We start from the raw sequence: 140,156 nt of genomic DNA on the forward strand, positions 1-140,156 counted from the left end.
AGTGAGAATTGTGGTTTCGTGCACCAAACCCCCCTTGCCTACTCTTAACCACTGTGGGTTTGTGAACGACTTGTTTCAGTTTCCGCTCATAGCTTCTCAGTATAATCTAGACATAGCCTAAAAAGGAACTGATTGCTATATAAATGAAAATAAAAAGGAGTTAGAAAGAGAACAGCCATACTAAAGAGAACAGACAATAGTAATAATACGGCATTATAAATAGGGAGAGTCCGGTACACGATTCGCACCCACATCAAACAAAAATGAAAATCCGCATGCTGACATAGGGAGACGGCAAAACGTCAAGTTATACTTTTCCCCTTTACTAAAAGAGTGAGATTAATCACTTCTGAAGCGTTTTGAATGATCCATGATTGGTTTTTGTTTGGGAAAAAGTGTACGTCATCATTCTTTCACATAAATACAACGAGGAAAAAACAAAATAAGCAAATTGGCACACCAAAGTTAACAAATTTGTCAGACATCAATGGATGCCGTCATCTTGCTTCCTGACCGGTAAGGTTTCTTTCGTTCTTTTGCTAATAGAGTAGGATTGCCGCAATCCTAGTGCCTTAGGAACATTGAGCGTTCCAGTGTACAGGGACGCGAAAAAGTGACTTCCTCAGAAGCAAAAGATTTCAGATGAAACAAACTTCAACAGTACTACTTCGTAGTCTATAGTTTGTAGGAATCCCGGGGCGGAATTCCCTTATTTGGTCTAAGCGGGGTTGTGCGGCTTATGCGGTTATAGTTTTGGGGGGTCTTTTAGTTTTGCTACAGTGACGTCTTAAACAGGGGTTCAACGTATGCGTCCTTTCTATTCTCCGTCAAGCATCATTTATTTTTCTTTAATGTTACATGAGAAGATGATATGTAAGTTAGTGTTCTGCGAGTAAGTTCTCGGTGGAAAGGGGGGCGGGTGTGAAGGTGGGAAAGAGAAAACCGTTTACTCCCCACCCCCTCTCCATGAGGGCTACAATTTATGAAAGCAGGGAAAGGTACGGTTCCATTTAGCAGGGTTACAAAATAAGCCATTTCGTCTTAACCAGGCTTGTAAGCGTTTTGTCTTTAACAGTAGACTCAAGGTTTGAAGGCTTCGTTGTCACCACCCTACTAAAGCTTCGGTTAAGTGCCCCCCTCCCTCAGGAACCGGATGGTTAGGCACGCCGGAAATTCGTATTTGCTGATCTAAGCAAATCGACCTAAAAATAATAACAGTGTGGGAAAAAATGTCTTGCGATGGTATATAGGTGTGTAGATTAAAGCAACCGCATGTTGAATGTTTTGTATAGTATGGAACACCGCAAAAATGCGAAACCACTTTGAAACAACTTGTATAATGATGACAGCAAAACCACTAACAACTTACGCTTACTGTGCGCATTCTTGTATTGATTATTGCGGATATTAAGCTCCATCCGTTACGCTTTTTACATAACACGTTAAAAATTAAAGATAAACTTTAGGAAAGTCGACCTTGACCTATTAGAGAGCTGGTAGCTCCTCCTCGGATAGTTACAAAATTGTAGCAATGAAAAAAATGTAACAATGAAATAATTTCTCTAATTTATGCATTTTCTTTCTACTACTCAACATCATCAATAAACTCCAAATCAAACAACTTCGATTCAAGGCTCATCTACACTGTTCACCTCTCTACAACGGCCAACTCGGGGACAGGAGAAAGTGACCGTTGTAAAGAGGGGGTCGTTGTAGAAAGGTTTTAAACATGAGTCAATGTATAGATTTCTTTAATGCCGGGACGAAAACAAGTGGCCGTTGTTGAGAGGTGGCAGTTAGCAGGGGTTCGACTAGTAGTTATTTGCAACTCACTTTTGAATTTGAATCCCATCCAATTTCCATGTTTATTTGGAAATTGGCCAAAGGTAGGTAATATATGACAGGTCCCCTTTTTTGTGCCTAATTCCACCAAATTTATTCAGTCACATTGTACACTATTGAACGAAGGAGTGCCACACGTTTTTTAGCTCTTCTCCATTCCTCCCTCGGCCACAAAACCCGTGCGATGAGGCACTCGCGGGTTTAATTCCGCTATTATCATAATCGATATACGTGACCACATCAAGCATCAAGTTCTTTCTATTATTATTATAATTTTATTTATTTATTTATTGTTTTACTTCTTGTTACCGTTACTTATTTTTCGTTTTATTTCATTGTAGTCAAGCCGATTTTTAAGCGTCTGATCATTTTTGTAAAACGTCATTTATCAACCGGTAGACTCTCTTTAAGTCCATTCGGGTAAAGTAAAGTCTTTGCTGTTATATGATCAAATAATAGGAAAGCAAGACGACTCGCTTTCAAGACAAATATGTAAATATGTAAATTATGTAATTGTCGTTCGTGGTTTTACTCTATTATATAAGCTATTATAAAATCGTAGGTTTGTGGATCAAGCAAGCTACTTATTTCCATATTAAGATATACCGACAACTCTAAAAACCCCTCGGATCATTATTTGTTCGTGGATTCAGCAAGGATTTAGCTAATCGTCCTTTAGTTCCGGTCTCGCAAATAAAAGGTTAACGAGTTCCCCTAACATTTTGAAAAAGTTGGGTTTTTCCCTAAAGGCAGGACGCTCATCAGGTGTTAAGGATAAGAAATGACCTTAAGTCCAGCCATAACACGTACAAACCTTTACGCAACAAACTTTAATTTCACGTTTTTGATGCTAAACCAACCACTTTATACAGGTTCAATTCTCGAACGAGAGACATGAGTGATTTTCCTGACAATCCGTGGTAATTGGACGGAAAATAAAACGCTGGCTAGCTAACATCAACGGTACCGCTGATCTCCCAGCGCGATATAATTTCGTTTCGAAACTACCTTTCCTTTCAGTGCTTACGGCTGTATTTTCCTTGAGAATCTGACGTGTTATATCTTTCTGTGGCTTCTCGTATCCTTGCTTTCTTCATGTTTCTTTGATTCTGTCGTCTTTGCAACTCACTCGACTGACAACCATTTCTCGGCCGTATATAGAAACTAGGAGTAGTCATAGATTAATAAGCCACGTGCTAAGAGGCACTCTTTTACCCAAAGTGTGACGTTTATTCACCTTGTGATTATGTGCATGGATTTATGGTAGAAACCCTTGACGTTCTGGTTCGTGCCTCGCGGGGAGTGTACTTGATGCCATAAACTTAGAAAAGGCTGGTTTCATTTTTTCAACTTACCTGGAGATTTTGCATTCCAGTAGTTACAACAGTTTTCATCATCCAAACGTTGACTAATTTCAGGGCCTTAGTGCAAAAAGTAGTAACGTAGATTACATCAAACGACGTGATCAAGCGGGGAATCCCCGGCTTAGTCAGTCATGCGTCACCTGCTTAAATATATTACAACTGCAAGACGGCTAAGGACTCATGCGCCGTTCATATATTACAGAAGAGTACGCTTCAACGGTCATTAGAACTTCAAAGTTTGTTTCAGAAAAGGTAGGTTTGATAGTTTACACTCCTGAATTTTTATCTTTCTCTTGTCTGCCACTGTACTTTGCTTAGAACAGAGTTGCTTCTTCCGCCTTTTCTTCACTTATTTGAAACTGATATGAACTCAAACACGTGGTGGAAGGCGATCATTATATTTTGGGTGAGAAATGAATCTAGTCATATAGGTAATGCATATTTGTTGCATTTATTATGTTCTAAAATAGCTATGCTAGACAATCTATCTATCCGATGCCCCTGGCTGCGAGCAGGGATGATACTAGAGGCTGCATAACACAATAGGAGTCCCGCCCGCGCTTTTTATAACCAACATTTCCGCATATAGTGATGAGAGGTTGATATTTTGTAAAGCAAGGTAGTTTCTTTAGACTATGCTTCACTGTAGTTGCTTTCCATCATGTCCGTTTCTATGTCTGGACACCTGAACAGTCGAACAGAGTTAAAGTTTTCCAGTGCTTCTTTTTTCTTCTGTGAAACGATTTGTTCGACCCCGGAAGCTAGCGTGGGTGCCGAGTCCATAGACTGTAAATTCAGAGCAAAGAGACAGAAGCCCTCAGTATGAGCTACATTCCATAATATGCCTTTAAACAAGCAAAGAAACAGCGCTTTTACTAAGTAGGAGAGTTAACTTGAAACATGGCACTCTGGGAACTCATGGTCGAGGCTGCGGACCGCTTTATCGTTCTCATTACTAGTTCAGACGGACTACGTAGTTGGTAAAAGTGGGAACCATTCACATCACGCCATATCACGTGACGAGGAAGAGGCAAGAGAGTCCACTAGGATGCCACAAATGATTGACCTTTGGATAAGCGCTGCCCAAGAATAAGCACTGCTTCCTCCCTGCAACGACGCTGAACTTGTTGACAATGTTATTTGCGAATGGCAAATAAGGCTGATATTTTGTATTGGTTTGGGTGGAGGCGAATTGTGCATTTTGAAACCTATGTCAAAAATGGCATCTCTATCCTGGCCCGAGCTGATTTCTGAACTGATTCCAGACAAGCAACTAGGAATTTCTAAAAACTAGGTAACTATAAAAATAAAACATATGGTACGCTCTAAAATTGAAGGTACGGTTGTGCCAAACGGCATACCTAGGACTATAAAAAACTGCACTGATAAGTTATGTCGACGATGATACTGCTATAGTTCTGATTTTGATCTGAAAAGGAACATCGAACTTTAAAAATAACTTTGATTATGCAAGTTTTATGTTATATCTTTTCTGAACAATACAAAAAATATCAAAAGGGCAGATCATCTATTACGTTATGTATGTTAAGATGTCTTAATTTAGCTTCACACTAACTTGAAAAATTTGATAAGCGTCGTGGCACCGTTTCAAGCTCATGCAGTATGCTAGCAGCGTTTTTTCATGGTCGTTCTTTCTGATTTTAGAGTTACAATATTAATGTAAACGAAATAGCCTTATTCATTAGTAGGTTGTTGAAATAGCCTTATTCTTCACGTCTCTAGAGTTTCTTCCGGCGATCCACATTCCGACATGCATTTCAGCTGCATGGGTTCAACATTCTACTACATCGTACAATTAATTTACAGTGCATTCCACCCATTTTATTTTAAAAACATAACGTACGTCACAAGGTCAAAGCTCTCAAGCATAACAGGAGAGCAATTTGAGAGATATCCTCACTAGTACTATTGGCTTCGACTTTAACGAAACGATATCACTGGGGTCGTCGGTGACCTTGATTTTTTTTAGACGGGTTCTGAAACTGATGATGTGCTTAGACGACATTGTAACAGATCCGACTTGGCTCTGATTCGCTTTTGTTTAGTCAAGTTCAGCATACTTGGAAGTAATCAACTATGATGAAATGAAAAAACAACACTCGATGGAAGAAAGACGAGTAGATGAAACATGTGCCCACTTTGTTCTGGGCGTCTGATAAATATCTTGTGCACAAAGCTTTGTAAGCAAGCGGAACGTGCGTGAATATTCCTGGAAGCGCCGTTTTCCTGGACACCTACAATCTTTAACATAATAGAAAAATTTCTCTCCTCCGCCTCCTTCCCCAAATCAGAACAATTGTTATTCTATTTTGCCCAAGACTGTTTGTATGCGTAGGTAGGTATAACAACCTATGAAGGATTTCGCTTACTGACACTCCAGTCCTCTGCACTGTACGTTTCTTGCTAAAGAATGTGATTACGTCTGCAAAAAGTGCGTTTAAAAAAGTTAGATGCGATCTCTAAATGCCTCAAATGCAAGTTTCAAATGCTTAACAGCTGGCTAAGGTTAAGTTATTTTAAGGGTCAGCTCGTGTAGGCTGACGAAAAGCTCTCTGATTAGTTGCTTAGCCTGGAGTTCACAACCGCCGGAAGGATTCTGCTTCTGTCCTCTTATGTGGTACAGACAACAATAATTTACCTTAAAAGTCGCTAAAAGTTCTAAAGTGGAAAACATTTCCTTCTTTTCTTCGCGGATCACTTAGTATGCATCGCTGCTATCTCATCTCCACTCATAAGTGGAATACTAGTTGTTGTCAAAAGGTTCATGATATGCATCGTTGTCCAGCCTGTCATATTTTACGTATTAAACGCTCTCTTTTGAGCATTCTTGTTTCTTATCTTGTCTCTGTCGCTGCCCCCTTAAAACCGTTGGGTATTTTTTTGTGAAAGATGCTGACATTTTCAGAGATGCCAACGCCACCCATACACATCTAGAAGAATCCACTGATCTATAAAAGTACTGTGACTAACTAAATTGAGAATGTTCGCCGTCTTTTCTAATTTCAGGTACAGTCACTGAAAATACTACTACAACCAAGGAGAATACATACAGTAAATTCACGTCTGCACCCGGTGGGTATACGTGTACTTCTACACAGCATCATTTTAGTTCTGCAGTCGTGATCTTCTTGTTGCATGAGGTAACTAGCCGTGAAAATCACGGATAGAGCTTGTCTTCGGTTACTGATCTCAAATGTCTAGGCTACATTTCTTGAAACTGATTAAGGTCAAGACATTAACTTGTCATGAAGAATACCGCTCGTTCTAATCATTTTCAATCTGGCCCGGCAATTCAGTGAAATATATGAAATGTATTTGCGGCCGTGATCAGTTTCAAGTAAGCATCTAATGCAGCTTTAGAAAATAATGTATCTACTTAAAATAACCTATTTATTACCAGGGGTTTATAAACAGTTCTAGAATCTAAGTAAGACTTCCCTTACATAGTTAATAACTATAGAACATGACTAAGTTTTGCTTGTAACTAGTAATCTTGACAATCTTGTTGGTCCCTTTCAACGCGAATAAGTGTACTTTGTCATATTTTTCGTCAATTAGAATAATACTTGCCACATTGTCCTGTATAGAACGGCACGCATTAACAGGGCAAAACGTAATTTGGTAAGAAAGAACTAAATGGGGCAAATAGTGACAATACTGAGATAGCCAATGGTGAAAATTTGTGAGAACAGAATCATGTTGTCACGTAAATATAAAATCGAATAAATCGTAGTCTGAAATATCATCCATCACTAAGTAAATCGGCATTAATTGTGATCTCGTAGACACCAAGCTGAAGGAGATAAAACAAATAGGGAAACTGACAGTCGTGGCCTAGAACAGTCTTATTTTAAAACGGATACTTCTGGCAAACTCCAAAAACGTCTACCCGACTTTCTTCAGTTTATCTCAGTGTGTGTCAATACGGATACTGACGTGGAGATATTAGTTCAGGATACATTTTAAGTATCAGTTGCTACAAGCCCTATTACTGAAACACTCGGAAGGGGGATTTGTTTGCATCCAGTTAAAGAGATTATCTTCTCTTTTTAAGAATAACTCAACCACAGTCATTATAGACTTGCTCTCTACGTTTTGCGGGTAATCCGCACGTCAGTGAATCCTGATGACGTCATTATGAAGGGTATATTAATTAGAATGATTAACTTGGATGACGTCATTGATCTGTGGGTCGAATTCTTTGTACCAACGATAACGCCAATGGCCTTTCATGTGCGTATAGACGCCTTTTCTAAACACTCACATGCTAATATACTTGAATAAATACGGTGGCTTTAAGACTATTTTTAATACTCGGCTTTTTGCGACATTTCTTTCGAACCGTGGAAAACGTTTGAGAAGAATACAAACGTTTCGGTCCTGCAAAAGCAGCACACACTTTTTTTTCCCACAAAGAAGAACTTGCCACACTGGCCCCGCTAACACTAAAAATGTGTCGCCATGTTATGTTGATGCCGTTAGAAGGTCAAAAAATAAAGAGATACGGCCATATATCTCAGATTATGATGACGAGGGGACTCCCTTGATGAGATCTAGTAAAAGGTGATTGTAGTTAGTTTAGGACAGACCTATGTAGCCCTGAAGAACCGTGATTTTTCAAAGGAAGCGCCAAAATGTAGTAGCTGAAGTATTTCCTCCGTTTTCTCGAGTTCTGTCTTTGATCATGCTTTAGAAGAGCAGACTCAACTTTCGAGCGGCCGTTAGTAAACGAACCCAGCGACAAAAAAAATTGAATATCGATATAACAAAACGCTTTGGTAGTTATGTTTAAAATAAAGAATTACATAGTTTCGAATAGAAATTGAAACGAGACTTGGTCCTTGAAGCGGCGAAAAACAAATTAGATAAAATCTTCAGTGCAGTCAAGTACATCAATTATATGTGAAAGTCAGGAAAAATATACAGGTGTGTAAATTCCTGCTTTCATGTAGTCAGTCACTGGCAGTTAAGATATTTTCTAGAAACCACTGGTGATATAACAGCTTTCAGTTATTGGCTTGATAGCTCAGACATTAATTAGAAACTGGCTGGTATTACCTGCTTCGTAGGATCATGGATTTAATTAATCACCACTGCTAAAGTTGTGTGTGTACTACTTAGCTGGAAGGGTCTTTTTCCACATGAAATATGAAAATAAAACAAATGTGTCTATGAAGAAACTGATGTTTCAAAAAACGCTTGAATAATCAGCTAATCGACTTAGATAATTTATTGCTGACGTTGGTTCTAGGCAACCGGCACAAACACGGCACACCCAAAATATTCTTAATCTTATCAAAGTTGTCTTTCCGTTTAGTTCGTCTCCCGCGTCGCGGGCGTGGAATTCCCGTAAATTCCTAAGAAAATAATTTTAGACTGTCGAGAAAAAATTGCACTCTAGTACAAGAACTATTCAGTTATTTCAACGATAACGGCAGATGTGTACGATTTGCTAATGGATATCGCTATGAATCGAAGCTGTTATATTAGTCCCAATATATAGGTCCAGCGCTGTTGTTTTGAAAACAAAAGATATGCAGCAGCTGATGAACATGGGGGATTTCCCTTGTCTTTTTAACACCTCTTACTGATGCTGTCGGCGTCATACACTGTTGCATTCTTCTTTCGTCTATTTCTCTGTTTTTGCTCTCATCAGCGAAAAGATTGTTTTTATGTGTTTCTAGTTTTCACTGAAACTATTTTGGCTAGACTTGAAATTTGTATTGATATTACAGAATTATTGAAGTTGACTGTTCTTCTTTTTGAGCAAACTCAGTGCTAAAGCGCCTGGGCCAAACAGTGAGTATAATTTTATTTTTTAGTTTTAATATTCATTGCTATGGCTGCAAATAAGGTTTTTTGCTACCATTCTATATCGATATCGTTTTTCAGTACTTCCCTTTTGTGAAAAAAAATTGCCCCTTTTCTCAGTTTCCATAGTTAACTGCAATCTTGCTTTCGTCAGTTTGGCTCCCTTCGTTTTCATTAACCAGCAAAACCGTGAAATTATTTAAAAATTCAAGGCCTGCTGTAGCTGAGTGATTACTTCATTTATTTCTGGTTATCAGCTTGGTGTTCATTCTGGCGATTCAGACGGTTTTTTAAGACTAACTTGCAAAAAAGATATAGGCCATTTTGAAAATTACCATAATGTTCTATAATATGTAGGTTAATTATTCCTTTCTTCTTTGTTAAAATGGCCCAATGAAATTTAGACATGTAGGCAGCGGCTTCCACTAAAAGTTAGCACTTCCTTTACCAAGGATTCCTCAGTTTCCAAACAACTGGGAAATGGGCATTTAACTCAACAAAACAGGAGCTAAACATTTTAGCTACTCAACACCAGTGATGCAGATGCACTAACAAAACACCTACATTCACGCAACCAGCTTTATCCATAAGAATTATATTGATCAACAGTGATCAGTTTACGGAAGCAAAAACAAGTAAAAATAAGTGTAAAAAGTCTATTTAAGGGACATCGCATAATTTAATACTCAATTAGGTATATCCTTAGGAATGGCGTTATCATGACGCCGAAACGTCGGCTTTATACACCGGCTTGAGGATTATACTGAACTCAGTTTTAATCTGCTCATCATTCTTTAATTTAAAGAAATTGTCAACTTAATTGTGACGTTTACCTTTTGCTCTAAACGTGACCACTTCAATCTTCCTTATATCTACCCCCCTCACGAAACCTGTCTGTGTTTGAGCTCCAGTCATACGGACCAACGTTTTGTACAGGGAGTTCTTATGCCTGGTACAGTACCCGTCATTTTGAGTCTGTATGCTCTTCTTTTGGAACTTATCCTTAACAGAGGTGCAAACAGAAACGTCGGTCAAATGGCACCCGAGCCTTGACCCAAGATACTCCAAGTCCTCTCTTCTTTTATCTCGTTGAATGAATTAATGACAGCGGAATGCAACCTAAAGCAATCAATGTGGGAGAGCTGGGAAGAGAGTTAAGCTGATGAATTTCCCTTCCTGTTCAGCTGTTGCGCGCTTGCTTCCAGTTCATGTTTGCTCAAGACCAAATAATTAGAACGTTCGGCGTAGAAAAAGCTTGGAGGCTAACGGGCAACTCTCATAGGATTGTCATATATTCAAGATTTAACTTATTAAATTTTCTAGCATTAATCAAATTCTGATTAGTCTTCTTCGTATTTATGTATCGGTCAAATCGAAGCTTCAACATGCCCCCCCCGGGCATACCCCGGGCATTTGACACCTTGCCGTCCCGGGGAGGAGGGAATTTGATGATCAGAGTCTTCCAGGGGGTGGGGAATTAGATCCCCATTCTTTAGGGGTGGGGAATTTGAACTGCACCCTCGATTTCGTGTAAAATCTTTGGCGTGGTGAGCTGTCATGGGGGACGCGGTGTTAGAGGATTTTCGTGGAAAAGATTGTGCCTTTGTGGCCAATTGGTTACGAGGAAAGGGATTAAGCAAGCTTTGTGTCGTATTTGAAGTATTTAAATTTTAAAATTTTTAATTGGATTCAGGCTTTGAATGTATGAATGTATTTTATTGTTGTGTTTACATTCAAATACAGTACCTATACCGGCGATTCAATACAACAACATAAAATAAAATAAAATAAAATAAAATAAAAAGCTCAGGTCAACTACTTTGACCTTCTGCAAGTATGTTAATTAATAAGGTGAGCGATGATGCATGTCAGTGAAATGGTCATGATAAAGTAATCTCAATCTTTTTTATAGAACGCTTTATATGTTGCATGACGAAGAAAAGCTGAGCATTCAGTGACCTTGTAGCAGCGATTTCCGCCGCTTTGCACGAGACTTTTGTTCGTAGTAAATACGCTAACAGTGTTTCTCAGTTTTTGTTATATTTATAAAGATTTTGTTCGACAACTGAAGGCGTTTCCGCCGTTCTTCTGTCATTTTTGTGCCTGTGAAATGTCCCCGGGTTGGGGGCATTTGATCACCTGAATGGACCCTAGTGTGGGGCATTTGAACTGCATTTTGGCCCGGGTAGGGGGGAATTTGAACAATAATTTTCAAAAAAGTCAAATGCCCGGGGGGTTGCCCGGGGGGGCATGTTGAAGCTTCGATTTGACCGATACATTACGACACACAACGGGGTCAGTGTGCCAGGCGTTCCTAGCGGAGGCCGTGGGAGCTGGGAATAAGAATCGTTGTGTGACCGAAGCCAAGCATGTTTTGCGAAGAAAGCTTAAGAAAGATTAAATTTAGAGCTTTTCCCATGAGCTCCTATTGGGGTGTCAGTAAAACGAGGGGTGGGGCCGGGGCCAGGTCTATCTTTTTTTAAAGAATGTTGTTTCAGGGTTGGGGTTATGTTAAGTTTAGGGTTAGTGTCAATCCTAACCCTAACTGTAACCCTAATCCTAATCCTAACCTTAATCCTAAAACAGCATTCTTTATATATAAAAAACAAGTGGTGGTGGTGACGACAACAAAGACGACAATGGTGATGATGCTGATTGTGACGATAAAGTTTATTACTATCGATATTGCACCAAAATCGACTTTTTTTAGGGGAGGGGGCAGCTGTACACAAACTGAAAACTGGTGGGTGAGACGAAGGATTTCATATGGAATATTACCGAAGAAAAGGAAAAGTATATGATAGACTATATGATGATGTAGGTAAAATTCCCGAAACCGACGAAATGTTCTAATTTTCATGTTAAGTTTCCGTTTCTGAATTTGTGTTTCAGAATGACTTAAAAAATTTCCCGATCTCTAAAAGTAGACTGTTTATTACATAACTGTTTTGTTTATTCAATACAGTTCATTTTTATTGTTAAGTGTAATTTCGATACTGAAACGGGTACAGAAAATAGAAATGTTTTCAGCTCTTCGTTTTAGCTCAGTAAGACTTCCTAGCCTGTCCCATAATGTTTGGTCAATTCACGCCTCGTCGTAGCCTTCGTTACAGACGAACCTAAACTCTGGTTAAGTCTGTCCGCTAAACAGCCCCGAAATCCTTGTTCTGGGCACCCACCTGTGTGTGCCAGGATTTGAGTATGTGCCATGATTGGCCTGTTAAAAATGCCATTGTCAATTTGCCAATCAGCGTGAAAGAAAATTCGAAACGTACTTCCGGCAATTCGTTGGGTCCGAATTTACACTTTAAGGAAATGTATGGAGAAACGTCTGATGAATTTGCATGTTGATGTTGGGCTTCAAGGGTGAACAAAGAACCTGGTTACGGCGATGAAAAAACGTTAATCATGCAGTCCACTATTATCATTGGTAAATTCGTAACGTTAGAACGATGTGGGTTGGTAATGGTACTTAGCGAAGAATCGAACTTTGACTGGTGTATTTTAGCAGATTTTGCTTATTACTAATAGAAAATTAGTCCTCTGAAAGGGGCCTGATTCCTTGAAAGGATCCTTATTGTTTCCTCCAGGAAGGACCACATATTTCGGTTCTATGTCGCCATGGTAGCATAAGGATATTTAAAAGGTTAAAAATCGGTATAAATTCTTCGCACCTCTGAGTATCAGCATGAGGAAATTTTGTCAGTTATTTAACAGTTAAAATCCCGATCAGTCGTTAAATTGTCATGAAAGGTAAGCTCATAAGAGGAGTAAATATTGCACAGGCCGAACATTTCTGCCCTCTACCTTGATATCACAGAATGGACATTTATATTTTGTTTACCATGGTGATCCACTTATGAGAAGCGAAAATTGGGTTTTAATCAAGTGGGTAGGTTTGAATCGTTGTGAAAATTACGCAGTGAAACTGAAGAAAAAGAATACCTGTATGTTTATATTTAACAATTTATGTCATTAACTGATTTCGATTGGATATATTTCCGTTGTCTTTCGTAGAAATACTGGCTACTTCTATTTTGAAGGATTAAGTTTCCTTCACTTTTTCCTGAAGCCCATAAATCTTATGCTTATGGTACAAGAGTAAGAGTCACACCGGCGAAGATTTATACAGGTTGGTTGATAGTAAAAAGTAAATGCTTCGTCAATCAGTTTAATAGAGGTGTACTAAATTTCCGCCTCAGCTCAATTTTTAAACACCAGCTCCACTTAAAAGTGGAGCTGGCGTTAACTGCACCAAAAGCTGCATTTTGCAAGGAATTGGAGCTTATACGTGCTAGGATTAAAAGGCAAAACACCCGACTAGCGGGTCCGTCTTATTCCAAGGAATTTTAAGGCCTAATACTGCAGAGGTATTGCAATGAGAACGTCCATTTCGGCGGACGGAGGTAACTCGCCGTTCTAGGGAGTGACCGTTGTAGAAAGCCTAGAAAAAGTGAATGTATTTGCTGACCAAAAAGAAATGTAGCTGTTGAGCAGAAGTTCTTTTGCAGAGGCAGTTGTTAGAAGAGGTTCGACTTAAATTTGCTTCCGCTTATCTGCAGGGTCATGTCTACTTTACCGTAATATCAAAGGCGGAATTACCGTGACAGAATAGTTGAATCGCATAGTGTGACCAACAGTGACATATTTGATGGATTCAACCAAATTGTTTATCGAATTTTAATTGCATGAATTGCCTGGTTTGCGTGTTGGTAGATAAAGCGGTGCGCCATTTGTATTTTGTCTTCAGAAGTGTTACAGTCACTTCCAGGACTTCTTGTGTTATTCACGACATTTTTTTTCCTCTGTCTTTTATGTGATCTCACCAATTTTCTTCGAACAGAATTGCCAAGCGACTATGATGTAATTGAAATTATGTCACGCAAAACTCTATTTTTCTTTCCTGTCGATTGAGTCAATTTGTTATTTAATTAAACGCTGTGGCTATATGGCCGGTAACCGGTCAAGGTTTTCAAAACACTAAATGGCCGGCAGTTCTTTATTCTCAGTAAATTTCACAAAATGAAAAGGTTCCAGCTAATCTAAACTATCATATGTCGATTTAGAAAAGTCAAGCGATCCTGAAATGCTTTACAGAAGTCAAGTCTAGTGTTTGGTTTACACTGAACCATGTTTTGTGACACTTTTCAGCTCGACTGCCGGTCAAGGTTGTCAAAACACTAAATGGCCGGCAGTTCTATATTCTCAGTAAATTTCACAAAATTGAAATAGTTTAGATTAGCTGGAACCTTGAACAGTTACCGGCCATATAGCCACAGCGTTAATTAAAAAGATCTAAATCCAAATGTAGTTTTGAAGGCAACATCCACAAGGGACATCACGCCAACTCTAAAACACTAAAAATATACAAGATGATAATAAAATCTAAAACTACAAATAAAAACTAATATAAACTGCTAATAAAAGATGACCTAAAGGAGTTTACTTTTTAAGATAGGGAGAGATTGTCTGGTAACAGTTTCTTTCGGGAGTTTGTTCCATTCAGTTATCATCCTGGGGCCGGTTGCTCGAAGCCTGGTTAGCGCTAACCGTTGGTTAAGAGGTATCAAAATGTATAGGTTTCTTTGGTATTTAACGCTGGTTAGCACCAACCATGCTTCGAGCTACCCGGGTCTGGGGACTAAAAGAAAATCTAAAAATATCCTTGCGTCCTTTCGGTAAAATAAATTTAAAATCATGTCTTCCTCGTGCTCTCCTTTCTCTATTTGGTATCAAGTAGTCCTCCCATTTCCCATCTGGATTGGAGATTCTGCTGCAATACACCAGCAGGTTCATCTAGGTAAAAGAAAATATACAGACTTTCAGAAAAATGACCCCTGGGTCATCTGAAAGTACTTGTTGCAAATCAACCAATCAGAGACTTGCATGTTGTGTGGGGAATCCCCTCATTAAAATTCACGATCCTTCGGAGACTGATCCACCATTTTGTTTTTCTGCGACTTGCACTCGTCGAGAAACGAGGTCTTTCGAGTGTTTTTCTGCTCTTAATCAAGACTTTTTTGTGTAAGAACATTCAAATGCATAGCATTTGTTTAAATAGAACTTTAGGGGGACTATTTAAATTTGAAACGCTGTGTTATCACTCTAGCCGACGAACGGGCTGCGACGCGGTCGACGAAATTCAAAATGGCGATTAAAGAATGCGATTAGGCTGTTTCCCGTAAAAAGAAGCGAAGGTATAGTAGTCGTAGGTAGGTCGATATGTTGAGTTAAAAGAAGTCTGTACGTGTAGGAATGGTATTGAATTTATTCTTAGTTATTGCATAAAGCATCAACTTCCCTTTACGCGCTGTTTACGCGCATCCGCGTCTTTGTGGCGTCAAGAGCGGGGTTTCCCCGTCTATGTGTGTTCCTGTATTTACATTTAAGGTTCTGAAGAATCCAGCTCAGTTTTCTTTTCTTCATAGTGCCCTTTACTATTCCTCCTAAGAGAAAATTACGGTTATTCAAACACCGTTCATGATTGTATTGGGCGAACTATTTTTCCTGCTTGGTCGAAAGTCCTTCGCAAGGCACTTTCACTTTTTGTCGGGGAGGGGGTTTTCCGGGAATGCTTTGTTTGTCGATAATCAAATCCGCGCTGTATAGTGTTCCTATATTTAAGATAAGTTTCAAAAACTAATTCAAGCTTTAATATGTAGTAGGTCTTTTTTAGAAAAGGATGAAAACAGACTCTTCAAGGCTAAAATCTTGTGTCCCTTGAGATTAAATATAATTCTAATAATAATAATGCACACTAACCGACGTAAACATAGCCATATCATATCATGTTATTTTTGTGCTGGTTTTCTCTCTACAGTTCCCGTGGGAATCTTGCACTATAAATAACGTCAAAAATATATATATTACATCACTTTGTGCAGTAACATGTAGTTTGAAAAAGGAATATCCTTTTAGGGATTAGGAGAATGCAGTGAATGATCATCCACTTCTGCTTATCCATTGTATGTAACTGATAATTATGCCGTACATGTTCTAGCATGCCATCCACAAATAAAGATCTTTTCTTGGTGGCCACATTTTTTTCATAGTGTCTCGCTTGATCAGGTGCTCTCCATCTCTGTCCATTCCAGTTTAGAAGGGCTCAGACTGGGCAGTAATTTCAAGCTTGAGTATCACTTCCCATGGTAAGGGAAGTACTTAGGTGCCGTGGTAATACACCTACACAAGGATTTTTACCTTGGTGTTATCGTTCAAAACAGGAAAATGACACACGTTGTGTGTAACAGCAAAATCATGCAAGACTTACCAAAAACAACAAAACCACATAGGAAGACAACGATATAACTCTGAGCCATTCATTGGAAAAGTCTGCAGAAAGTTAATCAATTTGTGATATCATGTGATAACCCAACAAGTGCAGCCTGTCTCTGGTCTGTTCAGCAGTAAATAATAACATCGCTACGTTGAATTAACTTTTTGTAGCATGATAAGTAATATTTTTGTAAAAGTACATCATCTTAGTGACATCCCTCAGTCACAAGCTACATTTTTATCTTTAGCAACATTCAGATGGTTCGAAACTTTAGGTAGATGGGCGAGGATTAATTTCTCAGGGGAAGCAGTTCATATTGCTATCTTACTCATTTTGTCTTTGCTATTACTTTTTTTATGTATGTTAGTATCAAGTTAGTGTAAGAGTTACATGTACTATAGCAATTGACTGGAACATTGTTTTGGCATAATAAATAAATGTTTCTGGTGTTTAAAAAGTAGAGTAAAGTACATGTACCTCAGTAATTCTGACATCAACAAAATCTGGATTGGACTAAATTGAGTCAACTGCTGTGTCATGTAACTTGTTTTAAACGAGGAAAGGCTGGAGACATTTTTAAAGGGGCTGATACAATCCAGTTCAATCCAGGTTTTGTCAATTGTCCAAGCTTAGTCTACAGCTGTAAGTCATCTTTAAAAGGAAAAATCCATTTTTAAAAAATAGCCAGTTTGTGGTTGACACGCACAACCAAGTGTAAATGTCACTTCTTGTTAATTAGCATATGACAAAACTAGAAACCACAGCTGAACTTGGTAACAGTTTCAGAATCAAATAATTTTTTTGTTTGTTCTTCAGGATTTCAGACAGTGTTTTGTAGCCCCCAGAAAAAATACACATGTAAAAACAGTTCTACCAGTGCTTTGCTCTGAGTATAATGAAGGACTCATCTGAAACTCTAAGTACATCAGATGAAGAAGTTTTAAAGCTACAGAAAAAAATTGAACACTTACAACAGGAAAACAAAGTTCTACATGTCAGAGCCCAAGGAGTGACAGTTTTAGGTACAGTGATGTTTTGTTGATGTAGATGTTGTAGATCAAATTGAAGTAGACTGGCCTTTGTCACATGGTGGCTGTTTTGTCCCAGGAGATTAAAAAGGCTGGTATTTGCACAGCTAGCCTTATTCTTACTGCGAGGCTAGCTGTGCAAATACAAAGCTGTAAAACAGTGACCAAGTAGAGATGCAGTTTATAGTATGGTCTTGCATGCTATCACTGTCGTGAATAGCTGAAAAGCAATCTTTTTGCAGAATGCTGAATCCATGCATATTCTAAATAGTATTTATTTGTGAAATTACACCATAATTTAACAGGCAAAGTCCTCCAAGATTCACAAGAAAATAATGCAAGACTGAAACAAGAAATTGAGCAATTAAAATCAAGCTTGTTGCAAAAAGGTATCGATGCAGCACAAGCTGAGCTTTCACTTTGTACAGTTAATGATGATGATAACCAAAGCACAGGAGAAAAGCAGAGTGGCAGCTGTCATTCATCCATGACAAGGTCGAGTGTTGGAATTCATGATTATAACATCAATGTAACAACTGTCTCTGGTCCCCAGTCATTATCTGCAGGATATCCATCATTATTACCAGGAGAATTTCATATCAAGGTACAATAATAGTGTAACATTGATTGATCTTCCAAGACATTTGCTCTGCAGCATTAATATTTTAATGTGTTATTGGTGGCCTCAATATATTATCATTAGGTTGGCGGTTTGTATCCAGCTCAAAGGACCATAAAATTCATAAGAATTAATATTCATATTTGATAACTAACAAGAAAAAAGTAAACAAAACTTACCCCCGACAAACTTGAGCAAAAACCACTGTGATGGCTTTGGATACCTATTGGAACAAGTCTGGGAAAGAACGGATCAATTGCAACTCCAGTCTCTTTCACAGTGATGGTCATCTGCATCGAGCCTGGGCCCAAACATAAATGTAGAAATAAGAATGTGTCTTTTTCAACTACAGGATTTCTTTCAATTTATGGATAGAGATTAATTACCAGAATTTATCATCCTTTTGACCTCATGCATTCATGAAATTAATTTTCTTCATTTTCTCAGTCATTTTTCTAATGACTTGGCTATCTGTTTCTCATCTTTTTGTTTGCAAAATTTTTTTTTGCATGAGAGGTCATATAATTATTTTATTTGTATCACCTAATATTCCACTGAGAAACTGACAAAACCATGAACTTCAGAAATATTTCTGGAATGTTATAGTGTTGTAATGGGAGTGCTAATAGGGCGTGGGAAAACTAACCTACAATCAGCAAAAGTAATAATTAGTTGGTGGTTTTGTGGCTAACTTGGGTGCCCTGGTGTTCCCTGTGATTGGTCATAACTCAAAGAACTTCCTAAAATATTTCAGATTTTCATGGTTGTATTAGTCTGACAGTAAAGGTCTATTAATATCATTAAAAAGTTATTGGTAGCTATTAATACTCGAATATTTTGATGACTTAATTGACCTAAAATTAATTTATAGTATGTTTACATGTATGTAAATATAAATATCTCTTAATGCATGGCACTTGTCATGTGATGACCAAGAATATCTTGCAAAGACACAAGGAAGTCATGTGGTGTTGTTGCTGGAAGATTAATTTATGACTGAGGATCACTTTTCAAGTGCCGAGTTGATTTGTACATGTTTGTGTGTACATAACATCATCATTCCATTTGTAATGATGACGAATGCGATGCCGCCAATGGAAAATTAATTCTACAAACTGGTTGTGCCAATCTCTTGGTATATAACATTATTTTGTTTCAACCATTAACATCCTGCAGAAGATACAAGTTGCTTATCCACTTTACTGTATAATTTTCCCCACCCACTGTATAGTAGTGGGAAGGTGGGTCTTTCAGCAACTTTCTTGCTGGGCGTGAATGTGTACTCTAGTGGGTTCCATCCAATTGCTTCCTTTTGAAACCACATGAAATTGTTTTTACCAAAGGAGATCTATACAGAGTTCCAGCATATAAATCATGAAATTGGTCAGCTTCTTAAAGAGGCATATACCTTGCAAGAGAATGTGGAAAGACTTCCTGGTAACGACAGAGACACAGAGATAAAGGGAAAGCTTGTAAGTCTTTACTCCAAGCTTAATGAGTATTCCAAACAGGCAAGAACAAGGGAGACACTATCAAGTGCTTTGATCTCAGAGGAGGAACAGTTAAGAACTAAGCTTGCAGCTATGGAAGAGGAACAGGTTTGTTTTAATATTTCATGTATCTGTGTTTCCAGACAACTTAATTAAGGATGGGAGGTAGGTGTCAATCAAGACTACTTGTACAGTTTGTCTCGCTTCTCCCAGGGTCATGTTTGGGGCTGTCCACACTTGGTGTTGGGAACCAGTGCCTGGGTACCAACACAAAATGGTGTTGTGTTCACACCTTGAGTATCCGATAAGTAACTGTGTACACAGTTACTCCATTTCGCCTATCCATACCCTATTTTCTGGACCTGTCACAGCTTAACTGACAGACTATCAATAACATCGCAACAAAATTGACCAATCAGATCAATAACCAGAGTATAATACCATGAACTGATGTGATACAACTCACTTTGACCCTGAAGATGACTACCGCACAGGTTGTTGAAACATCAGTCACTGTCAACAACAACAGTCCTATTCAGGACTACCTTCACCCGGACGATCAAACTCAACCTACTTTTACTATTATTATTATTATTATTATTTATTTATTCACTCTTGATCAGTCTTTGATATGTTTATTTGTGTTTGTTTACCAATAATTAAACTGCTAGGCTTCTCATGAAAATGTCGTGCAAGAGCTCAAGGAGAAACTCGATCAAAGCAAAGAAGAAATTGGACAAATTCAAAGTGAACTAAAGTTATTCCAAAAGACTACTGCAGTTAAAAGACAGCGTGAAACAACCACAGCAGCAGACAGCAAACCTTCATTTGTCATTCCAGAACGAAGTCCAGCTGTCTCACTTACAAATGAGGTACAAATACAATAGTTTATTTACCCACGTACATGGGTATCATCTAATGAGCTAATATGCTTGTTCAAAATACGTAGGTACTATAACTTCTGTTGGCTTTTCTCGCTATTGTATTTCATATTTTTTAATTCAAACACTAGTATGACACAATTCAATTCAATGCAATAGTTATTCACTTGCCCCCCTTTAATTAAATTAAATTACGTGTAGGAAAAGAGAAAATCGAAGGTCAGGATCAAGACCTCAAGAAACCGTCAAACTTGCACAAAATAGTTCTTGCTGCTATGCCATAATTATATTATAACCAACAGCTGAATTAGATTTGGAAAACAAGTCTCATTTTTGTACCACATTCAACTAAAGTATTAACCTTAAACTGCAGGCTTCTTGTGCTGTGGAATGCACATAACTTGTTAAGTCATAATCACTTTACCAAATGGTCAAATGATAATGCAGTTGTATTTAGAAGCAGCTGAGGACGGCTTTAATTTTTTTGTACATATAATTATTGTAATTTAGGATAAAATTATATTGATTGATTGTTTTCTTTTTTTCTTTTCTCTTTTTTCCTGTAAAAGTCTTTCATCTTGAAGTCACCACTATCGCAACATGGACCTGAACCTTGTGAGAGCTGTACACAACTGCAGCGCCAGCTTACTGAACTTCAGCGACAGCTATTGCTAACAAAAGCTGAGAAGGATGAAGCATTGAAGCTTAAGGAAGAGGTAAAAGAGTCTTCGACAGACTGAGTCACTTTGTGGAATGTAGAATCCAAGAAATTCCACCTTACAATGATTATTTTGACTGGATTGATAATAAGTGATTGAAGCGTTGAATGACGACAGACTGATCTGAGCTGACTAACAGCTAACTCTAAATATGTCCATTATTGAGGAGTCTTGTCATGGAGGAGAATTACTTAACCCTTTAAGCCCCAATATCCACATACAAATTGTCCAAACTGATCTCTATACATTTACTTACAGAATGAGTAAAGAGAATCTGATAAAAGATCAAAGCGTTTCCCTTTGGCGATTATTTTATTTATTCTCATAACCTAATCTCTTTACAATTTAGGGATATCATTAGGAGAAAATTGATTTTGGTCACTATTGGGACTTGAAGGGTTAATTGTTGTTACTAGATTTTCTTGACTAACTGGCCAGCAGACTGAAACAAAATAGGTCTTTTTTTTTTTTCAGAATAACAACTATGATGAACACGTCTGAAAACTTGTTGGTTTGCTTACTAGAATTTTAACTTAAACTTCTAGAGTCAAACTGTGTTCTGTTATTGTTCAAAAGATTCTTGATGTAAATCATAAGTGGGATGAACAGTACAAGTTGCTGGTAGCAGCCAATAACAAAGAAATCGTTGATCTGAGGCGGCAAATTCAAGTTCTAACCTCTGCTGGTAGAAGACCTGGTCAGTTTCCAGAACCTGCCATGATGGAAAATCGGGTAAGTGTTACATTGTAAAGGAAGGGTGCAGCTCTAAGGTTTGACAGCTTTTGACTAGAATTTCACCCAATAAAAGCTCATGACATTTGCAAGTTCAGGCTGGTTTCCGAATAATGATAATGTGATCACTGCCATCACTGAAAAAAGAGTTTAGGGGTTAGAGTGGTATGTATACAAATAATAATTCTTTAGTGATCAGTTATGATGTGTTTTTGTGTGGTAAATGTAAACCTTGTTGTTTTATGCCTTGTTACTATTCTAGATGCTGGATCAGCGCTGCAAGCAATTGGAAAGTGAGCTTCAGCAGAAACAGCTTGAGATAAACAGCCTGCAGTTACAGATGAGGAACCATTCTTTGGTAATAGTCTCAGTAGATACATTTATGATATAAGTATTATCAAGCCCATACTATACCAAAATGTTATTTTATTCCTTTCTTCATTCAGAAAAACTGCTTATAATAAAATAAGACAGTAAGGATTCTACTCTATTTGGAGTCAAAAAGCTCTAAACCTATGAAATCCATTGCCGACATACAAATTTTCTTGACTGACCTCCATACCTTTCCTTAAAGAATTAGTTGATATAGTTTGACATAAAGATCAAAGCATTTTCTGGCTTAGGTGATCGTTTCATAATTCTCGTATTCTTTCCTGTTGATTATGTTTTATTGTCATTACGATATGATCGAATTGAGTCAACTGAATACAACACATAGCTTTGGTACATTACTTAAGGTCAGTGTAAGTAAGTAAGCACAGGGTTGTCAAAAGTACCCGGCTGCCGGCAAAAATCACCGCCTACTTGGTTAGTGTCGGCCAGTCACTCTGCTTGCCATTTCTTTATGGATGGCGTTTTTTTAAATAAAATATCCCTGGACTGGCTGCTTACTTTGACAACCAGGCCGTCTACTTCAAAACTTTCTGACAACCCTGTGGCATTAGCGGAGAAGATACTTTCTTCCATAAATTGTTGTTAACTTTTATTAAAAGACAGTAGTGGCACCATGTTTCACTTACAGCTGTAAGGGTGGACACCTGTAGGCTGTGGTTAACTAGAAATGGGAATGATGACATTTTGTTCTTTCTTCTGATTTAACCATTGTAGTACCAGCAGCCTCCAGCACGCCAGAACTCCTCTATGGAACCTCCATCTTCACATCCCTCTCTGATGGGTGCAGCTGCCTTGCCAACTGGAGCTTCTGCCACAGCACCTACCACTGGCCCACCCTCCTGGCCAGGGACCACGCCCTACAACCAGAATATCCCCCCAGAGGTGATCGATCAGATTGAAGTACTGAAACAGCAGCTGAGAGTTTACGCTGATGATTTTGCCACTGAAAGAGAAGATCGCGAACGTAACCAGGCAGAGAAGGAAAAATTGCGAGATGAACTTGCAGCTGTTAAAGAGCAAGTTCAGGCTCTTGAACAGCAAGTAAGTTTTGTCTATAAATTTAGACCTTGCTTAAAGGCTTTGATGGTCATTGTGATGAATAGGCAAACATTTGAAATAACAGAAACAAATTCTTACCACACATTGGAAGTGTATTGTACACAACAACATTACAAACATGTCACAAAACTGTTCCTGGGTGCAGGAGTTAGGAGCTTGATTCAACATCTCAGCTGCACTACTCACTTGGATAGACTACAGTTCAGCTTTTCACACAATTTTTTCTGGGTGCAGGAATTAGTAGCTTGATACAGCATCTCAACATGTCATGGATTTTCTGTATAAAATAATTATTGTTTATGACTTTAAGAAATGTTATTTCTGAAATGTTGGCTTTTTCATCACAGTGACCTCTTAAACCTGGCAAGGTCTATAGCAGAGGCACAAGAAAGTTCAACTATACTATAGATATCATTTTACAGGACGAAAAAAAAAGACAGTGAAAAGAGAATTATGCTTTGGTGCAACTTCAGTGCACTGTTCTCAGGTGTGGTACTTTCGCCACTATCCCAGCTGAAATTTACAGTAATCTCCTTAGATTTTCCTTATTGTGTTGAAAAAAATAATACATTATTTACCCAGATTCAACATGCTGTCGTCATTATTTTTAGTTCTATTATTCTCAAAACAAAACGAGTAAAGTTAATTGTTTAAAAATGACCCTTCTTACATAAAATCTTGCAGAATAACCAAATGCTGCCATAGTGTATTGAGGTTGCACCAAAGTTCAGAGTAAGAATTAAGTTCTGATGACATTATTGTGAAGTGTCTCTGCTCTGACATACATATACATGAATGACAATTGTTTCTTCAGTCACTGTCAGTCATTGTCGAAGCCATCTGAGCAACTCTTCCAGTAGGCTCTGACACTTCATTAAACTGAGTAGCCCTGGCCACTGAGTTAGTACTGACATTGTACAACAGCGTGTCCTTATGGACCAGCGTACCAGGCTGCTGTCGACCAACATCTCTTTGGTAGGTTCGGTATCACAACAATGTGGAGTACATGTACATAGCAAGCACAGGTGGCCAGAGTGTTTGATGGTGGCAGTTTGTGACATGGTTTTCCCTAATCTCTTTGAAAAGTGGGAGAACCAAGACACATTTTTCGTGCTTTAGTGACGGATGTTACATCATGACATCTCAGTTATGTGCCCAGCCATCTTGTAACCTTGCCTCAACCTTAGTCTGCACCAATAATCTCCTCTCCCATCTTCTCCTCATGGAGCCGTGGTGACCAAGAGGTGAACAGGTTGGACTTGGATCCATAGGTCTGGGTTTGAGCCTTGGCATCGCTTGGTTTCCTTAGACAAGAAACTTTGCTCCACTATGTCTCTCTTCACCCAGGTGTGTAAATGGGTACCAGCAGCGTACTGCTGGGAGTCACCCCCTGCAATGGACTGGCATCCTGTCCAGAGGGGAGTCACACTACTTGCTGGTGCTTCATGGCACAGAAACTGGAACAATCTCCAGTGATGTGAGCTCCATGGCTTAAAGTGCACCTTCACCTTTTCATATCAGTGTTTCTCTTCAGTTGGATTTTGTTATGAACCCTGTGGGCACATAAGTGTGGTCGTTTGATGTAGCATGCCATACTTTACATGTTACTTTCAGCATTTGTACAATGTGAATTCAATTGGGCATGTCTTTACATCATTTTTCTATGTCTTAATTACAGACTTGGCTTCCTTAGTTTAGACGCCTTAATTATATTGTTTGTGTGTGTGAAGTTTCTCTAATATTCATTTTATCATCCTTCTTCCTTAAATGACTATACATGTATAAAAATCTTATAATTATTAAATTAATTTTTGACTCTGTCCCAAGAGCCAGAGATTAAACCAGTAATTGGTCGATTACCATACTAGATAAAAGTAATATTTTCTTATTTCACTGGTGTGTTTTTTTTATTCTTTTGTGATTAATAAACAGCTATAAGCTCTGTGGTAAAACTCTGTTTACTGTGTACATATAATAATTATGCAAATTACTGTTTGTGTGTGTAAGCTTTTAATTATTTAATCATAACATTGCACTCGAAGTCAAGTTCACATAGAAAAAAAACAGTTACACTATATGTTAAAAATGTTTCTTCTTGTTTTTCGTTTGTTGTTTAATCACAGGTTCAAGTATATGAAGAAGATTTCAAAAGAGAAAAGAGAGAAAAGGAAAGCCTACAGCAGCAGTTAAGGGCAGCCAGCTACAGTACTGGGGTAAGCTAATAAAATTGTGACTGTCACCAGTTTAAGCCAGATGAAATTATTGGAAAGATAATGCAATAATTTCACACCATTTTCATTTATTACGTCCCGGTGAGAAGGAAACCCCAAATGTTATGTTACATTTTAATTTTAATCTAAGAAGTCAACAGCAACTTTTCATTGTCGAAAATTTTATAGATTATAGAATTGATGTTATAAAGCAAGGGTTCAAAACTCAAGTAGAACTTAGTTTCATTTTGAAGCTGGAATCGTGTGGTCAAATCATTCATCTTTTACAATAACACTCAATGGTCCATGGTGAGAGTGCAGAACACGCAGACAAAATATTAAGCCATCTGTTGGCAATACTCTTTCAGCAAGTCTGCAGGATTTTCCAGCATTATTGTAGACACTTTGTAATTTTTGTCTTCAAGAGGAGCTTTCTCCCTCGTAGTAATCCATAAGTGTAATAAAAATTGTATTAATTGATCAGGGTGGCGGCTATCAATACCAAGACCCGTTGACTGAAAGAGCCAGAGCTATAGCTGAACAGAGAGCTAGGGTGCAAGCTATTAAAGAGGTACATGACAGGGAGAGAGACAGATTACTGAGAGGACAACAAGAGCTGCAGCAACATGTGTATGGACAGCAGTTAGGGGTAAGTATTGCTTACTGTAAGACATCTACACCTACACCTATACGTTACAAGATAATAGTCAGGACCGCTGCTACTACTCTAACTGCTTATGCTATTGGACGTCACATCTTTGACCACACAGCAGAAACAATCTCTATCAAGTGCCTAGCTTTAAACTTCTGTTAGCGACGTGTCAAAAACACCCCATGTGTCCCTTTTCTATTTCCTTCTCAGTCTTCCTCTTTCTCTTTTCTCATCTATCCTCTTTATCTATTATCTTTTCCAAGTCCTCACTTCTTCTTAAGTGGCCAAAATACTTCAGCTTTCGTTTCTTTATAAAGTTCTCTAACCATGTAGTTCGAAAGCCGGTGCCTTGTGTAGAAGAAGGATCTACATGTAGAGGCTATTAGAGACCTTTAGATTTGAGAATGAGTATGACATAAATTATCAGTACAAGATTCGACTAATAGCTTTTTTCGCATTCTTAAAAAAAAAAAACACCCAGGAAAGCTTCATTTTACTTTTTTTTCAACAGAAAGGTTAACACGGTTATTTTTATTAAAGGAGGTTAAGCCCTTTCCTGATTGCAAAGTGATAAAACCTCTAATATTTTAACCTGTTTTCATCACTATGACATTCTTGCAAAAACCGTAATAGAATGATGACGGCTATCACGTTTTCCCATTCTTAAATACTGTGACAATCTCATTGTCATAGTCCTCATCGTCAGAGAATCATAAGGTCTCTTGACTTTTCTGAGAGTTTAATTGATTGTATTATTAATTTTTTATCAATCCCAGCCATACTCTGGTAACCAGTACAGTCCTTATGGGCGTGACTACACAACTCAAGATTGGTCACGGCAAAATCGTCCTCTAGTGCCAAGGGTAAAGAGAATTCCATTTATTTTTCCAGTTAGCCATATTAGATGTTACTGTAAGTCCCATGTTATCGATCGCCTGTTACAGGCTCCAAGATAGTAATATGCAGGGATCTTGAAAACTGATGCGAAAAACGCGCGGAGGCTAGCAGGGTTCGTACAGGCCATGGAAAACCTTGAAAGTCTTGGAATTTAAGACTCTAGTTTTCAAGGCCTGGAAAGTCATGGAATTTAATTTTCGGTCCTTGAAAGTCATGGAAAACTAGAAAAAGTCATGGAAAAAGTCATGGAAAGTCATGGAATTTGAAGAACTTGAAAGAGTACGAACCCTAGCTAGGGAGAGAGGCAGCCTAGGACAGGCTGTGTTATCGAGTACAAATTGTTGTATGCCAAAGCTGTTTTTAAACAATATAATATTAGGGAGAATATTGATGTTGATCATGGGAATTGAAATCGGTTGATACATAAATTAATCACAATATAGGGCAAGGTAGATGAAGGAAACCTAAACGTAGAAACAGTGTACAGTCAAAGCTGTCATAATCGACTCTATCCTGTTTAGGATAACTCTGTTGATGGTCGCTTTGTGAACATCTTATATGAACTACACTCTATTATATTATATATGCCATAACACCTTCCCTTAAGCAGCCGCTGACACATTTAAAGGGAACGATGTAGGTTTTTTTTAGGTCTTTAAGCTCCTTTTAGTAGACACAGCAAAGTAAAAATCTCATTGTTTGTCCTCTTTTCAAGAACAAACATTTCAGTGTTTTTTGGCGCATGCATAGTACAATGATGACTTTAATGCGCAAGCTCCCGTAAGCTTCCACGCATCCCGTATGCCGGCCTCCACGCATCCCGTATGCTTCCAGTGGCCACTCATAAGGGACATCTGAAAAATTTTCACTAAAAAATCGCTTACCTGTTGTCCTTTCATCGCATTCTTGCCCTAAAAATGTACAGATGGTGAACTCGTTTTCCGCTGCTAAGGTTTTTTGTTTCCATTCTGTATTGTCATTCAGGGATCATATCCTACCCGTGGGCCAGTCTCACAGCCATCAAACCAAAGAGCCAGTGCGGCACAGTCTATGTACCATGGCGGTGAGGTGCTTCCCGATACAGTGGAAGATGTTGTTGATTCACCAGCCGCTGCCGCCGCCGCTGGTAATGCCGACAGTGATGATGCAAAAATCAGTTTTGACCATGATAAAGATGTGTCAATTCAGCTGGATGAATGCCCGCGTTGTTTGAGAAAGTTTAATGGCGAAAACAGCGATACCATTCTCAAACACATTGAAAGGTGTATTTCATAAGCAGTGTCTACTCCTGCTTATTCAGTTTTTGCCGTGCATATTTCCCTGATTCTCCAACCTTGATTGAAGAGTTTGAGTTCTTCACGGATGCGCACAATAGCTAGCCATCCTGTATTTGCAAGGTTATAATACTGCAGGGGTATTTTTAACAAGCATACGCAACGTAGTTGTAGATTGAAACTACGCGTTTGTGTTCATTCACCTGCAGAAATACATGCACTGAGTAATTTGATTTTTCGATAGTTATCTTATATATCCCTGCATGCTAGATTGATAATTTATCAATAGAAAAAAATATGTGTGTGGTTGTAGATTTTAGTTTTAGATAGATTGTTGTATGTTAAGAGAAGAAACCTGGCAGAGAGACTTGAGAAACATTCCGATATATTGCCTTTCTGCCAGCTCTTAGGCAACACGGAATTTTCTGCTGGTTTTCCTCCCGCGGTGTTTTGTTTCCATGGGTAAATTCGTTTTTAAGCTCTTCTAACTACCAAAGATGAGTTACAAAGCTTCAAAAATTAAATCCTGTCATTTTGGGTCCTTCACAGAAGCAAACAGTCCGCATTAGCATGCTGGCGTTTGAATGAATACTATTGGGACATTAGTCCGCAATGGCTATAGGCCGTTAACGGTCTGATTGCTCTTTACTCCCGTAACATAGAGCAAGAAACGCGCCAGGTCAGAGATCTCTCTGCAAGACTCTCAATCAACTGCGCGGACTTCAAGCTGGGTTAGCAAAACCGCGGATTTGTGTGCATCCAGCACCCAGTTAATACCGTGCTTCCTTACATGACCGGCTCCACGAGCGGGCAAGATGAAACGAAATTTTGTATTCTGAGTGGCTACCCGAGTGGGTAAGATGGGTCTATCTTGCTTGTTCGTGACTTCCCGTTACTGTGGCCATAAAATAAATCCTTTATTTACGGAATTTGCTCAGTCGCATGCAATACTATATTACTTTACTGAAAAAAAAAGTACAAAGTTTGAACTACAAAACATTGAATAACTAATTCCTTACGTACACTGGAGCAGTTTACAGAGTGGCCAAAAACATTCGTGCAAATACTGAAAACGGCTTGTCCGTTAATAATGATATGTGTTAGATATTGATAATCGTGAAAAATAACAGCATATTGACAACAACGTGCATTGAGAAGTGTAGCCTGCGTAGGAGGCGCTCGAAAGGGAAAGGGTTGAAACCGCAGGCTAATCAACAAAAACAAATGAAAAACCGAGAAAGACGTTGAATTTTAAACAAAGAAACAAACTAATTTTTTGTTTTTTGAAGAAATAAAACCCCAGTTGCCAGAGGCAGCCGAACATTATCCTGTTATTGGCTTTTTTAACAGTTAATACGAGTGGATATTGAACCTTACGTCTAATTCTGAAATATCCCCACGTATTACCTGTTCAGTCACCGTATTTTTTTGCGTATAACTATTACATATTATCCAAAAAGCATAGAAAAAAAGTTTAAAAAAATAAATAAAGGACTTTAAAAAAAGACGAAAAAATAAGCGAAAAACAAAAAGACAACGAAGAAAAAAAACAGATTGTATCCTAAGCAAGAATAGACAACGATAATGTAGATTGTAAAGTTAGCAAAGTTCAATCGAGTAACCGTATTTAATCTACACCTACATTTTCGGTAAAGTTAATGCACTTGTTTTAGCTATGGATAGCATTTACTTCACAAAGTTTGTTCAGTGTGAAAATTGTCTGTGAGTTAGTGAATTTTAAGTTGTAATTACTTCATCTTTAGATGTGTCGTGGTAGAATATGTTATGTTATACGATTATTACCTTTCCAAAACGAATACTGTGGAAGCCTTATAAAGGCAATTCAATTAGCTATGAATGCAGCTATGCGTTAAAAATTGTGTTATTCCGTCATGAACGTTTTTAATTAAAAGATCGACCATGGTTTTTTTGGCTTGTCGTGGACGTAGGCAAAGCCAATCGAGATTTCTGATACAGTGAGGTATTGGTACCAGAGCTGATCGTTCGTTGCTTTTTGGGCCAATTACTATTTCAAAACTAAGTTTTAGCTGTTTGAGGATGCTGTGTAACCTTGCAAGTTATACACTAGCTTTTTGTGATAAAATTTAAACCCGTTTTTTTCCAGTTTACTAATATAAGGATCGCAAGTTTGATAAAGCGTGTTATGCAATATGGGCTCATAGACAGACGACTGCAAGTCCATGACGTAAGTATCGTCTGGGAATAGAAAGTCTATTATCAAGTCGTTTCAGTAGCTTGTTACTGTCTTGTCCCACTTTATTGCAATGATTTAACCATACCCTAGGGGCGTTTATATTATATGTTTATATCGTAACAGTGGTGCAATATTGTAAAGTCATAAGGATAGTCCGTTTTACCGTATTTTTTCTGCGTGTATATCAATGGCTTAAGGCTAAGAATACCCCTACCTTGCCGTAGCTTTTTTCTTCTGAATAATTAGTTTCAGAGAAGGGGCCTAATAATTGTGTTACTTATTTAATTTTTTAGTAGCCCATAACCCCTCGCTGAAAATCATCCCTCGGAGGGGTCTGCGAAGGAGTTAGCCTCACAGGCATCTCAGCTAACATTAATTTTTATTATTGTTGTACACCGTAAAAATGATTGAAAGCAAGTAAAGTTCAGTTGCTTTTCGTCAATTCCGCTGTCTTATTTTTTCCTCAAGTTACTTTTGTTCAGATCCTCTCCAGATGAGAATGGTTTGTGTTGGCTATTTGACTGCTACCTGCATGGAATACGATTAAGTAAAGTCCACTAAAATTGGAGAAGCTCTTCATGTGGAGATTAAGTGGCGAGAGTTCCCATTAACTAACCTTGGTCTGAGTCAAGAAAAGGTTCTTCTGGAAACTCTTTGTCTCTTTTGAAACGAGAAGGGAGTTAGAGCCGAAAGGAGTCCCGCAATTGATTCTGATAGCGTTACTGCGGACGCACCGGTCAGCTATTAGAGAGATCCTGATTCACATTTACGCCAAACGGCAAACGTTCAGTCTTTTTCAGAATAGAAAATAAGCAGGTAAAAACTGTCCAGAACAATTCGTATGTACAAAACCGGCGTGAAACTACTTATTTTTTTTTAGTTGAAGTAGTAAACAGTTAACGACAATTAAGGGAAATAGTTGGTCACGTGGTACAAATTCACGTTTGGCTTTAAACAAGAATCTTAATCTCCCTATTGGCCAGTTTTTCGGGTCACGGGACATGCTGGAAAGAACGAAGGAGCAATAGAGAAGAGAAGTCTTTACGTCACGTTGCCATGGTAGCAAAGTTTCTGGATCTCAAACTGTACAAAACGGTACACTTTTGTTCCATCGTTCGACTATTAATAGCTTCATTATCAAGTTGATTTTATTCAGCATTTATTTTGCTTGCACACATTGCGAGTATTAACTAATTTATCTATAATACAAAACAGTCTAACTGTAAAAAGTAGCGGTTAATTAAGATTATATTTCTATTACACAGTTTAGTTTCATAGCGGCAGTTTCTTTTTCGTGCTTTCGCTGTCGACGAGCTTCAACAGCCGCTACTCGTCTGAGAAGCTTGTATATATCCGGGACCCTAGGTCAGTAGCTTTTTCCCCCAATGAAAAAGCTGCGGGTAGAGTGTTCCGCCCCTCAGCTGCGCATGACAATGGAACTGAAATGCATGTGTTCAAAAGCAACCTAAGCTCATGAGGCTCCCTAAAAAAAAGGAAGTGAAGGGGGAGAATTCCTTTTTAGTAAAATCTAACTAGTGGTCTATTATCAGTGCTGCGTTCTGATTGGTTCAGCCACTACTAGGCTATGTGCTATAGCCCACTAGTAGCGAAAAGCGACGGCTTTGAAAACCAAAACAATGGCGGCTGAATCGCGTTTTGCTAGCTGAAGTTGTTTTGTCTAGATATTTATGACCAACTAGTTGAATTTTACCAAAACAATTATTCCTCTCGCCCTCATGGCCTTTGAGTCGAGGCCATTGCCTCAGAGCCCACTCGGGCTCGAGGAATAATTGTTAAGTAACTACGATAGAAAAGAATAAGCTTTTGGGTTTGAAAGGGTCGTAGTTTTTATCTAAAACAGTTGAAAAAACACCAGGAGCATCAGAGCAGCCAAGGAATACGCGGGAGAATTAGATCCAAATAACTATGAATTATTAGAAGAACTCCCGGAATATTATAGCCGGTGCAAGGGCCACCCAACATAATCGGTCAATCACAGTTCAAATAAGCAATAAAGAGGAGTCTGGCTTTGTGAGCTGGTTAGCAAATCAAAAACAAAAGCATTTCATAAAATTTCAAAGTGTCGGTGTTTTATAAGGCAACAGCATGTGTTCATGTGGTACCTGACAGTATGAGCATGCGCAGGTAACAGCAGCACTTCAGAGAAATGTGTTTACCCAAGGATCTCTGGCTTTTCCACGAAAGCCTATATATTATTAGTATATAGCAGTACGCTCTGACCAATAACAAGGTCATTATTTTGATCTTGTGAGGATGTAAAATCGAAGCTGGTTCCTAGTTCAAGCCAATTTCATGGCTAAAAGATGATCCTTTATGGACAGAGTTCGGCTCTCTCCAGAAAGGGTGTTATAAATATTAATTCGTTTTTCATCTGTAAACAGGCTTTTCTTGGAAGTGTTTTGATGACAAAGCGTTTTCCGTTTTGTGTTGAACTATACTAAGAAACGAACTTTTGACCTCATTAAAAAAAGTTAGTATACCGATAACAATTATCTGAATTTTGCACTCAAGATTAGCCATGTCTTTTAATAGGTGACTGAACTTCTTCCTACTACGAGAACCTTGGCTGGTAAAAGTTTAACGGTGTTTCAATAAAAAAGGTAAAGCTTCCTTCATGAGGTCGGTAGCTCAAAATGGTCATCACTGGCTGACTTAAAAACAATTTGAGACTTGAGGCTGAGGGTGCACTCAATTTACCGTCCGTTTTAATTGTATCTAAAATTGCCTAAAGCTACATAGAAAGGAAAAAAAATGAGTAAGGAACCTCTCTCACAGAAGGCTGCGCACCAACCAACTGTGACAATCATTGTTCTTAGAAATAAACAGCCAAGACTGGTAGAAGAACTCGTATCTTTCAAATGCTCGAATTTCTTTTTGCGCACACAAGGGCAACGAGCTTGAATATGTTATTCGTTAACTAAAGAATTTTAGGTAAGCTTGAATATGTCATTCGACAACTAAAGAATTCGAGGAAATGAAGGACGTGCTTGCAATACTGTATTAATGATATGCATGACAATATGAATGTCTCATGAAAATGAAAATGAAATATTGGTTGGTAAGGGGGGGGGGAGGGGACGTTTACTTTGTCAACTAAGCCTCTTGATTTTGTCTTCTTCGCGTGTGGAGGCAAAAATTCTCTTGCTGACTTAACATGAAGCTGGATTAGGTCAACCCCCTCATTCCCCAAATGTGAGATCCTAAAAAAAATTATTGGATGTGGGTTTTGTGGAAACCGAATCAAATAATTGTGTCATTTATACATTGTTTGGAAGACAATAACGACAAACACACCATCGCAGGGAACACAGTTAGACTGATTGCTCTTAGAGATCATGCATTGCGCGCGCAAACTACAGATTAGTCAATTATCTGCGCTTATTTCCCAAATTAACCGTAGGCTCTTTGCCAGTGAGAAGGCAGATAGTGAGTACAATGTATAATGAAAGAAATAATTGTCTGTTTTTCTTTTTATATCTCCACTAATGTACATTACATTAGCCACGTAATTTTTATGAATACCTCAGACAGAGTGATACAACCAACCATTTTCTTGGCTTAATAAAAGCTAAAAACTTTTTACCGAACATATCAAGTTGATTTTATTCAGCTCTTTAGTTTGCTTACACTCTTGCAAGTTTTTGCTAATTTATCCACGCATTAAAGGACGGTCTTCCTCTATATAACTATATAGAACAACGAGTATATTTCTTCTGTTGAAGTTTTACTGTAAATCGAAGCATTTAGTTGCGGTTATATTTGTGTTACATAGTTTATTTTTAAAGCGGATTTCTTTTTCAAGCTTTCACCGTCGACAACCTTCAACAGTCGTACTCGCGGCGCGTCAGAGAAGCTTGTATAATCCGGGATCCTGGACCAGTAGCTTTTTCCACCAATGAGAAGGCTACAGGCAGTGTGTTCTGCGCCTCAGCTGCGCATGACAATGGGACTGAAAGAAATGTGTTCAAAAAATTTATACATGTCGCATGCAGATATGTGGGAGAGAAAACAAGTTTGTAAAGTGGGGGAGGGTGGCGTAATTCTATCTGTAACTTTGAAAAAAGGAAGAACTAGTTGGTCGGCACTGAGTTCTGTCCCTGCGCGGCGAACACAGCACATATTTGCATTGATGAAAAACGCGTTAGACATAATCAACTTTAAATTTTCCATTCTCTCTTTTTGAGTATGGAAGGTGGATTTTTATGTGTAGGCGTAAAACATGAATGGGAACATGTTTTCAATAAGAGAAGAAAGTATTCAGATGAATTTAGGCCCGACACTTCAATGAGGAGGAGAATTTTGCGCAAAGGAGAGATTTGATACTGTTGAGACGTATTAGAAACGGACCACTGAAACACGACTCTATTAGACAGTAGGATTTCGCCAGACGAATATATGAAGGACTATTCAAAGGTCTTACTATCGGGTGGAAAGAGTAGCTTTCGACTTTTAGGAAAGAAGATTCACCTCTGAAGCAATTAAGTTATAGCATGTATAAGATGGTGTTATTAAATTCGACTCTGAGGCCTTCGATTACTAGCTTTTCTTCCAATACCTATGACAATTATCATCAGTTTAGCTTGAATGTGGGCTAAATTCAACGCGAATAACGTTTTTACACAAGCAAAATGAACTCTGAGGAAACAGAGCAAGGAAGATAAGGAGTTCTGCGAAGGTTCAGGTTCGGTAAAGAGTTTGAAATAATAAGAAATCTTCTCATTGTAATAGAAATGATTTTTTACCTTTCGCTTTTTCTGTTGGATTTTTAGCGGTCGAGTGGCTAATGCCCTCCTCCATTGGAATCACAACCTGCAAAATACAGTTTTACTTTGGCGGTAAGTAACGAAAGCGCACCCAAAAAAGGAATAGTGTTTAGTTTTAGATATAAATATATACAGACCTTTTCTGGTGCTGACATCTTTAAACTCAGTTCTTTCTTGAAAAATTGGGCAGCCAAGAGATTCAAGAGCTCGAGAGAATTAGATCCAACCAAGGTCAACCAACTTTGAGTTAGGAGGCACACCCAGAATTGTATCCCTTGCAATGGGCCAGCCAACATAATCAACCAATCAAAGGTCACATAAACAACAAACCCAAGGATTGGTGTTGCTAAGTGTTGCTAAGTGACTGACCGTATAAGCATGCGCAGTTTGTCGGCAGCAATTCAGGGAAATATGTATATCCGGCTTTTCAGCGAATATATGCTTTTATGGTCGGCATGATGTCTAGAGAAGAATATTCTTCTGGAGAACAAGGTCGTCATCTTAGTCTTGAGAGGCTGTAAGGGTGTACATAATGAGCTATAATGCTTACTTTAAGCCGATATCGTGGTAAAAATATAATTCTCCAGAGGAGTTTGGCTTTGAGCTGAACAGGAGAGTAAGAGATCCTTACAAACACGAAACTGAAAACGCTTTGTCATCAGAAAGTTTTCTGGGAAATGTTTTGATGAAACAGCGTTTTCAGTTTCGTGGTTTTAAATGACTCTTGTGGCCTCAATAATAAGAAACAATGCCAGCAGGAACAATTCTCGGAATTTTGCAATCAAGATCAGTCACGTCTTATACTAGCTGATTGAGTTTCTTTCGATTTCTAGTGCAAGAATCGTAGTAGACCGCAAGAGGACGTCCTCGTTCCACACGATTTGGCCGGGGGGGGGGGGGGGGGGGGGGGCTCTAAAGTTAATATGTCCTCTCTTCCCCGAGGTTACGCGGAAAAGTGCTTCGACTTTGACTGCATAAAGGTGGATCAACTCATCCTAATCTCCAGGGGAACCCAACGACGGTTTCCTCCTAACTGCATTGGAAACACTTTTTAGGCTATGAAGAGTGCTTTTAGATCCCTAGAAATGTATTGAAAGTGGCGCTAAAACATTTATGTCCGTTCGGTCGTCCTACGGCAACTTGAGTCTTTTTGAAATTACAAGGGCTTCAGTAATATTTTCCCAGAAATTTTAGCTGCAATTTAAAGTTTTACGGAAGTGAGAATTTTTTCTGATTCCTCTCTCTGCATCGTATTTTCGATTCCAAAAGGTTTAGGCTTCCTTTCTGTACGAAAAAATAGATTCACCTAGGGAGTGAAATGAGAAAAATTAAACTACAGAAAATCGTAGGGAATTTATTAGGTAAGCTTCGAAAATTGTACATGGATGGAGTGGTTATTTTTTGCCTTCCTCAAGCTATAGAAAATTCTAGGCAATTTTAGCTACTCCCAACAGATCTTTCACAGAAAACAGTCGTTTGGTACCCCTCCCCTGAATCTTCATTCCCAGGAGTAGAAATCATTAAGAATAATGAAAGTAGATCTTTATATTTCTTCATCAATGTCCATTGTCTTATTCAGGTGTACGGTAGGCAACTATTTATTTCCGGGTCACGTCAGTATTCCAAGAAATTCCCGCATTAAACATTGAAATTCTGTGGTAACCCTGAAGTTGTTGGGCAGTAAAATTATATCATGGCAACTATAATTCTATGTATTGGAAGCGCCGAAGACCCCCACATCCAGGAAGTAGAAAAAAATGTTAAATTGCTTGACAATGAGGCTCGAATTGTTCTTTTCAATCCACTCTGTGGCGGTCATTTTATCGAAATAACTGTCGATAGTTCGTGCGAGTTAAGCTCTAGCTGTCTTATAGTTGTGGATGGCGAACGAATCCCTGCTGAGTCGATCAAATCCGTTTGGTACCGTTGGAAGCCTGCCGTCCTTTCCGCTGATGAAGACCTCCAGGGTATGGATCTATAGCTAAAAATTTCGATAGCATTCTTCTCTATTCATTTCTATACGCTAATTTAATGAAAAATTTTATTTATTTTAGTTGGTGCAAAATTATGCGCGCTCATTAAACGTTCATTTTTCCTAGTTCTTTAAGGTTTTAGCGAAAATAAAACACAAACAAAATACGAAAACACTATGAGTTTTTCGTATAGTTCTGGCGAACGTCTCGTTATTATTCAGTGGACGACAATTCTGTAAACAGTGAAATTCCTGGTAGAGTCTTTTTCTATACTCTGGTATAATTCGAAGAGACCAAATTTGGGCTCTTCCAAAATGTTAAAAGTAAGCCAACCGTACAATCAACTTCACATCGTGTTATGTTTGAAATTATGGCTGCAATAATTATTCTTTGCTGTACAATCCTCTTAAAGGTCTCATTGCCAAAGACTTTGTACTGAAGGAATGGCGATCGGTAGTTCGTTCTTTAGAGGCATTCCTCCCGCATGCGCAATGGCTGAACACCGTGGCCGTCACTGAACTGCTAAACAGCAAGCCATTTCAGTTACAACTCGCGCAGAAAGTTGGGCTGACTGTGCCAAAGACAACAATCACAAACAACCCGGAAGCAGTGAAAGAATTATTCGACAAAGTGGAAAACGGACGCGTTATATTCAAAAGTCTAACTCCTCTCTTCCTGCCGCCAGACAAGCTTCTTTACACTACAGAGATAACTAGAGAATTTCCATCGCATTCTCACAATAGCATTGCCCAGTCTCCAGCTATTTATCAGGAGCTGGTAGAGAGAAGATCAGATCTGCGCATCACTGTTGTTGGATGTGAAGTGTTTGTAGCTCGCATTGCCTCGCAGATCTTAGAAAGGGAAAAGGATCGCTTAGATTGGAGACGATGCCAGGACAAAGAAGAACTTTATAGTGAAGTACAGGTGCAAATGTTTTTCGTCGTTTTAGGGTCAGCGTCGACTACAACCTCGTTCCCAGAGTCCTCTTCTACTCGGCCCTTGGAGAGAGAGAGAGAGAGACGGGTAAGATAGGAACCTGGGAATGAGGTTACACTACAATCAGTGACTTGATAATATTTACTGTACAAAAGCATACTTACAAAATACTGTTGAAAAGAATATTTGGCTAAGAGCGAGAAAAAGAGAGGTGGATGTCTGAATCTTTAGAAAATAGGAGTAAGGTTTTCAAGATTTATTCCGTTATTCGAAATAAAATCCCTCAAAACATAAAATAAAATCCCTCAGAGCATCTGTTAGCTGTGGGCTTTTCTGATAATGTTTCCTCTAAAACCATTGTAGATCTAAATGACGAGATGGGAGCTGGTTTCTGCGACCCAAACCAATTTGTTTTTTTTTCCCTGGCAGATATCGGAGGAACTCAAAGATCGGTTGTTGGAATTTCACCGAAAAGCCGGCCTGGGATTTGGTGCTTACGACTTCTTGGAACGCGGTGATGACGTCATATTTCTAGAGTGTAATCCGGGAGGAGCCTGGCTCTGGTTAGAACAAAATCTTGGTCTTAAAGTCTCCGAACAGGTCGCCAAATGTCTTTTGGGTATCAATGAAACAAAGTCGTCTTGAGCAAACTATGTTGCATGTTTAAAGTGGGCTTTTTGTTAAGAATTAAAAGGGAGTGTATTAAGAATAAACGAAAAATAATTTTAAAAAAGGTATAAATATAAACCAAGTCCGGACAAAAAAGTATTACAGCAAGGAGTCCAAAAGTGTGACCTCCTTTAATTAACTCACATTCTTTCATGCAGACATTAACCAATCAGAAGTCGAGGACATTTTCCAGCTGGCTTCTGATTGGATTAAATCTGTACGAAAGAATGTGAATAAATCAAAAGCTGTAACACTTTTGTGCTTCTTACTGTAATTCGCTAAAGGGCTGCTATCGAAAACACTATAATCATTGCCAAAGTCATCAATCTTTGAAACGTAAGAGTAATAGAGTAGGGTCCACTTAGATCCTTTTTGAGGAGGAATTGGTGCCTGTCTTATTGACATTGAAAATTCCTACAGCACTGGTTTATGCGAATTTATTATTAGCATCCAATCTGTATTTGATTTAAAGAGAGGTAACAGGCATTTCCATTTAAAATTCTGTTGAAAGAGGTTAGTGATCATGGGTGTATCTGATGGCGATGTCGATAAAGAAACTATTGTTGGTCGCTAGTGACTGATGGTATGGATTTTCTGCAATTTCCTTTCAATCAAATATTGACAGATCACTCCATCCGCAACATCAAGAGATTACTCACTTCTATCAGCTAGCTATGCTGCTCTTTGGTGAAATGGCTCTCTGGCGTTTGCAATTCGATCGGATGGACAATACAGAAGTACACCCTATTACACGTCTGGTTATTGTTCCTTTAATTGACAAATAATTTTTGCCTTCTACAAGATTGATACAATTATGCTCATTTCGAATAAAAGAACTCCTGATTCATTTATAAGGTTATGGTAGAGTTGCTAAACCTCAAAGAAAGCAAAAAGAAAGGACACTCCAGTTCGGATTGTTTATGTAAATTTTCACCCATGTAAAGTGAATGGGAAAATCTAATGGAAGAGCTATGCTATGCTGAGACACGGCTAGCCTGTTCCAGGCGTTCAGATTGTTGAGATGGCGCATGCGCAAAGACAAGTCAGAAAAACAGTGAGGGGGTGGACGCGACATGGCGCGCCACACTTCTGCATCCAAACACCTGGAACCAGGCTAAAACACAGCATAAAATTTGAAAAAATATTTCTAACTATAGTAAATTAAATAAATTCTAATTTCTCATTTCATTTACCGAACTTGTACATTTTAAGACTCATGCAAATACTATTCCGTTGTAATGAAACTTGCTTAGCAGGACGAACGTTATTATGCCAATAAAGATATTTCCAGTCATTGTTAGCATATCCTAATATTGACAAAAGAAAATGAGCAGCGCTTTTTCTTGCTAACCCACTTATATCCTCAGCGAGTACTCCAAAATTCAAAGTGACATGGATGATCGGAAGACTCTTTGGGTTTCAAAATCTGTGGTTACATTGTCGTTAATTTATCGTTTGGGTAAAACGATTTTGGCAAGGTTTTATTTATTTAGTTAGTTAGCTTTCCACTAGGGATATTTGGGTCTGTTCTTTAATCTTGAAAAGTCTCTCCTGTCCACTGTTTTTATCAAGTTTTCATTAGTGTGATATGCTGAAGCTACTGTTTGGATGTGTTGTGGGAGCCGGTGACGATGTTGGTGATAATGTTGGTGACGATGTGACAGCCTTCTTGTTATAAACATAAACATCAGATATAATGGCTTGGAAAATTATACAGACTCCTACAAATGCCATGAATGCAACTTTCTTGGCTTCCTGTACAGTTAACGATATAAAAAAAATAGATATATAAATAAATAAATAGAATACATAATATATTTACATAAAAATAAGTATATAACCTTTTGACAACATGCACGGAAGGGTTTGTTGTTGATGTAATAATCATTGTCTGGGCAAAATGTTTTTTTAAAATGATTTTTTAGTTTTTAGGTATGGTATTGAATGCTTATGAATCTGAGACAAGGGAAAAACAAAAATTAACCGAAGGAAAAAAAATTAACTGTGACATAACAAGTTGATAAAATAATCTACTTACTATGATTCCTTTGTGATACCACCATGCCTGAAAACATGAAAAACAGTAAACATTACTTTTGGTACTGAAAAAAACTGAATGTTATAAGATGGAGGCAAAGTTTCAAAATGTTATGAATGAAGAGGTCAGGGCATTAAAAGACAGGTTAGAAAACCTAAACACACAAAAGGGCACATCAAGAAGGATTCTACCAGGTATTTTGTTGTAAGATTCTGAAAAAATTCTGAACTTTTAGCCAAATCCCAATAATTTCCCTCACCCAAAAGGCTGGAGAAAATTAATGGAATTTGGACAAAATGTGCCATTAAATTATTCCCTTATATGGGTTGTCACCATTTGATTACACCTAAAAGAGGCCTGGTACCCTGTGTACAATGCACAGGGACCTGACCTGGGCAACTACTGTTTAAACTACCTGGCCTGCCATCTGATTCATGGCTTTTTAAGGTCCATGAAAACTTTCTTATGCCGAAGTTATGTACTTTACGTCACATTATGATCATACTTACAATTACACCTCCGATCACACTGCTTACTGAAATCAAAAGGAAACCAACATTTTTGTTAATTTTTAAAGTGCTCCATCAAACTGCGTCTGCATTGCAATAAGCACTGTCTTGATGTTATCACCCTTGAGATATCACAAAATAACTTTTGTTTCAGAGGTGAAAAAAACAATGTTATACTTTATTATATAGACACGAGTGTTTTACTGGAAAATATACCACTTGTAAAATTCATAAAAACTACATCCGGGACCCGAGAGGTTTTTTTTTTCATAATCTCACACGTGAGTTTATCGATGACGTAATTTCGGTAATTTCCCTCTATTATTTTATCAATTTCAATTATTTTATTATTATTTTATCAATTTCTTGTGGCAAAAACAATATTTTACTCATTCACTGTGCTCATTCGTAAAATATTGTTTTGCCACTCAAAAAAAAAATTCATATCTTCACGCCACCGTGTAATATTCTCTATGTATTGCACACCTATATTTTGTACTTACTTAACATGTTGACAGCTATAAGATACATCATGGAGTCGTCGGCAGCCTTGACAAAGCTGATTATTACTGTGATCTGTAAAAAGCAAAGAGAGGATAATTGACAATCATTTGCATCAATTAATAATAATTCCTGGGTTACATTTCCAACTAACATAAAATTCTGCCAACTTATAACACTGCAAAACTTTCAGCCAATTATAAGTTTTTATATTAGTATATAAAATTACATTTCAAGGAATTACAGTGCCCAACACAATATTGTACAGCTGTACATACCAATACAACCAGTCCTGCACTTGCAGCCAAAATTCTTAGCATTAATTTCTGTAAAGAAAAGTCATAGCAAGTTACAACACCACATAACTTTATGACCAGTCCCTGGTCACCTTGCTTTGCAAGGGGCAGCAAAGCAATTGAGATGGAGGGCAAAATAAGTGGGAGACCATTATTTTTCTCACCAATTTAAGGCAAGGAAATCAAAATTCAAATGCTTCTGTGATTAGCTCAGAAGCAGTAAGTGTGGGGTGGGAGTGGGGGGTCTCTTGAGAAGTATGCAACAAATTTCCTTAAATATCTATCCGGCTGGTAATAGCTCCCTCAGGATCTCTGAGTATGGTCAGCCTAGAATACACTTGAATTTATTCAAGTTCGTATATCTAAGTTGACCCAGACCACAATAAAGATTTTGCTTTTGTTGGTATTGTTTTTTTACTAGAAGGGGTGGCAGTGATATATTATACATGTATGTAGCTAAGGGGTGGTTTGATTTGGCTGTGAAAGAAAACCGAGAGATGCATAGTAGAAAATGGCCCCTCTACAGTGCTGTGGATGGGTATGGTTTTGATACTTTTTATATAAAACGACGACAGCCAAATCCTGCTGTTTTATCCAAGACAAAAATATACACATAAATGAAAAATAGCAAAGAGAAAAGCAACTTGAGGTTTAATCAAATCCCCTGAAGAAGGATGGCTTGTCTGTCCGAAATATCAGGAAACCTCAAGTCGCTTTTCTCTTTGCTGTTTTGTTATTTACGTCTATGCTTTTGATAGCTATTCACTGATTGAGTTTGAATATACTTAATGTAGTCCCAGAGGCATATACCCTGTGGAACACCCTTCCAGTTTTTCAAGGGCATCTGCGCACATAACCACCCACCTTACAGAGAATTGCCGCTCCCCACCCCCCCGCCTCCTCTTCCTCCCGTTCAGACAAAAACACAGTGTGCTAGGGTATTCAAAAGTTCAGCTAAATATCAACAAAAAGACTAACATACTCAGCGATATATCATCGATTGTCCCCGGTAAGCTTGATTATTCGTTCGACTGACACGAAAGAAAAGCTGAAGCTTAACGTTCGTACAAAGAGTATGCACAGCTACACGCATTACCGTACGTTGGTTGATGTAGAGCGAGCAAACTAGTTCAGAGACGATCTATTCAAAATTATTTTAAAAATTTAAGAATTGAAGTCTTTGATCGTACCGTAAAAGGAGAAACTTCATGATACAGAGGTGCAGATCCGTCCATCTTGAAAATACATGTGCTGAATCCAGATGGCTCTGTCAATTTGTCGTGTGAGACTGGATTCGGAACTCGTTCGGTCATCTTCGGTTATTGTCGGAACTGTGTCGTAAGAATCAACATGGCGGAAGAAGACAGGAAAGGTCTTCTAGAGGGAACCCAGCCTTATTCTTCGCAACAGATTCCTAAAAATGAATACAATGAAGCCCTATTTCAGGAAAAAGGGAAGAGTCCGAAGGAGGTACGTGTGAATTATACTTTCTGATTGTCTCTGACGTGTCTGATCATATCTGTCGTGATTGTGACTGTTCAAGGAGTTCAAGCTTTGTAAGCTAGCTTACAGCTGTACGTTTTTTTTTCTCTACATGACACTGATTTCCCGCACAGACTACGTGTACGTGCTCAATATACCAACTCTCTAAAGCAAACTTTTCTAAGTTATAAACCTTTCCTTCAAGATGTTTATGAGAGATCAGCTGATTCAGTCAGTAGACCTGCACCGTTCTAAACCTCTTATTTCATAGGCCACCTTTAATCTGCACTTCCATTGTTTTCAGGGATAGGAGCATTGTTATGTGACAATCCCTATTGTTTTCCCAGCCAATCACAAACAATCTTTCAAATAGGTGCGGGATCGCCCGATTCAGTAGCCTGTGATTTAGGGGAGTCTCGAGAAGACACGTGCGTGTGGAACTCGAAAGGAAACGGGAGTGCTAGGAGCGGAGAAAAAAAGGCAGCCGTTGCAATAGCCTGTGTTGCAGACGTTATCTAATCCCGGTTAGTAACATCTGCAAAGCAGCGCCGAGATCCCAACAGACTCAATGAATTACTGAAAGTGTGTTTCAAATTTCCTATCAACCCAACTGGCAAATCGACAAATTATGACCTCTTTAAAAGGCCAATCATGCAGTGTACTCAAATCCTGGTACACAGGTTGGGACCTACAACAAGGATTTTGGCACTGTTTACAGATTTTACTTAAAATGAGGTTATGCTTGCAATGATCAACTTTTGATAAATTTTCATTTTCACCTGGGAATCTGCAAAATACTGCAAAACGTTAAAACTGTCATCAGAAACGAGGAATGTGTCAGTTGCCTGTCAGTTATCCTCACCAGGCCAATTGCACTAGTAATGCCAGTGTTCGACAAAGAAAAAACTGCGACAGCGGAACCTCAATGTAACAGCCCAAGGGACTGGCAAAATAAATTATGTTCTCTATAAAATTAAAAGGTTTCATTACGTCAAGGCTCTTTTTCATATATTGTACCATTTCTGCGGCGAAGCTCATCATTCATTATACAGAGGTTCGTAGACTTGCCTACAAGTCGAGCTCAAATGCTCATGTGCATACAAGTATAAAAATAAGCAGTGCATTCTTTTTATTTTTATTTAGAAACTTGTCATGTACCTGTTCATTGCGGCCGTCATCATTATGATCACAGTAAGTACATTTCTACATGTATGTAACCTTCCTTTAAGGTGTTCATAATGATGTAATTTTAGCCCTTACAAAAGATGCAGTCTCTTGGATTTAACAAACTTACTGTGTACATGAAATCCTAATCTTGTCTTGGGTATCCAGCATCAACAATAGCTCAATGGATTTTATTAACTTTTCTCTCTATTCTCTGTTTTGATGTTGCTTGGTCTCACTTTCATAACATGCATCATGTCTTGTTTAATCTTTTGTACATGCACAGGGTATGTATCAGAAACAGTCAGTCATGTGAATTTAGCATGATTATTATTGTTGCATAACTTAAACTGTCTTTGGTGCAAACACATTTTCCTAATCCGTTAAATGTTGTTTTGGACCAATTTTCTGTCTTTTATTTGCCTAGAATTGAAATGTTTCCTGATTGCTGCTCTTTTCTTCTGTTTCAACAGATAACCACAATTTTGTCATTATACCGAGGCATTATAGTAGATTCCACTTACATTTTATTAGGAGTCAGCATCATTTGTAAGTATTTTAGTTAACCCTTTACTGTAAGTCCCAATGGTGACTAACGTCAATTTTCTCCTAACGATATCCATACAATGTCAAGAGATTAGGTTATGAGAATTAATAAAATGATCACCTAAGGGAAAATGCCTTGATCTTTTATCAAATTCTCTCAACTCATTTATGAAGGAAATGTATGGAGATCAGTTTGGAGAATTTGTATGTGGATATTGGGGTTTAAAGGGTTAAACACCATCAGACAGTTAGATATATTATTGTCAACTTCCTTTAAATCTCTTGTTCACACAAAGTAGACAACAGCTAAACTACTATATAAAGTAATATTGATGATGATAATGATAATTAATGATGATGATGATTTGGTGATGATGATAATGATGGAAATGATGGTGACAGGTTATTTACACAGAGAGTTTAATCTTGGAAATATACATTATTACCATAATGATCAAATTAGAAATTCAGTTTCCAGTGAGGATCTCAATTTTCTTTTTATTTTAAATTTTTTGCAGCTATTGGCATGGTTGAAGTAGTGTTGGTAAGTGCTTGTACTGTTTAAAAAACAAGCCGGCCCCAGTTCTTCAAAAGTTGGATAGCGCTATCCAATGGATAAATCACTATCCCATGGATAAGTGTTAGGGAAGCCAATTGCGCTATCCACTGGATAGTGATTTATCCGATGGATAGCGTTATCCACCTTTTGAATAACTGGGGCCAGGAGTGTACATGTATTATCAGGTTTAAAAACTCGAGGCGAATACATAAAGTTCTGCAAGTTTTTTGAATGGCTTCAAAATATCTTATATAGATCAACTCATGTTTGCACTAACATTTAGATTTGGGGTTATTTTGGTCTAAAAAATTGGACATAAAGTTTAGCCGTGCCTATCAGATATACATGTAAAGACACTCATTAATAATTTCTTTTGCTTTTTCTTTATGAAGTTTTTGAAGTTAAATTTATACATTGATCACTAATAATAATAATTCATACATTGGTCACTAATAATAATAATAATAATAATAATAATAATAATTCATACATTGGTCACTTATCTTCTCCCCTAGCTTGCCTCTAACATTATCAAGATTTTTCTTTAGTTTCTCTGGAATAATCATTTGTGGGACAGTTATAAAGTTATTTTTTTGCACTTTTAAAGAGGGTACAGGGTACAGGGGGTGGGTTAAGAGGGTGATGTTGTGCAAGAGGAACCATTAACCCATGCTCCTAAACCGCTCGTAATCACCTGTACGGATCCACTTCCCTTCTACCACTAGTGAACTTTTTCAATTTTAGCAGTCAAGGGCAACTTTGTTATCTAACTTGTGCAAGGTAAACAGGGATTGTTCAAACCATGCCAGAATGACCATGATTCAGTCAAGGAAGCTGGAGAAAAATTTGAAGGCCGTAAAAACTTGATCCAGAAATTCCAATGAAAATCTAGTGCCATTACTGATCTCCTCTTCCTTCCATCCAATCCTACGATCGTAAAAGCTTTCCGCAAAACTTTTCCCACTCAAATGAAGCCTTATAAATGCCCAGGAAAAAAAGACAAGAGGATAAAAGATAATAGTCGAGACTGCTCTGCCACTTTTAAACCCAATCTCGAAATTTTTCTTTTTATGCATGCCCCAACCTTTGGGAGCTGACATTTTGCATCTGGAACAGAAAACCGCGTTTGAGGCAGCTTTGTTCTTAATAACCAGACAGTAACAAGAACACAGTTCGACTAGCCTTAAAAAAAGTATCCCCAGGAGGGAATGGCTTAAATTGCTGTAAGAGAAAGTAAATAGCGTAGTAAATAGTGTTTTGGTTTTTGATACATGCAGATGTTATATTCAGTTATTTAGAAAATACTGAACATTAGCCTAACTTGAAAAACAGGGTCATCATCTTTTCATTAACTTGCCTAATCAACAATTGTTCTGTGTGTTTGTCACAGGTGTACTGGTCCAAAACAGGGGAACTACCTACGGAAAAACTGTGGTTTCTTTACTTTGTGGGAATCTGTATTTTTCTTGAAGCTATTTTTACAGATGTTTTGCTGTATCACAGACCGTTGGTTTAGTTACGTATCTAACTTTGTTACGTTAAAATAAAAAATGATATAATCATAATCGTGTAGCTCAGGCCTGCGTGTAGCTCACAGAAATTTAAAATAAAACTTTGTGTCAATGTCAATTTATCGTGATAAATTTCTACTGATTGTTACCATAATTGTTTAACTTCAAAAAATATCATCTTAGACAAATAGACACTGTTAACTTAGGGGCTGATAGTCTATTACCTGTGAGTGCCGGCCGGCCGTTTTGAGAAAGCTTAGAAGATTTCCAGGGTTAGGGTTAGGGTTAGAAAGTCATGTAGCCCGAAGTTATGTCGCCGGAAACCAGAGTTAAGTCGCCCGAAATACGCCGTCGTGTCGCCCGAATTTTATCAGGTGAAGTGCACAGACAAACAAATTAATTTTTGTTTAATAAATAGTGTGTGTAAATATATCTCGTTCTTTAAACCATCTTGAGACGAAGCAATCGGAATGAATGTGTAACATACCTCGTTCGATGACGAGACGAAACAAGCGGTACAAATGTGTAATATATCTCGCGCTTTTAATAGGCTGATTTAGCAACAGAACGGAAACGTCAGTTGACGACGGCGCGCGCTTGCGCGCGCAGATCAAACAACTGGCTTGACCAATGGCAGAGCGTAAATTGGGCACCGGAAGTCGTGTTTAGTCCTTTCCACGCACTTTCCCGTCGCAAACTGACGTTCCCGTCCTGTTGCTAAATCAGCCCAAAAACTTCCCAAAGTGGTGGCTTACGAGAGGCCTGGCTGCATAGTATAGTTCTTTCAACAGGAAAATGATTTTACCATTTCGGATAGATGATGGTTTTAATGCATAGCTAGGAAGTGGTCGCCTACAAGTAGTGGTCGCCCATGGCGCTTTGACTGCACTTACGCTATTGCAAATTCGGATCAATTAGGGTTTTTGGGAAACTGCCCTCCTACCCCTCCCCTAAGCTAACATTTTGCCCTAGATAAGAAGTAAGTGTTAATCTTAGTTAACTCAGCTGACTTAACCTTCATGTAGATATACATGTAGAACCTTAAGCGGGATTAATACTCACTATGACACGGACACCTAGAGTTGGTTTCTTTTTTTACTTCCTTTATTTGACTCTCAATACTAAGACGAACGTCTCGGTAAAACGGACACCTAGAGTTGGTTCCTTTTCCAACTCCTTTTATTTGATTCTCTATATTGAGACGGACATTACTCTTAGATGGACACTTTGTGCCGGTGGCCCCAAAGGTATCCGTTTTTGAGAGAGTTTGTATATGTTTTTTTGTGTGAAATACTTATTAGGCCTCGTCAACACGTATCCATTTTTGTTTGAAAACGGAGAGTTTCTTCGCCGGTTTAATTGGGTCGTCGCCCACACTATTAACCGATGGAAACAGCCACCGAAAACGCATCTTCTCAAAAAACGCTCTCCGGAGCGGAGATTTTTGAAAACGCCGTTGCGCTGTATTCGTGCGGATGGATGAAAACTGAGGTGTTGAAGACGATTACGTCACTTTGTTGGATCCAGTCTATCCCGTGCACGAGATAAGACAGATTAGGTTCAGATACCAGTAAATGCGCATGCTCCCATCAAAGATGGTCCCGTTTTCAGTCACTATTGAGTTTTCGTGTTGACGGACAAAAGCGATTCAAAAACGAAACGTGCGGACGCGGATTTCCTTGAAAACGGAGGAAAAATTCTTCATTTTAAAACAAAAACGAAGACGTGGACGAGGTCCTCAGTTCACCCGACTATCTAGGTCAATTTTTTCTACTTCTACTGTCAATCAATGATTAATGAAGCTAAGTTCTATGATGCAACTTTTTAGAAGTATCTAATCGCGTTTTAGAACTCGCATCTTGTAAAGAGCTGGGTATCGAGCAAAACCAGAAACTCCTTCAAGATCAGGAGGACTTCCTTCCTCTGACGGCAAAAATGTGAACTTATGCAGCATCCAGGACAAAAACAGAAACAGCTCCACCTAGAAAACAGTATCACAATAAGATCGGAGCTGTTTGGCATATCACCAAAACCAGATTTTTCCGTGAGATTCTGATTTATATGGTAAGTGTCTGGAAAGGATGGAGATTTTCCAGGCTTATTCTAACTCTTGTTTTTCTTTCAAGTGCAATAGAATGAATAAAGTAAAGAAAGGCAGCCTCAATCCCAGTCCTCCTCGGCGATTTCGGATGTGACGTCACCTGTCAAGCAAATTCACGCTCGGTTCCAAGCTTCCTCTGGTAACCTTGATAGCGCGAACTGGCCTAGGTACGAGGCTGAAAGAAAGGGTGTGGGAACTAAAAGAAAAGGGCGTGGTAACAGCTTTTACAGCTTGGCTGAGAGCCTAAGCAAAGACGTACTTGTGAATTCTATGCATTCCCGAGCAAATAAAATAAATTTTCTTACCTTTGCCAGTGCCTCGCCAGCACAAACCCTACGTCCAGCAGAGAAAGGCAGGAAGTTGCCAGAGTTAGTAATGAGCTGCCCATCGGCATCAATGTGACGATGAGGATTAAAACAGTTGGGATTTTCCCAACATTTTGGGTCAAGATGAACGTATCGCAGATTAACCATCACCACTGTGTCCTTTGGAACTCGATAGTCACCAAGTGTGGTGTCCTTCAGAGTATAATGAGGAATAGCTGTCTCGGCAACGTTTCCAAGGCGCAGTGTTTCCATGATCGTGGCTTGGATAAGTGGAAGCTTTGGGCGATCATCCAATGTAGGCATTCGATCCCTGCCAACTACTTCATCCAACTTATCCTGTATCTCGGTCTGAAACTCAGGATCGTGTATCAGGAATGCAATAGCCCAACGTAGTGTGGTACTTGTGGTTTCGTATCCAGCACTGAACATGTCTTCTAATGTGTTGACAATGTAGTCATCTGATAGAATACTCACTTTATCTTCGGATCCAACTTCACCTTCTGCAGCGATTCTCTCTTTTATAAGACTTTCTGTGAGGCTCTTGACCTCTGCTGAGGAATCAAACCGCTCACGTTGTAACTTCAGCTGCTTGCCAATGATTTCAAACATTCGGTCAGCCATTTTAATTTCCTTTTGGTAACTTTCAAAAGGAAAGTACTTCGCCAATGGAAAAAGATCTAAGATGAAGGCATCTTCACTTATCTTAGTGTCTGTGAAGGTCTCATTATTCAAGCGCAAGAGCTCGTCAAAATCTGGACTGGATGAATCAAAGTGCTCTCCAAATGAGATGCGACAGATAACATTTGCAACACTTTTCATGAGAATCTCTGCAGGATCAAAATCTTTTCCTTTTTGTTCTTCAAAATACTCCAGCAGGTTTGAGGCTTGTTCAGAGATCCTTTCCTCCACGAGTTCCTGGTTGGATAGATATTGTCGCACAGCAGTCATGAACAGTTTGCGATGGAATCTCCATGCAGGACCAAAATTCCCCAATGCAATGTCTTTCCCACCTTATATTAGGAAGAAGAATATATCAATCAGTCAAAAAAAAGTCAGAATACAACTGCGCTGCCTACAAAAGCCACCATTACCAGAATAAATAACATAAACAAACTAAAACTAGGTTGAGTTTGATCGTCCGGGTGAAATAATAGCCTGAAATAAGGGCGTTATTTTTTCGCGTTTTTTAGGCGAGCGAGGGCAAGTGCGAAGCAAGCGAGGAGCGCGAGACATGCGCGATGGAGGTAGGCACAGAAAAATTCGCGCGTCTCGCGCTCCACGCCCGCTTTGTGCTTACTTCATGTTACTTCGCCCGAAAAATATGAACAAAAAAGCACCTTTTCTGCAGGCTAACAAACTCAGTAATTTTTAGGGAGTTTTATGTTGTAGAGTAGGGTTGGCAATTTAATGGTAAAAATCAAGACTTGCCGAGACTTGATTACACTGTGCGAAAAAACTCAAAACCCTGTCACGACTGTAATGGGAAAAAGAGAAAGGGCACAAGAGCAAGACTTAACAAGTCACCAGAAACGCTTCAGAGATATCAGGATAAGATCAAAACTTCCTGAAACCCACAAATTTCTAGTTCCTATTTGCCACTTTTATAGTAACAGCGTCAATAGTTATAGTATCAAAAAGGTTATGTATGTATATGTAATTGCAAAACATGATACTTGTTGTGATAGGAGACACTTGTGTGCAGGGGCTGATTCCCAAAATTCAGAAAGGGGCGGCCAGGACACGTGGCATTTTTATACGTACTTTTAATTTTGACCGAGAATTCTTTAAATAACAATACAAAATTTCACAGAAAAAGGGGTGGCCATGGTCCCCTAGGCCAACCCCCAAAACCGCCCATGAGCATGTGATTTATATTTGACTCAGCCAGGTGTCTGTGTTGGGCTGTAAAATGAAGATTGACAGATCAATATACATACCAAGTGTAGTAGCCACAAAGCTATAAAATGGAGGTCTTCCTGCATAATCTGCAGATTTCTTTACCAGAACCTCCTTCACCGAGTCAGCATCTTCAGCCACGACAAATTTGTAGGCACCAAGTTTCAAAGAATAAAGAGTTCCATACTTTTTCCTCAAGCTTTTAAACAAGAAGGGAGTGAAAAATGTTAGTTTTTAACCGATGGCGTTACAAAGTTTATTGTAGCCTACATGCAATGCCAGTCACTCCTAAGCTGTAAACTAGTAGAAACCAGAAATAACACATGTAAAATGCACACACATAATCCAGGTGCACTTTGATTATTGCAATATAATTTGTTTGGGGCCATTTACAGCAAAACTTTATCCACTACATCAAAATGACCATTGAGTCTGACGACAAAATGCAACATCTGGACAATAAACAGCTGGGGAGGGTGGGTGGGGGGCATTGGGCAAAGGGTAATGGCACAGGGCTCCCATATATTATGCCCTTTATAGAAATGTACTGCTGCACAGGGACGGTAGGATTTTCAATCAGCGTCATTGGAACCAGAGGGGTCTGGAATAGTGTATCAGTAATGGAAATTCTTCTGGAAACAAAATACAGAATTAGAGTTTTTGGTTTATTATCATAGTCTGAGATATGGGAGGGGTTTTCGGTGTCTCGGGGTATGACAGCAAAATTTCAGCTGCACTGTGTTTTTCTAAACTAAGGGCTCCATTGTCAATGGATCGTGTGATTCTGTCAGGTGAGTACACGCTTAATCGTTTACTTAATTGTTTATATTGTTGCAATCCCTATTTTTAAAATATTTCGTCAGATGTTTTTCTCATCAGAAGAAAAACGCTAGATTCCATTTACCTTACGAAAGAAATGTTTTCATGGAAAACTTGCTAAGCTAAAAGAAATTTCTTCCAGCAACATATGTTCTACAACAGCCATAAATATAATTAAATGTTGATTACCCCTATACCGAGGGCAAAAAAAATTAATTAAATAATTGTAGTGATGTTGCATGTTCCCAGGAACAAAAATAAATAAATAGGATCTAAACCGATTTAGTTGTTATGTATCTGAGATGATATATTCTTACCTCTGATGTTTCAACCCTAACTCTAACCCATATAAAAATGTGCAAAATAAAGCTTTGCTCTAGTTATAAGTAAACAAACCTTGCGGTAGAAGCGATAAAGCTCTGCCCCGCGGCTCCCCGATCAAAGCTCAGTATATTTCCGATGAAAGGTAAGCTTGTGAACCGAGGCCCAGGTGGCATATTTCTAAACTGATACAGTTCAATCAACAGATTGAGGGTCAGCAAAAAAACTAGAAAAAGAAAGATATTCCCAAACGTGATGTACTCCAGAAAAGCCATCTTGGAGAAGTAGCAATCTCCACAGAAAATAAACAACCTCATTTCCAAGTTTTCAAAGGGCCGGGAAGGACTGGGTCAACACCAGTACCCGCGCAAAATACAAATATGGCGCCAGCCGCGAAGAGGAAAAGAAAGCCGTTCAAAAGCAAAGAAGTCGTTTAATTTGCTACATCATCAAGCCGATGTAATTCGTCTTTGAGGTCAAAGGCAACTAACGGCACTGCAAATTTGTCACAAAAAATAAAAGACAAAACAAAACTGCAAACATGAAAAGTCGTCATATCGCCTTGTGATCGATGTTTTCGGTAAGTTAATGTGATCTTTCTTATTTCTTATTCAAATCTCCTTGAAGACTGTTTTCAAATACTCTTTTTTTACTGCAGGTACTTTACACACACAAGAAGGTTAAGAAAGCCAAGACATGACAGGTCGAAATACCCTTTTATTATGCAAACATTCATTTGTTGCGATCGAACATGTCACATAGTATCCTTGCTTTTATTTGGTCCACGTTGTTTTAACTGTTAAAGCAGAAGCTTCCCGCAGGCCTCAGAATTATGCACTATTATTAATCTCATTTACTATTTTTACCCCATTTTACAGGATTGCATTCTGAAGGTTAACGGAAACAAGGTAAAAACTCTCCGCGCTTCTGTAAAAGGAATCAAAGTAAAGCCGTACATGTTCCAATCGTTCTGTGGCTTAAAAACATAAAGCAGCTCAGATACATACTTGACGTATTTCTTTGAGGTCTATTTTCCTGTTGTCAAGACTAAACTGGGTATGATAATAACCATAGCGATGGGTCATGTTTGTAAACATTGTGTTTGTTTCTTATTCAAATATGCCAACCGCTGAAACAAAAGGTGTTTAACATAACGTGACGTAGCATTAGGGCCATTTATACGAGGAAGAAGAAGACGCCTCTTAAATAAGACGTAAACTGTGCCATTTATACGAGCATGTCTTATCTAAGACAAAAGCAACTCGTATATAAATGGTTCGCATCTTATTTCTGTTCTTGACTCATTTTCATGTGAATATTGCCCGTAGCCATGGCAATCCCACATGGCGCGCCAAAAATTAATGCATGCGTACTATGCGTTCATATCTTTAATATGTAAGACGCGAAGGTCATTTATACAAAGTTTTTGGGTGTCGATAAAACTCGGAACACGGAACATTCCAGAACATCCCGGAACATAATAAATGCCCAGAAAAAAAAAGGGAAAGAAGATAAAAGATAATAGTCGAGACTGCTATGCCACTTTTAAACCCAATCTCGAATTTTTTCTTTTTATGCACGCCTGAGCTTTGGGAGCTGACATTTTGCATCTGGAACAGAAAACCGCGTTTTAAGCAGTTTTGTTCTTAATAACCAGACAGTAACAAGAACACAGCTCGACTAGCCTTAAAAAAGTATCCCCAGGAGCGAATGGGTTAAATTGCTGTAAGAGAAAGTAAAGAGTGTTGTAATGTACACCTATTGGTGTTTTGGTTTTTGATACATGCAGATGTTATATTCAGTTATTTAGAAAATACCGAACATTAGCCTAACGTGAAAAACACGGTCGTTATCTTTTCATTATTTTGCCTAATCAGCAATTGTTCTGTGTGTTTGTCACAGGTGTACTGGTCTAAAACAGGGGAACTACCTACGGAAAAACTGTGGTTTCTTTACTTTGTGGGAATCTGTATTTTTCTTGAAGCTATTTTTACAGATGTTTTTTGTGTATCACAGACCATTGGTTTAGTTATATATCTAACTTTGTTACGTTAAAATAAAAAATAATATAATCATAATCGTGTAGCTCAGGCCTGCTTGTAGCTCACAGTAATTTAAAATAAAATTTTGTGTCAATTTATCGTGATAAATTTCTACTGATTGTTACAATTGTTTAACTTCAACAAATAGCATCTTAGACCAATAGACACTGTTAATTTAGGGGCTGATAGTTTATTACCTGTGAGTGTGGGCCGGCCGTTTTGAGAAAGCTTAGAAGACTTTCAGGTAACCGGTCAAGTCGCCCGAAAGTCATCTAGCCCGAAGTTATGTCGCCGGAAACCAGAGTTAAGTCGCCCAAAATGCGCAGTCATGTCGCCCGAATTTTATCAGGTGAAGTGCACGGAGAAACAAATTAATTTTTGTTTAATAAATAGTGTGTGTTAATATATCTCGTTCTTTAAACGACGATGAGACGAAAAAAGCGGTATAAATGTGTAAGATATCTCGCTCTTTAACCTTTGATTAACGACGAAACAAGCGCGATAAATGAGTAAAATCTCGTTCTATAATCTTCAATCAGAAGAAACAAGCACCGCAAATGGTAATAGGTATGTCAGGATATTGTTGAGCATGATAAATTTAGAGCCACATAACGCAGAATTTCGGGCGACTTGACGGTAAACCGATTTTCAAACCGAGTCCCCAATTCATCGTGGCTTTTTAGAAATGGCCCCCATAAATTTTACATATTGTGAAAGTGAACCCCCACCTAATTGCTGTGGAAACTACGAATATTTTAGCAGCAAATCGTCTTAAAATGACCCCCAAAATCATTCAATATTTTGAAAATGCAATGACCTCCCAGCCAAATGGCCACGCCCCCTCCCCCCACAGGTAAAATTAGATAAAGGATAAATTATGCGTTTCTATTGTTGTTTCTCACTTAATTGGTATAATACAATAACTGTTGACAATTCTACTGCCCGTCATATAAAGGAAGTCAAGTGCTATATGTAACGCTTTGCATTCGTCTATCGCGATTTGATTTAGCACTTCTTTATCTTGTGTAGAGCTGGTTATTGAGGAAAACTGGAAACTCTCTCAAGATTTTTTTTTATATTTGCGCAAAAAGCCTGTATATATTTCTTAAAAAGACAGTAACTACTCTTTCTTCTCGCTGAGAAACTGACTCGTCCCCAGTCGTCTCTCTCGTCTCTGATTCCGAGACGGCTACGAAAACGTCACTTAAAAAGTGAATTAGCCAGATCTGGGTAGTGCTTCTGATTGGTTGAAGCAAATTTCCCTCACGGCACGACTAATCAGAAGCACTACCCAGATCTGGGTAGTGACGCATCATCAGAATGGAATTTCTGCGCTCGTTTCCTAGACGTCATTTCGCGGGGAAACCAGTGGTGGCGTCGTGAAATGTCGTCTGTTTTCTCAGGCTACAGCTCCATTCGCGTCCGCTTTTAATAGGTTGATTTAGCAACAGAATGGGAACGTCAGTTGACATGCATTGACGACGGCGCGCGTAGGTCAAACAACTGGCTTGACCAATGGCAGAACGGCAAATTGGGCACCGGAAGTCGTGTTTAGTCCTTTCCGCGCGCTTTCCCGTCGTCAACTGACGTTCCCGTCCTGTTGCTAAATTAGCCCAAAAACTTTCCGAAGTGGTGGCTTACGAGAGGCCTGGCTGTATAGTATAGTTCTTTCAACGGGAAAATGATTTTACCATTTCGGATAGATGATGGCTTTAATGCATAGCAAGGAAGTGGTCGCCTACAAGTAGTGGTCGCTTTGACTGCACTTACGCTATTGCAAATTCGCATCAATTAGGGTTTCTGGGAAACTGCCCTCCTACCCCTCCCCTAAGCTAACATTTTGCCCTAGATGAGAAGTAAGTGTTAATGTTAGTTAATTCAGCTGACGTAACCTTCCTGTAGATATACATGTAGAACCTTAAGCGTGATTAATACTCACTTAACAAGATATACAGTCGACTCTCTCTTAACGGACACCTCTATCACACGGACACCTAGAGTTGGTTCCTTTTTTTTACTTCCTTTATTTAACTCTCTATACTAAGACGGACACCTCAGTAAAATGGACACCTAGAGTTGGTTCCTTTTTTTTACTTCCTTTATTTAACTCTCTATACTAAGACGGACACCTCAGTAAAATGGACACCTAGAGTTGGTTCCTTTTACAACTCCTTTTATTTGATTCTCTATATTGAGACGGACATTACTCTTAGATGGACACTTTGTGCCGGTGGCCACAAAGGTATCCGTTTTAGAGAGAGTTTGTATATATTTTTTTGTGTGAAATACTTAGACCTCGTCCACACATATCCTTTTTTATTTGAAAACGGAGAGCTTTTTTGCCCTTACTATTAACCGGTGGAAACCATCTCCGAATACACGCATCTTCTCATAAAACGCTCTCCAGAGCGGAGATTTTTGAAAACGCCGTTGTGCTGTATTCGTGCGTATCGATGAAAACTGAGGTTTTGAAGACGATTACGTCACTTTGTTGGATCCAGTCTATCCCGTGCACGAGATAAGACAGATTAGGTTCAGATACCAGTAAATGCGCATGCTCCCATGAGAGATGGTACGTTTTCAGTCACTGTTGAGTTTTCGTGATGACGGACAAAAACGATTCAAAAACGAAACGTGTGGACGCGGATTTATTTGAAAACGGAGGAAAAATTCGTTATTTTAAAACAAAAACTAAGACATGTGGACGAGGCCCTTAGTTCACTATCTCGTTCAAATTTTTCTACTTCTACCGTCAATCAAATTAACGAAGCTAAGTTCTATTATGCAACTTTTTACAAGTATCTAATCGCGTTTTAGAACTCGCATCTTGTATGGAGCTGGGAATCGAGTAAAACCAGAAACTCCTTCAAGATCAGGAGCACTTCCTTCATCTGACTGCAAAAATGTGAACTTATGCAGCATCCAGGACAAAAACAGAAACAGCTCCACCTAGAAAACAGTATCAACATAAGATCAGGGCTGTTTGGCATATCACCAAAACCAGATTTTGCCGTGAGATTCTGATTAATATGGTAAGTGTCTGGAAACGATGGAGATTTTCTCGGTTTATAATACCTCTTGTTTTTCTTTCAACTGGAATAGAATAAAGTAAAGAAAGTCAAGCTTGTCGGGAAATTCGCGCTCGGTTCCAAGCTTCCTCTGGTAACCTGGATAACGCGAACTGGCCTGGGTACGAGACTGAAAGAAAGGGTGTGGGAACTAAAAGAAGAGGGTGTGGTAAAAGCGTTTATAGCTTAGCTGAGAGCCTAAGCAAAGACGTACTTTGTAAATTCTATACATCCCTGAGCAAATAAAATAAATTTTCTTACCTTTGCCAGTGCCTCGCCAGCACAAACCCGACGTCCAGCGGAGAAAGGCAGGAAGTTGCCAGAGTTAGTAATGAGCTGCCCATCGGCATCAATGTGACGATGAGGATTGAAACAGTTTGGATTTTCCCAACATTTTGGATCAAGATGAACGTATTGCAGATTAACCATCACCACTGTGTCCTTTGGAACTCGATAGTCACCAAGTGTGGTGTCCTTCAGAGTATAATGAGGAATAGCTGTCTCGGCAACGTTTCCAAGGCGCAGTGTTTCCATGATCGTGGCTTGGATAAGTGGAAGCTTTGGGCGATCATCCAATGTAGGCATTCGATCCCTGCCAACTACTTCATCCAACTTATCCTGTATCTCGGTCTGAAACTCAGGATTGTGTATCAGGAATGCAATAGCCCAACGTAGTGTGGTACTTGTGGTCTCGTACCCAGCACTGAACATGTCTTCTAATGTGTTGACAATGTAGTCATCTGATAGAATACTCACTTTATCTTCGGATCCAACTTCACCTTCTGCAGCGATTCTCTCTTTTATAAGACTTTCTGTGAGGCTCTTGACCTCTGCTGAGGAATCAAACCGCTCACGTTGTAACTTCAGCTGCTTGCCAATGATTTCAAACATTCGGTCAGCCATTTTAATTTCCTTTTGGTAACTTTTAAAAGGAAAGTACTTCGCCAATGGAAAAAGATCTAAGATGAAGACTTCTTCAATCATCTTTGTGTCTGTGAAGCTCTCATTATTCAAGCGCAAGAGCTCGTCAAAATCTGGACTGGATGAATCAAAGTGCTCTCCAAATGAGATGCGACAGATAACATTTGCAACACTTTTCATGAGAATCTCTGCAGGATCAAAATCTTTTCCTTTTTGTTCTTCAAAATACTCCAGCAGGTTTGAGGCTTGTTCAGAGATCCTCTCCTCCACAAGTTCCTGGTTGGATAGATATTGTCGCACAGCAGTCATGAACAGTTTGCGATGGAATCTCCATGCAGGACCAAAATTCCCCAATCCAATGTCTTTCCCACCTTATATTAGGAAGAAGAATATATCAATCAGTCAAAAAAAAAGTCAGAATACAACTGCACTGCCTACAAAAGACACCATATCAGAATTAATAACATAAACAAACTAAAACTAGGTTGAGTTTGATCGTCAGGGTGAAATAATAGCCTGAAATAAGGGCGTTATTTTTTTGCGTTTTTTAGGCGAGCGAGGTCAAGTGCAAAGCGAGCGAGGAGCGCGATGGAGGTAGGCACAGAAAAATTCGTGCGTCTCGCGCTCCACGCCCACTTTGTGCTTACTTCATGTTACTTTACCTGAAAAAACGTGAATAAAAAAGCACCTTTTCTACAGGCTAACAAACTCAGTAATTCTTAGGCAGTTTTATGTTGTAGAGTAGGGTTGGCAATTTAATGGTAAAAATCAAGACTTGCCGAGACTTGATTACACTGTACGAAAAAACTCAAAACCCTGTCACGACTGTAATGGGAAAAAGAGAAAGCGCACGAGAGCAAGACTTAACAAGTCACCAGAAATGCTTCAGAGATATCAGGATCAGATCGAAACTTCCTAAAACCCACAGTTCCTATTTCCTTTTCATCAAAAAGGTTATGTATGTACAAGTAATTGCAAAACATGATACTTGTTAATTTCATTTTTTATTATCAGATAAATGTTGTGATAGGAGGCACTTGTGTGCAGGGGCTGATTCACAAAATTCAGAAAGGGGCGGCTAGGACACGTGGCAGCTTTATAGATACTTTTAATTTTGACCGAGAATTCTTTAAATAACAATACAAAATTTCACAGAAAAAGGGGTGGCCGTGGTCCCCTAGGCCAACCCCAAAAACCACCCATGAGCACGTGATTTATATTTGAGTCAGCCAGGTGTCTGTGTTGGGCTGTAAAATGAAGATTGACAGATCAATATACATACCAAGTGTAGTAGACACAAAGCTATAAAATGGAGGTCTTCCTGCATAATCTGCAGATTTCTTTACCAGAACCTCCTTCACCGAGTCAGCATCTTCAGCCACGACAAATTTGTAGGCACCAAGTTTCAAAGAATAAAGAGTTCCATACTTTTTCCTCAAGCTTTTAAACAAGAAGGGAGTGAAAAATGTTAGTTTTTAACCGATGGCGTTACAAAGTTTATTGTAGCCTACATGCAATGCCAGTCACTCCTAAGCTGTAAACTAGTAGAAACCAGAAATAACACATGTAAAATGCACACACATAATCCAGGTGCACTTTGATTATTGCAATATAATTTGTTTGGGGCCATTTACAGCAAAACTTTATCCACTACATCAAAATGACCATTGAGTCTGACGACAAAATGCAACATCTGGACAATAAACAGCTGGGGAGGGTGGGTGGGGGGCATTGGGCAAAGGGTAATGGCACAGGGCTCCCATATATTATGCCCTTTATAGAAATGTACTACTGCACAGGGACGGTAGGATTTTCAATCAGCGTCATTGGAACCAGAGGGGTCTGGAATAGTGTATCAGTAATGGAAATTCTTCTGGAAACAAAATACAGAATTAGAGTTTTTGGTTTATTATCATAGTCTGAGATATGGGAGGGGTTTTCGGTGTCTCGGGGTATGACAGGAAAATTTCAGCTGCACTGTGTTTTTCTAAACTAAGGGCTCCATTGTCAATGGATCGTGTGATTCTGTCAGGTGAGTACACGCTTAATCGTTTACTTAATTGTTTATATTGTTGCAATCCCTATTTTTAAAATATTTCGTCAGATGTTTTTCTCATCAGAAGAAAAACGCTAGATTCCATTTACCTTACGAAAGAAATGTTTTCATGGAAAACTTGCTAAGCTAAAAGAAATTTCTTCCAGCAACTAAAGTAAAAAATATGTTCTACAACAGCCATAAATATAATAAATGTTGATTACCCCTATACCGAGGGCAAAAAAATTAATTAAATAATTGTAGTGATGTTGCATGTTCCCAGGAAAAAAAAATAGGATCTAAACCGATTTAGTTGTTATGTATATGAGATCCTTACCTCTGATGTTTCAATCCTAACTCTAACCCATATAAAAATGTGCAAAATAAAGCTATGCTCTAGTTACAAGTCAACAAACCTTGCGGTAGAAGCGATAAAGCTCTGTCCCGCGGCTCCCCGATCAAAGCTCAGTATATTTCCGATGAAAGGTAAGCTTGTGAACCGAGGCCCAGGTGGCATATTTCTAAACTGATACAGTTCAATCAATAGATTGAGGATCAGCAAAAAAACTAGAAAAAGAAAGATATTCCCAAACGTGATGTACTCCAGAAAAGCCATCTTGGAGAAGTAGCAATCTCCACAGAAAATAAACAACCTCGTTTCCAAGTTTCCAAAGAACCGGGAAGGACTGGGTCAACACCAGTACCCGCGCAAAATACAAATATGGCTCCAGCCGCGAAGAGGAAAAGAAAGCCGTTCAAAAGCAAAGAAGTCGTTTAATTTGCTACATCAACAAACTGATACAATTCGTCTTTGAGGAAAAAGGCAACTAACGGCACTGCAAATTTGTCACAAAAAATAAAAGATAAAACAAAACTGCAAACATGAAAAGTCGTCATATCGCCTTGTGATCGATGTTTTCGGTAAGTATTAATGTGATCTTTCTTATTTCTTATTTATACAAATTTCCTTGAAGACTGTTTTCAAATACTCTTTTTTTTTACTGCAGGTACTTTACACACACCAGAAGGCTAAGAAAGCCAAGACATGGCAGGTAGAAATAATCTTTTGTTACCCTGTTTATTATGCAAACATTCATTTGTTGAGCTCGAATTAACATGTCGCATATCCTTGCTTTAATTTGGTCCACGTTGTTTTAACTGTTAAAGCAAAAGCTTCGCACAGACCTTCGAATTATGTACTATTATTAACCTCATCTACTATTTTTACCTCATTTTCTAGGATGGCATTCTGAAGGTTAACGGGAACAAGGTAAAAACTCCCTGCGTTTCTGTAAAAGGAATCAAAGTAAAGCTGTACAAATCGTTCTGTGGCTTAAAAACATAAAGCAGCTCAGATACATACTTGACATATTTCTTTGAGGTCTATTTTCGTGTTGGCAAGATTAAACTGGGTATGATAATAACAATAGCGATGGGTCATGTTTGTAAACATTGTGTTTGTTTCTTATTCAAATTTGCCAACCGCTGAAACAAAAGGTGTTTAACATAACGTGACGTAACATTAGGACCATTAATACGAGGAAAAATAGGAAGCGTCTCACATAAGACGCCTCTTAAATAAGACGTGACCTGTGCCATTTATACGAGCATGTCTTATCTAAGACGAAAGCAACTCGTATATAAATGGTTGGCGTCTTATTTCTGTTCTTGACTCATTTTCATGTTAATATTGCCCGTAGCAACAGCAATCCAATGTGGCGCGCCAAAAATTTACGCATGCGTACGATGTGTTCATATCTTATGTAAGACGTGAAGGTCATTTATACGAAGTTTTTCTCGTCTTAGCTAAGACGTGTCCTATGCATGAACAGGTGTTAAGGGCTGTTCTCAAACTCATTAATAATTCATTAAGAAAATACAAAGGAAATTAATGTTTAATGAGTGTTTGGAAATCGGATGAAACACTGCTTAGTATTTGCATCCTTAATTTCTCCTTCAAAAATGATTTTGTTTGAGAAGAAATATCAAACATTTGACACAGTGTTTCATCACCAGATGAAACACCTCGAAGTTCGTCAAAAATACTCCGCTGCGCGTCGTATTTTCAACTCTCTTCTCGGTGTTTCATCTGGTGATGAAACACTGCATCTCATGTTTGATATATTACTTCTAAAATAGGATGCGTCTTAGTTAAGTCGCATCTTATTTTAGGCGAAATGTGCCGTTTTTACGGAAAGTTTGCATCTTATTTAAGATGCATCTTATGTAAGGCACGTTTTATTTTTCCTTGTATAAATGGCCCTAATATTATCCCCAAGTAGGTGGAGCATAATCGTCTAGGTGAGCGTGCATAGTACTGAATAGGGCAATCATGCTCCACTTACTTTTAAAATGACTTCAGGGTTTAAACCTTTCACAGTATTATCCCTATTGGATATAAACTTTTCACTCACAAATTTCCTTTTCAGGCAAAGCTCTGTGACGAGGAGTCAAACCTGCTGGATTCATTTTTTATTCACAATGACCAGGTCAGTCATGCACTTACAAAGTAATTTAGACAATCTGTATAAATTGTACCCGAAAATTTGCAATAATTGACTTAAATGTTGCCCTTTTAATGGGTAACATTTGTTAAAATGTTATCTTTAGATGTGGTGTATCCATACCCAGAAATAGCAGGGGGGTGGGAGGATAGGTTTGGGGCGGCTCTGGGAAAAATTTTACTTGGTCCAGTGGGCCTCAGCTTGATCTACTTATTCTACACAAAGGAGTGGGTCTGAACCCCTCCTTAAAATCTGCCACTGAGAGGGTTGTGGAACTATTATTATTATAACCATGTAAATCATGATTTCATTATTGCATATGTTGCATCTTTTCACATGCAATTAAATTATTGCTAATTACGTAATTTCCCAGTCATGTCCTTTATAACAAGCTACATGTAGTTCCAGGACTCTGCCGAGATTATGAGATAAATTATAATTTTATTTTTGTTGGACTAACTAAGGAACATGACAACTAAGAAGTAACTAAGCAACATGTCTTTTGACGTAACATTAAATAGCATGCACTCTCATGGTCTACTTTGAGGTCACATGACATCTAAAAATAAAACTACTTCTTGCCCAAATTCTCTGAGATTGCAAATTTATGGTATCAGAGGGTAACAGTGCACTGTTAACTCCAATTGCCGATCACTTGCTGGGATTTACTTTCATAGATTTTTACGCACAGAAGTTTTTCTTCCAGGGCATATAAAAAATCACTTCATGACTTGTCCCTTGGGAAACTAGTTAATTTTGTTCCCCTCTTTTCTTCCTTGGGAAACATGGAGATTCTCGTGAACCAAATTAAGAGTTTCCCTTAAAACCAAGCATTAAGTTTTAAACATTGATACTAGTACTACCACTACCACTACCACTACCAATGCCACTGCAAATACCAGTACCACTATAGCTGCCTCTGCCATTGCATTGCCACTGCCACTACCACTGAAACTGTCACTACCACTGTCACTACTACCGCCACTGCCACTACCACTATCACTGCCACTACCACTATCACTGCCACTACCACTATCACTGCCACTACTACTAACACTGCCACTACTACTGCCACTGCCACTACCACTACAACTGCTACTATCACTGTCACTACCACTACTACTGCCACTGTCATTGCCACTGCCACTACTACTGCCACTGTCACTATTGCTGCCACTACCATTACCACTACTACTGCCACTACCACTGCCACCGTCACTACTATTACCACTGTTGCTTCCATTACCACTGCCACTACCACTACTACTGCCTCTACCACTATCACTTTTTGGCGGCACAGCCTTGAAAATTCAAAAAAACTAGAATTTTATAAAACTTTTAAAGATGAATATTCTACATCTGATTATCTCTACCAGCTAAGACATTATGACGAACGACAGAATTTTGTTAAATTTAAAATAAGTAATCACAAACTTATGATTGAACATGGTCGATACCAAATCGATCATTTGCCAAGAGAAAATAGATTATGTCCCTTATGTAACTCAAATCAGGTAGAAGATGAGATTCATTTCCTCTTTCAATGTAAGTAACAAATACTCAGTACAGAGACAGGCATTTATTAATCAAATCAATCGAATAATACCTGACTTTGACAAGAAATCATCTCCAGAAAGCATAAAACAGATTATGAATTCGAAGGAACATCATGTAAATAAGTTAGTTATGAAGTTTGTTTCCTCCTGTATGAAAGTACTTGATTCATTGTTAGTAAAGTAACTGAATTTTTCTAGATTATTATTACCGGTAGTGCTGTTTGTTTTATATTTTGATTGTCATATGCATGCTTTTGCAATACTGTAAAATGATGCGGTCATGCAAATAAAGCAATTTATTACTATTACCACTACCACTACCATTACCTCTACAGCTACCACTACCACTACTACTACCACTACCAATGCCACTGCAAATATCAGTACCACTATGGCTGCCTCTACCATTGCATTGCCACTACCACTACCACTGAAACTGTCACTACCATTGTCACTACTACTGCCACTGCCACTACCACTATCACTGCCACTACTACTAACACTGTCACTACTACTGCCACTGTCACTACCACTGCCACTACTACTGCCACTACCACTTCCACTACCACTACAACTGCTACTATCACTGCCACTACCACTACTACTGCCGCTGTCGTTGCCACTGCCACTACTACTGCCACTGTCATTTCCACTGCCACTGCCAGTACCACTACTACTGCTACTACCACTACCACTGCCACTGTCACTACTATTACCACTGTTGCTGCCATTACCACTGCCACTACCACTAGTACTGCCTCTACCACTACCACTTTTACTGCCACTGCCACTGCCACTGCCACTGCCACTACTATTACCACCTACTACCACTTCCACTAGTGCTGCTACTACCACTGGGGCTGCTACTACTGCAACTTCGGCAGCTACTGTTGCTATGACTAGCTTTACCACTTCCATTATTGCATTCACCAATGGTGTTCCTTATTAAATATCTGTAGACTTCAATCTGAATTTATTTCTATGCATGTCTTTAACAGGTGTCTGCTGGGGAGGAGTTAGAAAGTGATAGGTACTTGATAACTATAGAAGAAAGGCTGGACTCCTCTGCTGACCACACCCAGGGGTGCAATTCACAGAGAGTAGAAGAAAGAGAAGTTAGTAACACACCTGGGATTTATCAACCAAACAAAAGGAAAAGACAAGTATGTGGCACTTTAGAGTACACTCTGAGGGGTCTATATAGGTGCGAATTAACGTAAGAAAAAATTTTTTAATGAAAATGGATTTTGTAAAGTAATAACACAGGTAATTTAAAGTCGGAACACAAATTTAGGATATATTTAATAGTAGAATAACTTTTTAATTTGAGTCAAAAAGTCTTCGTAAATCCTGGATAGTAATACGTTTGAGCTCATATTAATGATATTGATTTGTGTAACTCTTTGTAGTGTTTCCAACCGCCAAAAATCAATCAAACTACTCCTGCACTATCAAGGCACCTTGGACCTGAATACAAAAAGGTACTCTGTACTGACAAAGTTGTAAGGCAGCACTGCAGGCTATATGTATGTTTGTTTACCCATTCACACTTGAACCGCCCATAAGCACGGAGGCAGTTCCATAGCTTGCGAGCATTCTGCCTGAGAGAATGCGCGAGTGAGCGGCGCCCGTCGCACTAGCGTTTCCTATCGCGTCCGGCTCTCGCGTGACTTCTCACGTCTCCCCCAAATGGAGAGCTTGCTCGCAGACTATCAGTTCCACCTCCCTTGTACCACTTGGGTCATCCTCAAATTTAAATATTCACCATCAGCCTGGACATCTAGACTTACTTATGTAATAGAAAAAAGATCTTTCCAACCATACCTGAACGAGCACGATTCAGTGAAACGGGCTGAAAAAAAAACCTCTTCCAACATGAAACGCTGACCCAAACATTCCAGTGAAAATGTAGCTCCACTATCCCAAAGGACTTCCTTCTGTCTAATCCTATAATCTTTAAAGTTTTCCAAAAGTGCCCCTATAGAAATGTTGACTGGTAAATGCCCAGCAAAAAAATAAATTATTTGAAAAAAGGCAAGAAAAGCGAAAGAAAAGGTGAGGAGAGAAAGCGAAAGTTGAACTAAAGTCGAGGGGTCAGTGTCACTTTTAAACCGTTAAGTCATTAGGCCAAAACTTGTTTCATACTGGTTTTGGACCATTTCGCATTTTTCTTTGTTAACATCCTACATTAAATTACCTTTCAGCCACGAAGAGAAAATGTCCTTCCAAAAAATACAAACCTTAACACTGCAGAATCTAGAGTTCCAAGTAAAAATGACTTCTTCAACATGTACAGTACTTACTCCAGTAATCGAAAGGTGGAGGGTGATTCTCGTCACCATGGAAATAAGCCGGAGATTCCCAGCTATAACAGCTGTTCAGTGTTGCAGAGGTCAAACTTGCAGAATTTGTGTGTTACACCGCAACGGCATGACCAAGTTGTTCCACTAAATGTAACTGGGCCTTCTAAAGCTGGTATACACAAAGAGAACAAAGCCTTGACTAACTCGGTGCCCTCAAAGTCAACCATATCATTGCAAAAAGGAAGCTTTAATAACAGAAGTTTCTCTGAAGGTAAACGTAATACTACCCAGATCCTGGCATTATTCTCAGCGTTTAATAATACGCCTCGACTACAACTGTTAACAGATGAAGAAAGCAACAATACTGATCAAGCAAGCATTGAGCTAACTGGAAAATCACCATCGCGTTTTGAGGGAAATTTGGACAACAGCTCCTCTCCAAAGGATGCAGTTAGATTAAGTGTGGAGACAAAAAAATCTTCTGAGACAGCTTGCGAACCTCAAATAAATGCTACAGACAGTGATTCACCTGAACAGGACCTGGTGTCGAGCGAAGATCTCTGCAACTCCTTTAATTTATCCCCGGATTCGTTTGCGGCTTGTTCCAGTGAGAAGAAAGCTGAGGTAACAAGTGCAGTTGGTCAAGTAAGCCCCACTTGTGATATTGCCTCTGTAGCTACACTACCAGACGACGATACCCGAGATTGGGAGTCCCATTGCGAGACACAATTGAACGATGTTTTGTCACATGATTCTGAATCAGTCTCTCCTTTGATGAAGCACTTGACAAGTTCAGTCCAAGATTATGATAATTCTGATTCTGAAGCTAATGCCAATAGTAAGGTGGAAAGAGGATGGCTTTGCGACTTTTCAAGTAATAACAGTCAACTGCCGAAACACTTCAATATTCAGAGCTCTAGTTCCCCTACTGCACACCACTCCTCTTCAGTGTTACGCCCATCTACGGACTCGTCCTTAATTCAGAAATATCTGCAAGGCTCTTATGCGTCAGAAAAGACAATTGGTGAAGCAGATTTCATACCCGCGAGTCCTTCAACAGAGCAAAACCTACTTTCTTTCAGATCGGAAGCCAGCACACGCGTTTCAAAAACAAACGCGAAAGATGTTTCACTGAGAGATTATGAAAACATACCTCAAACGCAATCAAGAACTGAACAATTTAGTATCGAAATGAATGGATTTTCCAGTCACCCGGGATCAGCATTTGAGTACACTGCACTGGAATGTGTGGAGCGATCGGATAAAAGTTTGCGTCAAAAAAGGTGTGGGAATTTGGAGCCTTGGAATGCATCATTTGGTTTAAAGGATCTGGAAGACACTGATAATGGGCTGTCACCAGAGTTCTACCCACCAGACAGTGGAAAAATAACCCAGTGGAGAGTTGCACCCATTGTCTCAACTAAAGTGGTTCCTACTGACTCTCGAACGGTAAGCAACGTGCTGTGTGAACTATTTTGCTTTGTACCAGTCGGGTATTGCTCTTAGGGTCTAACACAAAACTTGGTGTTGGTAATCCTTTTGACTCTTGAGATGACCACCGCACAGGTTGTCGAAACGTCAGTCACTGTCAACAACAGTCCTATTTAGGACTACGCTCACCCGGAATATCATATTGCACTTACTTATGAAATCCTAATATTGCTTAATTTTGTGATCGCCGTGTAGAGTCCACATGGAGAGCCAAAACGTCCATAACAGTAACTCAAGTTCATAAATACCGTCAACTCCAGAGGACACTGTAGGCACCTTGAGTTAGTGTCCTCATTAGCGAGAGTCCATAATAGCGGAAGTTTATTTCAGTCAAACATCTCTAACATATTTTTGGGGAGGATTTAGCTGCTGTCCTTATTATCGGGGTGTCCGTTATAGCGAATGTCCGCAAGGCGAGAGTTGACTGTATCACCCAGTGACCCTACTGTTTAAAATGAGCGGGGACTTAACACCCCGGTGGTGATACTGCCTTTTCATGGGTTGTTTAGGAAAGGGGCTGTGTCAGGACCTCGGTAATTGGCAAACGCTGTTGTGGTATCCTCGCCATGTCAGGTAAAACTGTTAAACTGAGTTAAATGATGGAAAATGTTTAACTGGTCACCTTAAAATTAGTCACGGTCATTTACATATACGAAAGGAATCGGTAACGACAGGTTTCGACAAGAGCACTTTGATTATTATATTGAGAAAGTTGTGTTCAGTTTTGGTATTTTGATGGGTGGTCGCACATGGTAGTTCAAAAGCAGTAATTTAATTATCAGCAGTCTTATTACTGCGCTTTTCAATAACACGCGAACTCTGAATTTAAAAAGCTAAATTCGCAACTGCTTTTTTTTGCTGCTGTCAATAGGGAGCTTAAGCAACAACGACGGCGACGGCTACAAAAACGTCACTTAAAAAGTGAATTCGCGATGCTTCAAACTTTATCGCGCTTATTCCATCTCGTTTACTTCGTCAAATGTTGGCAAATGTTTTTGGAGTTGAATTCTAAAGGACTGTATCAAAGTTCAGGAATAGAAAAGAAAGTTGTTGTCTTGTGTTCCCGTCCTCGACAAAACGTGAATTCAGGCATTTTCACGTTGTAGTCGGGCAACGACGGCAAAGAAATGTACAAAAAAAAGCGTGATGCACGAGCAAAGTTGTTGTTTTGCTAATCAAACCAATTGCTTTTTTGCCGTTCTCGTTGCCGTCCGCGTCGTCGTTGCCTAAGCTCGCTATTTTTAATTATGAGCCTTCAGGCACAGCAAAACCCAACATGGATCAAAATCCCATTATCACAAATCAGAAAACACGATCTCTTCAACTCGTTGAAGTAAACGTCTGTTTTCAGAGAGGTCCACTGAGATGATTGACGGCAGCAAAGAAAGCAAATGTGTAGTTAGTTTTTGAATTTTACATTGATAACCGCAGTAAGGTAAAATTGATTTTCCCAAGTTACATACTGTTATAAAACGAGAAAGAAATTATGAATGGCACTGAAGTGATTGTCATGTAGATGGTGCTTTTTCACTGTGTCAGGTGAAGGCAGGTGAAGGTCACTCGTGGAAAGGCTCTGTGGTTAGCGATACAGTGAAAAGAGATTCACATTCTGTTCCCATGGTAACAGTTCAAAGGCAAGAACTCTACACTCCCACTACATGTCCTCAAGGTAAGAATAGTCGCATAGTGTAGTCCGGTGAAGTAGTACGAGCTAGAAGAAAGAAGATGTTAATCGACATGGGTCAAACAAAGGAAGCATCTTGAGTCCCTGACATTGATATTGGGGCCCAGATTAACACAGTCGGTTAGTACACGGCTTTCTTTGTGGGAGTTTCCGAGTTCAAACCTCGAATCCTGGTTTGACTTCTTTTCTTTCAGTGGTAATTTAAGAAGCTTTGAATACCCGTAAAACGAGCACTGATGGAGAAAGTGGGGTGGGGGGGGGGGAGTGGGGTTAGTTAAAAACTTAGAGATACTTGATAGTTGTGACTTGACGATTACAGTTGTATCCCCCTTTACCACTGAGCTTAAAATTTATTTAAAACAAGCAAGAGCTCGTGTAAACAAATTACAGAAGGATGCAGGGGAAGCAAAGGCTGTGGGGAATAACTCGAAAATTTTTTTCATACTAACAGTTCAGTCCATGCTTCAAGCTTTCCTCAGCCTGTAAACCTAACAAGATTTCATCCGAGCATCAGTGATAAAAAGAAATGAATCTTAGCGATAGCTGTAATAGGTTTTTTTCCAGCGCAGTCGATGGTCACTTCTTTAAAGGCTCATAAAAAAGTGATTTAAAACATCCCTTTTATTGAAGCAAGTCGACCAAACATCATTAGAAGCTCTAATTTAACCATCTTTATATTTGTTAGGTGATCAAAGAATTCCATCGTCTGACTTAACAACCTGGGTAGACTCAATTTCATCGACGGACGTGTGTGAAGATTCGCCTTGCTTCATGTCAGGTTTGGAGAGGGGATTTGCTACTAGTGAAAGTCTAGCGCTATCATCCACCGAGGGATTTATAAAGAATAGTCAATTTGCAGATCAAAACCACCCAAGGATTTCGGACGTTGTGCAAAGAGTTCCTCAACTGGTAATAATCTGCTTATTACTCGTAAAATGTTAATGCATGAAAAACTCAAGGAATGTGTGAAGTAATGATTGAGTGACTAAATGAACGGACGAGCATATGAACGCACACTCAAACGCGCACATCCACGCACGAACGAAGGAAACAAACGAGAGAATAAGAATTTGATTCAAAACGTTTCGGAAGAGTTTTGGTATTGAATTTTTCGAACTTATTCAAATTTAGTGACGAAATGAAAAAGACACAGAAACCACCGATTTAAGGAAGTTTTGAAATTCAATGCTGGTTTTCATAAAATTTTGGAACTTTATATTTGTATTTCTAGAAAATTATTATTCATTCGAGTTACAAGTGTATTAAACTGTCAAAACAGTCTTTTATGCAATATCTAGAATCAGATACCTCGTAATCAGTTTCATGCATAAGCAACTGAGTTGCTTGTCTCCTTTCAACACTTCGGTGTTTGGATACCAGATAAAACACTCTTTCTAGTGTTTGGTATATCACTTGTCGATGTTTGGATATCAGATGAAACATTCCTCGTGTTTGATACATCACTTCTTGGTGTTTGGATATTAGATAAAACATTCCTACTCGTGTCTGATATCCCGAAACATCCTGGACTATTTCTTGTTCATTCACTTGACTACGTTATCATACGACGGACGTAGCTTTTATGGACGTTGCGTCGTTTCACTGTTTTGTCAGTCGAACTTCCTGTTACGGACAGCTCTCTAATACAGACCCCTTTCCTTTTCCCAAAGACACCAAACTTACCATCAATGCCTCTATAACCCAGTTACCTCTGTTGTGCGGACACTTGACTCTACCAGTGTATTATGGAAGTTTGGTTGTATTCACTTTGGTTTTGTTTACGTTCTTTCCAGTCCAAGCGACGAGCTCCGATACTCACTGCCCCGCGTGAAGATCATGGCATACAACAGACAGTTCCTGAGAACACACCATCTCACAAGAACACTTCTGCCGGGATGTACCCCACTAAACATTACTCTGAATTCAGCAATGTCTTAACAGCTTTTCATAGAAAATCCAAATCACTGTGTGGTGGTACAGAGCTAGCTGTAAAGGAGAACAAGGAAAATTCAGCCCCAGTTGGTTCGTGTCGACGGGTTGGCCTTAGGAGGGTGGGGTTGGGAAAATCACGTGAACTTCCTAAGAATCAGCAGGAGTTTTGTCAGACGAGAGAAGAGATTCATGGAAAACAAGATGGGTACAGGCCTCCAACAGTCCCCAGCTACATGGCTGGCACTTTATCCGGAGACGTAAGTAATTTTTCCTTTATCACTTTTACGTTTGACGGACTTTGACTAAGTGTTAATTTAGAGAAGTAGACCGCTCTGGTATTCCTGTATGTCAACAAAGACACTAACCCGAGGGTTGGGTGACAAAAGACAGTGATTTGTATGAAATTGCCTTAAAAGCCTCGATCTCGTTTCATTGTGTGCTTACTGGAGTGGACTGCAGAGAAAGGTGTATTGATTATTCTATTACGCTGATTTAGCAACAGAATGGGAACGTCAGTTGACGACGGCGCACGCAATCAAACAACTGGCTTGACCAATGGCAGAGCGCCAAATTGGGTACCGGAAGTCGAGTTTAGTCCTTTCCGCGCGCTTTCCCGTCGCCAAATGACGTTCTCGTTCTGCTGCTAAATCACCCTATTTTTTAAAGCCGCAGTGATATTCTACCTAATAGCGAGTTTAAACAACGACGACAGCGACAGCGACGTCAGCGAGAACGGCAAAAAAGAAATAGGTATACATTAGCAAAACAACACTTTTGCACGTGCATCACGCTAGCTTTTTTGCACATTTGTTTGTCGTCACTGCACGACTACGACGTGAAACTTCCTAATTTCACGTTTTTTGGAGGACGTGAACGCAAGAAGACGACTTTCTTTCTCCTTTCCTGGACTTCGATACAGTCTTTTGTAATTCATCTCCAGGAAAAAATTTACAGCATTTGACGAATCGAACGAGATGGAATAAGCGCAATAAAGTTTGAAGCAGTGCGAATCCACTTTTAAGTGACGTTTCCGTATCCGTCGCCATCGTTGTTGCTTAAGCTCCCTAATGTGTCGTGACCTACGACTCCATGGCCCCTACCCACTCTCCCTCAACGTCTCCTGGTGATTCTTAATCGGATTGTTTTTAGTGGGTGTCCTGTGGAATACCCAAGTCTAAATGTGGAGCGTTCTGCTTTAATTGGTCAAAAACAAGCAGGCGACCTTGAAAGCGTCTGTGTCTTATCCTGTTGCCTCTGCAGATTTATAAATTAGAATTGGTTTTGATTAGCTATCGAATGCTTAAAGCCGAGAGCTGTGCATATTTTTAATGAACATACTTGCGTAATTTCTCTGGACAGGATAAAAGCTCTGATATGCGATCATCCACTATGAAATTGTTCCAAGAATTATACACTTAGAGAGCCGTGGAGTTTTTTCATTCTAACATAGATAAATTCACTCGATAGCAAAAATCCCAAACCCCTGGGATGTTTAGTCCCCAAATTAAAAAAAAAACCCTTTTCCCTCTCTGTCTTTTACAGCGAAGTATGGCGGGTCAATTGTATTTCCCAACTGCAGAAGAATGTGAGAGTAGTGTCACTCCAACCCGACAAATCACCGTTCCGGTGACATTTGAAGATGTCATGCAGTATAAACAAGTCTTCAAGGCCGCTTTGAGAGGTGAACTGAATGCAATTCACAGGAGCACGCTACTATTGTCATTGATCAATGAATCCTTTTTAGTTTTGGTCAAAACAATTGGTTTAGCAGTTTTGTTCGTTTTACTTTACCAAGACTATGCAACAATTTTATTGCTCTTAAGGAAGTCAAAGATGCTGACGCGAGAATGCCCAAATACAGTAAACTACTGCGTATGAACCTGACATCCCCTATGAGAAAGGTTTTAAATTTTGTGGTTCTTGGTCTTCACTTTGGCTTCACATGCTCGTTTGGAACGATATTTTTATAACGTGTTGGCCCAGGACGCGGTAATACCGCGGTTAATACACTAAAGTTCGCCAAGGGGGTAGAATTTCCGCAACAAATAGCCACGACCTTGGAATGAAGTAATGTCTTTGGGGAATTGCTTGAGTTGGAATTTTTCTCACTGAAGATGGGCGGGGTATTTTCCAACTGCGCAAATTCAGAGTTGGAAAGTGTAAGAGGGACAAACCTGGCGATAACGGTGCAGCGTTTCGTTTGCCTCGTACATGAGACAATCCTAATTAACTTTAATCTTTGTCTATAACAGAGCACCTGAATATTGTGTTATTTGAACTGGCTCGTTCCTACCACTCTGCCCTGCAGAAAGTTGATGTTTCAGGATTTGATACTAATCAGCAAGGTACTTTACTGCGATTATACCAACCTCGTTCCCAGGACTTTTCTCTGATCAAGCTGCGGGAAAAAAGTTAAGAATGTGTTATTAAAACTCCCTTACATTTTATGGTAACCAGTAAGGAAGCAACTGAATTCCTTTATGACCATAAATCGAATGGATTTTTATTATTCTGATGACAAAGTTTTAAAAATTATTAATTTCTTGTAGGTAATCGTCAGACTTCAGATGGTCCCAGCTGTCACCATGGTAACAAATTTACACTAGTAGTATGAGTTTGACCCGGGATACCTATAATAACTTTGGTGAAATTCACAATTCCCAAGGGCTAGACTGGGCGTTTCCCTCTCGCCCCATTATTATTCTCTCCGAACCATACCTATCGCTTTTCTGTTGATCTGCTTTCACAGCGCAATTTTTTTTACAATAATAATAACTTTCCCCGAGAGAGGAAGAACAGAATGAGCCTTGAGTGAAGACAAAAGTAATAGGCCATTTCCGAGTTCCAAAAAATCTCACTTTCAAAGCGAGGCTAAGTGCGAAGCCATTGATATGAAAATGATTTTTAATTATGATGCAAATAAAACTCATTTTCACAACAAAGGTTTCGCACTTAGCCTCGGAGATTTTTTGGAACTCGGAAATGGCGTATTCTTACTGCAAGTTGTAATGTCTTAAAACGAAAAGAAAAATCAACAAATAAAAGAAAAGCATGTATTTTCGAGACACTAAGAGAGCCGCGCAATCATAAAGTTCAGCCAGTTGTTCGAAGAAGGGTGGATAACGCTATCGACTAGTTAAATCCCTATCCAGTGGATCTTGTTATTAATTTTTCTAATCCTTATCCGGTGGATCGCGTTGTCCAACGTTTGAACAACGGGGGCAAGGTTGGTCAAAGCATTTTCACATCTTGTGGACTTCTACCAAGAATGATATGGATGTAAGAAGTGCATTGTTACACGTTACGTCACGTCACGTCAAGTCACGTATTGCTTTAGTCACTAGGAGTAAGGCTAACGTTAAGTTTGGTTAGTTTTTAGTCGACGTCAATGAATCATCTTTGCACTAACTTTTTTCATTTTTCAACTTTTTTGAATTGACTGTCAACAGGTCAGGCACGTTTAAGAGCAGTTAAAAAGGATGGCCCAAACAAGGTTAGACTTTTTAAGACCCACACAGAATCAGAATCTTGAATTTTCAACATCTAGCATTCACGAACTTGGTTTTCTAACATCTTGCCGAAAGATCTTGAAACTTCAACATCTTGCAAGAAGGATCTTGAATTTTTTAGCATCTTTTCAAGATCTCGGTTGCAAGATGTTGAAAATTCAAGATCTTACAGCTCACGTTCAGAAGCTCACCCCTGTAAACTCAAATTTTCACTTCCGGTGGTTTGTAGTTTTAAATACTGACCACTGTAAACTCACATTTTTACATTTTCATTTCCGGTAGTTTGTAGTTTTAAATACCAGTGATATATATCTTCCAGCTGAAACACGAACACTCACGACCACACAAGCTTATGGCATGAAAAGTGTCCCGCTTAATAAGTATCGCGCTTTTATTCATTCAATCACTCTCTGTCACATTGCAACTCTTAGTATGCGCACTATATTTGCCCTACAGGGCCTGGATTGCATGACTTAACTAGTCAAAGATGATGACTATTTAGTTGTTCATGTGTTAATCAAAACACTCTTTCTTTTGTGTCAGGGACGTCTATTCTACACCTGTTCTGCAACAGGCCAATCACAATGCAAGGTTATCTAAAGTTTTTTCTTCTTTCCCTCTCTCAATTTGACCTATGAGAAAGAAAGTTTGGCTCTGCAAGCCTTTGTAATAGGTTATTTTCGTTTTAACTCAAGCCTCTGTTTCAAAGCGAGGCAAAGTGCAAAGCCATTGACATGAAAACGATCTTTATTCTCATGCAAATATAACACATTTTCACAAAAAAGATTTTGTTCTTAGTCTCGTTGAGTGAGGCTTTCTTGAACTCGAAAATTTTGAAGTTGTCGGTGAGACTGGCTCTGTGCTATGGGACTATTTTAGAGACGCTATAGCGGTTTTCATTGGCTGTTGCTAGGTTGCCCAACTGGTTCAAAATACGCCTCCCTCCATAAAATAGTCCCACAGGGCAATTTGACACATTTCCCCACAGTGTCACTCGCTGCTTCAAACTGGCCAAATAACTTGTATAGAACCTCGACCCTGAAAGCGCATGACGTAAATCAGTGTAAATTAGTAGGAAGATAAGTATTCTTTACTCTAGTCTTGAAAGACAAGTTGAATTTGTAAGAGCTGGCTGATGTTCATGCAGTTACCTATCTGTTTTTCTTAACTTTTTTCGAGCCTTTTGAAGGTTTTATACCCAGCGACAGCTCTTTGTAATAAATAGTAAATGTGCCTACGTTATCACAGGACAGCTATTTATCTCGGCATGCCAAAAAGGAATACAGCCAATCAGATGGCCAGAAAGCCGTTGGATTTTCTACGTTATCCAAAGGGTGGTCGGTGGTCTACACTTAAATGGGATATGCGTTGTGGTAATCGGCAAGTGTCTAATTTTTTATTCGCGGGGTTATTTTATGTGAGCAAAGGCAAGCGAGAAGCGCGAGACACGCTCGACGGCGGAAGACCTTGTCTTGCGCCCCACGGCCCCTTCGTGCTTTACTCGCGCGAAAAACGCAAATAAATAGCGCCTGTTCATGGGTGCGTGTGGGTATCAAGGATATCAACTCGGAGGTGTTATACTTTACGGTATAATGTTTCTCTTGAAAACATTGTATATCTTCTGAATCCAAAAACGGCTATCACGAAGTGGTTTTAAAGCGGTTGTGTGTGCGAAATGAGGCTTATTCGTAATTTCATCTTATTTCAGTTCTTCAAGTGGGCGGATGAATACCAAGCTAATAAAACTGGATCAAAAGAAGTAGGACAAAAGTCTTCAAGTAAACTGACTGTTTCATCTCCTGACAGCCTCATGTCTTTCCTGAAAAGCCACGTAAGTTGAAACATTTTTTGGTTGTTCAGAGCAGAGTGTAATACTATGGCTTGTTTTTGCTGGCCTTCGCTGACGCTGAATGGTTTCAAGTAGCTGCAAAATAATAATGTTGACGATGACTATGGTATTGATGTCAGATGATGACGATGATGATGATGATGATGATGATGACAGTAAAAATTTAATCTATAATCCAGAGCATTAAACGACTTCCTTGCGTTGATTTCAGAATGTAGCGTTTTACTGTGAATGCCATCTGATAAGGAAGCATACGGACAGTAGAGGGAAGTTTGGGGCCACAAAAACGAAGGTACCAAATGAAATTTTTTGCGTCCTCTCTTTCTGCGGGTTTAAATGTATCTTTTTCTTTGGACGGGACGAAAAACTGCCTTGCTTACGCTAAGACAAACTTAACAGCATTTGACACACGTACAAAAACCCACTGCCTGGCCAGTACCTAACGCATGCGCACAACCATATCATCCGGGCAGTGGCAGCTATAGACAGCTATTTTGCCCGTATCAGGGCTCATCAGCATGGCATAGCCATCAAACCTTATCCAAGTAAGGTTTCAAAAGAAAGATCGACTAAATGAATCGAATGTTTTCTCCACGGCATATTTCATTGCATTCACGAATTAAAAACGTATTCTTTTGCAGAAGTGGGGGAAAAAGAGAAACAGTGATCTTGAAAACAAGAAGAAAGGACTTTACCTGGAACTACCCCGAAAAGAGCATTCGTCGACTTACTCAAAGGGTGAGTTCAAGCTACCACAGGAGCAGTATACTTAAGCGCTACTTTGATGCGCTTATACAATAGTTGGATTCTGATTAAACCTGATACCGGTATCGTCGACAATAGGCAGATTTAGCGCGGGAAAAGTTTGAACGATGCTACTTAATTTGCCGCTTTGCCATTGGTCAATTTGGGTTAGCTTTGTCGCTTAGCTTAATGTGTTATATGACTTAAGAAAGATAAGTCTCCCCACCCGATCAGTCCACGCTTGCTCGAGAAACCTTTACACAGTCAACTGTTCCTAAGACAAACATCGTTGGGACAGGCGCTAAATATTTATGCTAGAGAGGTATTTGCCTTGTAAGGAGTCAAGGAAAAGGGCTTAATCTGCAGGAATGAAGCGACAAACTCCCAATGTCCGTTTTTAAGCGATGTCACTGTGGACAATTCGTAACTACCAACAGAGCGTTTCAACATTGTTGCGACCTTGTTTCGAATTGTTCCAACAGTGTTCCAACATTGTACAGCCCGGAAAATCGTCGTTGCTAATCGTCTCATGTAACATCAGTTTAAGGTTTTAGAAAAAAAAAAGGTGTTTGTTATGATAGCTGTATGTAGCTTGTGCATCATTTATTTGTAGATGACATCTGGATCATATCAAAGAAGCTTTCTTTTGATCAAGAGTCAACATTCATAGCAAGCAGTGTTTACTATGGTCCGTCCTCTAGTGGAGAGCTAGAAATCACACCAATCAGGTTTGAAATCGCTTTCTTTGAGTGACTGTAAAAACACCATTTAAAAGGTCGATGACCTATGCTTTGTCCCTTAACGTGGTGAGGTTTGCGTCCTTGAAGGTGTACCAATTGGGACCTCAGTCCGTGGTGGGTTCAACCGTGCTGGGCAGAGTTTGGATATAAGACAAGACGAATTCCATAGCCTGGTCCTCCAGGTTGGGGTTGAGCGATGGGTTAATGACCTATGCCGTAAAAACGTCTCATTACTGAAACCGGATAAACTTTTTGAAAGCATGCAGACCAACAACTGTGGAGGCCTTATGCGCAACAGAGTAGCAGATCAACAAAAGGCCGACGACTGACACAAACCGTAAAGAAGATGAACCATTTCTTTTGGAGAAAAACCCACCCATGTAATACAATGCAGACGTGTCAGTCAAATTGTGGAGCGTTACATAAACAATGGGAAAGCAGTCAGTCTTCCCAGTCTGCCTCCTTCCCAGGCTTTCTCAAGGCTTAGCGGAGAGCATAGAACAAGCGAGAAGCGCGAGAGCTTGAGCCAAGGGAAAAACTCGAGAGGGGGATGATGGGAACGAGCTTTCCTTAATAATTAATTCAAATATCCCCCAAAAAAGGATTACGAGCGTCTGGGGACGAGTCAGCTTGGTGAGTTGACTCAATAATCTTGTTTGGAGTCAATTCCTGTATAAGCAGAAACAAAAGAAACCAAGACAAAGCAATTAAATTTAGCTGTCTTTTCTATGATTCATACTAACTAAATCAGCTTTAGTGACCGCCTTTTAGCCAACTGTTGGAACGCTAGTCTGTTGAACGAGAAGTCGTGGGTTTCATCCCCAAGGTCCGGTTAAGCTCAGGGTTTCAAAATAACCCATTAAAAATGGGCCTTTGATTGGCTCATATACCCACGTAGAAATGATGGTCCGGTCTCCAATAATTAGTACCTCGCGCTTAAACATTCACTCTGATTTTTTTCTCACATCAGTGTAAACTGTAACCCTGCCTTTTGGTTTTTTCTTAACAACTACATGTTTTTTATCTCCTAACATTTCAGTAGTTATTCGCCTTCAAATTGGACAAGTGGAGGTAAGTCCCAAGGAACTTGTTAGACAATCCAATGGTCGGTTTGTTACCTTACGTTTACTCGAAGGACAAACAAAAGCAAATATATAAAAACGACCTGGGACTTGCAAAAAATGACTAAGGTTTCTCTTGTGGTCGACAATTGTGGCACAAAACGACACATGCACAGTTCATATTGTGTATGAAGCACATTCAGTATTGTTTCTTTAATTTATGTCGTTGATTACTGTTTCGTTGTTGTGTTTAACACAGAAACCGTCCATGCCTTGATGGCTTGCAATGCTGGCACAGAACTGACCTGTATCAGTAATATTGAGGAACATGTCAAACTACAGAACATGCCCGTACTATCTTACATTCTACAAAGGTGGGTTTAATTCCGAAGAATTTTCTCTTTCAAAATTGTACTGAGCTGTTTTTCAAAGACATCAGTCGCTGGGGCATGCGTAGTTCAGATTTTGGAGCTGCCTATAATGTCTGCTATTTCTTATTAACAGGGGAGCAGGGATGGCGCAGTGGTGAGAGCACTCGCCTCCCACCAATGTGGCCCGGGTTCAAATCCCGGCGTCGACGCCATATGTGGGTTGAGTTTGTTGTTGGTTCTTTCCCTTGCTCCGAGAGGTTTTTCTCCAGGTACTCCGGTTTTCCCCTCTCCTCAAAAACCAACATTTCGAAATTCCAATTCGACCAGGAATCAGGTAGACGAAGAACCACTATGTGGATGTGCTACCTGCAAATCGTTATTTATTTATTTTATTTATTTATTTATTTATTATTGGGGCACATGTGGCAAAACCCGATCTCGTGATGGTACCCTACTAAAGGATCGCTGAAGCGGCTGTGGGTTAAAGATTTTTCTAGTTGTAAACCCTTATCACTCTTAAACTGAAGGTCTCCTACTCTTGTATAGCCAGCAGGCTAACCCATAGGCTAACCCATATTCTTCGAATCGGACTTAACCTCGTGTGTAATTCTGGATCTGCAAGATCTGGTATTATTATATGGCTGAATCCTCGAGCGGATGAAATGAAGTGAATCCTGCGTTCTGATTGGCTACACTCGCGGGTAAGATGGACCCATCTTTCCCGCTCGGGATATCCCGCGTTTGGTCCTGCAAGAAATAGGTTTCTTGTCAACCATACAATAAATCCCTTATTGACTAAGCTCCTTCGGTCAATATGGCTGTATGTTAACCTCTTTCTTTTTCTTTTGTTGCGTTTTTATTGACCTCGACTTTCGTTTCGTTCTGGAAGAGAACGTGTAATTTTACTGCTTAAATTCGTGTCGAAACAATCGGTTACCGATTCTACTACCTTTGAATTTTGTAAAGCCTAAGTGTTGTGTGACTAAACCTGGGAACAGGAACGTCACAATAAAAGTACTATACAGAATGCATAGTTTGTTTTCTTGTGATTATGTTGCAGAGAGCAGACAGTTGAACCGAACGTACGAAACACATCTCGAACGTCATCCTTTGTTCCCCCAATGTTAACAACCTGCAGTAACCAACTGGATCTTCCATCAGAAGTAACGGTAATTCAGCTTCATTCACTTCCTGTTGTTGTAATGTTTTTAATTATTTCGGCATATTTTTACAATGAGTCTCTTTCTTTTGTTCTGTTTGCGTGCAGGAAAGCTTAGCAGAGGAAATGATAGCTCGGTTTGATTTAAACAAGGTACGTCGCGAATGCTTACTTTCCATATTACCATCTACATCATAATATTATATATAACAAGAGTGCGCTTTTTTTTAGTTGTTAGAGATGTAGATCACCTTATCGTTTCTTTTCTCTTTTCTTTTTCATAAGCACCATCATTCTTAGTTATCTCCTGATAAATTAAAAAAAGAATCAACGCAGTGCGCTAGAGCCTCAACTTTGTCTTCGTGGAGCTGCATGTCTTTAAGCTACAATAAAACGCGCAACAAAAACCTACAAAACGAGTTGAATAGCGATGTTTGCCTTTTACCACCCACGAATCAAACCTGTTAGGCAGCAAATGAGAGAAAACCTTCTGATTTTGTGATTTATTCATATCTATAAGTCAGTGCATTTACAACATTTGAAAGGAATGCAAAGGTAGGGGTGTGAAAGGGGTACCAATTCTCGATAAAGGGTACACGAAAGGGGTGCTTTTTCTCTCAAAAATGCCGTATAAAAGGGTAAGGAGTTGGACCTCGGAGCGGAGCCTCCCCGAAGAAAACTTTGTCGAGTACTCGCCGGGTATGCGAACATAGGATACTAAGTGGTTACCGAGGTTCAGTCATTTTTTCGTCATTCTAGGACCAAGCAACCGCGCTTCTGTCATGTGCAAGAATGTTCAACTCGTCAGTGGATATAACTTCTCCCTCCCCGCCAGTTTGTTTGATTCACGGTAAGTTCACACTTGTGCTTTATTTCCCCTTCTTGCTTTCCCATAGCCTGTGTCCTTTTTGGTTTAGTTTAGTAATGTCTGGAATGACTGGACAGCCGACAATTTGATTAACCATAAACGACTGTTTAACTGTGACAATGATCGGAACGCACCAATGTCATTACGAGTCTTGACAGCCAATGACGTCACGGCTTAACTGACAGGGCATCAATAACGTCGCGACTTAATTGACCAATCAGGTCAATGACGAGAGTTTAATACCATCAATTGACGTAATACAAGTCACTTTGACTCTGAAGATGACTACCGCACAGGTTGTCGAAACGTCAGTCACTGTTAACAACAACAGTCCTGTCCAGGACTACGTTCACCCGGACGATCACACTCAAACTACTTTTGAAATGACTCCTGGGTTCAAACCTTTCACAGTTTAACAATTTCTTCTCAGTATTTCCCCAAAATTATCATACTTTTGTTTTTGTTTACCATTAGGAGTATTTGGCGCAGGAAAAAGCTTTCTTCTTGCTGTCGCTGTTCTATATCTAGTAGAGTTATTTAAAGTCAGCGATTCTCTCAATAACCAGAGGTATGGTTAACTTACTTGTATGTGATGAGTCTCCTTTAATTCCTTTTGAGAAGTATCGTCGCTTTATACTACATCGTAATTAAGGCGCCTGGTTATTTAAATTCTTATGCTGTTTCTCTTGAGGAAGTCAGAAACGATTGAAGCCAAGACTTGCTCCCTCAGAAGAACTTATTCAGCCCATTCAAAGACTTGCTTATCTCTGTTGGCTTCAATTCATTTCAGGGAAACTTTAAATAATCCTAAATCAGTGCTATAAATCGTTTACTTACCTAAAAGAGCACAGCAAAAACGGGTCCTGTGAATTTTCAATAAGACCATCTGGCCTAAGCGAACCAGTGACGCTCAAGAGGTCATTTTTTCGTAGATGTTAACTTTGCCAACTGATGCAGTGAATTCTGTCTGTGGCGTATTTTTACGTGCCTACGCGCGTACTCAGGCAAAAATCACGTGACAGTGGCAATCCCCCCTCAAAGGACACCTCCCTAAAAGGGTCGCAGACAGTTACTCCGGGGTGATATGGTTGTGCGCATGTGTAAGGTAATGGCCATACCGCAGAGTTGGTACGTGTGCTCCAGTGCTAAAATTGGCACAGTTACTTCCTCTGATTAGTCAGCCATCTTCTTCGATTCCAGAAGAAGGACTCCTCTCTAACGCGTACTCTATATGCGGATTCCAAGGGTGTCCTTCTTAGAGAATGGTATCACGAAAACCAGCATTTCAGTGATATAATATCTTGCTTGTTGTTCTTTAACAGTACTACTCAATCTCAGCTAAAGATTCTGGTTTCCTCAACAACAAACGTCGCCGTGGATCGGATTCTATTAGGGTAAGACTTAGCATTCCTTCTGGTCAGCTTCATTTAACATAACCTCTGGACAGGATCGTTTTCTTAACAGGTCCATGCGTTTCGGGTCACGTGGACCAAGCGTCCGCCCGTTCGCCTCGAGGCGAATTGACCGAGAAGGACTGGGAAAACGGCGTACAGGGACTATACAACAGTTACAATTTTTCGAAAAGATGAATTTTAGGCGCAAAGTGATACTCTCACACAAGATGCTGTTATCATTGTGGCTGTCTCATGACTGAGGCTTAGCACGGTAAAGCCAGAAACTTGCAAGCCTAACTTCGTAAAATGTTTTACGGTTTGGTGGGGAGGGGGAATATGAGGGAGTAGCTTATATCTGGAAGCCCGGAAGCTTATCGATGGAGAATAAATATTAAGCTGTTAGCTGACAAGAGGGGCTCACGATCATCGGGGAAGGAATTGCTAAAATTGGACTTTCGTTTTCGTTTGCATCTTAATAAGCAGGATAATTAATTGGGAGCTTAAGCAATAGGGATCAATTTAGGGTTCTGGAAAACTGCCCACCTACCCCTCCCCTAAGCCATCATTTTGCCCTAAGTGACAATTAGGTGTTAATGTTAGCTTAGGGGAGGGGTAGGTGGGCAGTTTGCCAGAAACCTAAATTGAGCAACGACGACGGCATCTTCACAGGCACCTCGTGACTACGAAGTAAGAGTGTCTAAGTTCACGTTTTGTGTAGCGCGTGAACACAAGACAAAGAGTTTCTTTTTATTTCCTGAACTTTGATACGGTCTTTTAGAATTCAACGCCAGAACAATTTACTAACATTTGACGAACTGAAGGAGATGGAACAAGGGCGAAAAATTTTGATGTAGCGCGAATTCACTTTTTAAGCGACGTTCTCGTAGCCGTCGCTGTTGTTGTTGCCTAAGCTCCCTAACTGCGACAAAGGAGGGTATATTACAGAAAGCTGAAAACATGCGAGTGAAGTCACTTAGAGCAAAAAAGAATGAAGCTTATATATATCGGTAATTTATAATCATTTAATGATTTATTCCCGTACAGACTGTTGGAATTGGGTTTCGATGAATTTGTTCGCGTGGGCAGCATTCGTAAAATCGCCAAACCAGTGTTACCTTACAGTGTGCACAGTACAGGAAGCGATAGTCAAGAACTGAAGGAACTTCAATCTTTACTCAAAACTGAACTGACACCATCCGAAAGAACGTAAGTACTCGCTAGTAGAAGATTTGAACTCAGTTAGAAAAGTAGACCCAATCGTCGTTGTCAATGGTCCTAGTCAGATGTATTGAAAGGTTGATACTCTTCACCTTTTATAATTGTCTCTCCCCACCCTACCCCCTGCAACAATAGGCTGATTTAGCAACAGAAAGAGAACGTCAGTTGACGACAGCGCGCGCTAGTCAAACAACTGGCTTGACCAATGGGTGAGCTGCAAATTGGGCACCGGAAGTCGAGTTTAATACTTTCCGCGCACTTTCCCGTCGACAAATGACGTTCCCGTTCTAGTGCCAAATCAGCCTAATTTTGTGCTTAACTGTACTATTCAATGCGCATGTGATCTGTGATGTTCCAACATTGAAAAAGGGTTGGGGGGGGGAGGGGCGGCGGGGGGGCGGGAGTGAGAATACTTGAACGAATAACAACCTTTCCGTCCACTTTTGTAAAGATTGTACTCTTGAATTTTTGTCAACTTTTTTTTTTTTCTAGTTACGTTCGAAAGAGCATTGAACGACATAAGTTAGGAGAAAATAAAAAGGTGAGAACAACAAAAAAAACGCAATTCAATTGTATACCCCTCTTCGATAACAATGGTAGTCAATGGTCGCAATAACCTGACCTTCTTTGAACCCACAAGTATTGGAAGCGTTTTGGTGAAAGAGGGTTGGTCGTCCACAACTTCCCGACTGGCTCGCCTGGCTCTCGGCTGGCTCTAGTGTTCCGTCACTCGTGTGATGACATTAGTACACCACGTTTACCAAATAACACTTTTTACTTTGATGACGGTGATAAATTCCTGATGTGAGTTGCTCCCTTTTGTTTTCTGAACAACCCATTCTTGACTTGAAAACTTGATTACGATTGGAAGTGTCTAGTTGTGCAAAATCTTTTTGTTTCTCTTTCTTTTTTAGAAATTATCTCAGGTTCGAGTGGTGGGTGTCACGTGTGCTGCCTGTGTGTTTCCTTGCCTGGATAAGTTGAAGTTTCAAGTATGTTGAGTGGCTAACTATATTAGAGTCCTTTTGATTCTGAGACGAGAACGACTAATAGTAAATAGTGCTCACGCGTGAATCGGCTTCATTTTGGCGGGAAAACGTTATAGCCATCGTTATTCTACGACGAGTTTTAGCTAGAATGCGGTAGTGGGGGAAACAAGATATCAATTAATGGAATTTTTTTCATTTTACGATTTGGAGAAAGTTTAACCTCCTTCAATAAAAATAACTGTGCTTACTTTGCTGGTGAAAAAAGTACAATGTAGCTTTCCGGGTCGATATATTTTGGAGAATAAGGGAAAAATCTTTTAGTCAAATCTCGTTCTCGCCCTCGAATCTAAATGTCTCTGTTATCTCAGTTATGACTGAATACGAAGCCCTTAGAGGAACGTTTGTTCAAAAGCCTCTTTTCAAAGGTAGAACGTTCCTGAGACTTCGTGATGAAGGGTAAAACCTGGTCAGCCAACCACATTCTTATCTCATCGTTATATCAAAGTTTTGTTTAGAAACTGTTTACAGCTGATGTAAGATGTTGTGACATTTTAAGAAGGGTTTAAACTCGATCGTCTTGTTCTGAAAAGATAGAATTTGTTTGATCCGCTCTCTTAACTTCTTTTAACCCTGCGCTTGCGCAGTGTATCTGCGTTTTTTAATGATGCGCTTGGAGCACCGTGGGTACGAAAAACTGATATGTATCCCTTCCGCAAAATTTTGGTTGTCACCTGGCCGTCCCTGGGTGCCTTCGTCCAAACATTTCTCACACAGGGCAACCAATCTGCTATGGCAGGTACACTTACCCAGACATGCTAAGTTATTTAGAGAATATTGTTAGGATTTGACTTGTCATTATCTTATCATATTAATCATATTTATCTAACTGACAGATTCTACTCCTGGATGAATGCAGTCAAATGACAGAGCCAGCCTCTCTTCTACCCATGGCCAGGTGATGATCTGAAACAAATCTTTGTTCTTTATTCATATATTAGATGGACAAAGTAAATGTAATCTGTACTTTTGAAGTGGAACCTTACTAAATGTATTTAGTCTGCGTTTAATTTTTTGTGGTTAATCCTCGTTTTCAATGACAGTTTTTCTTTCCATTTAGATTTGAATGTCAGAAACTTGTCCTGGTTGGTGACCCAAAAGTAAGTAGATTGAATAACTTGTTCTACGGTGACCATAAAGGCCGCCATCGTTCACTCTATCCAACATTTCCGCTCGAGGTCCTTCCGGGGGCCTCTTTCCTATTCGATTCTCCCCTCAGTCACTTACAGGACAAGATCACCACGCCGCAGGCTATGACCAAGCCAGACTCACTATCTTCTTTTGATAAAACAGATGCCTTCTACTCACCGAAACGCCTCAATACTTCTTTGTTATAGACTTTGTCAGACTAAGAAATGTTTAAGACCTTCCTCCGCATACAGCTTCATTATAAGGTGGTCAAACTCTCCTGTCCAAATCTAAGTTGCATGCAGATCTCCTCTTGCAGAAGTATTTCGCAGTATTTTGACTATTCTTATTTATCTATCAATTCATTTGTCCTGCCCTCTTTTGAAACCTCAGTTCCCTCAGGCAATCTCTAGTTTTTCTCTTTTTTTGTTGATTCAGTCGCGTTCTAAACGGTAATTTTTCCTGTAAGAGAAGTTGATATAGAGAGACGTTTTGAGCGCAAATATCTAAATAGAGTAAATACAATAATTATCCTGACCTTGTTATTATTTAGCAATTGAGTCCTACGATTCAAGGGTCGGAGCCTGAACACGTAGCTGGCCTTGAGCAAACTTTGTTTGATCGACTTATGAAGATGGTAAGTTTACCTGGATGGCGTAGAAAATATAATACAGGCTTAACACAGCTATAAAAATCCAGTGTCGGTAACGTAATAATATCAATCAAAAAACAGAGCCAGTGCTTATCAATAACGCAACAGTCAAACACAATACAGATCACGCGCTTATCACGAACTTAACAATCAACCAGAAAATTGAGCACGCTCTTATCAAACACCAGTTGAGGAATTGCAAACATTTTAACCATCTTACTAATGAACAGTTACGACTTACCAGTATTTCGAGTAAAAATACCGCCAGCTGTCCCCTTTAAAACACAAAATAGACCGCGCGCTTATTACTAACGTAACAATTAAAGGAAAGAAAAGCATGCGCTTAACACTAAATAAACCATCAAACACAAAATGGAGCTTGCGCCTATCACTAACACAACAATAAAGCACAAGGCAGACTGTGCGCTTATCACTAACATAACAATCAAACACAAACACAGCGTGCTATATCACTAACGTGGCAATGAATTACAAATATAGTATGCGCTTATCACTAACGTAACATACAAATACAAAACAGAGCGTTCGCTTATTACTAACGTAGCAATAAAGTGTGAATAAAGTGTGCCCTTCTCACTAACCTAACAATCAAACACAAACACAGCTTGCTTCATTGCTAACGTAGCAATGAAGTAAAAATATAATGTACGCTTATCACTAACATAGGAATCAAATGCAAAACAGAGGGTGCCTTTATCACTAACGTCACAATAAAGTACGAATATAATGCGCGCTTCTTACTAGCGTAACAATAAAGCACAAAACACACCGTGCCCTTATCACTAACGTAACAAAGAAGTACAAATTCAGTGTGCGCTTCTCAATAACGTTACAATCAAACACAAAACAGAGCGTGCACTTGTCACTAAGGTAACAATATAGTACATGAAATACAAAACAGAGCGTGCGCTTATCACTAACGTCACAATGTAGTACAAATATACTGTGCGCTTCTCACTCATGTAACAATAAAACAAAACATTGGAGCAATGAAATAAAGTACAAATAAAGTGTTCGCTTCTTACTAACGTAAAAATAATAAAGCACAAAAACAAAGCGTTCGCTTATCACTAACGTACCAATAAATTACAACTATATTGTGCGCTTATTAGTAACCTAACAATCAAATACAAAACACAGCGTGCGCGTATCACTAAGGTAGCATTAAAATACAAATATAGTGTGCGCGTATCAATAACGCAACGATCAAACAAAAACACAGTGTGCTTTATCACTAACGTAACAATGAAGTACAGATATAGTGTACAGTTTTCACTAACGCTACAATCAAACACCAACACAGCTTGCTTGATTGCTAACGTAGTAATAAATTACAAATAAAATGTTACCTTATCAGTAAAATAACAATCAAATACGAAACAGACCGTGTGCTTATCACTTACGTAGCAATGAAGTACCAAAATAGTTTGCGCTTATCACTAAAGTAACACTAAAATAGAAAATAGAGCGTGCGCTTATCACTGTTGTAACAATGTAGTACAAATATAGTGTGCGCTTATCAATAACGTAAAAAACAAATACAAAACAGAGTGTGCGCTTATCACTGAGGTAGCAATGAAGTGCAAATATAGTGTGCACTTCCCAAACACAAAACAAAGTATGCGCTTATCACTAATGTTGCAATCAAGTGCAAAACACAGCGCGCGCCTATCACCAATGTAGAAATAAAGCTCAAATATAGTGTGCGCTTCTCACTAACGTAACTATAGAACACAAAACAGAGCGTGCGCTTATCACTAACGAAGCAGTAAAATACAAATATAGTGCGCGTTTGTCACTAACGCAACAATAAAATTGAAAACAGAGCAAGCTCTTATCACTAACTTGTCAACGTACTACAAATATAGTGTGAGCTTATCACTACCGCTAAAATCAATTACAAAACAAAACGTGCGCTTATCACTGACGTAATGGTAAAGTACAAATATAGTGCTCGCTTCCTACTAACGTAACAGTAAAGCACAAAACAGAGCGTGGGCATATCACTAACGTAACAATGTAATGTAAAAAGAGTGTGCGTTCATCACTAACGTAACAAACAAATACAAAACAGAGCTTGCGCTGATCACTAACGTAACAAGGAAGGACAAATATAGTGTTCGCTTGTCATTAACGTTACACTCAAACACAAAACAGAGCGTCCGCTTATCACTAAAGTAGTAATGAAGTACAAACATATTGTGGGCTTATCATTAACGTAAGAATCAAATACAAAACAGAGCGTACGCTTAACACTAACCAAGCAACGTAGTACAAATTTAGTGTGCGCTTATCTCTAAGTAACAATTAAATATAAGACAGAGCGCACGCTTATCTCGAACGTAGCAATGTAGTACAAATACAATGTGCCCTTCTTACTAAGGCAACATTAAAACACAAAACAGATAGTCCACTTATCACTAACGTAGCAATAAAGTACAAATATAGTGTGCGCTTATTACTAACCGTAGCAATCACCTGACCAAAACATAGCGTGCGCTTATCACTAACGTGCAAATAAAGTATAAACATAGTGTGCGCTTGTCAGTAACGTTACAATCACATACAAAACAGAGCGTGCGCTTATTACTAACGTTACAATCATATTCAAAACAGTGCACTTCATTACTACGTTAGTGATAAGCAAACGCTCTGTTTTGTATTTGATTGTTACGTTAATGATAAGGACACACTATATTTGCACTTCATTACTACGTTAGTAATAAGCAAACGCTCTTATTAGTATGTGTAATCAAATGGTGACGAGTGAGAGAAGTGTCCGCTGGTTTCACCAACATAACAGCCGACACTTCTCCACACGAGTGCGCGAGCACTTACTTTCAGACAGGTCTTCGAACGTTTTTAAACATCTGCAGAGTTCAGAGTTTTGTAGAGCATCCTGCACACCGGATTGCTTCGAGTTCCTGGACTCTGCAGCCACTAAGTACCAAGTGAAGCTTAAGGAATCCATGTTTATAAAATGGGAGAAGCCCGATCTCAACCAGCAGGTGAAACACATTAACCTGACTCTCTCCCTGTAAAGAACTAAGCGTCACTCATTTAATTTTGTTTTAGTACGCAATATTGACAACGCAATGTAACGAACTTTGTAAGATCGCGCACGATTTAAATTCAACGGCGATTTCAAAATATGTAACACTGAAGATGACGGATGTACCGTCGAAACATGTCTGGAAAATTAAAATAATTAATGTTATGTTTATACGACTATCTATATTGTTGCTGCTATCTAGACCTTTTGGATCAAAACAGATTGTCCACTTATCACTAACGTAGCAGTAAAGTACAAATACAGTGTGCGCTTATTTGTAACGTAACAATCAAATACAAAAGGGAAAGTGCGCTCATCACTAACGTCACTATAAAGTACAAATATAGTGTGCGCTTATCACTAACGTGCAAATAAAGTACAAACATAGTGTGCGCTTATCAGTAACGTTACAATCAAATACAAAAAAGAGCGTGCCCTTATCACTAACGTGCAAATAAAGTACAAACATAGTGTGCGCTTATCAGTAACGTTGCGATCAAATACAAAACAGAGCGTGCGCTTATCACTAACGTGCAAATAAAGTACAAACATAGTGTGCGCTTATCAGTAACGTTACAATCAAATACAAAACAGAGCGTGCGCTTATCACTAACGTGCAAATAAAGTACAAACATAGTGTGCGCTTATCAGTAACGTTACAAACAAATACAAAACGGAGCGTGCGCTTATCACTAAGGTACCAATGTAGTACAGATATAGTGCGCGCTTACCACTAACGTAACAATCAAACAAGAAACAGAGCGCGCGCTTATTACTAATGTCGCAATGAAGTACAACTATGGTTTGCGCTTATCACTGACCTAACACTCAAACATAGTGTGCCCTTTTCACTAACGTAACAATCGAGTACAAAAAGAGAGCTTGCTCTTATTACTAATGTCGCAATGAAGTACAAGTATAGTTTGCGCCAAGCACAAAATATAGTGTGCGCTTATCACTAACGTAACGATCAAGCACAAAACGGAGCGTGTGCTTATTACTAATCTTGCAATGAAGTACAAGTATAGTTTGTGCTTATCACTGACCTAACACTCAAACATAGTGTAACCTTTTCACTAACGTAACAATCGAGTGCAAAAGAGAGCTTGCTCTTATTACTAATGTCGCAATGAAGTACAAGTATAGTTTGCGCCAAGCACAAAATATAGTGTGCGCTTATCACTAACGTAATAATCAACACGAAACAGAGCGTGTGCTTATTACTTACCTCGCAATGAAGTACAAGTATAGTAAATACGCTTATTACTGACCTAACACTCAAACGCAAAATAAAGTAAGCGCTTATCAGTGACGTAACAATCAAGTACAAAACAGAGCGCGCCCTTATCACTAACGTACAAATAAAGTGCAAATATAGTGTGCGCTTATCACTAACATAACAATCACACACGGAACAGAGCGTGCGCTTATTACTAATCTCGTAATGAAGTACAAATATAGTATGTGCTTATTACTAACGTAGCAATCAAATACAAAACAGAGCGTGCGATTACCACTAACGAAGCAATAAAATACAAATATAGTGCGCGTTTATCACTAACAATCAATTTCAAGTCAGAGCGTAGCAATGTAGTAAAAATATAGTGTGTTCTTCTTACTAACGTTACAATAAAACAGAAAACAGATTGTCCACTTATCACTAACGTAGCAATAAAGTACAAATATAGTGTGCGCTTATTACTAACCGTAGCAATCACCTGACCAAAACATAGCGTGCGCTTATCACTAACGTGCAAATAAAGTATAAACATAGTGTGCGCTTGTCAGTAACGTTACAATCACATACAAAACAGAGCGTGCGCTTATTACTAACGTTACAATCATATTCAAAACAGTGCACTTCATTACTACGTTAGTGATAAGCAAACGCTCTGTTTTGTATTTGATTGTTACGTTAATGATAAGGACACACTATATTTGCACTTCATTACTACGTTAGTAATAAGCAAACGCTCTTATTAGTATGTGTAATCAAATGGTGACGAGTGAGAGAAGTGTCCGCTGGTTTCACCAACATAACAGCCGACACTTCTCCACACGAGTGCGCGAGCACTTACTTTCAGACAGGTCTTCGAACGTTTTTAAACATCTGCAGAGTTCAGAGTTTTGTAGAGCATCCTGCACACCGGATTGCTTCGAGTTCCTGGACTCTGCAGCCACTAAGTACCAAGTGAAGCTTAAGGAATCCATGTTTATAAAATGGGAGAAGCCCGATCTCAACCAGCAGGTGAAACACATTAACCTGACTCTCTCCCTGTAAAGAACTAAGCGTCACTCATTTAATTTTGTTTTAGTACGCAATATTGACAACGCAATGTAACGAACTTTGTAAGATCGCGCACGATTTAAATTCAACGGCGATTTCAAAATATGTAACACTGAAGATGACGGATGTACCGTCGAAACATGTCTGGAAAATTAAAATAATTAATGTTATGTTTATACGACTATCTATATTGTTGCTGCTATCTAGACCTTTTGGATCAAAACAGATTGTCCACTTATCACTAACGTAGCAGTAAAGTACAAATACAGTGTGCGCTTATTTGTAACGTAACAATCAAATACAAAAGGGAAAGTGCGCTCATCACTAACGTCACTATAAAGTACAAATATAGTGTGCGCTTATCACTAACGTGCAAATAAAGTACAAACATAGTGTGCGCTTATCAGTAACGTTACAATCAAATACAAAAAAGAGCGTGCCCTTATCACTAACGTGCAAATAAAGTACAAACATAGTGTGCGCTTATCAGTAACGTTGCGATCAAATACAAAACAGAGCGTGCGCTTATCACTAACGTGCAAATAAAGTACAAACATAGTGTGCGCTTATCAGTAACGTTACAATCAAATACAAAACAGAGCGTGCGCTTATCACTAACGTGCAAATAAAGTACAAACATAGTGTGCGCTTATCAGTAACGTTACAAACAAATACAAAACGGAGCGTGCGCTTATCACTAAGGTACCAATGTAGTACAGATATAGTGCGCGCTTACCACTAACGTAACAATCAAACAAGAAACAGAGCGCGCGCTTATTACTAATGTCGCAATGAAGTACAACTATGGTTTGCGCTTATCACTGACCTAACACTCAAACATAGTGTGCCCTTTTCACTAACGTAACAATCGAGTACAAAAAGAGAGCTTGCTCTTATTACTAATGTCGCAATGAAGTACAAGTATAGTTTGCGCCAAGCACAAAATATAGTGTGCGCTTATCACTAACGTAACGATCAAGCACAAAACGGAGCGTGTGCTTATTACTAATCTTGCAATGAAGTACAAGTATAGTTTGTGCTTATCACTGACCTAACACTCAAACATAGTGTAACCTTTTCACTAACGTAACAATCGAGTGCAAAAGAGAGCTTGCTCTTATTACTAATGTCGCAATGAAGTACAAGTATAGTTTGCGCCAAGCACAAAATATAGTGTGCGCTTATCACTAACGTAATAATCAACACGAAACAGAGCGTGTGCTTATTACTTACCTCGCAATGAAGTACAAGTATAGTAAATACGCTTATTACTGACCTAACACTCAAACGCAAAATAAAGTAAGCGCTTATCAGTGACGTAACAATCAAGTACAAAACAGAGCGCGCCCTTATCACTAACGTACAAATAAAGTGCAAATATAGTGTGCGCTTATCACTAACATAACAATCACACACGGAACAGAGCGTGCGCTTATTACTAATCTCGTAATGAAGTACAAATATAGTATGTGCTTATTACTAACGTAGCAATCAAATACAAAACAGAGCGTGCGATTACCACTAACGAAGCAATAAAATACAAATATAGTGCGCGTTTATCACTAACAATCAATTTCAAGTCAGAGCGTAGCAATGTAGTAAAAATATAGTGTGTTCTTCTTACTAACGTTACAATAAAACAGAAAACAGATTGTCCACTTATCTCTAACGTGGCAATCAAGTACAAATATAGTGTGCTCTTATTACTAACCGGAACAATCACCTGACCAAAACATAGCGTGCGCGTATCACTGACGTTCAAATAAAGTACAAATATAGCGTGCGCTTGTCACTCACGTAACAATCAACTAGAAAACAGAGGGTGCGTTTCTAGCTAACGTAACAATAAAACACAAAACAGTGCTAGTGCTTATTACTAACGTAACAATGAAACACATATATAGTGTGCTCTTATTGCTAACGTAACAATCGAATACAAAATAAGGCATCTGCTTATTACTTACGTTATAATGAAGTACAAAGATAGTGTGCGCTCATCAGTAACGTATCAATCAAATACAAAACAGCGCGTGCTCTTATCTCTAACGTAACAATGAAGTACGAACATAGTGTGAATTTGTTATTAACGTAACAATCAAATACAAAACAGAGGGTACGTTTAACAGTAACGTAACAGTGTAGTACGATTGTAGTCTGCGCTTATCGCTAACGTTACAATCAAACACAGAACAGAGCGTGCGCTTATCACTAGTCTAACGTAGTGATGAAGTATAATATAGTGTTCGCTTATCACTAACGTAAGAATCAAATACAAAAGAAATCGTCCGTTTAACACTAACCAAACAACGTAGTACAAATTAAGTGTGCGCTTATCACTAACGTAACAAGACGCGTGCTTATCTCGAATGTAGCAATATAGTTAATAACGAATATAGTGTGCGCTTATTACTAACCGTAACAATCACCTGACCAAAACATAGCGTGCGCTTATCACTCACGTACAAATAAAGTACAAACATAGTGTGCGCTTATCAGTAACGTTACAATCATATACAAAACAAAGCGTGCGCTTATTACTAACGTAACAATGTGGTACAAATACAGAGTGCTCTTATCACTAACGTTACAATCAAACATGAAACAGAACGTTTGCTTATTACTAACGTGACAATGTGGTACAAATATAGTGTGCTCTTATCACTAACGTTACAATCAAACACAAAACAGAGCGTTTGCTTTTTACTAACGTGACAATGTGGTACAAATATAGTGTGCTCTTATCACTAACGTTACAATCAAACACAAAACAGAGCGTTTGCTTATTACTAACGTGACAATGTGGTACAAATATAGTGTGCTCTTATCACTAACGTTACAATCAAACACAAAACAGAGCGTTTGCTTATTACTAACGTGACAATGTGGTACATATGTAGAGTGCTCTTATCACTAACGTTACAATCACACAAAACAGAGCGTTTGCTTATTACTAACGTGACAATGTGGTACAAATATAGTGTGCTCTTATCACTAACGCTACAATCAAACACAAAACAGAGCGTTTGCTTATTACTTACGTAACAATGTGGTACAAATATAGTGTGCTCTTATCACTAACGTTACAATCAAACACAAAACAGAGCGTTTGCTTACTACTAACGTGACAATGTGGTACAAATATAGTGTGCGCTTATCTCTAACGTTACAATCAAACACAAAACAGAGCGTTTGCTTATTACTAATGTGACAATGTGGTACATATATAGAGTGCTCTTATCACTAACGTTACAATCAAACACAAAAGAGAGCGTTTACTTATTACTAACGTGACAATGTGGTAAAAATATAGTGTGCTCTGATCACTAACGTTACAACCAAACACAAAAGAGAGCGTTTGCTTATTACTAACGTAGTAATGAAGTACAAATATAGTGTGCGCTTATCATTAACGTAACAATCAAATACAAAAAAGGGCGTACGTTTAACACTAACATAACAACGTAGTACAAGGATAGCGTGCGCTTATCTCTAACGTTACAATCAAACACAAAAGAGAGCGTTTGCTTATTACTAACGTGACAATGTGGTACAAATATAGTGTGTCCTTATCATTAACGTAACAATCAAATACAAAACAGAGCGTTTGCTTATTACTAACGTAGTAATGAAGTGCAAATATAGTGTGCGCTTATCATTAACGTAACAATCAAATACAAAACAGAGCGTTTGCTTATTACTAACGTAGTAATGAAGTGCAAATATAGTGTGTCCTTATCATTAACGTAACAATCAAATACAAAACAGAGCGTTTGCTTATCACTAACGTAGTAATGAAGTGCAAATATAGTGTGCGCTTATCATTAACGTAACAATCAAATACAAAACAGAGCGTACGTTTAACACTAACCTAACAACGTAGTACAAGTATAGTGTGCGCTTATCACTAACGTTACAATCAAATACAAAACAGAGCGTTTGCTTATTACTAACGTAGTAATGAAGTGCAGTGCTCGACTTTCAGAAAAAAATCTTGGGGCCAACTGGCCCCCAAGTTTTCATTTTTGGTCGCCAGAACAAGTATTCTAGTCGCCAAAAATTATATTTAAGAACTAATGGGATAAAATAAACTTAACATCTTTAACTTAGCCTTAACAGAAAATGAATGGTTTAGACTTCCTTTGAACTTTCTTTCGAATGGTTTTCGCTGACGCTCGATTACCAGCCGGTGTTCTGTAAAATGAATCCGCACTCAAGCGTAAATCTCCTCAAACAGGTGTTCAAGCTTAAGGTTCAGGAAATGGAATACACATGTATTTGCATGTTCAGAACTGAACATCGGTGAAACTTCATCTATTGCGCAGTTGCCTAACACGTGATCGAAAGTCTCCAGAAAGACCAGAAAGAGGAAACGTTGCTAATGTTTACGGGCAAAGAAGTTGATTTCGCGAGAAGTCTGTTAGACAAACAGCATGACTTCAACTTTACTTAATTAGAAGTCAATAAAATACGGCAGAGCTTTTATTTGCGTCGTCACGCTCAACAGAAATTTGCGTAAAGTTGTTTACAAGAATTGCGAAGCTCGAGAAGTAAGCGCCGTTCGTTCTCGATTAGCTTCGATTAGCTTGACCTTTTATCAGACTAATCTGTTATCGAGTCCGCAATCGAGATACATGTTCGACTTAAAGAAATTGTTTTAAATATCGATGCGCTTAAAGTCATTCCCGGAGAAACACGGGACGATCTGTTGAGAATTGCGATCGATTTGTCCGAAAGTCGATTAAAGTCTTCCGTCGAATTCATTCATTTCACAATCCTCTTTCAAGTAAACGTAGATTAGAGTTGGAAGAAATCGTTAAAGCCTTTAGACAAATCGTTAAAACGTTTAGACAAACCATTAGAGCGTTTGGGCAAAACGTTAGAGCGTTAGAAAAACCGTTAGCTATCCGTTAGTTGTGTAAAGGATAACAAATTATCATTAGTGTACGTTTACCCAAAGAAGAAAGTCACCTAACTTGGGGGCCAGGTTGGCGACCAGGCGTGAAAATTTAGTCGCCACTGAGTAAAAGCTGGTCGCATTGGCGACCCCACGGGTCGCAACGTCGAGCCCTGAAGTGCAAATATAGTGTGTCCTTATCATTAACGTAACATTCAAATACAAATCAGAGCGTCCACTTCTCACTAACGTAACAATCAATTAGAAAACAGAGCGTGCGCTTATCACTTACGTAACAGTGAAGTACAAATATAGTGTGCACTTCTTATTAACGTAACAGTCAAACACAAAACAGAGCATGCGCTCATTAGTAATGTAGCAATAAAGTATAGATATAGTTTCCTTTTTACCGTAACGTAACAATAAAACTCAAGTAAGAACGTGCGTTTGTCACTAACGTAGCAATGTGGTACATATATAGTGCGCGCTTCTCACTAACGTTACAATCAATCACAAAACAGACCTTACACTTGTCACGAACGTAGCAAAGAAATACAAATATTTTTTGCGCTTATCACTAACGTAACGATCAAATACAAAACAGAGCTTTCGCTTATCACTACTGAACGATGAAGTACAAAACAGCGCGTTTTCTTATCGCTAACGACAAATAAAGTGTGCGCTTTTCACCAACGTAACAATCAAGTACACAACAGAGCTTTCGCATATCAGTAACGTAACAATAAAGTACAAATATAGTGTGCGCTTATCATTAACGTAACAATCGAATACAAAACAAAGCATGCGCTTATCTCTAACGTAGTAATGATGTACAAATATAGTGTGCGCATATCACTAACGGAACAAAATACAGAACAGTGCGTGCGCTTATCACTGACGTAACAATGTAGTACAAATATAGTGTGTGCTTATCACTTAATTTATAATCAAACACAAAACAGAACGTGCGCTTATCACTAACGTAGTAATGAAGTGCAAATATAGTGTGCGCTTATCATTAACGTAACAATCAAATACAAAACAGCGCGTACGTTTAACACTAACCTAACAACGTAGTACAAGTATAGTGTGCGGTTATCACTAATATAACAATCGAAAACAAAACAGAGCGTTCGCTCATCACTGACTTAGGAATAAAGAAAAAATATAGTCTGCCCTTATCACTGATGTAACAATCAAACACAAAATAGAGCGTGCGCTTATTACTAATCTTGCAATGAAGTACAAGTATAGTTTGTGCTTATTACTTACCTAACACTCAAGCACAAAATATAGTGAGCGGTTATCGCTAACGTAACAATCAAACACAAAACAGAGTTTGCTCTTATTACTATTAAATCTCGCAACGAAGTACAAGTATAGTTTGCGCTTATTACTGACCCAACACTAAAACACAAAATATAGTGTACGCTTAGGACTAACGCTACAATCAAACACAAAACAGAGGTGGTGCTTATTACTACCGTAGCAATGAGGTACAAATATAGTGTTCGCTTATTACTGAGGTAACACTCAAACACAAAATATAGTGTGCGCGTTTCACTAACGTAACAATCAAACACAAACAGAGCCTTTGCTCATCACTCAATTCACTATAAAGTACAAATAGATTGTGCGCTTCTCACTAACGTAGCAATGAACCAACAAAATTGTGCTCCTATCATTAACGTAGCATTAAATTAAAAAAATATAGTATGTGCTTATTACTGACGTTACAATCAAACGCAAAACAGAACGTTCCCTTATAACTTGAGAATGAAGCTTAAAACAGAGTGCGTGTTTATCACCAACGTAACAAAGAAGTACAAATATAGTGTGGGCTTAACAATAACATAACAAACGGACACAAAGCAGAGCGCACCCTTATCACTAACGTAAGAATAAAACGGAAAACGTAGTTTAGTTGGCGCTTATCACTACTTTAAGAGTGAAACATAACAGATCGCTCGCTAATCACTTATGTAACAATGAAACAAAACAGAACTCACGTTACAACTAATCTTAACTTAGTGTGTGCGTTATCAGTAACTTAACAGTCAAACACAATGCAGCATGCGCGCTCATCGCTTACGCTATAATACAACAGAGCAGCGAGATTAACAGTGACGTAACAATCAAACATAGGAACGAGACGCGCGCTTGTCAATAACGTAGGGTCGTGAGTTCCTTTCTCACCTGGCGCGCTGATTTTTTTCTGAGCTTTCTGGGGGTTAGAAATCTTCTTCCTTTAAACACAAAACAAAGTGCGTGCGTCTCATCGACGCATCAAACAAACCTAACACAGTGCGCGCGCTCACCACTAACACAACTATTAACCCAACACAGAGTGCGCGCTCACCACTAACACAACTATTAACCTAACACAGTGCGCGCGCTCACCGCTAACACAACTATTAACCCAACACAGCGTGCGCGGTTATCAATAACGTAAGAATGAACATAAAACGGAATGTGTACCTACCACAAACTTAATTTTTGACAGAGCTTGAGGAAGCAACGAGTTCCTTAATTAAGTAGTGTATCGAATTGTTGTCTTACAAGTAGCGAAAACGCGTTTAGCCCTTCATTTTATTTATACAAACTATGACTTTTTATCATTTGCTATTTTCAGGGATATGAACCAACACTGTTAAAAACACAGGTATTTTGCTCTAAATAACCTTCTCAGCTGTCCTTCAGTTTCTTGTTGTCTGAGTTAGACTGTTACTCCATGATGTATCTGCTAAGCATTTTCACGCTGAGCGGAAAAACAAGAAAAGAAGTTAAACTTCTTACGCAAAGTTTGGCGTTTCTTTCACAGTCGCTATAATTCAGTGGTATACGATTGTCAATCTGAATTCAATTGGGGGGTCGTCAAATACGTGAATTAAATTTGATTTTACGCATCCTGAAGAATCGAATGTTTATCGAATGTTCCTACTTAAAACTACATCAAGGAGGCATTGAGTTACTTGGGATATTAGCAACTCCTCAATAAATTGCTACACTCCTTGTTAGCAATAATAACTATAGTTTGCTTATTTTTCAGTACCGTTGCCATCCCACAATAAGTGCCATATCCAACAGGTTGGTAGTCTCTCCGCTAAAATGTTTACTTATTTACTAATCACGCAGTTCTGTGTGAAGGCGTACAGGTTTTCTATTCTGATAGTTGTTATCTCTTTCTTTGATATTTTGTTAACTCCCCCTATAATTTCCTGACTAACAAACTTTTGGACAAGACGTTTTCCGAGCACTCAACCATCCGCACATTTATGAAGAAGAATATTTTCGCTCCGAACTTTCTTGAAAGACCTTCCGGAACATTAGGTGGCAACAATCCTCGAAAAATTTTTACGTCTATCGTAAAAGATGCCCGCGCAAAAGGTGATTGAAAGTCTTATGTGTTAACTTGATAACAAGCCTTATCAGCGTTACGTTTTAATACATTTTTTCTATTGGTAAATATGAAAACGAGATTTGATTTCTTTTAACAGGCTGTTTTATGACAACAAACTTCTCGATGGTGTATCTGCTGAGGATCGTTCTCCAATAGTGGTTAGTGAATTTGATCATTTCACAAATATTCTTAAAAGGGTTTATATCGTTGTGTTTACAACAAAGTTTTGTAGAGTAAAAGCAAAGTGGAAGAAACCTGCTATGCACAGCCCTGGAGGTTTTCCAAATCAAGCTTTCCAGTGGATAGATTCATCCATTTTTACGTCCTTTATTGCCTTACGATAGCTCGAACACGGCTGATTAATATGACCATTTTTTCTACCTTGACTGCCTTTACTATCGTTCTAAATATTTTGTTCTGTAGAACCTTGTTCCCACTCTTTGCTTCTTCAATGTGGCTAAAGGAAGGGAGAAATGCGGCAATGATGGCAGCTACTACAATGAGGAGGAGGTAAAAGAAAATTGCCCCCCCACCCCCCCCCCCCCCCCCCCTCCTAACCTGATACGCTTAATACGAGCAGCTGTTCTTGAGTATGAATGTATTCTTATATTATTATTTACCAGTAACGCCTACCCTTCGAAGCCGAAGATTGATGGCGTGGGGTCAGCTAAATGTTACGAAAAAAAGAAAAATGCAAAGTGCATTTCTAGTTTACAGGACTGTGATTGAATAAGGAAACGGACTGTATAAATTTAGTTAAATTAGTGTTGTCAAAGAGAGACTGAGGCAGACATTTCCACTGAGTGATTGTTCTAGGGTAGAATGAGAGAAAGAGGGAATGTCTAGTTTTCATATCATTTTTGCCTCTGATTTTTTTGTTACTATTGTGTTTGTAGGCGAAATTTGTTGTGTTTCTCATCGAAAGCTTGCTGAAGTCTGGGATGCAACCATCACAAATAGGTATGTACTGTGTCCAGCTCTGTGGGCGTGGTGTTAGTGTCAGTTTGAACGCCGTATCAAGAATTCAGGGTTCAAGCCCTGTCTGAGTGACTGTGTTGTGTTCTTGGCTAATACACCTTACTCTCTCATTGCCTTACTCTTGCACTCAGGTGTATAAATGGGTACCAGCGAATTTAATACTGGGGGAGTTTTTCGATGGACAGGGGTCCCGTCCAGGGGGGAAAGAAATATTCCTTTACGCTTCATGCTACAGAAGATCCAGCCTGATGAGGCACTTGGCTCTAATTCAAACTTACCTTGCCTACCTAGTGTTGAAGAAGCCTTGAAGATACATACAGTTTCAGAATTTAACTTCTAACTTCTCATCAACCCAAACACAAACTAGACACTGGGCAGATTTTAAATTCTGTTATTATGCCCTCTGATAAAAATTCAATAGAGCAGTACTAAAGCTTGTCGTTAATGCTTTCGTGTCACCTTTCGTTTTTTAATTGCACTACTTTGTGGTTTTCTTTAGGAGTGATTACGCTGTACAAGAGTCAGCTTCGCACAGTAGCCAGCCAATTAACAGCATCTGGGTAAGAACGTTTAAATGCAGAGTTGCGATTCATTAATAACATTGCGCTCATCATCTGACACATCATCTCACTTGAGAAAAATTGTAATGTTTAAAAGGAACTAAGAATATTCAATCATAATACTTAAATAAGGACAATGTTATAAGAATGGGATCAAAAATCGCATTATATTGATCAATATGCAGTTGAATGCGAACAATGGGGGAAACGGTCCCTTGAATACTAACTGTATCCGCTGTGCGGAGTGCTGTCTACAGTCTATCCCAACAAATCTAACAAATCTTAACTTTTATTTGCCGTACATTGTTTCTGCAGGACTACTTCTCATGCGGAGCTCAAAGCAATTCAGGTGAATACCGCAAACGTTTCTACATTTGTAATGAAAATTATATAATTAAGAAAGGGTTGTTGCTGACAAATGGGCCTTCTGGTCTTTGCTATTGGTCACCTTTATTGTCATTTATTGAGTACTCGACAAGTATTAAGCCCTAGTTGATCAGTGGGTGGGTTCACACTAGGACTTGGACTTCAAGGTAGTTACCCACCGGATAGGTGTTTTGACTACAAGTACTCGACAAGTATTAAGTCCTAGTCGATCAGTGGGTGGGTTCATACTAGGACTTAGACTTCAAGGTAGTTACCCACCAGATAGGTGTTTTGACTACAAGTACTCGACAAATATTAAGTTTTAGTCGATCAGTGGGTGTGTTCCTACTAGGACTTAGACTTCAAGGTAGTTACCCACCGGAAAGGTGTTTTGACTACAAGTACTCGACAAGTATTAAGTCCTAGTCGATCAGTGGGTGGGTTCATACTAGGACTTAGACTTCAAGGTAGTTACCCACCAGATAGGTGTTTTGACTACAAGTACTCGACAAGTATTAAGTCTTAGTCGATCAGTGGGTGGGTTCACACTAGGACTTAGACTTCAAGGTGGTTACCCACCAGATAGGTGTTTTGACTACAAGTACTCGACAAGTATTAAGTCCTAGTCGATCAGTGGGTGGATTCATACTAGGACTTAGACTTCAAGGTGGTTACCCACCAGATAGGTGTTTTGACTACAAGTACTCGACAAGTATTAAGTCTTAGTCGATCAGTGGGTGGGTTCACAGTAGGACTTAGACTTCAAGGTAGTTACCCACCAGATAGGTGTTTTGACTACAAGTACTCGACAAGTATTAAGTCCTAGTCGATCAGTGGGTGGGTTCATACTAGGACTTAGACTTCAAGGTGGTTACCCACCAGATAGGTGTTTTGACTACAAGTACTCGACAAGTATTAAGTCTTAGTCGATCAGTGGGTGGGTTCACAGTAGGACTTAGACTTCAAGGTAGTTACCCACCAGATAGGTGTTTTGACTACAAGTACTCGACAAGTATTAAGTCCTAGTCGATCAGTGGGTGGGTTCACACTAGGACTTAGACTTCAAGGTGGTTACCCACCGGATAGGTGTTTTGACTACAAGTACTCGACAAATATTAAGTCCTAGTCGATCAGTGGGTGGGTTCATACTAAGACTTAGACTTCAAGGTGGTTACCCACCAGATAGGTGTTTTGACTACAAGTACTCGACAAGTATTAAGTCTTAGTCGATCAGTGGGTGGGTTCACACTAGGACTTAGACTTCAAGGTGGTTACCCACCGGATAGGTGTTTTGACTACAAGTACTCGACAAGTATTAAGTCTTAGTCGATCAGTGGGTGGGTTCACAGTAGGACTTAGACTTCAAGGTAGTTACCCACCAGATAGGTGTTTTGACTACAAGTACTCGACAAGTATTAAGTCTTAGTCGATCAGTGGGTGGGTTCACAGTAGGACTTAGACTTCAAGGTAGTTACCCACCAGATAGATGTTTTGACTACAAGTACTCGACAAGTATTAAGTCCTAGTCGATCAGTGGGTGGGTTCACACTAGGACTTAGACTTCAAGGTAGTTACCCACCGGATAGGTGTTTTGACTACAAGTACTCGACAAATATTAAGTCCTAGTCGATCAGTGGGTGGGTTCATACTAAGACTTAGACTTCAAGGTGGTTACCCACCAGATAGGTGTTTTGACTACAAGTACTCGACAAGTATTAAGTCTTAGTCGATCAGTGGGTGGGTTCACACTAGGACTTAGACTTCAAGGTGGTTACCCACCGGATAGGTGTTTTGACTACAAGTACTCGACAAGTATTAAGTCTTAGTCGATCAGTGGGTGGGTTCACACTACGACTCGGACTTCAAGGTAGTTACCACCGGATAGGTGTTTTGACTAGTGATTTTTACCAGGGATTTTCTGTGATCGTTTTGACTGCCAAGCTCCTCACAGTGGCATTTCTTCACAACTGAAACTGGTAGTCAGCGACAAATAGTCCAAAAATAAACAAAACAACAACAATTTTCCATAGTTTGTACTCCTATCGACCATGCAAATGACGTCAAAATGTTCAAAACTCCAAGTGAAACCACGAGCGTCAAGGGAATGGTGTCACTGCAATAATTGATCGATAGGATATATCGTTTTTGGCGTCCATTTCCGTTGAGATTTCTCGGAAAACCTCGCGTACAAGAAGACAAAAACAAACTGTGCGATCATGACGTCATTTTTATAATCTACTATTATCGACCATATCTCTCGACCAATCAGTGCGCGAGAAATCACACTGTTATTGTAAAATTATTTTTTGCTCTCTTCTTTTGAACCAGATATCAACTGTTGATGCTTTTCAAGGCGGAGAGAAGGATGTTATTATATTGTCCTGTGTTCGTACAGATCACATTGGATTCATTGACTGTGACAAGTACGTTTGGTTGCTAAACCCAGTATTGTATATCTTGTGTTAGGTAGTCAACCCTACCTAAGGCCGAATTCGTTGTGGCTTACACTAAGTCTACTTGCTCAAAAAGTGTTTGCCGTATAGAAAGTCAAACACGAGGAGAGAAGAACGGAAGAGTGTTGATGACGTTCAGATTATGACTTGCGAGGGGAATGGGGCAAGCGTGGGGTCCCTGTTGAATTAGGATTAGAAATGTGTTCAATTTTGCTAAATGTAAGAAATTCTTTCCTTTTTTTATCTTAGACGCAGCAATGTTGCCCTAACAAGAGCGAAGAGGTTTGTACCAGCTTTTTCGGTGATCTTTACTTTGGTTTATCCTTGTCTTTTTTGACGGTCCTTCGCGTTTGTCTTTGTCTTGTTTTCCTTAAGGGATAGATACTGCTCGTAAGCTGGTTTTTGTTTCTTCCCAGGCATTTGCTTATTGTTGGCAACCTTAAAATGCTGTCTTGTAACGCTGTATGGGGCAAAGTCATCGAACACTGTGGAAGTAAGTTGCTTATTCCCCCCCTTTTTTTTCATGATATAATCAGGCAAAATCTTCTCAGTTCCCATTATAACCTTCGATTCATGCCAATAAAGTACGGAAAAAATAGATCACTATAGCAGGCTTGAAATAAGATCTTGTTCAAACCAGATCCCACCCCTCCCTCCTTTGTAAGTCAAATGGTCGGCCACTAACGTGTGTTCTGGGTCATGGCATATGACATCTTCCTACTTTCATAGACTCGTCTTTTGTTCAAAAAAAGCTTTTAGTCAGTTAGAGCAGCATAGGACTTTCAGCAATGGCGAAGATTGTTCAACCGGTTGAAATACCTTGGAAGCGATTACCAAGGAGACGCTTGGTAAGGGATCCATTCTCATTGTATGGACCTTAGTGAAATCAGCGACTGATATCACGAGGAAGTTAAATCTGAAAATAGAATAAAAGTCTGACGTGCGTGCGGTGCCACTGCAGGGTATTGGGGCTCCTGCCATTGTCGATTTTTGTACTGTTTGCGCCAGAGACTGGGTCAGTGTTGTGTTGCATTGCATTGTGGGACTGTTATTGGGGACGAATTCTACCCTAGTTTCTGCGCAATGTCATAAAAAAGAGAAAGCATCTCCAACAATGTACCACAGCGAAATACGACACAACACCGACCCAGGATAAAGAGGAACCTCAACATGCCGGTATGCAACGAAAAGATTTTAACGTCACTGTTTTAATTTCAATAGATTTTCCAAACGGACTTTGCAACTCAGACGAGTTTATAGAGAAGTGTCAAGAAAAGGAGTTGAATGCTTTGGACGAAGGTTGGTCAAAATTTGTATATTGCCTCGACAGTTTTAATTATCATTAGGTGCTTTTGGTTGTCCAACTCTATTATTACACCGTATTGGCCATTTTGCAGTTGCCCGTTGGTCTGGGTCGGGTAACATAAGTGTCGTGTGGAATAGGCCACTTTCGTCTTCCAAAACCCCTCACTTTTAAAATGAGGCCAACTGCAAAACCTTTCTTGTGAAAACGAGTTTTATTTGCATGAGAATTTATTTTATTTTATTTTATTTATTCCTCCAATTCCTAGCTGATACATAGTTATGCAAATATAACGTGAAAAAAAGTAATATAGTAACAGATAAAGATTTACAAAGGAAAAAACGCGTAAAACAGAAATTACAACACTTAAATTCAATTACATTGTATATTGGAAGGAGAGGAGAGAGGGGCACATCTAGATAAACTAATATTGTGCCCCTTAAAGTTATGTATTACAAAGAACTTGAGATTATTAATAATAAAAAATAAAAAATCCTTTCCATATAAAAGGGTGAACACTTAACCTCGTTTTGATAGAGAGACCTGGGAAAACTCGGAAATGGCCTATTGCATCACGTGACTGTTTTGGGGACTCTAACGCTTATTTTATTGGCCATCACAAAGAGTTGCTTAAGGACTGAGTCAAAAAGCGACCTCAAAACCGTCCCATAATGCAATTTGGCACAATTCCGTCCCAGTCTCACGCGGATCTCAAAACGGCCAATTTGTTCGACTTAGAGTCCTCCCTTAATAAGCGCATTGTGAAAGCTAAAGGTATCATCAACCCTTGCTAAGGAAAAGAATCCAGAGGCAAAAAGGCTGGGTGGAGAACTATTTATTTCGTAACAAAATAGACGAACAAAAAAACCCTGATTTAATTTTCTCTGTCTTGCTGCAGATTTAGAAGATTCAAAAGGGAATGCGGACCAACTGAGTAATGTTGGAAGGCAAAACGCTGTAGAAGTAACATCAGATTCGTCTTCTTTATCACAACCTTTCAGCGCATGCGCGGGCGCTCTTCGGAAAGGATTTGAAACAGAAACACGGCCTTGTGAAGAAAACACCTCATCTGTAGATATTATCGATACTAACGGGGGTGGGGATGAGGACAGTGATTTTGATCTCCCGACGTTCGACTTAATATCCTCTTTAGGAATTTAAATGCCTTTGAAAATGTCCTGCTGGTAATTGTTTCCTCTGAAAATGAACGCTGGTCGAAAAAACTGAAAAAAATATCATAGGGATCGTTTTTTAAGAAAAAGTATGATTCTGGGGGGTGCAATTTCTCCTCTTCTAAAGCTCTCTCAGATGATATAAGTTTGACTTTGAAATTAAAAACTTTATTTCACCCATTTTGGTGACGTCAGCTGTTGTGACGTCACAATTTGACATTTTGCGTCAAACAGAACTTAATATCATGTGGTCAACAATTGAGTCTATCTTGCGACTTTGGCCAAGAAATGAAAAGAAATGTAAAAGATACTAAAATTTAGCTTAATAATCCTTTTGAGGGGTTGTTTGGCCCCACCGTGTTTGTTCTGTCGTTAGTTGACTTCAAGTAGATTAGCATTGCACTGAAGACTTGGGAATGCGTCTATCTCTCCTTTTTTTGTTTGATTTATGTATAAAATTCTGGTTCGAAGTCAAATCTCTCTCAAGGAGCACCTTCCTAAAGTGCACACTTATAGAGTTGATTCCTGCGGTTGTTCAATCATGCATATTATTGGTCTCTCACTAGTATTCGATAGAAACCTCTCAAAGACTGGCACATTACCATTGCCTGTTCCAACGGCGTTTCCTCAGAGAGAATTGACTGCGCACAACTATAAGATTTGGTTGAGCTTATAAAAGGCGAGCAAGACTGTCATGGAGATTCGATATGTCGTGTTATGTTTAGATGTTGAAAAAATTCAATCTTGTTCAACATGAAATCACAATTATGATAAAAGTACTGAACTGCAAGGGTGGCACTGCTTTAAGATGGTATCGGCTGTGTTTTATTGTGTTGTGTGGTTTAATGGATGATTTTTAACATTTTTACGTGACGCGTCATATTTGGTGTGTGATAATGAGTGGCCAGTATCCAAAGAAAAGATCGTCCTGAAAAGATTGTCCTGATCTTATAATATTCTAATATTTAGTAATGATTTAGTTATATTTCATTACAAAATTTTATGTTTCAAATTAGCATGGTGTAGAGCGCTTCACAAGAATTTTTGGCGCTCAAGAGAATTTTATGTTTATTTATTTTAACCGGAATTTCACGGTAGTCTGTCTTAATTTGGTTGAAATCGGAAAAGAGGCAGGGGATATTGGACTTAAAAGAGAGAAGTGATCTTCCTTGATAAAGGATTATGGTTCTGGAGATGCGTGGTGCTGAAAGGATTCACAGTGTTACAACATTATCCTAGATATAGACGAAGGTGAAAAAGAGAGATGAGAGATGTGGAACGAACGCAACTTGTACCAATACAGAAGGATCTTTCAGATGCCCTTGCAATATTGGTTACTATGGAGACGGGTACAACTGCACAGGTATCCCAATGTTTTATTCCGTTTTCTCGACAGAGATCTTATAAAGTCTCACATTCCCCAGATCAAGCGATTGTGGAAGAGGAGCAATGCCTTGATTTACGACAATTATTTTGCACAAACATTGATGGGTTGGTCCACCTTATTAGTTTTTGGCTATAACTCAACTAAATCAGAGACGCTGAATTGTAACAATAACAACATAACTTTATTGTACGAATAAACTTAATTAATTACACTGTCCCGCAGGTAGCAAAAGCTAATCTAGGCGGAACAGAAGAACAACTGAGGGTTAGGGTTAAACTCTTTTAAATAAATATTATTATATAATGGTACTGCATTCAATAATCAGCCAACATACGGCAATAACACATTAGCAAGGGGGCTTGAGTATGGGAGCAACTACAAAGCGGATTGGTGGATTGGTACCTACGACAATCGGTTCAGTCCCAATCACATGTATTGCGGAATGGAAGAAGATGGTCCCCAAGGCTCAATGACGTCACCCAGTTTTCGAATTACTGGAAAGTTCCTCACGTTCCTGATTGGAGCAGGCTGCAAAGATTATACAGTTCTAAACATTCGTGCTTAGCTTATTGCTGATGGGGAAGTCTATGACAGAGAAAAGCTGGAATGTAACAGGTTACGCTGGTAAAAATGCCCAGTTGCGTTTGGTTGACCATTTCTCAGGGCCCTGGGGTCACATCAGTTTTGATCACTTATAAGCTTGCCATAAACTTATTTCAGACACAGATTCTTGAGTTCTCTTGGTTTAAAAACTTGAGAAGTTATGTAAGATTAAAAACAGTACGAACCACTAGTAAATTTCTGTTCCTCTTTTCCAATCCCCCACTACATAAGTTTTTTGATTTAATTTTGCAGTTAGTTAGAATTTATACTTCTCTTCGTTAATTTTTCTTTATCGTTATACCCATTTTTTAGGGCATTTAGAGTTTGATGTTTTGAATTAACTCGGTGGTATTTTCTTAAACATTCAAACGAAATTGACCGGCTTTATTCTCCTTTGAAAAAACAATTGCAATGAGAGTCATTCCTCTCCCCGAACTGAATAACAAACTCAAAACGAAAGGAAGTTAACGGGCAACAGTAGGGTGCAATGACCTTCCACTCGACAATATTTCGCAGAAATAATTCTGTTCTGGAGCCACGTGATCAGACCCTCGGAGCGAGAGAGAGAGACAGAGACCCTGGTTAGGGACGAGTAGGAGAGAACCCTGGGAACGAGGTTGATCTCAAATGTCAACCGAATACAGCTGTTTAAAGTATCATCTTTTGCTCTATGTATATGCATGAAAGCCATCAACTTGTATACGTTGCTTTTTACGTTTTTTTTAGCGTCTACATGATAAGCATTATCGAGCATTTCAGTGGAAAAAATGGAGCATTAAGGTAGAGCATTTTAGTGGGGAAACAAAAGCATAGTGTTCAAAAGCTTAGCTTAATTCCTTCAGAATAACAACACACCGACAGGAAAGCCCTCCTGTTTGTTTTGTAAAATGTGTGTGAGAACATGCCCGCCCCAGTCTTCTGCTCTATAAATAGCTCACAGGAAAACTACAACCCTCACTCTGACCTGTTTAGGGCACCCAAAATCGAACCCAAAAAAGAAAACGGAGAAGATTAGTAAAATGATAAAATCAAAAACCCTCTTAATTAATGGTAAGCTGGCGATACCGACATGTGCCTCAGTGATTGATTCACACTCTTTTTTAGAAAAGCTAGAAAAGACACGAAAAAAGCTCAAAATCTTGCTGAGTTCATTTCAATACTTCCTTCTAGTCGCAACTCTCACCCTTACGTTGCTAGTCTTCGTGAGCTTTGCTCAAACTGTCAGTGAGTAAAGTGGAAACACAATACAAAGAGCCCCAAACTAACGCCAAACATTCTGGTATAGGAACGGAGGTAAGGTTAAGGGAGGGGAGGTACGGGGTACTGGGCTACGCAATTGGATGACCGGCAAGCTGAGCTTCACTAACAACTCCCATGAACTTCCTCCAATGGTCTTTTTGATAGAGGCGGAGGGCCAGGAGCCTGTGGGAGGGCAGCTGGTATCCGTTATCGATCCATAAAGAACTAGAACTATAGTAGTCACACAAGACTAAAAGACTTGGAGTAGAATTCAACAAACTCAAGATTTAGGACCTGGGGCTACATAACATGTATAGAGGGCAGAGCTGAAGAAAATCGATAGCGTTCTCTATTATACTAGTCAGACGCTTTTTTCCCTTTTTAACCCATTTATTGTCTATATATTTAGTTGAAAATAAGAATTGTCACATGTATTCAAGCTTGTATTCTATGCTCTTGATGTGTAACAGTAATTGCGATCCAGAAAACTATTTAGAATGAACTAAATTGATTAATTTGAAACTACAACAACAAGAAATTTATGGTTAGTGCTCCCTGATGAAATTTTTCTGATACCTTCTTCATAACTCTACAGGAGCACTTTGTGCAAGGACAAAGACATTAAAGACTGACTGTAGCACAGTAATAACCTCCGTAGCACTTGAGTTTCCCAAGCGTGTGGTAACCTTTTTCTATTGAACTGCCTGTATCTCCAAATCTCAGCTGTAAAACTGGAAGGTCAGACTTTTCAGTAAGGAGACCGCTGTCCTCACGCCACACTGCATCATTCGCATCGCAGTTGCATCCACGGCTACTGTCTGCACATGTGTTGTTCACCCCGCATGCGCACTTGTAGGAATCCGCGGGGGTGGCCCCTCCCCAGTACGTCATTTGAACGTTGTCACGTGCAACCCACCATCCATCTGGGTTACCCATCCAGAGGAGGGCAGCGTGATGACATTCGTACTTGATAAACTGCTCACAATGTGTAGAGATGTCTAGAAGACCAAACAATTGACCATTCCTTGTTAGGCCGGTTCCTGTGTAATGAATATCACGTACATAGCTTCCTGGACCTTCATAGCCATCGACCAGGGTCCTCTGTTCACTGTCATGACCAACAACTGTCACACCAACTCCGTTCTTGTCTGTCATGTCACAATGAACAGTGAATGGTTCGTAGCCTCCTTCTCCATCGGGGTCGATAACATACGATCCACTTGTAGCTTGTGGATTGTATAGTTTTATTTCACTGCAGGTTTTACCTAATTTGATTTGATAAATGAAAAAAACAAACAAACAATTACAATCTCAAAAGTGAATTTTGTAAATACAGTGTACATTGGCATAGTAAACTATTCAACAACATTCATATTCATTCTCAGTTGTATTGATAGAGCGTTTTCACTCACGCGACCAGTGTCTATCAAATTTATTGGAACAGAAGGAAGTGTTTACATAAGAAAAGAGTTCAACTCCCACAGTACTGGTTTGGAACACCAACATGGCTGCCGTTTTGTTGTTTTGGGACACCAATATGGCCACCGTGTCGTCATGTGAAATCGCTCTATAAGGTATGGAAAAATGATTGATCAGCGGACTAAGCCAAGCTGGGACAGCTTGGCTTAGGGGTAGTTAGTAATACGACCCACGTGACTTTCTGGGTGGGAGGGTGGGCCGTTTACCCCTGTGTGGCTCCGCTGAAAACTGAGCAAAAATAGATGATTTCCACGCCAAATCAGTATTTATCATCAGGAGTTAACTGTTTGACTAGCCATGTTAAACCTGTTAATTTGGTGTATTTCAACTTCGCGTATCATTGTGAGTGTTGTGAATAGCTTAAAACAAGAAAAGGCACCCAATCATTTCGACAAGCTTTTCTGCCATTTAAATTGTTTATCCGGGGGGGGGTACTTTAGGAATTTCTGGGTGGGGATGTGCCGCTGGGACCCTGGAACCCTTAACCCATATCAGAGCTAGTTCAGCTGAATTTTGCTACCCTTGACTAGAGTAAACTCCCCAAATCCTCCCTAACCTAGAGTAGCTGTTTCCCTAGTCTAGATAAAATCTTCAGCCAACTGATCAGTTTCCTGAAAAATGATACCCTATTCTAGACCCAAACGCTCTGATTTATATACCCTGTCCTAGAGTAAACTGCTTGAAAACCTTACCCTTCACAGCGGCACATACCTATTTAGCCCATATATGGCAGTACCCCCCCCCCCCCGGGTGTTTATCACAGAAGGAGGAAAGAAAGATGGAGGAGAATTAAAGCAAGACACAGTATCCAATATTACAAAAAGACTCCAGCGTACATTGACGAGCTGTTAAAGTGCTTCCTACAGTGCTCCTAGTTTTGACCGTCGATTAAAGACTTTTTTAACATTTCGCATTTGGACGGCGGGGTTTGACTGTATGACTTTACGACGTCTTAATCCTTCCGACAGTCATTATTGTTATTAAATGGCAAATAACTGAGTCTGAGTAATTGTTGAGAGTCGCGAGTCATAATCGTTTTTTTAAGTACTATGTACCTTAAATGTTCCAATATCTTTCTTATTTTGCTGAGATAGAATCGTAATTGTCTGGGTGGTTTAGATTACCTGTTGCTGTTTCTTGTCTTCGGGTCTGCTTGTTGTCCTCGGCTCTGTTTTTTGTCCTCGGCTCTGCTTTCTTTTCCCAGGCATAACTCACAGCCAGGAGACTAAGAACCACAATGAACAGCAGTTTCATCTTCTAGTCTTCTCTGACGACAGATTGATTTCAAAAGAAACTGAAAAACAAAACGAAGTATGTAATAAATGAAAGTAGAAACTTCTAAAAAGATTGGTGATCAGATGAAACTTAAGTCTCCTGAAGGACTGATGATGTTTGATTATGTCACACGCAAACCAAAAGAATAAACTAAAGATTTTAGGATTTTTACAGAGAAAAAAGAACTAACTTGACAATTTTTTTTCTTTAGACCCGTATTGGGAACTTAAGGTATAATTGTTCATGTACAAAAAATATTGCAGAACTTTTAAAAATCATAAGCGAAAAGAACAGTGATCAAAATTTTACATTGCTTTCTATTAAAAAAGAATGTCCGCGGTAAATATCCATGGGGCTGGCTTGTTCAAAGCATTGTAGGTTACAACAACCCAGAGTTTGCGTGAAACTGGATTTCAGATATGAAACATTAAAAAAGGAAATTAAGCTTAATTCTTTTTCTATAAGTTGAAGATTGGTTGCTCTAAGAAGAATACAGAAATTTTTCTTTCGAGAAAATCCTTTTGAACAACACGAAGACAAACCTGGTTTTAAACAGCCTTTGAACCAACGGGACGGGAAAATAAAGAACAATAAGTTTTACAGACGTGTTCCTAAATTTCTATTTCATTATTTTCTACCCCCAGAAAGAAACTATAATATTGTGTTAAATAAACGTTACCTGGAACTGGGTGCAAGATCTTTACTCAACTGAACAACATATAAACCTCAACACATAAGGAACTCTAGTCAACGATTTCACTTACCTTATAACTTAGACCACGGAGGAGAAACAAGCTTGGACTTGTTAGATTCCCTGTTTTCTCACCTATATTTATGGGAATTTCGTTATGATTAATTCATAACTGACAAATCTAATAACATGTATTTTGCTAAGAGACCCTTAGATTTCAGTAACAATTTTTTTGAAAATGAACATGATAAAAGGCACGATCTAATTAATTTATTTTGGGAAAGCAATTATTTCGTGGGACGTACCCGTTGAATCTCCATTAACTTTTATAATGGTATAACAGCAAAAAAATGAATTCATGGTAACATTAACGACCATTAATTGAACTTCGTATCAATAGCTCATTGCTATCAAATGTGAAATATTCTTTGCAAAACCAATTATTGTTCAAAATTCATCCAACGACCTTCTTTCACTATCGTATGGATTCCATTATAATAACTAAATTCTGAAAAAAGTAATATAACAGATATAAAACAATTTTGCGACCGTCTGAGTTAAAATACAATTAACACTTACATTGCCACTTACAATTCATTAACAAACCTCCTTCTGGCCACGGAAAAACAAGCATGTTTCTCAGAAACTATTCGGTTCAAAAAAGAACGTGTTTTTGTCAGAAGCTAATTATTCCCTGGATACATGTAAGTTTGAAATTGTATGTGCTAATGGAAAATGAGCAAAACAACTATATCAGAAATCAAATTTAAAATATTAAAATTAAATTGCTACGAAAAGACAAGAACGTTGCTCAGAAACTTTTCGGTTCAGAATAGCACGTGTTTTGGTCAGAAACGAATTATTCCCTGGAACGTTTATCTAACAACCTTTTTTCATTAAAGGCATATCAGCCTCAAAGAGATGAATTTAAAACCCTCTTCTAATAATATCTACAGAATAATAATAATTTATTTTCAATAATAATTTTGTTCGTAGTTCTTTCAAATACGGTATTTTCTTAATAAATATATGTTATTCACAGGCTGGGAGGTCCGTATTGGGAAAAACTGTGCCCGAGGTCATAGGCCGAGGGCGGTACTCAGACCGAGGGCACAGTTTCTCGCAATACGGACCGACCTAGGCCAGTGAATAACATTTTTATTTTTTTCCTACTGAGACTTGAAAGTTTCAGGAAAAGTTTCCTTCACTCTCCAACCTATGTGTGTTGAAGTAGGACGCATTTATATTGATGAAGTGCGCGATCGATTCAAAACCGAAACAAAACATTTCAACATGACTTTTAGCTCTGTATTTTAATATTATGGCACTTACTGATCTCTTTTTAGAGGTTTTAGAGGTTTTTAGTTCAATCGAGCGGGATGAAATCTGCACAAATGAGCTAATTACACGTACCAATTTTTAGGTTTTGATTTGAATTCGCATAAAAGAAGGTGATTTGAGTAACAAGTTATAAACAAAGAAATAAAAACGGCGATAACCGACTACTGGAAAAGTGATTCGTGTCGTTTATTTATATTTTTAATGACAGACAATCCATTTCGGATTAAGTTACCTTTAAGGTGGAGAACAAACATCAAAGATAAACTGCGGACACAGAACAAGGTAGAGGTCGCATCATTTACACGGGTGATAAGGATTTCAGCCTCGAACCATTGTTCAGTTCAAATGTCGACATCTCGCCTTGCCTATCATGATTTACATAATCAGCCACTGAAAGAACAGGGAATCAGTCTGGTTTAAGTAATATTACTTTTAGGAGTCGGTTAATTCGTTTGACTATTGAACTGTAATTTCTATTTATAATTTAGTAAGAACATGAGTATATTTAATAATGATTATAGGAATTAAGAAAGTTCTTTTTACAGATGGCCTATGTCACACAATATGGTTTTCAATAGGGCACTGCATAAAAACTAAAAACTACAGTATTAAAAATGACAAAATATTAAAATAGATGAACTAAAAAATGTCACACTAAGCGAACTTATTGAGATTGCAACGCTGTGTTGCGCTAAAAATCGTCGTTGCGAATCGTCTGTGTAACATCACCTTAAGACCTGAAACATCCAATCTGTCGTCTTTATGCACTTAAATTATAGTCGCTTACGTTTCAAGTTTTATCTGTCGTATTATTTTCCATCCGATCCGTTTCCTCGAAGTTGTTTTACGTGTAAATTGTCTTTCAGAGAGCGGCGTAGGTTCTGAGCCTAGCTAGACCATTTTGTTGGGTACGCACAGAGGAAGAATTTGCCTCTGTCAGTAGTTTCAGAATAAGGTGTTCAGAAATGCCGTGTGCAGTTTGTCAGACGTTATCCCAAGTCTAATTATTTATGACCCACATTTCAAACCTTATTATTTTAGCTAGCGTGTTATTTCTGCAAACGTTTATAATTAGTTATTCAGAACTAAGGACTATATCAGCTGCATGACTAGCAGAAAAAAAAAACATGACTTGAGAACTAAATTTCACCCTTAACGTTTCAGAGGAGCCGGGGACAAACAATCATTTGTGTTTTCTTTTGCTTCTGAGGATCAGCTAGGGGCCTGTGTAAGTAGAACTGAAAACCTTCAGCTGTATTGTATTGTGGTAGAAAGAAACAGTGAGAGGAGAAGGATGATCGGAGGAAGACTCTCCAACTTGAAGCAACGAACTGAATGAAAACCAAAACTTTAACCGGACGGGATTTGCAGAACGCAAGGACAAGTCAACTTACTAAGATTGTTGTTTCAGTGGCACCCAACGTCAATTTTCGGAAAATATCTGTTCGGAAGACGATTTGAGATCTAGAATTTTCGGAACATTTGTTGTAAAATTTCTTGCTTGCCTGCCTCTCCTGGGATTTTCGAACATCTAAAAAATGGTATAATTGCCATTTTCAACGGATGCTACCCTAAAAAGGTAACCTAGAATTTTCGGGAGCCTTTTTTCTGGCTGAAATTTTCGAAAAGGTAAGTTTTGATCGCTATAATTTTCGGATCACTAGACTTTCAGCTAGGAAATCCGAACAGATGAAAAATTTTTGAGGGAATAAAAACATGCCTATATCTACAGTTTAAATACTAAAATACGTTTAACAATGCAATGTTAAGTGGTTTTGAACTATATTCTCGTTGGGTGCCCCTGTTGTTTCAATTTGTTATCTTGCTTGCCCCATGGCAAAAGGATGACTGTGCCTTAGACATTTTACTCTTTACTTGCTCATTTTGCAAGATGATCAGATTCAAGCCTGAGGATATTGAGTTTTGATGAAAGGAAAAATTTTTCCATGGTCCCGATTATTTTAAAATCAAATAAGCTTGGTATTTCAACGCAAAACAATGGGTATTACTTATTATTACTAATAAAATCAACGTTCACAGCTAAATATTGTCCTTCTGAACTTTCATCACGACAGCAAAATGTCGGCGGAAATTTCCACCGACGTGTGTACTCCAAGTGAGAAAAATGGTGAAAAAATTGAACGAAATTTTTAGTCTGGTAATAAAATGTCGATGAAATTTTCGTCGACATTGAAGTTCAAGATGTTGGATTTCTATAGAGATTCATTTGCAACACAAAACTATACCTTGTCAAACTGAACAACTCATTTTTTGCCAGCCTGTTTTGAAGTATGGTAAAAACAGAGGTTTTTTTGCCCTACATCTCGATTATCTCATCGTGTTCAATAGAGGAGAGTGCAAGTTAATGACATGCAATCTTTTCCAAAACACCTTTAAGAATGAAAACATTTGTCTCATTCAGCTCAAATTTTCCAGGGAGGGATAATATTTGGTAAAATATTCAATTATTTGCGAGTTTTTATCGTTTTAGAATATCGTGTTTTGTTTTGGAACGTGTTCTAATCCCGGGGGGGTACTCCCATACATTACCTATACGTGTATGTGCCGCCCAAAGGGGTCGTGATTTTGAGGCTCCTGATTTAGAACGGGGTATCCATTTCAGAGGCGTTTTCTAGAACGGGGTATAATATTTCGAACCCACGAAAGCTCTCCACTTTTGTTAGCAGCCATTTGAAAGTATTCAAGGAAAAAAATACGGTCAATGCGTTAACAAGCAAACCGTTGTACCCTTGTTGCACCCTAGAACGGAGTATAAAAAATTGGCCCATTTCTAGAACGGGGTATTAGTTTTAGGGCGAATTCTAGAACGGGGTATAAAAAATTGGCCTATTTCTAGAACGGGGTATCAATTTTAGGGAAAATTTTTTCTAGAACTGGGTGCCAATTTGGAGTCCGGGGAGGCACATACCCACCCAAAAAATACCCAAATGCCCCCCCCCCCCCCCCCCCCCGCCGGGGTTCTAATAAGCTTTTCATGCACAAACATAAATATTAACAGTGTGCTTTTTGAGAGTGGCACATCTCAGTCATGTCTCCAAATTTGATGTCTCTCGGAAAACACTTATCTCATGGACATTTCGACCTTTTTACTAATTAAACTTAAGAAACTCAATCATTTTATGTTGACACCAGCTTTTAAGAGTAGGAAGCCTCCGTTCCAACTGCAACCTACGCTTAATTATTAAGGAAAATATATTAGACAATAAATAGAGGACTGCTGAGAAATAGGTGTTGTGAAGTATTTTGAAAGTTATTTTTAAGACGGATCTATCTTATCTTTTAAGTTTGGTTTTTGTTTCATTAAGTCTTGTTTTTGTCCACGTACTGTTTTCCTGTTTTGATCTTTTGTTTTTACAGCGCTGTTTTTACTTGTGCTTGAACTTATGCTTAGCTCGCGAATTTACTTGTTGCCATATTAGGAATGTTATTCGTTTGGCATTGTCAGATGTTAGTTTTTTCTTAGAGGTGGTCGTGTTTGTGGTGTTAGGGCTGACCTTCGGTCTTTGGTACTTATCAGTTGCGGCTGTGCGTAGGCTATTCCCTAACAATGGCAAACCTGTTGCAATGTTAGCGATAAGATATACAATAGAAACTCTTCCGGTCAGCTAACCCTAACATGTCCAGCTTTGGCTATATTAAAACCGTTACTATACTTCAACTAGTTAGTAGGAGAAGTAGAGATTAATGGAGCAGTTGGTAGAACTGAGAAAGTTGCTGAGTAAGTAGAAGTTGTAAGAAGATTAAGAAGAATAAAGGCAAGATGTAAATCAGATTTCTGGTACTTCACCGTGTAGCGAGCAAGTTGCTCGAACACACCCCCACATAGGTTTTGGGGGGAGACTGGCAATGGTCAAGGTGTAAGGACTGTTTTTGTGGGGCTCCGCTATTTGGCGTGTTAATCCTTGCAATTTGATGCCTCCGAAAAGGAAAGACAGGCCCACATGGTCTTCCTTGGACGCCGTTTCGCCCGCACCGTAATTTTTAGGGAGTTATTATAACTCCAAAAATGGAGTAAAAATTTTAGGTACAGGATAACCCCTTTTTTGGGGTTATTTTAACTCCTAATTTAACTCCGAATTTGGGGTCATTTTTACTCCTGAAAAAGAGTTCTTTTTACTCCCAGTCTGGAGTTAAAATTACTCCGAAATGGGGTTACTTGTACTCCTTACATGGGTTGTTTTTACTGTTTTTGGAGTTAATTTAACTCTGAAAGTGGAGTAAAAATTTTAGGTACAGGATAACTCCTTTTTTGGGGTTATTTTAACTCCTCAATATCTGGGGTCACTTTTACTCCTGAAAAAGAGTTCTTTAAACTCCTTTTTGGAGTTAAAATAACTCCACGAAAAATAACTCCAATGTAAGGAGTTAAATTAGCCCCACTAGAGGAGTTATTATAACTCCCTGAAAATTACAGTGCGAAGAGAAAAAAAGTAGAGAAGCCAATCGATTTACGAGTGAAAGTGAAACAGAGGTGTACTAAGCGAAATTGTTAACATTAAGTCCGCAGATCGGTTCAAAAAAGTCTTATTAGAGTATTTTAGTAAATGATGAATTTTAATATTGCATAATGATCGATGCTGTGGAATTTTTTTAAAAATCCATTTTATCTTTTGTAGAAAATTTTTTTGAACATCATTACTTTTAATTTTATTTCATTTTATTTAGGCGTCTTGCGGGATGGTAACCCCGTTGCAGGACCATAAATTTTTTAATAAAGGTTGTATAAAGGGGACGAGGTACTAACAGCGCTATCAATGGCGGACGGTCTTGGGAAGAAAGTGGACCTGATATGGAACAAATTAAGAAAGCTAGACAGCATTCCGACAGAATTGCGTCTGGATAATCTGCACAAATCAATGGCATCTCTCGAACAATCTTTTGCCGTTATGGAGAAAGACGTACAGAACCTGAAAGACAAGACGGGGAAAACGAACACTGAGGTAAACGATCTTGAAAAAAGTGTTGAGTCCATAATCAAGACATTAGCGATTTACAAAAAGATCTTAAAAAAGTTCAGCATAAAGCCGACGAGCTCAAAATGCAACTCTTATACCAGGGACATTACAGTAGAAGGGAGAATCTCATGTTTGTTGGAATCGAAGAAAATGGTACACCGTTCGACGCCGAAAACGAGAAAACGAATAACAACGTGGAAAATACAAAGGAAGTGATTTATGATTTTCTGCAAAGAGAGCTTAGCTTTGAGAAAGCCCAAAGTAGATTCGAATTTCAGCGGATTCACCGAGTGGGAAAAAGAACAGGTAAGAAGCCCTGTCCTATTATCGTAAGATTTCTCCGATTTTCGCTCGGGTAGACGTCCTACCGCGTGCAAAAACATCACTCGAAGGGAAAGATTACGGTGTTTTTGAGGACATGCCGAAGGAACTTTATCAACTAAGAAAGGCCCAAATGAAGAAACTTTAAAACGCAAAACATCAAGGCAGCACAGCCTATTTCAGCAGGAAGTATCCGGACAAATTATTTATAGACGGTAACTACATTCCTGGAAATTGATTTAATATTGATTTTCTTTCTTTCTTTCAACATGCATGTGAGCTAATATGGAATTTTTTCCCTTCTATGCAAACGGTAATACGTTATATCCTGGTAAGGCCTAGTGTCAACCAGTGCGCGGTTTTTACAGTTGGGTTACACCTTTAATTTTCTTTAGTCATTGTTGTCGCCACTTTGTTAGAGAGGTAAAATTACCTTGTTGAACTTTTTGGGATTTAAAGCTCAAGGCGATGGGAAAATAGAATGTCGGAATAATTGTTTTGGTCACGTGGTACAAACTCACGTTTGCCGTTTGCCGTAAACGTGATGCACAGTAGAGACCTTTAGGTCCTTTAGCTTTAGGTTTTTCATGGGAAACCGCAAACTGCAGTTTGCAGTTATGCGTTTACAGTTTCACGTTGTTGGGATATCAAATTTTTTTCAAGGTGTTCATTGTTTAGTTCCGCCATGTTGTTTTTCGTCAAGTCAAACTGAATCACTTTTATCGCCAAAAAAACAGGGATAATTCGCTTTTTCGAGTTCAAAAATCCAACAAGCACATCGCAGACGGATAAAGAAAGCTACTTCGTGCCTTTTAAACGTAAGCCTGTACAATTTTTCGTGGCAAAAAACCTTGTCGTAAGTCACTAACGGCTGGATGCCCTTCCTGCCGTTCAAACGTAAACTGCAAACTGACTTTTTGGCTGCTGCCAACTTGAAAGGGATTACAAAATGATTTGAGGTCAAAAACTTAAATTTTCTAAAAAGTTGGAGTAACGTCGAAATAGATCCAAAATGATGCCTACAATAGGTATGTTTCAGGTCGCTGAAAAAGTCCAAAAGAGCACTAACTTTCGATTTTGGGTGTGGTTTTTTGGGGTTTTGACAGGGTCAACTGATTTTTTGGCGGGAACTCTAGTGCCGCGAGGATTCTGGGAACGAGAACCCATTGTTGTGCAATGGAAGCCATGATCATCGACGGGAAAATGAGGAGAAAATGCTAAAGTTTGTCGTCAAAACCTCCTGAAAATGGACTATTCTATTACTGCTACCAGTGGAAATGTTACGTCCCTCGTTCTGTGGCATTTATGAGCGAATTCATTCATCGGTATAGCTGCAAATCACTGGAATATTGACCAAGTTTTGCGCTGTGTACAACCACATCGTGGCTTTAAAGTTTAAAGGATTCGGCTTTATGCTTACAGGTAAGCTTTTATTTATTTTCCCCTTATTTATATAGAAAATCTTCAGTTATCTTGCTCTCAGAAGAGTATTCCTGGTCTGAAAGTTTAGTCTCAGTAACCATGGAATGTTTGTTTTCGTAATTAATTCAGTTGGTAAGTGCCAGGCCAAGAGGTGCTGGAACCCTTAGTCATTTTAACAAAGGCTATGTAAGCTTATGTATGTATGGTATATAGATGTAAATTAATGCTTGAAGAGGGAAATTTAAAGTGAAAATGTTACAAGCTTTAAACTTCTGAACTTTCATCAATCTTAAATTTGATATGTTTTGCAGTATTTCTGTTTGTATGGAATTTCCAGGACAACACATTCATAAGCTGAATATTACAGTCATATCGTCATGTACAAATGTATGCTCGCATCTGATCACCTGCTACATTTAACAATAACTCTTATGCTTCTTTCATGCTCTCCAAACTTCCCACGTACTCAGTATCTTGACATATATATGTTGCAGTTAATTTTTTATCTCAGATAATTTTTATTTTTCCTTTGTTTCAACTTCATTAGCATACTTTACCATACCTAAAAACAAAAGAAAAATAAAAACTACCTGAGATAAAAATTTAACTGCAACATATACACTGATGCATACACTAATTATTGGTGCATGCATCAGTGTATATTCAACAATTATTCTTTGAAATTGAGGTGAATAGTGGCTGAATATTTACTGAACTGCGAAAGCGGCGAGGTAAATATTCCAAAAGCCACTATTCTCTGTCGTTTTAGTATATACACACGAAGTGATCTCAACAAAATCAGAGAGGAAACCATTAAAAAAGTATGATTTGATTGACAAATTAAATCACATGTATGTTTAAAAAATTATAGATCTTTGCAGAATTTTCAAACATGGCAATTCACAAGTTTATCGCTTCGCAAACAACAGCGTAATGGCTTAAATAAAATCGTTAAAAGTCTGAATTGTTTCCTTACCTAAGAAGAAAAGTAGGGCTTTGTTGTTTTCTGTTGACTCGCCAAGTTTATAGCCAGAAAGGTTTGTTGTGTCATTCTTCGTGTAAAGTGCTGACAAACATGGCGGCTCGGTTTCTCAAGGAAAGACGTCGACTTCTTGTAGCATTCTTTTCCTATTTACTTGCAACTTAGAATTTCTGCAAACATTTGCTTTCAAATTTACATGTGTTTGTCATGAATAAACTTCGATTTCTGGGCCAAATGTTTCTTGTTAGAAAACGGTGAGTTCACGAAACGGCCTCTTCTACGCGAATAAACAGGAGTTGTAAACAATCTATCAAGCACAAAACTCAGCTACAGTAAATGGAAAAATGCCATTTTGAAACCTTTGAAGTCTTTTCTTGTCTTAAAAAAAGTCAACCCTAGGATTTTGTCGACTTTTAAAAGATCATTCTCTAAAAAAATGGGAAAAACACCGAGCTCACACATTATCCACTCGCTAGGAGATGAATATTGTTGAATAGTCCGAGATAGCAAACCAATCATATTGCTTAAAATTAATCATCAAGATCACTTAGTGTGTACATACTAAATGTCAAGATAATGAGTACACAGGAAGTGTGGAGAGCATGAAAGAGGCATAAGAGTTATGCCAAGAGCAACTTCATCCTCTTGAGTGCTCTCTAAACTTCCCAAGTGCTCAATATCTCGACAAAGACACGACTGAAGCATGTACTAATTGTTTTATAACATTATCAAAGTGACCTATGCAGCAGTTAAATATGTAATATGATCTCTGTGACTACCTAATTTATCAGTTTTATACACACTTACAACATAAGCATGAAAGCGAGGCATAAGAGCCACCAGATTTCCCACAAACTTCAAACAAAGTAAATAGGGTGGTGAAAACAAGAATGATTTCAAGACAAGACATTTATTGAATGAGAGATATGTCAAAAAAAGTGTTCAAACGAAAATTACTCAGTGTGCTCTTCGAAATATTAAAAGACAAAGATGATTGCCTTGATGTAACCGTGATAACACAAGAAATAAAATCGCGAAATCCTAAACCTTAGCCTCTTTCACAGGTTGCATTAACACATTTGTCTTTCTTGCTTTTGAATTCATTACACATATTTCTTCTTTTCTTTTTCTTTGCTTTTTACTTATTATAATATGATATCTGATTTGTAATAGAATTAATTTGGCACGCCTCGACTTGTGTTTTCTTGCTAACTGCATGCCAAAAAATTGTACTTGTAATAATATTATTATGATAATAAATGTCTTGTCTTGTCTTGTCTATTGCCATATAATATTGTGTACAATTTTTTGGCACACAGTTAGCCAAAAATACTACCAAATTAATTCTATTAATTTAGTGTGCCATGACTAGTATTTTTGCTAAATCAGTGATAAAGAGAAGTATGGTATTTTCGTTGCCTGGAAGTGCGGTGAGGTTGTGAGTGTCACAAAACATCAAATATTGGCCTTGTGTGGAGCTGTAGGTGTGGTGAGTAGTGGATGTGAGACCCCGATGGAAATAGTGTTCCGCTCTCACTTGAAGCTTGCTAAGTCCAAGAGAGGTACTGGGGTGAATAAGGTTGCCACGTGAGGAACCAGTTCTTGAAATTGGCCCACCTGCAATTGAGATAAAGCAACAGCGGGTGAGTCTTTGAGCACCGCGGCAGTAACTATATTAAATTTGCAACAAACATAGAAAAGATAGTGAATTAGCGACATTATATGATGACATTGGCTGATGCCATAATTGAGAATATGAACGACAGACTGATTGTCACAATGAAAAATAATCTTGCAGGATTGTAAAAACGTGGACCATATCATCATAGCAAGCATGATAGCAATTAGTTCTTTAAATGTAATAGAGCGCCATGAAGGAATGCCAACATAGTCGAAGGTCGCGGAAAACCACAAATGATCAAACAGACGCCAAATGAGGTGTTACAGGCATGGGTGTACAAATGTACACATGCACTTGTAAGCCACTGTTCATCGTACAGTGTTGTAGAAGAAACTGCAACCATTCCAAGCTAATTGTAAGAATTTTAACCACCAACAAATGTCTTTAAGGGAGCACTTGGTTAAGCGGATGTGATGACTAGGGTGACACGCTGAATCCAACAAATCAATCAGTCTCTCGTGAAAATGTTCTCCCTGGGCGGCAAAGGAAGCAAATAAACTTCAGTTTCCCTATAAGCGATTGGAGTTGTCGCTTCGTGCATGATTTGCGAGAGCACCAATTCAGGAGTAAATCAATGATTTCCTGAAGGTGAGACTCAGAAATCCTTGCTTCCAGTGCAACACTATCGATCACAATCCCTAACAGTTCAAGTCAAGTGCAAGGACCTATAGTCTTAGATGGGTTAGTGGTAAAGCCTGGGTCACTACAGGCGTGAAGCATGGTCTGAAGATTACTCGAACACACTGGATCAGGTGCCGGGGGTCCACATGTCCAGAAATCATCCAAGTAATGCCACACAGGAAAAACACCGCAAGAATACATGACATCGTCTAAGGAATAGGCGAATTTTAGGAATAATGAAGGCAAAGAGGGCAAGCCGAACAGAAGATAAGTGTCTACAAAATATGCGGTAGTTATGGAGCTGTCAATTTCAATAGGCCATGAAGAGCCTATGAGTTGCCAGTCAGCAGGGTGAACTAAGATGTGACGGAATGCGTCAGATAAGTCAAGTTTACTCATCAAAGCACCTGGACTGAAACTCTTAAGAGGAGCAATAGCGGTATCTAGGGTGTCATAGGAAAATAAATCCTTAGGAATGGAATCATTGATTGAGTGAGCGGCGAGTCAAGAAAGATCGTGAATGATACACCATTTAACAGGTTTTGAGCGCTTTTTGGGAGTAGCACCCATTGGCAATCTGACAAAATTTTCGACGGAAGGGGTGAGAAATGGACCGATCTTGCGACCAAGACCAAGCTCGCATTCGAGTTCAAGTGCAGTGGATGTAATATTCCAAATGGTTGGGCGAAATGTGGGAAGTTCTAGGGCCAGTGTATCCTTTCCGTCGCCATTTTCGATATCACAGATTAAATAATTGTCAATAAATGAGAGATTAGAGAAATCATGCAGGGCAGTCCTCCAAGTGGAAGGGTTAAATGGTGAGTTAAGAACTGGAAGTGAGTTTGCAATCAGCCATTGCGTGGTCCCTCCGACAAGCCTTGCAAACATGGGCTCGTTTACAGTCTTTTCCTTGTTAACATGCTTTTCGCTGGTACAAATTGCATCCGTCGAGGCTGTTGTGGAACCACTTTGCGAATTTCCTTTGAGACATTGCTGAGGTGCTCACTTTCGACGACACTTTACTCTCCAGCGTTTGTTTCATACGAAAGGAACAATCTCATACCAGATGATGGTCCGCCTTACAATGTTGGCAGGAGGTGCCCTCTGCATGAACTGCAGAGGAATCAAGGATAGTGGTGTATAGGGTGGAATCAACTTGGTCCAGCAATTTAGTTGTGCCGGACAGACTCATTCAAAATTGAACATCAAAATCGGAGACTGCCTTCCAGCGAAATTTCCAGTTAGCCTTTTGGATAATGCTGCGATATTGAGCAAGCTCCGCATACCTTGCTGGATTGGTTAAGTATGTTTTTTCGTGCGCGGACCGAGCTTCGAGCCAGTGGTCAAAAGATTCAGTGGTTGCCGGCTTTTTATCCTTTAAGTTAGTCTTGTCGCCTGTAGTAGTAGCTGGTGGGGGCAATAGAGTGATTAAATCTACCTACATGTATTTTTTCATTATTACCTGATGGAAGTGTGATGGCAGGCGTTGTGGCTTGGGTGCTGCAGTGAGAGGACTCGGGAGATCTCTTGCCAAGATGTTTAATTTCCTCTTTGAGGGCAGTCTGTTCCAGCTGTATTTTGCCTATCTCAGTGGTCAGAGAGCGATCTAACTGCTTGCAGTAGTTCAGCAGTTGGTTGGACAGGGTTGCATTGTGCACTTAAGGGTGGGGGCGAGGTGCTGAGTCCAGGGCCCAGAGTCCAGAGTCTAGTGCACGGTCCAGTCCAGGTTTAGGATATTCCCAAAAGATGACATGACAAGTAGACAAGGCGACACGACAGAGCAAGACGACAAAACAAGGAGACAAGTCGACATGACAAGTAGACAAGACATCTTTTGACATCTGTTCTGATATTTTCTAATTAATCCTTATCCTCTTGGCAAACAACTCAGAAATTGTGGGCCACAAAGACCTGAGACTTGGGCAAATTGTTTATATACATGCATTAGTCTTTTATAACATTTCATTTTCTTGACTTCTTCCACTGGACAGTTCCCAATTTATTTTTTTTTGCAAACTTAGGAGTTTGAACTTATTTGAAACATTTAATACATTTTTTCGACTTCTTTTAGTCCCTGATCCATGAACAGCCTTAACCCATTCGCCCCTGAACCGCCCGTAACCGCCCGTGCGGATCCACGTCCTTTCTACCCTTTGTGACATCATCAGTTTTAACGGTCAAGGACAACTTTGTCCGCTAACTTGTGCAGAGTGAAGAGATCTTTCAAACCATACCAGAATGAGCACAGTTCAGTCAAGGACACCGGAGAAAGAGGCAAAAAACCATGTAACATTGACCTGAAAATCTCCATGAAAATCTTGTTCCATTGCCCACCTACCTTTCCTTTCACCTAATCCTAAGATCCTAAAAGCTTTCTAAAAAACTATTCCCACCAAAATGAAGCCTACTAAATGCCCAACAAGAGAAAAAAAAAATGAGGCAAGAAAAGCGACAAAAGAGGGGAGGAGAGAAAGCGAAAAGTAAAAGTCAAGACTGCTGTGTCACTTTTAAACCCAAAAACTATGTCGAAATTTTGCTTTCTGCGCATGCCCGAACTTCGCAAGCTGATATTTTGCATCTGGATCAGAAGGCCGTGAAGTGTATGACCTGTAAACTGGTTTGTGGTAAGTTTTAGCTCTTTATAGCACGACAGTGACCAGAAAACCACTCGACTAGCTTCAAAACGCATTTTTCGGCAAAATCTCCAGGAGCGAATGGGTTAAAAAACATAGTTTCTTGTTTCCTTTTTGTTTTCCAGAAAACTTTAAAACTGCACAAAATATTAATTAAAATGGAGTTGTTGTACGTGAAGACATACAAATAAAATTAGGCAAAGAATGGCAATCGATTTCTGCGATTTAGTGAACATTTTAGAGAAAATTGTCCTCTCAAAACACTAGAAATAGCTTTTCAGAGCTTTTCTGATTTCAAAATTTTCTTGGGGAAAAAAACTCCAGACCCGCCAAGTGGCTCACCTAATCGGCGCTTCTGTGATTCATCGGTGATTGAAAAATATCCCCATTTTGCATATCTTAAAAGTTGGACAGTCTGATTTCATCAGTAAAGAGGTGGTTTGGTAGATTGTTCCAGTCTTTGATGATTTTCACAAAGAAGGAGTACTTAAGGGAGTTAACTTTAGCTGATTTCGTTTGCATCTTGTATGGATGGTTGGCTCTAGTTTTTTCACTTTTACAGTCCTTGAAGTAGCCATTAAAGTCTAGGCCATTTATTCTAAACACTGTCTTGTAGCATTCCACAAGAGACAGGCTTTCTCTTCAATGTTGAAGTGTGTATCAGTGTAGAGTTAAACCAATGTTCTTTGCATGAAATCATGCTTGGTCTTTTCTGAATGCTCCTATTATTGGAATGATCATTACGAAGCCCAGCAGCACAGCATTTGTAAGAACAATACAATACAATACAATACAATAGTTTATTGACACTCCCCTGGTGGGGCTTTTCAGTGACAATGCGACTACTAATTAAGATAAGAGAAGTAGTTAACAATTCAATTAAAAAGGAAAGAGTGCGGTGAACAAAAGCAATATAAACATACCTATTTAAGAGTTAATCGAATAATAAATATTCTCACTACGTACTATACAATATGCGTATTTTTGAGGTTACAATTTTAATAAAATAAGATACTAGTAAGATACTAAAATACTATCATAACGTGCTATTTAAAAAGTCAGTAATCAATTTATTTTTCAAATAAAATTTAAAAGTAGAAATCGATTTTGCAGTTTTAAGAGTACTGTCTAGATTGTTCCAAATGTGCACCATACGGTAGTGGAATGTTCTCTGTCCGGTACTCGACTCATACAAGGGGATGTTTAATAATTGGCAACTTCGAGTCACGTGCCCGGTGACTGCAATTCTTGTTGTAAATTGATCGCTGAGGTAATGTGGAGCTTGACCAGTCGTGCATTTAAATGCCATGAGAGCGTTGCGGAAGAACAGCTTTTGTTTAATTGGAAACCAACGTAGATCTCTTAGTGCGGGGGTTATATGATCAAATTTCCTGGTACCTGTAATAATGCGCGCGGCAAAGTTCTGCACTGACTGTAGTCTACAGATATTTTTGTTCGAGGTGTTCGACCACACTGTGGAACAGTACAGTAATTTGCTAAAGACTAGGGCATTTATTACTGTCACCAGTTGGTTACGGTCAAGAACATGTTTAACCCATCTGATTTGTGCGAGGCTTGACATACAAGATGACGTAGTTTTTAAAACATGGTCATCAAACGTTAGTTGCAGATCTAGAACAACCCCAAGATCTTTGGCCGAAGATGTAAGAGCAAGATCTTTTCCTAGAAGAGATATTTTGAAGTCGGGGAGTTTGGTAAGTAGTTGTCGGCTTCCAAAGACTACGAGTTTTGTTTTGTCAGGATTTAAAAGTAGAAAATTGTTAAAACACCAATATTATTACGTATTAAAAGAAGGTCGCTATTTAGATCGTTCATAGCAGTCGGACAATCACGCATCTTAAAAGAAATCTGAAGTTTAGTGTCATCTACGTAACATTGCGTTAAACAGTTTCTAGGAACAGAAGGTAAGTCGTTAATGTAAATACTAAAAAGAAGCGGCCCAAGAATGCTTCCTTGAGGAACACCACTATTTAAACGCAACAAATTCGAGAGGGTCGAGTTAATACGCACGACTTGGTGTCTGTTGGTCAGGTAGCTAGTAAACCACGCGAGAGCGTATCTAGAAATACCGAGATGTTGTAGTTTTAAAAGGAGAATATCATGATTTATACTGTCAAATGCCTTACTCATGTCCAACAAAACCATAGCAGAGAGTTCCTGCTTATCCATGCCAGTCAAGATGGCATCTGTGGAGCGGATAAGTGCCGTTTCTGTGGAATAAAATTTCTTATTTCCACTTTGTTTTGCAGAAAGACGGTTGTTTGTTGAACTATTTTTGCCATAGTTGTAGTGTGCGCTTCTGCCACTTTATACAGTTTAATTGTGATGTAGCTCTTAGGCTTCCCTTTTATGCTTGCATTGTAAGTGTGTATTGTGTGCTCACAAGCCTGCTCCCTTCTTGAAACACATTGCTATTTCAATTTGCCTATTCCGTTTGCAGTTTAGTGCTTTCTGATGAAATTTGTTTGATGTATTCTTCATTACTCTTCGGGGTCTGGTTCCTGAAAGCCTGATTAGCGTTAACCCAGGATTAAAATTTTGTTCCTCTTTTTGTATTTACCTCCCTATGCATTGCTTAGAGTAACAATTTGTGTTATCATTACTGTATCTCAGAATGACGGCTCAACAGTATGTTGTAAGCTTGAGTTACAAGGTCATAGACAAGAAAACTGCTTAAAATTTGGCTTGGGTTAAATTTTCAATGTAACCTTCTTTCAAGAGACCAGGCCCAGGAGCATAATGAGATAAACCGAGAATTGACCTAAAACCAAAATGTTCGTGACATTCAGTGTCCGTAAAGTATTTTTGATAGTTAATTAAGAGCTTTTTTGCACCATTTTGCCTCACTGTTATATTTTGTCCATTTTTATAGACTTTGGGTATTTATAGTTCCTTCATGTTTAAAGTGGTGAGGTTTGCGTGAAAACATGGTACACTGAGAGGAGATATCTCAGGTTAGTATTACAGTATTACTGTAAAAGAATAGTTATTAACTTTAACGTGCATCTGATCTGTACCTTAATGGAAACCATCAGAGGACACCTGGCAACCTGTCTTGCTACAATGTACAGAATAAAGTCACCATAATTATTATGGTGACTTTATTGCCAACGAGCAGCCTCGCGAGGCTGCGAGGAGACAGCTAATAGAGCCGTGCGCGATTGTTCCAGGGGCAGAAAAAACCTCAAATCGATGTAACATAGAGTAATGGAAGGCAACCATGACGTAATGCAGGACAGAGAATGCATTGCTTTCGAGTGAACACGTGATACAGATCAGAGAATCCATGAGTCATGTGCGTGTTTGTGAGTCCCGTGCTCATCCCGTCTTCAACCAATCGTTGGGTGGATCAGTTTCAGCCTACGCAATATCTGTCACATTTGCCCGCTGGAATTTTTTATTGCATACCGCTAAGAAAAATAATAACACGGCAAATTTTTTGTGTCTTTGAAACAAAATAATTCGGAAGGCTTCATTGGCTCACCATAAATTTTGTTAGCTTTAAAAAGATACCAAAAATAAGTCTGTATGTTGAATATTTGCGGACTTTAATATTATGATTTTTCAAGGATTTTAAGTTTGCTTATAAGACCACTAAATTTTACGCAAAGTGACTTGTCCGCAACTTCGGACAAATACACGAACTTCAATATCTCGAAAAATTTGCCGCATAAAGTCAGGAATTTCAAATTCTTTATGTAGTAGAACAGTTTAGTTCACTATTTTCAAAAGACAAATTAAAGCAAGGGGCACACATACACCAAACCCATGATCTGCCTTCCCTGGGCATGTCATGGTAGAGCTGCAGTGTGGTTCCCAGCCAACAACTCCCACATGTGTTGTGTGGAACTAGCAGTTAAAGGACTTGCCGCTGCAGTAAAGGGTCTTTGTACACAGGTTTACCCGGTCACTAACCGATGGCCATGCCATGCTGTTGAGCCCCAGTATGGGCGAAACCACTGCCCATGGCTGCCCGCCAGCGTGATATGGCTGTGCGCATGCATGAGGTAATGGCTAGGCCGTGGGTTGGTGTATGTGTGCCCCTTGCTTTGATTTACTGGTAATTTGTGATCCACCTTCCCCATGCATGTCGTGGTGGAACTGCTGTGCGGTTCCCAGGCAACAGCTCCCACATGTGTTGTGTAGAGCTGGCCCTTGATAGACTGTTTTTCGGCAGTAAGGGGTTTTTGAGACGCAGGTTTCCCCTGTTCATTAACCCAACGGCTGTGCCGCGCTGGTGGGCCCCAATAAGGGCCAAAAAGCTATCTGTGGCTGCCACTGCCCCTGAAATCTTTGCTCGCTGGCACTTAGTGATAGCTATAACTAGTAATTAAATATAGAAATCACTGGGAGAAACTGCATGATGAGTAATTGATTGCCGTGGGCTGTATTGTTTTAAAGACAAAGGTTTGATGAATGCTGAAATAAGTAACCAGATGACTGAACCTATTTTTAGGGCCTTTTCTTTTAAAATTAAACCTACCCCTCCCCTTAAGGCCAACATTAACACTTACTTTTCACTAAAAGGCAAAATGTTGGCTTAGTGGAGGGGTACATGTTGGTCGGCAGCTCTGGTCCAGAAACTTATACACATGTAATGATCCAAACTTCCTTGTGCATTGTGTTTGATAATAAGTTTCTTACATGTAGAGTGTATGTAAACTGTTTCATTTTGTCCTTTGCTTCCAACAGACAAGAAATGGTTCCTACATGTTGCTGGTTGGAGTTGTAAGCACTGGATGCAGACAGACGTACATGTACATGTATCTTAGGTTAGTGTTACAGAGAGTCTTTTAATTCTTTAAAGAATAGGTAATTTTTTGTCTTGAAAATGCGATTCGAGATGGAGGACTTAATATATTAACGCAGGAGAATTGTGTTCTCTGTGGAGGACTATTTCCCTCTTCTCAGTCCCGTACCATTTTTTAATCTTTAAAATTTGACAAATGTTTTGTTCACCCTGAATTGCCTCTTGGGAAAATTTGATGAGTGTTTCAATGTTGGTAACAACCAATGAAGATCTGTGGTCACTGGAGACCTGTGATGAACATAGCCAAGGCCCTAACTGTACTGTCAATTCAACAACAGATTACTCACACAACGGCAACATTCTACTCTACAACAGACTACAGTACACCATACGTCAGGTGGTACCAAATCAAAGCTACACAATAGTCTAACATACAACAGCATATGCCAGTCTTATGGAGGCTATTCATGAGTCTCTGACTTAAACAACTGTTCAGTAATTCCAGTCCCCAGAGTAGATCAAGATACCTGATGATACCTGACTACTACAAACATTCTAATGTTTCTAATGGCAGTTTTGATGTAAAACGTTTTTAGCAGTATTCTATTTCCACTAGCACTGAACTGCACTGATGCAACGTACAGTAATTGCCAGCTGTACTCTATGCTCTAGCTTATCAGTCAAAGCCTTCTGACAGTTTCATGAATCTACTCAGCAGTAGGGCCATTAGGGCGAGAGGAATAATAACTTGTTTTAGTAAATCCAACTAGTTGGTCAAAAATATTGAGACAAAACAACTTCAGCTAGTTAAAGCTTGACTTTAATGGCCTTTTTTGCTGCCAAAAAGCCAGCACTTTTTGCCACTAGTGGGTTCTAACATATAGCCTAGCAGTAGCTCAACCAATCGCAGCATTGATAATAGATCACCTGTTGGATTTTACTACAGTGAAACCTCTATTAAGCGAACCCCCAATTAAGCGGACACCCTCTATTAAGCGGACACTAAGCCCGGTGCCAAAATGAACATCTGATATTTCCCTTTATAACGAACCCAAATTCAGCGGACACCTCTATTAAACAGACATGGACACTAAAATAAGTTGTATTTGGCTAATTTCTATAGTTAAAAAACCTCTATTAAGCGGACACCAGACTGAATTGACAGTAGTAGTAATGGATTACATCTTTGAAATACATGTGCGTGCTGAAGTCAGTTAGTGTTTTTGCATTTACAAACAAATTAAAGTTTGTAATGAAAGGTAATGAACTTGAACTCTGGATAGCTTTTTTAACAAAATGCAACTTTATCACAGTACAGAGTAACTGTTGAATGCTGATCATTAACAAACATTGTGCAATTTTTACAACCCTTATTGAGCGAACACTTGGGAAGGTCCCAAAGGTGTCCGCTTAATAGAGGTTTCACTGTAATTAAAGCTATCCAGGCTAAGACTGTAGACTGTACACGTTTTGCTCACAAACTGAGACTTCTGGGGAAAGTTAAGGTCAAGCAATTGGAACTACAAGGTGAAATTTAGAAGTTCAGTTTAAGTTCAACTTTAACTCACAGGAGGAAAAAGCTGATGCGATCCACATTCAAAGCTATAACAGATTGATGTACCAAAGCAACCAAAGCTGTATACCAAGAATACTACAAAAGTGTAATGTGACTCAGTTCATAGTCATTCCACTTCAGCTGACCCTAGAGTACACTGAGAACACTATTACGAACACTATTGTCACTAATGTTGGACACTACCTTCAGATGACATTATACCGGAATTTAACCAACTGCCTCGGTTAAGTGGAACGTTGGTGCCTGGGATACCAAGGGGCTACCACTATGGCCAGCCAGCCCCTAGATAGAATACTGCCCCCATGGCTGGCAAATCCCTGCAACCCAGCTATGAGCCCCCATTCCAAGCTGAAGGGATTCTCAGAGCTATCCATGCCAGATTGGAGAGGGGAAGAGGGGCTCAGAGCCATGGGAAGCCCTGGTCCCGAACTACCAAAGTCCTGATGCACCCTACAAAAACAGCTAGGAAAGAAGAAAGATGCGCAAATAATACCTGTCAAGTGAGTTGGCCTGCTATCCCAGTGATAGTAGTGATGGGAGTATGTATATAGATCTGATACATAATTATCGCTAGACCATTTACTAAGCGTCTTGGTGAGCCACAAGAGGCTGCTGAAATACAGTAGCTGCGCCAATGCAGAAGCTATGACCAGTGTAGCAACCAGGGACCGCAGCAGTGGAGAGGATCGATTGAATACTAGATGTCAGCCATTAGCGATTTAGAGGGGTGCCATCAGAAAGAAGGAAAAGTGGGCCAGGAGTTGAGCCATGGACATGTAGATACTGGATAAGGGCACGCATGGGTCAGAGATCACATTTTCCAGCCCCAATGTAGATAATTTATAGCAACCTTAGCAAAAGGGGTCTGTCTTAGAGCACTTAATTAATGTAGATCCTGAAGCTGCCTGGATTGACTAGGGACTCTGCTTGGACATCGCTGACAGCAATGTGGATGTCGGGATTAAAGTGAGAGTTCACGGTGAACTCAACAGCATGTAAGAATCCAAACAACCTGAGACAGCAGGCATCCCAAAGTATTGTATGGTTGCAGAAGATCAAGGACTGGAAAATAATGTGCATCAGCTCAATTGTGATGGGTTCACGTTGACGCTTTGAGCCTTGGTGACATTTGATACCCCACAACGCACACTGTAACCAAAGGCAACCAACCACCAGTTTTCCCTCCAAAAACGTTTGGGATTGATTTCTTGAGCCCTAATATTGTCTGGTAGTAGGTCGGCCAGGTCTACAAAAATCCCTGCAGTAATTTTGGGTCATGTAGCAGCTGCTCAGAAGAGAAGGTTACCAATGGTACCCTTCTTCCAGTTCAAGTGGCTTTCAGTTTGACAAAATATCGAAAAACATATTTGAGTGTTTATTATAGGATCTGGTGGGCCATCTAAGCCCAAGAAAAATTAAGAAGTGCCACTCGGTCAATTTCCATCTGCACGGAAGTCCCAAACTTATTCTTAATAGGGTTAAGCTTCCTGATGAAGCTTAATGTGAAAAAGTGTAAAGAGCCACAGGTGTGTTTCTTTAAAGTGACCCCTCAGCTGCTCTTGTTATGAATTGATCAATACTACTCGAAACAGTCCGCTCACACAAGGTTCTAGGTTCGGTTATCCAGGAAAATCTGAAATGGAACGAGGCACACATAAAAAGAAGCCAGGAAACAGGAAACCTCCACAAAAGCATTCAGTGAATGAGTTTGACTTTGATGAAAGTGAAGAGGAAATTCTCTCAGTATCCTGCACCAAGGAAGAGATCAACACTGTTGATAACCACCCAAACAAGATCCTGGCCACTATGAAGATTGGTGGGAAAGAAGTGAAAATGTTAATTGACTCAAGTGCATCCTGCAACGTCCTGTGGTTGAGAAATCGAGTCACCCTCAAGATGTCAGCCATTGGTAAAGCAAAAATCTCCCTAGTTAATCCTAAGAACGTGGAAAGCTATCTGATCGACTTCACCATTGTTAATGGCAATTTTGCTCCATTACTCGGTCTGGAAACTGCTTAGCAGATGAAGCTACTGGTTGTGCAAACTCAGAACATTTTGTCCATTAGAGAAGAGACATTGGCTTGTGATGCTGAGAAGCCTGAGTTCACAAAAGATGCTGTGATGAGTGAATATTCAGACGTCTTTGGAGAAGAGTTAGGCCGCATGGAAGGGAAAGTACAACTTGAATCAGATCCAAATGTTGCTCCTACAGTTATGCTGCTGCGTCGTGTACCTGTTGCACTTATAGAGAAACTGGAGAATGAACTTGATCGCTTAACTCAGAGAAAAGTGATCAGCCCTATTCAAGAATGCACAGACTGGATTTCAAGCATGATTGCAGCCAAGAATTTTACTTTGATATGATTTTTATACCAGATTTCGTCTGCAACGTTTGAGAAATTTTTCCTCCAATCTTCCTTACTTTCAGGGTTTGGATTAAGCCTGCAAAATACGTAGTCTTTGAACCACTGTAACTTGAAAATGTTTTTATCAAAGATACTCTCTGAGATGTAGCAGAGCTAAGAAAAGAATTTCAAAACAAAAGTAGCGATTTTAGTATATGTCTATACTAAAGCCTCTTCACCAACAAAAAATAAGGAAAACTACTTTTTGTCCTGAAATCAAGTGGAACGCTTTTACAGAGACAGCCACTTAAATCACTGCAAAGACACTGACTTTAACTATGCTGATCACACAGACTACACACTGATATAAGACCACTGACAGTAACTACATTGCCTACAGTAACTACACTACCAACAGCAATTTTGTTCAAGTACCTGGCTTCCCCTTCCAGTCTTTTTAATTAGATTAGTAAGTCTTGTGATCATCTATTTGATAGAATCACCGTGAGCAATGAAGAAGAAGCAATGAAGATGCTGGCCTGCCTGTCTCAACAGTGGATGCGGGTGACCCAGAAGAGGAAAAGCGCTGAATAGAATTCCAATGATTATCACACAATGACAACCTGATGAGGAGACAACCCGACAATGACAGCCTGATGGGGAGGCTTGCATGCCATTTTGACCACTAGACCTGTGATGGCAGGAGCTTATGCTCCATGATGGTTCAATTATGCCAGAGTACTCTAAGGGAAAAAGGCCAGACTAAACAGCACCCTGGTCCTCCCGGTTGGGGGTTAAGTGCAGGGCTAATAACTCTGCCTTGTAAAACATTACATGCTACTCCTGGCAATTGGAGAATCCACCATCCAACTCCAGGAAATCCAGGATATCCAACATACTTGCTCAGTTGGTATGAGATTGGATTCCGTAGTTGCTGGATTCTTGGGTATGGCTGGATTCCAATGAACCTGAACTTGTGATGTTGTAGTGGTGACTAGCCGTTGAACCGTTTAGGCGGAAACCGGCGTCATAGAATCTGCATAACACAAGGGAAGGATCATAGAACTGTCAGCACAAAAAACCAGTAAGTATGGAAACTAAAAACTCATACTAACTGTTCTTCCCTCATTGTAGGATTCTACTATATATAATTGCTTCTCCGATGCCTGTCTCATACATTTCAGATACCAGACTAGAAACTCACGGAAGATACTATTTGTATGAGATTGGATTCCATAGTTGCTGGTTTCTTGTGTATGACTGGATTCCAATGAACCTGAACTTGTGATGTTGTAGCGGTGACTAGCCGTTGAACCGTTTCGGCGGAAACCGGTGTCATAGAATCTGCATAACACAAGGGAAGGATCATACAACTGTCAGCACAAAAAACTAGTAAGTATGGAAACTAAAAACTCATGCTAACTGTTCTTCCCTCCTTGTAGGATTCTACTATTATTGCATCTCCGATGCCTAGGCCTGTCTCATACATTTCAGATACCAGACTGGAAACTCATGGAAGATACAACTTGTATGAGATTGGATTCCATAGTTGCTGGTTTCTTGTGTATGACTTCAGGATTCCAATGAACCTGAACTTGTGAAGGTGTAGTAGTGACTAGCTGATGAACCATTTTGGCGGAAACCGGTGTCATATAATCTGCATAACACAAGGGAAGGATCATAGAACTGTCAGCAAAAAAAACCAGTAAGTATGGAAACTAAAAACTCATACTAACTGTTCTTCCCTGGCCTCCTTGTAGTGTTCTCCATCCCTTATGGTTGCCCTTTTTGCTGTGGTGTCAACCAGGCAATCAGAATAACCTACCATATCTAGCTCCAGGAAATCCAGGATAACTAACATAGCGACTCAGTCATGTCTTTTTCTCTACACTTGTTGTAGTCATTGATCCACAACTTCATCCCTGATGCCTGCCCTATACATTCCAGATACCAGTCTGGAAATGTACAAAAAAAACTACTTGTATGAGTTTGGATTCCTAACAGGTCTATTTATGATGTTGCTAAATGACTTAAGAGGAAAAAGGAAGCACTGAAGCATCAGACAGGACGGGAAGGAACACACCAACAGAATGCTGATTAATGAATGCAATGTATTCTTGAGGTGAGTGTCGAACTAT

At 39.1% G+C, this 140,156-nt stretch overlaps 8 protein-coding genes and 2 long non-coding RNA genes across 10 annotated transcripts; 5 read left to right on the plus strand and 5 right to left on the minus strand.

Moving 5' to 3' along the window:
* Nucleotides 1-17,176: 17,176 nt before the first annotated feature.
* On the plus strand, nucleotides 17,177-30,925 carry LOC140946697 (uncharacterized; the record flags this gene model as incomplete). The annotated part of the gene is made up of 12 exons (XM_073395803.1): nucleotides 17,177-17,336; nucleotides 17,648-17,946; nucleotides 19,305-19,559; nucleotides 20,123-20,323; nucleotides 20,902-21,048; nucleotides 21,628-21,783; nucleotides 22,046-22,141; nucleotides 22,891-23,217; nucleotides 25,359-25,448; nucleotides 25,930-26,094; nucleotides 26,874-26,960; nucleotides 27,979-30,925. Coding segments are annotated over 12 exons (2,274 nt in total), but the record flags the coding sequence as incomplete, so codon positions are not given.
* A 2,769-nt stretch (nucleotides 30,926-33,694) lies between these two features.
* LOC140946987 (uncharacterized) lies at nucleotides 33,695-35,468 on the minus strand. Its single transcript, XR_012166900.1, has 3 exons — nucleotides 35,405-35,468; nucleotides 35,247-35,313; nucleotides 33,695-34,453 (listed from the first exon to the last, which is right to left on the minus strand). It is a non-coding gene; the product is annotated as an uncharacterized lncRNA (long non-coding RNA).
* A 1,354-nt stretch (nucleotides 35,469-36,822) lies between these two features.
* Nucleotides 36,823-38,896, plus strand: LOC140946948 (uncharacterized). The gene is made up of 3 exons (XM_073396034.1): nucleotides 36,823-37,234; nucleotides 37,653-38,164; nucleotides 38,606-38,896. Exons 1-3 carry the CDS (start codon nucleotides 36,961-36,963, stop codon nucleotides 38,819-38,821), a joined length of 1,002 nt encoding a protein of 333 aa, XP_073252135.1. The 5' UTR covers nucleotides 36,823-36,960; the 3' UTR covers nucleotides 38,822-38,896.
* A 313-nt stretch (nucleotides 38,897-39,209) lies between these two features.
* On the minus strand, nucleotides 39,210-43,502 carry LOC140946949 (uncharacterized). Its single transcript, XM_073396036.1, has 6 exons — nucleotides 43,380-43,502; nucleotides 42,172-42,219; nucleotides 41,896-41,968; nucleotides 41,393-41,418; nucleotides 40,884-40,910; nucleotides 39,210-40,600 (listed from the first exon to the last, which is right to left on the minus strand). Exons 1-6 carry the CDS (start codon nucleotides 43,500-43,502, stop codon nucleotides 40,424-40,426), a joined length of 474 nt encoding a protein of 157 aa, XP_073252137.1. The 3' UTR covers nucleotides 39,210-40,423.
* Nucleotides 43,503-43,525: 23 nt separating this feature from the next.
* LOC140946950 (uncharacterized) lies at nucleotides 43,526-47,569 on the plus strand. The gene is made up of 5 exons (XM_073396037.1): nucleotides 43,526-43,659; nucleotides 44,815-44,862; nucleotides 45,309-45,384; nucleotides 45,900-45,925; nucleotides 47,331-47,569. The coding sequence occupies exons 1-5, from the start codon at nucleotides 43,540-43,542 to the stop codon at nucleotides 47,454-47,456; spliced, it is 396 nt and encodes a 131-aa protein (XP_073252138.1). The 5' UTR covers nucleotides 43,526-43,539; the 3' UTR covers nucleotides 47,457-47,569.
* Nucleotides 47,570-48,590: 1,021 nt separating this feature from the next.
* Nucleotides 48,591-53,201, minus strand: LOC140946946 (steroid 17-alpha-hydroxylase/17,20 lyase-like). The gene is made up of 4 exons (XM_073396032.1): nucleotides 52,990-53,201; nucleotides 51,816-51,973; nucleotides 49,858-50,888; nucleotides 48,591-49,432 (listed from the first exon to the last, which is right to left on the minus strand). The coding sequence occupies exons 1-4, from the start codon at nucleotides 53,187-53,189 to the stop codon at nucleotides 49,286-49,288; spliced, it is 1,536 nt and encodes a 511-aa protein (XP_073252133.1). The 5' UTR covers nucleotides 53,190-53,201; the 3' UTR covers nucleotides 48,591-49,285.
* A 4,359-nt stretch (nucleotides 53,202-57,560) lies between these two features.
* Nucleotides 57,561-61,607, minus strand: LOC140946947 (steroid 17-alpha-hydroxylase/17,20 lyase-like). Its single transcript, XM_073396033.1, has 4 exons — nucleotides 61,397-61,607; nucleotides 60,228-60,385; nucleotides 58,286-59,316; nucleotides 57,561-57,905 (listed from the first exon to the last, which is right to left on the minus strand). Exons 1-4 carry the CDS (start codon nucleotides 61,594-61,596, stop codon nucleotides 57,759-57,761), a joined length of 1,536 nt encoding a protein of 511 aa, XP_073252134.1. The 5' UTR covers nucleotides 61,597-61,607; the 3' UTR covers nucleotides 57,561-57,758.
* A 55-nt stretch (nucleotides 61,608-61,662) lies between these two features.
* On the plus strand, nucleotides 61,663-62,448 carry LOC140946951 (uncharacterized). The gene is made up of 3 exons (XR_012166892.1): nucleotides 61,663-61,901; nucleotides 61,988-62,032; nucleotides 62,221-62,448. It is a non-coding gene; the product is annotated as an uncharacterized lncRNA (long non-coding RNA).
* Nucleotides 62,449-66,035: 3,587 nt separating this feature from the next.
* Nucleotides 66,036-109,499, plus strand: LOC140946698 (uncharacterized; the record flags this gene model as incomplete). Its single annotated transcript, XM_073395804.1, has 40 exons — nucleotides 66,036-66,203; nucleotides 66,450-66,521; nucleotides 67,245-68,792; nucleotides 70,374-70,503; nucleotides 71,204-71,427; nucleotides 72,312-72,707; nucleotides 73,993-74,131; nucleotides 74,703-74,795; nucleotides 75,000-75,038; nucleotides 75,900-75,943; nucleotides 76,503-76,550; nucleotides 77,668-77,790; nucleotides 78,020-78,100; nucleotides 78,450-78,546; nucleotides 79,166-79,280; nucleotides 80,332-80,363; nucleotides 80,613-80,727; nucleotides 81,785-81,893; nucleotides 81,992-82,036; nucleotides 82,643-82,733; nucleotides 83,226-83,319; nucleotides 84,074-84,145; nucleotides 85,190-85,351; nucleotides 85,856-85,904; nucleotides 86,278-86,355; nucleotides 87,246-87,307; nucleotides 87,470-87,509; nucleotides 88,091-88,174; nucleotides 101,076-101,105; nucleotides 101,493-101,530; nucleotides 101,941-102,001; nucleotides 102,267-102,353; nucleotides 102,740-102,803; nucleotides 103,321-103,381; nucleotides 103,697-103,730; nucleotides 106,076-106,170; nucleotides 106,450-106,482; nucleotides 106,617-106,693; nucleotides 107,422-107,499; nucleotides 108,402-109,499. Coding segments are annotated over 40 exons (5,271 nt in total), but the record flags the coding sequence as incomplete, so codon positions are not given.
* Nucleotides 109,500-112,312: 2,813 nt separating this feature from the next.
* On the minus strand, nucleotides 112,313-113,254 carry LOC140946972 (neurexin-4-like). The gene has a single exon (XM_073396063.1). It carries the CDS (start codon nucleotides 113,057-113,059, stop codon nucleotides 112,526-112,528), a length of 534 nt encoding a protein of 177 aa, XP_073252164.1. The 5' UTR covers nucleotides 113,060-113,254; the 3' UTR covers nucleotides 112,313-112,525.
* Between the last annotated feature and the right edge of the window lie 26,902 nt (nucleotides 113,255-140,156).

The sequence above is a fragment of the Porites lutea genome, chromosome 8 (assembly GCF_958299795.1).
Source record: "Porites lutea chromosome 8, jaPorLute2.1, whole genome shotgun sequence".
Taxonomy (NCBI): domain Eukaryota; kingdom Metazoa; phylum Cnidaria; class Anthozoa; order Scleractinia; family Poritidae; genus Porites; species Porites lutea.

Excerpts from the sequence above, each read along its gene's own strand:
- LOC140946948 (XM_073396034.1), top strand. The coding sequence starts at position 36,961 with ATGGCAACTATAATTCTATGTATTGGAAGCGCCGAAGACCCCCACATC. Across the intron at positions 37,235-37,652 it reads CGCTGATGAAGACCTCCAGG|GTCTCATTGCCAAAGACTTT; the intron begins GTATGGATCTAT and ends ATCCTCTTAAAG. Across the intron at positions 38,165-38,605 it reads AACTTTATAGTGAAGTACAG|ATATCGGAGGAACTCAAAGA; the intron begins GTGCAAATGTTT and ends TTTCCCTGGCAG.
- LOC140946949 (XM_073396036.1), bottom strand. The coding sequence starts at position 43,502 with ATGACCGAACGAGTTCCGAATCCAGTCTCACACGACAAATTGACAGAG. Across the intron at positions 40,911-41,392 it reads GTGTGATCGGAGGTGTAATT|GCATGGTGGTATCACAAAGG; the intron begins GTAAGTATGATC and ends TCATGTTTTCAG. Across the intron at positions 40,601-40,883 it reads GGTATCACAAAGGAATCATA|GAAGCCAAGAAAGTTGCATT; the intron begins GTAAGTAGATTA and ends TTAACTGTACAG.
- LOC140946950 (XM_073396037.1), top strand. The coding sequence starts at position 43,540 with ATGGCGGAAGAAGACAGGAAAGGTCTTCTAGAGGGAACCCAGCCTTAT. Across the intron at positions 45,385-45,899 it reads ATTAGGAGTCAGCATCATTT|CTATTGGCATGGTTGAAGTA; the intron begins GTAAGTATTTTA and ends AATTTTTTGCAG. Across the intron at positions 45,926-47,330 it reads GCATGGTTGAAGTAGTGTTG|GTGTACTGGTCCAAAACAGG; the intron begins GTAAGTGCTTGT and ends TGTTTGTCACAG.
- LOC140946946 (XM_073396032.1), bottom strand. The coding sequence starts at position 53,189 with ATGGCTTTTCTGGAGTACATCACGTTTGGGAATATCTTTCTTTTTCTA. Across the intron at positions 50,889-51,815 it reads CTTTGTGGCTACTACACTTG|GTGGGAAAGACATTGCATTG; the intron begins GTATGTATATTG and ends TCCTAATATAAG. Across the intron at positions 49,433-49,857 it reads CTGGCGAGGCACTGGCAAAG|GTGGAGCTGTTTCTGTTTTT; the intron begins GTAAGAAAATTT and ends ACTGTTTTCTAG.
- LOC140946947 (XM_073396033.1), bottom strand. The coding sequence starts at position 61,596 with ATGGCTTTTCTGGAGTACATCACGTTTGGGAATATCTTTCTTTTTCTA. Across the intron at positions 60,386-61,396 it reads TTTATCGCTTCTACCGCAAG|CTTGAGGAAAAAGTATGGAA; the intron begins GTTTGTTGACTT and ends CTTGTTTAAAAG. Across the intron at positions 57,906-58,285 it reads CTGGCGAGGCACTGGCAAAG|GTGGAGCTGTTTCTGTTTTT; the intron begins GTAAGAAAATTT and ends ACTGTTTTCTAG.
- LOC140946972 (XM_073396063.1), bottom strand. The coding sequence starts at position 113,059 with ATGACAGACAAGAACGGAGTTGGTGTGACAGTTGTTGGTCATGACAGT.